The sequence below is a fragment of the Tasmannia lanceolata genome, unplaced genomic scaffold (genome assembly GCF_043159265.1).
Source record: "Tasmannia lanceolata isolate RefF3 unplaced genomic scaffold, GAP_Taslan_0.1 ptg000008l, whole genome shotgun sequence".
NCBI lineage: Eukaryota > Viridiplantae > Streptophyta > Magnoliopsida > Canellales > Winteraceae > Tasmannia > Tasmannia lanceolata.
In genome coordinates this window covers 32,804,653-32,926,012 of record NW_027518685.1, presented here as the reverse complement: position 1 = coordinate 32,926,012, position 121,360 = coordinate 32,804,653, and the positions used below count along the sequence as shown (strand labels likewise).

General features: G+C 38.5%; 8 protein-coding genes across 17 annotated transcripts in view; 2 read left to right on the top strand and 6 right to left on the bottom strand.

The window, feature by feature from the left end:
* The first annotated feature begins 6,890 nt into the window (after positions 1-6,890).
* LOC143885236 (uncharacterized) lies at positions 6,891-21,607 on the top strand. The gene is made up of 2 exons (XM_077389311.1): positions 6,891-7,244; positions 21,293-21,607. The coding sequence occupies exons 1-2, from the start codon at positions 6,939-6,941 to the stop codon at positions 21,398-21,400; spliced, it is 414 nt and encodes a 137-aa protein (XP_077245426.1). The 5' UTR covers positions 6,891-6,938; the 3' UTR covers positions 21,401-21,607.
* Positions 21,608-23,161: 1,554 nt separating this feature from the next.
* PNSB5 (NAD(P)H dehydrogenase 18) lies at positions 23,162-26,176 on the bottom strand. Of its 3 annotated transcripts, none has more exons than XR_013253174.1 (6): positions 25,910-26,176; positions 25,756-25,813; positions 24,513-24,575; positions 24,356-24,414; positions 23,706-23,992; positions 23,162-23,604 (listed from the first exon to the last, which is right to left on the bottom strand). XR_013253174.1 is itself a non-coding variant. In XM_077389310.1 (5 exons), the coding sequence occupies exons 1-5, from the start codon at positions 26,135-26,137 to the stop codon at positions 23,765-23,767; spliced, it is 636 nt and encodes a 211-aa protein (XP_077245425.1). In that variant the 5' UTR covers positions 26,138-26,176; the 3' UTR covers positions 23,593-23,764. The 3 variants fall into 3 exon arrangements, 1 of the variants encoding a protein (XP_077245425.1); XR_013253175.1 differs by having other exon boundaries at positions 23,162-23,466; XM_077389310.1 differs by having other exon boundaries at positions 23,593-23,992.
* A 9,951-nt stretch (positions 26,177-36,127) lies between these two features.
* DMC1 (DNA repair (Rad51) family protein) lies at positions 36,128-41,241 on the top strand. Of its 2 annotated transcripts, XM_077386916.1 has the most exons (15): positions 36,128-36,213; positions 36,304-36,386; positions 37,480-37,571; positions 37,659-37,730; positions 37,836-37,874; positions 38,139-38,196; positions 38,282-38,327; positions 38,433-38,478; positions 38,969-39,030; positions 39,489-39,555; positions 39,838-39,930; positions 40,024-40,092; positions 40,584-40,662; positions 40,753-40,919; positions 41,030-41,241. In XM_077386916.1, exons 1-15 carry the CDS (start codon positions 36,200-36,202, stop codon positions 41,072-41,074), a joined length of 1,032 nt encoding a protein of 343 aa, XP_077243031.1. In that variant the 5' UTR covers positions 36,128-36,199; the 3' UTR covers positions 41,075-41,241. The 2 variants fall into 2 exon arrangements, with proteins under 2 accessions (XP_077243031.1, XP_077243030.1); XM_077386915.1 differs by lacking the exon at positions 36,128-36,213 and having other exon boundaries at positions 36,284-36,386.
* A 478-nt stretch (positions 41,242-41,719) lies between these two features.
* On the bottom strand, positions 41,720-45,404 carry LOC143885234 (stem-specific protein TSJT1-like). Its single transcript, XM_077389309.1, has 4 exons — positions 45,048-45,404; positions 43,678-43,918; positions 42,236-42,356; positions 41,720-42,126 (listed from the first exon to the last, which is right to left on the bottom strand). The coding sequence occupies exons 1-4, from the start codon at positions 45,245-45,247 to the stop codon at positions 41,939-41,941; spliced, it is 750 nt and encodes a 249-aa protein (XP_077245424.1). The 5' UTR covers positions 45,248-45,404; the 3' UTR covers positions 41,720-41,938.
* A 4,675-nt stretch (positions 45,405-50,079) lies between these two features.
* Positions 50,080-53,275, bottom strand: OTP86 (Tetratricopeptide repeat (TPR)-like superfamily protein). Its single transcript, XM_077386914.1, has one exon. It carries the CDS (start codon positions 53,268-53,270, stop codon positions 50,328-50,330), a length of 2,943 nt encoding a protein of 980 aa, XP_077243029.1. The 5' UTR covers positions 53,271-53,275; the 3' UTR covers positions 50,080-50,327.
* A 4,061-nt stretch (positions 53,276-57,336) lies between these two features.
* On the bottom strand, positions 57,337-96,010 carry LOC143885233 (protein SPIRRIG-like). Its single transcript, XM_077389308.1, has 19 exons — positions 95,557-96,010; positions 81,096-81,165; positions 80,911-80,996; positions 80,622-80,757; positions 80,461-80,517; positions 79,400-79,573; positions 77,069-77,260; positions 76,888-76,953; positions 75,215-75,329; positions 73,846-75,023; positions 71,441-72,149; positions 71,242-71,344; positions 70,061-71,151; positions 67,977-69,624; positions 64,259-67,330; positions 60,585-60,893; positions 60,140-60,446; positions 59,637-59,783; positions 57,337-59,183 (listed from the first exon to the last, which is right to left on the bottom strand). The coding sequence occupies exons 1-19, from the start codon at positions 95,685-95,687 to the stop codon at positions 58,002-58,004; spliced, it is 10,773 nt and encodes a 3,590-aa protein (XP_077245423.1). The 5' UTR covers positions 95,688-96,010; the 3' UTR covers positions 57,337-58,001.
* A 6,144-nt stretch (positions 96,011-102,154) lies between these two features.
* LOC143885232 (ADP,ATP carrier protein 2, chloroplastic-like) lies at positions 102,155-107,850 on the bottom strand. The gene is made up of 5 exons (XM_077389306.1): positions 106,809-107,850; positions 105,275-105,544; positions 105,043-105,186; positions 104,217-104,564; positions 102,155-103,090 (listed from the first exon to the last, which is right to left on the bottom strand). Exons 1-5 carry the CDS (start codon positions 107,562-107,564, stop codon positions 102,548-102,550), a joined length of 2,061 nt encoding a protein of 686 aa, XP_077245421.1. The 5' UTR covers positions 107,565-107,850; the 3' UTR covers positions 102,155-102,547.
* Positions 107,851-110,926: 3,076 nt separating this feature from the next.
* LOC143885231 (putative U3 small nucleolar RNA-associated protein 11) overlaps positions 110,927-121,360 on the bottom strand; it is an 11,474-nt gene continuing 1,040 nt past the window's right edge. For 3 of the 7 annotated variants that reach the window (XM_077389301.1, XM_077389305.1, XM_077389302.1), the window contains exons 5-10: positions 121,282-121,360; positions 120,756-120,835; positions 116,869-116,952; positions 112,789-112,880; positions 112,553-112,649; positions 111,441-111,656 (exon numbers count right to left, since the gene is read on the bottom strand). The exon at positions 121,282-121,360 is cut by the window's right edge and continues 12 nt beyond it. In XM_077389301.1, coding sequence (XP_077245416.1) covers positions 112,557-112,649; positions 112,789-112,880; positions 116,869-116,952; positions 120,756-120,768 — 282 coding nt within the window. In that variant the 5' untranslated portion in view covers positions 120,769-120,835; positions 121,282-121,360 and the 3' untranslated portion in view covers positions 111,441-111,656; positions 112,553-112,556. The other 4 variants (XR_013253172.1, XM_077389303.1, XM_077389304.1 and 1 more) reach the window with 4 other exon arrangements.

Here is a 121,360-nt window from a genome sequence, read left to right as displayed (position 1 = left end):
CTAGTCCCTGTTTGTTTTGGATTTTGACAACCGATTGTGAGTCAAAAACTTATTATTGGTGCCTCACTATTGGTTTTCAAAATCCAAAACAACCAGGCTTGAGTTGAGGAGGTCAACTGTTGGCAGCATTATCAAATCGGGTCAACCCGACCCGAATTGGAAATCGGGTTGGGTCGGGCTGAACCCAGCCGGGTTGAAAATCGCGTTGGGTTGGAAAAATGGGTTCCTCAGGTTGGCCTCAACCCGACCCGAGTTGCACCCCTAGTTATGACTACTCTTTTTTAACTACAAGGAGTGACCATGAAGAAAAGGCAGCGGATGTATCGTTTCCCAAAAGATGAAACTCCTCTTTCTCTTTCCCTCCATGGCTCCACCTAACCCATCTCTTCTTCCAACAAGTTACCTCTTCCCCTTTTTATTATATTATATATTGCAAGAAATGGGGTGAAGGGCGCCCACATTGGTCAATATCCTTTTACTATAGCATAGAAAATTAGATCATAACTGTCATGAAAGGATATTGACAAATAGGGACACCATTTATCCCTTCTGTCTTTTTTTTTTGCAAGGGCCCCGGTGAGCATAACATTCCTCTTTACACGCTGCTCTACGTTCTTCCCCAAAAATCATATATCTACCCCTTTTGATTACTTGGGACACCCAGCAGCACTGTATCAATGAGTGCAAAGGGGCTGGTGTACTTCACGTCAGGAGTATTCAATGGGGCTGATTGTCACGTACACGCTGCTGGTGTCCCAAGTAACCAAAAGGGGCGGATATCACTTCCCTTTTTTATTATATTATTATATTCACACTACTCTACACTCTTCCCAAAATATCAAGCACATGTACGTTGTGATCTCTCTGTCTCTCTCTCTCTCTCCCCCTAACAAAACTCTGCATTTTTTAGGGGAATGATATTTTCCCCACCTCTGGTGGATAAAATCCCCCCCTCCCCCTCTTACGATATTCGTTAAGTTTTAAAGGCAAAAGGAAAACGTTTGGTGGGGGGATATCACTTCCCTGTTTTTTATTAGGACTGAAAGAAAGTAAAAAGAGGCCATGTCAAAAAAAAAGGTAAAAAGAGGGTTGGAGGCTGCCAACTAAAACCACCTCTACGATGTAGTTCAGTTAGGCAAGTCGATGCAAAAGGAGGGTGTGATGCCAACGAACAAGAACCGCCTCTACACAGTTTGGCCAGGCAAGTGGGTGGGGCATCGGCTTGACACCTCTCCAGGCTCAGTGGAAACGACGATGAAGTGGTGGCGATGGGTTGGAGTAGGGAACAATGACTAGAAGGTGTAGAGAGCTGCGCCAATGTTGATAGAACATGCGAAGATGGTCGCAAAAAGGAGGGACTTGAATACATGGGAGAGGAGAAAACGTGATCCTGATGAATCGATCTTCATCCTTTGGAGCGAAAACTACCAGCTCCAGAACACAGACCCTAAAAATTAGTACAGGTCTTTTGGACATCTTATTAGATGAGTAAAGAACGACATTCTGGAAAAATAATCTTCCGATGGAGCGAGAAAAGGAAAAAAAATATTTCCAAAAATAGTTAAAGAAGGCACCCTAATTTTCTATGGAAAAAAATCAAAGGTCCAGTAGGTTTGCAATTTTCCTGGAAGATAGGAAAAAATGTATTTTGATAAAAATGAGTTTAGAATTAATCACATGCCAATCCTTTGCATGGAGGGTGGCAAATCCCTGGATCACATGCTTTTCCATTGTAGGTATTCTTGATCGGTGTTGCTCTAAAATTCTACCAAAGTTAGGAATTTCTTGGATTTTTCTTGCTCATCTTCTAGATGTCCTAGATTCTTTTGGTTCTTTGTGCCCTGCCCAAGGAAGGGATTGATTTGGAAGCATGTCCTATTGGCCACCATTTGGGTCTTTTGAAAAGAAATGAATACTCCCACTTTTAAGAATGTGGCTAAAAACGCCTCTTTCTTTTTCTCGAGGATCTTAACCTTGGTCATTTCTTGGGCTAAGATTCTCCCCTGCTTTCATTTTTATTCGGCAATAGATCTCGGATGTAGTTAGAGGGAGATTTGCACAAGCAAGGAGCGTGAGGTGGTAATGGACCCCAGAAGAACTATGTACAAGCCTGAATGGTTGAAGTTAAATTTTGACGGTTCTAACTTCGGCAACTTAGGCCCAACGAGGATTGGAGGTCTTCTTAGAGACTAGACGACTAAATGGGCTTTCTCTTGCCCTATTGGAATTAAAGACTCTAATGGGGCAAAAGTGAGGGATGGTCTTCATGGTATCATATTGATGACTAGATCAGATTTGGATATGCTAGTCGTGGAAGGTGACTCCCTCAACATTTTCAGATGATTGGATTGGTAGGCTTCTCCACCTGCGGATATTCTCAAAGCTTATTGATGAGATTTTGGATTGTTCGGAGGGCCACACAGTTCGGTTCCATAATGCTCGGAGGGCAGCTAATGGAGAAGCAGACCATCTTGCTAGAGCTAGAGTGGAGCATCATTCCATGCACATATATTCAATTTCTTACCCCCTTGATGATTGTATTTCTTGTAGCTTCTTGATCCTCCTCGTATTATCTTTCATCCTCTCGACCTTCTGGGTTGTAGCTCCTTTTTCTTTTCTTAATAAAATTGCCACATTTAAAAAAAAATGAAAAGAAAAAACAATGCGAAGATAGACTAAAAATTAGTTTAGAAAATGCTAAAACAATGATTTTTTTGGGAAAAAAGTTTAACTTGTAAAAATTTTCATTCCAAGAAAAACTAACATACGAGAGAAGGAAAAACTCACATTTAAGTATGAAAATTGATTTCCGTACTCCCTTTTTTTTTTTTAACAGTCACATATTCCTTCTTTTGTTTATTGCTTATAGTATCAAGTATCAAGCACCATGTGACTCCACTATCTTTTGCACTTCACTTGTTCATTGCTTTATAGCATTCGGTGACAGTTGGCACAACCAAGCGCCAAGTGACCCTACTTAGCCCTGTTTATTTAAGATTACCACAACCGATTGTGAGTGACCTGCCAATAATTGGACTCAAAATTACATTAGAGGGAATGTGAAAAGTGATTGCCGTACTCCTTGCTTATCTTGATATGAAAAACCTAATGTCTAGCACATGTTATAAACCTAATGTCTAGTACATGTTATAAAACAACAATACGACGCATTGTGATTGTTACTTAGACCCTAATTGTTTTAGGTTGTACAACTAAGGACCTGTTTGTTTAAGATTATGCCAACTGATTGTAATTGCCAAACTGATTATTAGACTCAAAATTATGTTTAAATTGGAGTCCAATAATAGGTGCAGCACTCACAATCGGTTTTCATAATCTTTAACGAACATGGCCTAATTGCGACCCCAAACCAATTATGAGACTCAAAGTTACCAACAATTGGTTTGGGGCTCACAATAGGTTGTCACAGTCTAAAAGGAAGAGGGCGTTACAAGGAATGTGACTAGTGATTTTCATACTACTATTTGATAACGACACCTCTACTATCTTTTGGACTAATCATGTTGATTGATCATTCAGTGACAAGCCTCGCAATCGACAGCATTTGTACCTAGTGGGAACGTGAAAAATGATTTCCTCACTCCCTATTTTCATAAGGAGACTCCACTCTCTTTTTCCTTTCGTTGACATAATCAACCCCATGTCCCCATACTTGTTGTGGGGAAAAATTTTTAGTGAAAACTTTCAGAATAATGAATCAGAAATTGCATCAAACTTTGGCAATTTCCAGAGACAGGCATGGAAAATAGAGTTGTTTTGAAAGTGGCACTGTAAGAGGGAAAAAGTCCAAAATACTCCTAAGGGTAGTTTTACCTTCCTTCAAACTCCTCTCATTTTTTACCATTCACTGCTGCATTTTTTCCGCCCATCTGCCGCCTTGCCTCTACGCCGTGAAATCAAACAAAAATATTCGGCCAACAACCAGTGACTAGTGACTGGGAAGGGAGGAACTGGCAACCCTCGGCCGTGCAACCTTTGTGTATGATACGTACCTAGATGGGTCCCACTTACTGGAATAGATTAGTTAGATGTTTTAGTGAATAAGATCATATCTTGATATATTTAGTAGTTAGGTTAGATTAGGATAGTCTCTAATTAGCTATTTCTATTCTTATAATAAGATCTTTATAGATCTTTCTATGTTTATCATTAAGTGCTTTATATAAGCATATGTTATCATTAATGAAAATAAATGAAGAGAACTAGTTTGAGAAATTGTGTCTTGTGCACAAAGGAGGACGGATCCTTCCCTCGAAGTGGATCAAGAGGCCGATCTGCCCTCTAAGAAGACCAATCACGTTACAAACCAATTCGGGTTTGTAACAGTGTAGTACTCTATTTTTTCCGCCCAACTAGCAACTGTCGATCAGAAATAGTAAATGCAACCATTTTTTTCCCATCCAAACAGCAACCATTTGTCAATCCGAGTTAAAAATAATCTTATTTTTTTGTTTGTTTCAATGAAAGTTAGGGTAAAATCAGACGAGCTCAAGGTCGTTCTAGTCGAACTCGAGGTCGTTCCAGTCTGACTCGAGGTCATCTCGGTCTGACTCGACCGAGATGAGTTATGACCTTGATTCAGACGGAGAAGAGCGGTGACCACAAGTCAAACAGAAATGACACTAGATCGAGATAGACTCCAAGTCATAGCAAGACGGCCCTGAGTCAAATCGGGAGATGACTCCGAGTTATATGCCACCTACGTGTATGCATCATATAACACGTATTTATTTAAAAAACTCATTGGGAGCACTTTGTTTGAAGATCCAAAGCATTCATTGAACCTCAACATAAATAGGTCATGCCCCTAAAATCATCTCCCTTAGATGATCCTAACCATCTGATCTAATACAATGACACCATATATAAATCTCTACGGATCGAAAATTTAGTATCATCCTTGGGAGATGATTTTTGGGGCAAGGCCTATTTACGTTGGGTCGGAACAAATGAACAGTTTGGATCTTCAAACAAAGTGAGCTCAAGTGATTTTAGGCTGATGCATGAAAGAGAAGCCACATCAGATGAATTAAATGAATAAGACAAAATCTGTATAAAAGTGAGCCTGTGTAGCTGCTCTCTCGTGCAACATCCGGTACCGAAATGCCGTATGCGATGGTCCCTAGCAAACTCCTTTTAAAATATACACTTTTTATGGTGTCTAGCCTCTTTGAAGATCTAAACCATTCATTGTAGAGCCCGACTAAAGTTTCGTGATGAGAGAGAGATGTATCAGTAAAACAAGGTGAATTTACCCTTGAAGGGCAAGAATTTTAGTGCCCTTTTTATTTCATTAATTATATATTTTCTTTTTTATTTTATTAATTCTATATTTTCTGTGCCATTATAAATGCATCCGGTGAAATGGTCCCATATGGGATGCCCTTTGCTTGATTTTACAAAGGCACCTTTCTGTATTAAAAAAAAATTGCCTAATTCTTTTGGGGTTCAACCCACGAAGCTAGAGGCCCAACTCAGATCGGTTGGATCGGGTTGAGGCCAACCCTAGCCCCACCCACGATTGGACGTGAATATCCTTTTTTTTTAATTGTTCCACGATATGGTCCATTTAAAAAAGGATCCTACACTTTAGGCAAGCATTCTTATTCATTCTCATCATTGCACATTCCTATCGGGTGACGGTTTGATGATACAAGAGGGAAGTTCTGTAAAAGCAACAGGAAGAATTGCTCGGATACCAGTGAGCGAGGCTTATTTGGGTGGTGTTATAAATGCTCTGGCTAAACCTATTGATGGGAAAAATCATTGGTTTATCAAATTATCTATCGAGCCGTGAAAAAGGTTCAACAAAAGACAGAAACAAATCCACTATCTGTTTTATGAGATATAATTCCCTCAATCCTAGCTCAACCCAACCCGCGTCATCTCTCAACCCTAACCTAACCCGTCTAACCTGCTTTTTCCAAATGGGTCGGGTTGAGTCAGGTTGGGTTCAGGCTAACCTAGGACCAAACAGAAAAATACAAAATGAAAAAAGAAAAAAACATAAAACACTTCTAAAACAAGTTCCCTTCCCGAAAATAAAAAGGCCGTATCAAATGCAGTAAGACCCGACTATTTGAGCTATTGACTCCTAAAGCTTCCTATTCCTTTGTAAGGGGAAGAGCCACTCATAAGGTCAAGGAGTAAAAGATTAAGGAAGTACTCAGATAAAATATAAAAGGAAAATGATATGGAGACCGAGAGTACCACCTAACAAGGGGTCTGCAATGAAAATGTGCCATGTGTTAAAAAAGCTTTACTTTTTTATGATTTCCAAGAACTTAAGGGAAATCCTGCGTCACTTGTGATGTAGTGGCGTAGATCAATTTGTTCGGTCCCGTTTTAGGTCCTACTCTCGATTTCCCTAGCATTACTCAATATAAAAAGAGAAAACGGTTTCTACACACTAGCTTAAAATATAGTGGAGGCCACATTGTCTGGGTCATCCAAACCATTCATTTGATTTGTGAAGGTTTATACACGTCTATTTTACCTCCACAAATCGTAGGGTTAAGATGATCCTATTGAACTGATTTTTTGTGGACACCCTATCTATGAGAGGGGCAATCAAATGAATGGTTTGGATCACCCAAGCAATATGCCCTCCACTGTATTTTAAGCTAGTGTGTAGATAACTTATCTACACTTTGTGTGTAGAAAACGTTTTCTCATATAAAAATCACAGTAAAATAAGAGCATGGATGTCAGTTTGTTTAAGGCCTCAACCCTAACCCAATAGTAGAAAATGCAAACCCAACCCAAGCCAAAATCGAGTTGAGCCCAAACAAAGTTGCACCCTACACGTGGCACATGCTCATTGCACCTTTGTCTTCAGTACATCCACAATTTATAGGCCAATCATATCTCTCTCTGAATAAAAGGCAGCCCAAAAAACAGAGTAGGCAAGAGAAGAAATGGAGATTAGTTCAACAACTTCTCTATCACTACCTTCAGTTCCAAAAACATCACCCCATATTTCTCTTGCTTCCTCGAACTCCATTTTCTTTAACAATGGGAAAACAGATTTCTCAAAGAAGAAGAAAAATTGCATGGTTTTGAGCAGGAACAAAGCCCAGAGGGGTCTCAACTGCCGGTGCTTATTTGGGCTCGGTGTGCCGGAGCTCGCCGTCATCGCCGGAGTGGCAGCTCTGGTTTTTGGCCCCAAGAAATTGCCAGAAATCGGTAAAAGTATTGGAAAAACTGTCAAGAGCTTCCAACAGGTGGGTTCAATTTAATTAGGTAGTTCTTGTTTTGGGTAAGAAAAATTCACAAGATTCTTTGTTTTTTTTTTTTTCTCTATTTTTGAAGAATTTATGGTAGAAATTGTGTGATTTGGTTGTCTTATGTTGGGGTTTTGCTTTGTTTTTATTTTGGTGTTTGTGTCTTGTTTTGATAGTGTTTGGTGGATTTTTGTTGAATCCTTTGGAGGTTTAGTAAAAGCAACTTGACAAAATTCGCTAGCAAATCCAATAGGATCGTGTACAAATAAATGGAAAAGTAAAATAAACATAAGGCACAAGATGAAGACCGAGATTTTACATGGTTCGGCCAAGATGCCTACATCCATGGGCGAGAACACGATCTTGTATATTAGAAAATAAAATTTCAAGGATTGCAATGAATTAACACAAACCCGAAAACCTGAGAGAAACCCAAGAAGAATCTCTCTTCCTTGCTGCCACTTGTTACGTGCCTAATTGGCTGCAACACAAATAAAGAAAGGAAAATGATAGAAAAGAGTAGGGAATGGTTGATTCGAGGCAACTGGACCTCCTAGCAGTTTTATTTGAGAGGAGCCATGCCTTTACTGAAAACAAAGTCTCCTTTGCTGTAAAATTCTCTCTCTGCATTTTCATTCTAATATGGCTACTTAAATACAATAACAAGGTAGTTACACATCAACCATCCATTTGCCCAACACATCATTCTTTTACCGTATGATTCCCTTCCTCTAGCAAAGAGTTCAGGACAGATAGTAGCAATTATAGGTCCTGTAGTAGGTCTCCTGATGGTACTTCTGTTACGAGAGAGAGAGGCGCTATCGCTATACGGCAATTTATCTGCAGTAAAAGGCTACCCCAAAACACATAACCCATAACCACATTCTAACTAGCCCCATATACGCCACTAACATGCGAATATCATTCCTTCCTCCTTGAAACGACCTTGTCCTCAAGGTCAATTTATATGAGAAAATACTCTATTCCACCTGGGTCCCAAATCTTCTTAGAGATAATTTTATTGAACAATACAATTACCGTTAGGCTTTCAAGTACTTCAAAAACAACGGTCGCGATCATTCAAACCACGCCTTCAAAATCCATTGTGATCAATGTTGGAAAGAAATACGTTTATTCATAAAACTGAATCGAAATGATGGGATCAAATGACTAAACAAAATCAAGACGATCCTTGGCATGGTAGTCAACTAAAGTATCTTCATCGTCATCAATTCTCGTATTTTCCTCTGCCACAAGATCATTTTCAAGATTCAGCCTTTCTTCATCTTTACGCATTTCCTTGGTCGTTATGTTGATTTTATTCAAGCCTTCCGCAAATCGTCATTGTCATTCTATCAATTTTGAAACAAGCACTTTAATCTTCTAGAAATCATCACGCATGGAATCCAAAACCTCCCAAGACGCAGCCATGGCGTAGGATCAACCGCTCTGATACCACTTGTTACATGCTTGATTGCCCGCAACACAAATAAAGAAAGAAAAAGGATAGAAAAGAGAAGGAAATGGTTGATTCGAGTCAACCGGACATCCTAGCGGTTATATTCAAGAGGAACCACAACGCTCCTGAAAACAAACTCTCCTTTGCTGTAAAATTCTCTCTCTCTCTCTCTCTCTGCATTTCCAATTTTCCATTGTAATACAACTACTTAAATACAATAACTAGGTAGTTACACGCCAACTATCCATTTGCCCACTTACAAGACATATTAGCAACAACTAACACCTAGTACCCTAAACACATAACCCATAACAACATTCTAACTAACCCCATATATGCCACTATCATGCACATATTACCAAGGTTGCCAGAGAGGGAATCGAAACGGGAATCGAAAGCGGGAATCGAAGGCTCCCAGGAAAGAATCCTGCTCAAGGTTGCCAGAGTGGGAATCGAAACGGGAATCGAAGGCTCCCAGGGAAGAATCATGCTTCCTTGCATATTACCACTCTATTCACGCAAGGGTTTTGGGACTTTTATATCTAGGTTTCCAAAACGTAAAGAAAGAAACCTTTTCTTATTTGGTTTCCCACCAAGACAACCACACCACTTTGGGAAACAAGTCAACTTTCACAACAGTGGCAATTTTTAATTTTAGAAATATTTTAGTCACTCTTCTAGATGCCAACTTAACAGTATTTGGTCTTTGCTATCCATGCTGGTAGATGTGTCTTCGTTTGTTTTGGGGAAATTATAGATGCATCAGTGAAGATCTAAAATTACAAAAAAAATACAAATTACGTGATGTTTGAGGGTCTTGAAGTGATTGTTCTTTTTTGATCTCATGTTGTTGTGGTACTTGTGAAATTACAGAAGTTGGATGCAGTCCCATAACTGAATTGTTTTTTGTACGGTATAATTCAGTGTCACTCCACTTGTATGTGACATGGTCCAGGGTGAACGTCAATTATTGGGTTCAGGTCTGAGCATTCAAGTGATACTTGGTGAAGATTTTTTTTTTTTTGGAATGGCAGAAAATTTCATTAAGAAAGACCGCGATGGTTCAAAAGAGATACAAAAATAAGAGTAAAAAGAACAACTGAAAGAATATATAAAGATTCAAGGGGGCAAGAAATTTCATTAAAGTGATCCTTGGTGAAGATACAAATTGAGAAGCTTACTTCTCTTACAAAGGATCAAAGGCCATGGACTGACTTGAAGTCCCAATCACATAGGGTTCTTAGATGTCAGAACCAGGATGACCGTTTTTTTTTCAAATAATAGATAGCTTCATTGGAAAAAAACCTAAGCTACAATACAGAAAAATGCACGACCGAGATCAATTATCAGTAGTCTATGATCTTGAATAAGGGAAATGTGAAAGCTCTACCTGAGGCATTGATTTTTCGATAGCATTGTCATCTTTCTTCAGTCTTCTTCCTTTCCATTTCATATCACGTTTCTTCCACAATTTTCTATGTATATATAGGTTCTAGTTTGCGCTTTGTCTTTTGATCTTCCTAGTTCAGTCGTTTTAATTTTGTGCTACTGTGTTTTTCTCTATTTTAAAACTGGAAAGTGATAGCTGAAAATTGGAAATGGAAGATGGAATGTGCATATCCAACTTCCTTTTGTTTAACTTCTTATATTGTCTGAAAAATTGAAATTTGAATTGTGCATTGCGATATGATATAACGGAATGGTCAGTTTAGGTTTCATATATCTGCAAGACTGCAACCTATTGCTGCTGGACTATGTGTCTAAGAGACTGAGAGTATGAGACCCTTGATTCTTTTAAGTTGTCAAGTGTGGGTTTGTAACTGACACTTTTAGTTAACCTTGTCTTTTAACATATAGTATTTTCAGGAAACTTTAGCTTATTTGGAAAAAAATTGGAAATCTCTACCGACTTGACCAGTTACTAGAATGAGTCTTGAGCACTCATTGTCTATGACTTTTGTTTTTGAATGGTTCGTTGTGTATGGCTTATTCATTAAGTTATATAGGACTCTTGGAGAACAAGAGCAAGGGTGTTCCTTGATCCAGGCTATCAGGGTTGTGTGTCTTTTGATCTTGTGTTTTTGTTGTCCTTATGGATGTTGTAGAGAAAATTTGGGGACATTCAAGCGAGTTGATTTACTGCAGGTACCTTTTCCTATGTAGGAATAAAATATTCCCATGTCCATTTTTTTTTAATTGCTGCATGTCCCCCTTTTCTTATAGATTCTGTTTGTCTTTGTAATTCTTCTTCTTCTTAACTAAATTCTGTTATCTTCATAAAAAATACAAAGAGTATATCCCAATGTTCCCTTCTACAATTCTACTAGTGTCATGTGGCAAATTGATGACATTTCCTTGGCGTAAGTGCATGCGAATGGATTTTCTTATAGCTTCAATTACTTTCGTGCTCTATTAGTTAGAGCATTTTCAACTTTGGGTTTGAATTCTTTCGAGTGACTTGGACCCCATAGTTTTGGATCCTCCTCTCTGAGTTTTACTGCAGACACCTTTCCAAAGTTTGGAATAGAATATCCCTATTACCATATCTCTTTGATTACTACATTTCTTTTTCATTTTTCTTATTCTAGCTTCTGTAGGATAACTTTACTGTTATATAATTCATCTATTTCTTCTTTTGGCTTCTTTTTCCCTTTTTCCCAAGAAGAAGTGCTCCATCTATTTGTGAGAACTGGCAAATCAATGAGGCTTCCTTGGGGTCGCCATTCAAAACAAATGAGGCTTCTTTGGAGTTGTGTTTAGTCTATCCATGTGAGCGGCGTACCTCAAAGCCTCAAATCATCTCACGCTATTATTTAGAGCATTTTCAACATTTGGTATGAATCCTTTCTAGGGACTTGGACCCCCTAGCTTCTCCGAGTTGTATCTATGTTACTTGCATCTGGCATTGATAAGCTTACATGATACTTGCATCTAGCATTGATAAGTTTACTCACGTCTCCACATGTATGCTTTTTCTTTACAGTTGTACCCGATAGGAATCCCAAGTTTGTTACAAAATTTTATAACTTATTGGAAAACTACCATTCAAAACAAAAGAAGGGAAAAATACACTTAGACCCCCTGTGGTTTCTGACACATTCAACTTAACCCCTAATGTTTAAAAAGTTACAAGTAGACCCCCTGTGGTTTCAATTTGTGTAAGGTAGACCCCCTCAGTTGACGGTTCGTCCACAGATTGAAGGGTTAGGATGATCAGATGGAGCTGATTTGTTGGGCACACCCTATCTATGTTGGGGCCCATCAAATGAACGCTTTGGATCATCCAAACAATGTGGGCCCACAGGTAGGGTGTGCCCAAAAATCAGCTCCATCAGATCATCCTAACCCTTCAATCTGTGGACGAACCGTCAACCGAGGGGGTCTACCTTACACAAATTGAAACCACAGGGGGTCTACTTGTAACTTTTTAAACATTAGGGGTTAAGTTGAATGTGTCAGAAACCACAGGGGGTCTAAGTATATTCCCCCCCCCAAAAAAAAAAAAAAAACCTTAATGGAAATCTATCTGTAAATGTGATCCTGACACCATTATTACAAAATTTTACTTCTTAAAAATCACGGGAGAACTTCCACCGCTGCATTTCCAAACCCATGCTTCGACAAGTGAAAGTGTTCTTACTTTCTTTTTGCCTGCATGTCTCACAAAGAACCAAAATGTTTTTTGGAGAAGTAACACACCCAATATGACTTGATTTAATTGGACTGATTACTGACTTCTAAAACCCGTGTGGCATCATTTGTCCAAACTGGTGCATACATATGTAGAACTGATGCATAGTGTATCAAATATTTTCTAGTCTTGTAATGTTAACATGTTATCCAATTTCCAACAGACCTACCGACCAGTGTGAGGCATGGAGTGTGTGTATCGAAATGTTAATAAAGTCACTATTACAAATCTCGCTACATCAATTGTCAACACACACGAGTCGAATCCCTTTTTTGATGGCCGAGTTCTTATTCGAATTGGTGATTTTCCCTGCCATGTCAATCAAAACTCGTTTGACTCTCCCGAGTTATGACTGCACCAACCGAGTTCTCGACCGTGCCACGCCGAGTTGACTAGGATTTGCTTTGGCCATGTTTTCGCCCACATCCGCATTTTGAAACACCGAGTAAAATACTTTAAAAGCTGATACAAGCTTTGGCGAAAAGAGAAAAATCAAGAAACAAACGGGGTTGATGTATCCTAGAAAATATAGAACGGAAAAAGAAACCTACAGCCCACTATCTAAGAGTGGGGACATCTTCAATACATAAAATCTCCCTACCAACCCCCTTTCTTGCTAAAGAATATGTCATCTCATTGACACTGAGGGATGTGAGCATACGTAGCGGATAAGACTATTCAAATCATGAATCTCCAAATTTACATTCGCTGACCTCCAAGGACCCACTTTTGGTTTCAAGTTTGAAGAGCTATCCTAAATCCAACGATTTTCAGAAGAAAAAAAAAAATACTGTGTTAAAATTATAGAGAGCCAGAAGGAGTGGACATAATCAATGGCCCCAGACTATGCTAACGATTTCTTCCCTATCGTTTCCTTAAACTCCTCCAATGCCGAAAACTTCCTGTAGAATTTCTATCAAAATCTAACTTAAAGACAATTTATAGGAAGAGGAGCCAGTCTTTCAAGACTCTTATCCACAATAGGAGAACTTTACATGACTTGTACATTTGAAGGAGATCTACACCAAACGCTCCCCAAAATTCCTTTCTTACAAGAGCCCAATGGATAATCAAAAGCTTAATCTCCTCCATTGCCAACTGCCAAGGAGGGATGACCTTATCCTTAAAATCCTTCAATTTCTTTTATTCGACAGGCCCCAAACCACGAGCAATGGAGTGATCTTCCATTGACTTTTTCCTTTGTCGCTACATGGCTCATTGCCCATGCCACAAAAAGCTCCTAGATTGATAGTAGAAATATCCATAAGATTCCAAAGCTTTTTGAGAAGATACGGCAAACCTTGTTCACCACCTTACAATGAATGAAAATGTGGTTTGCTAACTCCACTTCCCTTCAAAGAAACACAGATTTGAAAGTCTAAACTTCCTTTTCCTTTAATACATCATAAGTGTTTTTTGCAATCTCCATCCAACCAAAGGCCTCAAGTTTTAGTACTGAATCATCCTTCACGATGGATAGGTTTGAGGCCAAACCATTAATAAGATACATGGAGATTGATTGGAGAAAACCAAGGAATTTGAAACCAAACACTTATCATTTTCAAATATATCCTGCATGGATTATAGCACTCTATCCAAAAGATGAATATAAACTCTTCACCATTGAGATTTCTCATAAAGACCAAGTCACACACCACCTTTTCTCCCACTCTCTTGAAACTCTTTGATATTCATCTCCCTATGGATCACCAAACTAAGTAGCTAATTCTCTCCTAACCTCCTACCATAAACCTAATTGTGCCTTTTCATTTTTCAATAACCAAAAATATCGATCTCCATCTGCCCAATTTGTACACACATACTGACCTTCCTACAGTCTCTCTCTCCCTCCCTCCCTCTCTCTTAATTCCCCTTCTATATTTTTCAAGGATTACTTTATGCCATAATGGTTCTCTTTCCTTTCCAACTGCCAAATCCGTTTCACTAAAAATGCTTTATTACTTAATATTACCAAACCCAAGCCCACCATGATTATCTTGCTTCAGCACCTCTTTCTAAGAAGCACATAAAATTCGCTCATTGTGTCCACTTGGCTTTTTATGTGACCGAGCAGTATTTGCTTGAAATATCAAAACGAGTTTTGAAAACCAATAAAGTGGTTGTCTATCTCGGGGAGAAGCAAATGAATACTAAAGGGGTTGGATTAGACTTGCAGACTTGTAGATCTAGTTTGGTATCTCAATCTAGAGTATCAGAGGTTTGTTACATTTGCATTTGAGAATAATTATGATAATTTTAAATTACATTTTTTGATTTTTTTCAAGTGAGATTTTATTTTTCAAACAAAACAATGAAGTTTGATCGATTCTAGTCTGTTCTTTTGCTTTGATCTGCAAATCAGGTTAAAGTTTGGATTGGAATTTGAAAAAGGTGTGTTATAGGTTATACATTAAGCATCACTTAAATTGCATGGAGAAAGAAGAAGGGAAGAAGTGAGGAAGAAGAGAACATAGATAAGAATTTTCATGTGTGTTGAGAACACCACCCCATGACTTAATGCTTTTATAAATAGTCTGTTGTAAATGTTTACATCCAATGCCATTAAGGTCATCCTAGATGGGCCCTATCTTAGTACATGAACTAAGGAGAAGAGTAGAGGAAGAAGAGAGCAAAAGAGGGGAAGATAGATGAGAATTTTTGTGGAGATTGAGAACACAACCCATAACTTGATGCTTTTGTAAATAGCATGTTGTACATGCAACTAATGCCAGTAGAGCCATCCTAGATGGCCCCTACCTTAATAACATGAAATAAGCCTACTATAACATAAAATAAGAAAACCCAACTTCAATATAACTCAAATATAAACCATCTAACTCTTAACAGGGTGAAAGATCTATTCAGAATTCCTTTGATATTTTTTTCTTCTTTCCTGATTTATGGATGAATACTGAGAAATCTGAGGGAAATGTTCCTTGGAAAAATTGTCACTTGACATGTTACAGTTATTTGATTATTGGAATCTACAAAACACAGTGTTTTTGGGACCTATTATCCATTGATGGGATGGAATCTTAGTATCCTTTAGACTATAATTATCTCAATGCGTCGATGCTTCTTTTGGGTAAATAATTAACAGGATGTCTTGGTGCACCCACCATATTTCCTATAACTAGAAATGTTGAGCTTGATACAATATCTTTTGGGTCACTTGCTAAAAACATGACTGCTATTGCCATTCTTTGTAGCTGATTAAGAGTTAGTTGTTTGTCACTTTTTTTGCTACAACTGAGGGGGTTTGCGATTATATATGTAATTCCATCATTAGGATGATGTAGCAGGACTTTATCATTTGCAAAATAAGGTGCAAAAATTGGTTTAGGTGTGAAAGATTACAAAAGAATCTGTGGGAAGTAATTGTCTTCTGTTATTCTTGCAAATACATTCTGATTAAATAAAGATTACGAAGAATGTGAGAAAATGACTAATCTAACCTTAGCTACAACAGATAAGAACAACTTATATACTTTGTAATTATATGGTGTATGTGCGCGTACCTGCATGTAATGGGGGTATGACAAAAATGCCACCTCTGATATTTGATCCAACGACAGCCTCTTATAAAGCGTACTGCGCAGCTCAGGATATTTTACAATTGGAGTGTTTGAGGAATTCTGTGTTTATAGGTTGCTTTCGCCTATCAAATTGTATTCAGATGGGGCTTGAACTGGGTATGGTGAGTGGAGGTAGCTTGATGAGACTGTTTGTAGTTTTTAAGCATGTAATGGGTGAGATGTAGGAGGGACTGGAGGGGCTTCTCAAGGTCAAGCATTTACTTTTCTAGTTAGAGACCAACATCTTGGGGCTAATTGAGGATCCACTCAAGGACCTACTGGTTTAGGTAAATATCTAATGCGTTCCCCGACCAGAGAGGTCATTTTTTTTTTAAATCTTTTTAATAAGATAAGAAAAAAAATGTTTTGTTATCCCTCGATCCTCGAAGGAAGATCTTTATTTAATGAAAAGTTTTCTATTGAGAAGGAGGTGGTCGTCGGCGGGGAGGCTTGCCGGAGAACACCACTGGCCCAATCTTTCTCTGTGATACTGCACCCGAAAATGATGGCGTGGCATATGATATGGCTATCGTGCAGGGTTAGGGGCCACAATATCTTTATGTCCTCAAGCGGGATTTTTGAAAATCGAATTTGCAAGCTAGAATGTGGTGGAGAAGTCTGTGTGGCATGGAGGACACACATCTTGACTTGGTGGGGCCCCACAAATATGGCACATTTGTTGGATTTGATACAAGTTAGACTACTGGGAAATGTAATAGGGAATGGAATGTGTAGCATACAACAGATATTTCTACTATATGTAGAGGGTGGTATTGTAGTAGCCTCTTAGGGGACAACTTGTCCCTTATTTGGCACTCTTTGGAATAATAAATGTCAATTTTCAAAAAAGTATGTAATGGGTGAGGGTTGGAGGACATTCAGAGTCTTTTTGTTGTATGAGTTTTACATAGGTGGGATGCCTCATTCCCTCTGATGTAATATGCTTACAGCAATTAATAAAAAAAGTTACCTTTAAAAACAATGATTGTGAAAGACCCCATTGGATGTAATATTTATTGTGCTAGTATTTTGATCATATAGAATAGAAGAAGAAAGACGCATGTCTAATCCTGTAAACGGTTCTCTAGTCGAAAATTCAAATAGTCTCACTACATATATCGAACTGTAATTTGGTTGTGAATGAATTTTAGACATCTGTATATTAATTGAACTTCACCTATGTGATAATGCAAGCATTATTGTTATGCTCTAAAAAATATGCTCATATGCATGCTTTTCTTTATCACTAGTTTAAGGTTTTGAATCTTGTTCATCAATGATGATCCAAAGAGATCGTAGCATTAGTTAAATCCCTTAAGTATAAGGACCAAAGGAAGTGACTCGTGCCAAGTTGATGGAGTAAAAAGAGGTAGGGGCGGACCGAAAACAACTTGGGTAGAAACAGCGAGGAAAGACTTGAGGACTAGGAACTTAACAGAGAACATGACCTTGGATAGGGGAGAATGTAAGAAAATGATCCATGTAGACGAACCCAACTAGTGTCAGGCTTAGACTTAGTCATTTGGAGCCAGGTAGATCCTTCCATCTTCTTCATGAAAATTTTCTGAAGGATTCATTAACCGACCGGCCCATCCCCAACTAGTTTGGGACAAAGGCTTAGTTGAGTTGACTTGTATAAGGGCAAAAGGAGTATTTCATCCCATTCGTTTTGACAGAAACAAAAGGATTGCGATCAAAAAACCGAAGCCATTCATGATAGTGTTGCAACACATTTAAAAACGAACCCTGATATGAAGTGTGCAATTGGAAGGCACGTAAAAGAAAGAGTCCCTGATACCCAAGTTGATTCTGGGTTGAGAGATGCTTCTTGGACACTAGGCTATTATTAATCATTGGGATAATAATGGGTTTGTAAGCATCACAGCTCCCCAATGGTTTGAGTTTTGGAAATCCGGGTCCGGCTGGGGTTGGCGGGATGTTCCGTAATTACCGTGGTGAAGTTGTGTGGGCCTATTCTGGACCTTTGGGGAGATGTGATGCTTCGGAGGCAGAAGTGAAGGTTGTATATCATGGTATCAAGAGATTAGATAGAGAGTGCTTGGATAACACCATTGTGGAGGGCGATTCACTCAATGTGATTCGTTGGTTGAAAAGGGTGGTGTTGCCTCCTTGAAGATTTTTATCATTTTTTGACGAAATTGAGGATCTAATCTCGGGTTCGGCTATTATCTTCGATCACGTGTGGAGGAGTGCTAATAGGAGGCGGATGTGTTGGCTAGAAGTGGGGTTGGTCGTACGGAGTTGGAGTGGTCTGATTTTCTCCCTCCATAGTTTATTCTATATTTTTTGTATTTTGTATTTTGTACTTTTCTCTCCTTTTTCTTCCCTGTACATTTGGGTGTGGTCCATCTTGGTCCCCCGCTTCTTTTAATGATATCTCTTTGCCATTTAAAAAAAATAAAAAATAAAATCTCAAACAAATGAATGAAAAATTTCCAAAAATGTGTTTGAATAGTATCTGGGGAAGCCTCAAATGGAAACAAGTTTTAGATTTCACAGATGAAGGTTTTCCACGATTTTGTATATTGTATCCTTCAATAAACTACCTAAGGTCAAAATGTTATGGAAAATGAGCAGTATGCTTCTAAAATAACCCGAATTCAATATCTGTTTGTCCAACTCGCGAGTCCAATGTGGTTCATACAACTGCAAAGCTTGATGGGACCCTTTGGTGGAAAGGATGCAAAGGAAGCTGGCTGCATGGAAGAGAAGGTATCTCTCTTGGGGTTAGAATACCTTGATTTAAGCCGCTCTTTCCAACATCCCAGTTTATTTTATGTCCCTTTTGAACTATCCCGTGAATGGGTAAGTGGTTGTGGATTTACTGAAAAGGGAAAGTGGTAAGAAACTTTGAAATTCAATGCGACCCTACAGGTGGAACACAAGGAAACACAATTTTACTACCTGGACCCCAAGAAAATTAACTTTTAAGACCCTACTGTTCAGTGATTCCTCACCATAAAAGAACTATATATTGCCATACAAACTTTACTCTTCTCCCATGAACATCCTTCAATGAGAGTGTGTTTGGTTCTCTGGATTTCCCTTTGTGCTTGTCTTGCTCCCCTAGTTTCTTTCTCTAAAGGGCTTTCAATTTTTCAATATTTTTCTTCTCATTCCTATGGTTAATTCTTCAATTAAAATTGCAAGTTCCTTTGCCAGAACACCGAGGAGGAAATCTACATTATAATTTGACTGGAAAAGTCGCTTCCATGCGCATAATCTTACTCTAATGGTGATTAGAAAAAAAAATGACTGGTCTCTCTTTCGACGGAATCCCTAGGGAGGGAGGCGGCTCTCTCTCTCTCTCTGATCTCCTTTTCTGATCTCTCTTTCTAATCTCACCCTCTCTCTGGTCTCTCTTTCTCTCTCTGATCTATCTCTCTCTTCCTACTCTTTTCTCTCTCTCTCTCTCTCTCTCTCTCTCTCTCTCTGATCTCTCTCTCTCTCTCTTGATGGGCATGGGAGAAGATGGTGGCCGGATGTTGCCCGGAGATGGGCAAATCTCGTAGGAATTGCAGAGATAGTGGCTGGAGGTGTGGAACAACCGGATTTCTGCTCGAGAAGGCTGGATTTAATGGTGAAAAGGCCGAATCTGGTTAGGGCTGATGGAGAAAGTGAGTTGGGGAGTCGTTGGAGGCTGTGGAAGTGGCCGAAGTAAGGAAAAGGGTGGCCAGATTCAGGGGAAAAGGAGGAGGTTGGATGTGGAGGTGAGGGAGGTTGCAGATGGTGCCAATGAGACGCATTAGTAGCCATGTAGGGTTAGGGTTTGAAGGAGGAGAAGGAGGGGAGTATTATGGTTGTTAGGGTTAGGGTTGAAGGGGGAAGGAGGAGGGGAGTCTTATAGTCGTTAGGGTTACTATTTTGAGATTAGGGTTTGAAGGGGAAATGATGGGGGTGGGGGGGGGGGGGGGGGGGTGGTATCATAGTCGTTAAGGTTAGGGTGTGGAGATTAGGGTTTAAAGGGGGAAGGATGAGGGAAGTATTATAGTCGTTAGAGTTGGGATTTGGAGATTAGAGTTTGAAGGGGGGAGGATGAGGGGAGTATTATAGCTGGTTAGGGTTAGGGCTTATAGTATACTTTCGGATGGGAATTGAATGTTTTGATTCTAGTGGGGAGGAGGATTCTGATTTTTTGGTTAGTGGAAGTAGGAAATGAAGAGGATGGTGGAACATATATATTTTTAATGGGGACCCGCCGGTGTTTGGTGGTGGTACGAGGTAGAGGCCGCCGGAGATCGGATGATGTTGTTGGGTGGTTGGCTATTGTGCACGGTTAGGGGCACACAATAGCTCTGGGCCTTCGAGTGAGATTTTTGAAAATCGAATTCACCAGCTGGAACGTGGTGGAGAAGTCTGTGTGACGTGGCAAGTCACGATCTTGACTTGGTGGGCCCCACAAATATGGCACTCTTTGTTAGATTCGATACAATTGAGGCTATTCGGTAATGTAAGGGGTAATGGGTTTTTCTTTTGGGCCAAGAAGAATGCTCTGGGCAATTCATACTATGTAAATCTGGGGGGACTACTGGTCCCATTGTAAATTTTGCTGGTATATATATATATATATATATGAGGAAAAGGATTGTATGCTCGACCGTACCTAAAGTTAGGTACGGTAGAGTGCCAAATCACATGGGTCCCCCATTTTTGGTGGGCATCTAAACCATTCATTTGCAAGGCCCCATCATAGATAGGGTGCATTCCAAAAATCAGCACCATTGAATCATCCTAACCCCTCCAAAACTGGAGGCCAAAATGGGCAGATTTGTGGACAAACACTGTCTGTCCATTTTTGCCTCCACAAATGGATGGGTTAGGATGATCCTATGGAGCTGATTTTTGGTATGCACCCTATCTATGATGGGGCCTTGCAAATGAATGGTTTAGATGCCCACCAAAAATGGGGGACCCATGTGATTTGGCACTCTACCGTACCTAACTTTAGGTACGGTCGAGCGTACAATCTTATTCCTCTATATATATATATATATATATATATATATATATGTCAATTTAAATAATAAAAAAAAAAAGACCTGAAAATCCTGAATTTCTCCATGGCATCTTATCCTATCACTGGTTTGATATTTGACCAAAGGTTTCATGATGTTTGTGGATAGTTAGCAGTCAGGCACAACTGCATTTTTTTTCCTAATCACCATCAGATTAAAATTTATGCGCATGGAGACGACTTTTCCAGGTCAAATTATAAGGCAGAAATCCTCCCCCCCTGTTCTCGCGAAAGGGGTAACTGCATTTCTTGTCAGCATTGCTGATCTCTGTATTTTGAATTTTACAGGCAGCCAAGGAGTTTGAGACAGAGTTGAAAAAGGATCCTGAAGTTTCAATTGAGTCCCCTGCAGAAAAACCCACAGCTGTTAGCGAAGGGACGAAACAAGAACTGTAAGCCTCTAGCATGAAAAAGAGCTTATGAGATGCCCAAGGTCTGATTAATGAATTTTCATATGATTTCCACATGGAGAGATGTATTACATGACTACATGAGAATTAAGATTGTTTGTGAATCGTAAATGTAACTTTTTTAGCTTGATACTGTGTTTGAGCAGTTGTGGTTGGTTGGCAAAATGAAAGATAACTTTCCATTAGTAGCTAACTGATCTGACGTTTTGGATCGTTTGATGAGATTTTTGCACTGCGTAATTGGTTTCAATGTATTGTGTTTGGTGGAGATTAAGGATAGAAACACAATTTGCTAGTGTTGTTGTACTTTTGAGTTTTGAGAACGACTACGCAGAAAGTCACTTTTACTATCAACATCAAAAGGCGAGGCTCTTTGAAAGGTAAGAGGAAAATTCTCCTCCCATTCTTTAGAAATCAGCACTCGGTCGAGACTGCAAATGATGGGATTAGCTTGATTATTGGAACATGTGAATTTCGCCCCTTTCATAAGCAATTCTACCACCTCACAGTCCTGTATAATATTTGACAGCATGGGAAAATGTCAAGTGTTGAAGACTACCCAACTATAAATATAACAGTGTTGAAGTCTACCAAACGATGCGCGCGGATGCTTCCAATTCTCATTGATCTCGTGCAGTTCTTCACAAAAATAGTTATGCCACCTCGCCTAGGTCAGGCCATATACTGTTGATAGTTTCCATTTGACATTCATCCTCTAATTAAGATCTCCCCCGATTAAGATTTGGATATAGATAGAGAGAGTTCATTTTCCTCGATCTCTTCTATTGAGAATTTAGCCTCATTCCACATGATTATGATACCTCATGCAGTTCCCTTGGCATCAAGGGCTACCCAACCTGTATTTTTCCTGCCTCACAGGTTGTTACTAAGGAATTATGACACACCGGCCACATTCGACTTCAAAATAACCGTTATATTCACACTTCTCCAAATAATGTCTTTGTCCGCTACCCATTTGTCTTCGGAACCCAAACCCCTTATATTCCAGGTCTTCATCTTCACCGCTTGGAACCATGGTTTAAAATTTCGGTTTCGGCTAAAATTCCAGACTTATCCGAAACTGAAATTTCAGCCGAAATCCTGAAATTTCAGGTGAAATTTGGTATTAACGCAAGATACCCCGGATTTCTGGGACGAAATTTCGATCGAAATACTTTAATGGAATAAATTTTAATATTTTATTATGAATTTCGACGAAATTCACAAAATTTCTAAAAAATTTCAAACGAAATTTCTGAAATTTCAAATGACATTTGGTAAATTTTGGGAATTTCGGTACGTTTCAGTTTCGGTCCTCACCGAAATCCAAAATTTCGGATTTCGGTCGAAATTTAAAACCATGCTTGGAACAGTCCCAAAAGCCTTGCCTCAAGCCAATCTTCTTAACCACCTTAGCTCCCTCGTCCTGTTATTTTCGAACCGGTTTCAATGTCTTGCAACATTTTCTAAGTTCGATTTTCATCATCCTCAAACAAGATTCCTAACTCTTTCCCAATTTTATTTTATTTTTTTTGGAAAATTGATATATTTTATTAATATTAAGGTAGCAAAGGGGACCAATAGTCCCATTTTGCATTACAAAATATTAGGGTGAACTAGGCCGACATGCCGGCACTAGTCCAGACAAGTTGAACTAGACAATAACCAGAGTTCAATACAATATTCCATCCCCAACCAAAAAGTTCCGAAGGATTCCTTCCTACTACTTTGCCATCTGCACGAAGTCTCAAACCAAACATAATCGAATTTTTCCCATTTCATACATGGAATCATATTCTGACAGTTGAATACTCCCTCTAAGGGAGATTCCATATCTTCCAAATTTAAAACAACATTTAGTATAGCCCTTAAATCAGCTTCCAGAAGATCTTCCTCCAGCATGTTCTTGCCAACTATCATCTCATTTTATAAGTTGAGAGAGCCACTAATCAGACCCATCCTTATATCTGCGACTTTTCTGCTATCTGTCCATGTGCCACCAAAAGCCCAGGAGACGTTTCTCCATAAAGGTCAGTTTGAATGCTAGGAGGACTGGAAATGGAAAGGAATGGAAGTTCAGTTGGAAAAATTTCCAATTCCAGGGGCTGTTTAGTTTTCTCAATTAGAGAAGGAAAAAAAGGAAATCTCTCTTATGCTTCTCTGTCTTTGAAGCCCACAAACGAAACCTCTCTGCAAGGAGCAGGGATTGAAAGGTGTTCAATGTTTACAACCTTGAGGTCTTAGGTTCAATCACAGACTACATATCATAAAAACAGAAAAAAAAAGAATACCTTTCATTGCTTATACAGGTTAAGTACAGATATGCTGATTGTCTTTGCTAATAAATGATTTATTTCACAATGTCCTCGTTATTCACAGTGAAATCCCAGAGTTCTCCATACTTCTCATTGAAGTCCCAAATGTCCATGGAGTTGTAATCAGCAATCAACTTGTCGCGAGCTCCCCTCTCCATATTGTAAATCTGCGGCTCGAAGTTATGGGGTTTATCTGGTTTTCCCATCTCAATTCCACAAAATATCACAACGAAAACAGCAGCCGCAATGTACAAGTACTCCCCCTGATAAAAAAAAAGACAATGACACCCAAATGGTAGTAAATAGAGATTGCTTCTGTTGACTGTGATTTGAAAGTTTCAATGTCGATATAAAAACCCTAAACCCAAATTCCGAATTTTTTTAAAGGTAAAGAAGGCCAAATTCTGAAATTTTCCACCAAGAACAAAATATTCTACCAGCTGAAATCACGTAAGTCTGCGACCAGTCAATAAATTCTAGGGGTGCAAACTTAGGTCGGGTTGGGTTGAGCTTTTGCTAAAAAATGAATTGGAATCAATCCAAACCCAACTCGATTTTGTGGTAAAAGCTCAACCCGAATTCCCAAAATTCGACCCGAGTTGCACCCCTAATAAATTCAACATTACCGGGACATGGTAAGCCAATCCAGCAACCACCGCAGGAAGAAATAGCCACGACATATACCCTGCCAATTACCCAAGTTCAATGTCAGACCTGTTCTAATTTTGAATCTCAATGTAGTTTAGAAACGTATGCCAGAAAGGGGCTAATAATCTCTAATACCCTGGAAGCCAGAAGGCGGTTCTGCGGCCGCATATTCTGATGCAACTGCTTCCCAGAATCCTCCTAAAATGCAAATTCATGTTAGAAGGTTTAATTCTGCAAAGAATGAATCATAGTTACTCAAAAGCAGCAAGAAGCAAGAACAGAATAAGCAAAAAGAAGTAAAAAAAAAAAGCTATTTTATGAGCAGAATCATGTCTCCCCATGTTACATGGATTCTTCTAATCGGGTGAAGTACGACACGTCTTGGATTCCAATACTTCAAGATTCTCTGAGATACTTCTCGATCTCTGTTATCTCTGTTATCGGGTTTTTCTAAACACTACTACCACAACTAAACAATTATGCTTATTCTAGCATTTCCTGAAACTTCATCTTAAAATTCTATCATTTGCTTATGTTCTCATACGTTTCCGTACTTTTAAAGGTTTTCCTCCCAACTTTCCAACCAAAATCGAAATGTTTCCATTTCCGACCAAAACCGAAATTTAAAACCTTGCTTTGAAGTACAAAACATGTTTGAAAGAAATGAACTTGACAGGCTCATGAAGTCAAGAAGTTCTTTGTTTTCTTTTTCTTCCAAAAGCAAAGATGAAATCTAAACCCCTTACCTCAATGGATGAATCGCCAAATCAACATCAAAGGTCTGATCAGGCCAAAATATTCTCTCTTTTACAATTCTTGTCTTGCATTACTACTAAATAAAAACCCAATCGTGAATTCCTCAGAAAATTACCCCCAAAGTAATCGATTTAAATAGTTTACCGAGAAAATCAACACTTCCTTGAACAATCTTTATTTCATCAGATTAAGACCCTGTTTGTTTTGGATTTTGAGAACCGATTGTGAGTCCAAAACCGATTATCGAGCCCAACAAAACCAATTATTGGACTCAAATTTATATAGTCCAATAATCTGTTTTGGACTCACAATTGGTTCTAAAAATCCAAAACTAACAGGGCCTAAATGAACTCTATGGATTCACAAAAAAAAAAAAAAAAAAGGAAAATGAAATCAGCGCAACCATTTTTCAATAATTGCACTAACTCATCTTGTCTTTTATTAATTAAATTCCCAAAAAAGCTCTCACAAGCCAATTAAAAAAAGAAAGGACAAGTTGGGTTTGTGCAATTATTAAAATCATGCTAGTGCAAATATCAGTAGCCACAAAAATATTAAAAAAAAAAAAAAACAATAAAATCTCTAGAAACAAAACCCTAATAAACAAGAAGATTGATCACACCTTCATTTCCTTCGTGATAAGTGTTGTGCCCATCATATTCTCCATACACAAAATCGTCCTGAAATTCATAAAAAAAAACACCCAAAATAAAATAAAATCAAAACCCAATTAATAAGTACAAAAAAAAATGAACCCAAACCCTAGATTTGCTTACAGGGCTGATGCCGTTCGTTTCCCAACGATCGTGTTTCTCTTCTATGAGATCGGGTTCTATTTGAGACAGACCAGCAGCATTCAATCTCGTGGAGAATTTGAGACGGAGGGGAATTAGGGTTAGGGTTTTTTGAGAAGAGTTAACCCAAACCCTAGTTTCGTAGGGTTTGGTGATAAGAGGAGGAATCGAATTTGCAGTGATAAGAGAAGAAGACGATGAGACCGCCATTTGGTGTTTCTTGTGGTGGTGATTGGGGTTTTTTTCTCCTTTTGTATTTTCCCGCACTTTTTTTTAAGGGCAATGATTTTTTCGCCCTGCTGTAGGATAATGCGCCCCACTGGTAACGTGATTTTGAAGGAAAAAAGCGTTAAAGTCTGCCCACAATTCACGGTTACAAGGGGGCGTATTATCCTCCAGGAGGCGAAAAAATCATCTTACTTTTTTAATTAATATCTATTATTGATTGATTGGTAAAAGAAGAGGAGGAGAGACCATTTCCGTTTTCTTATCCACTTTGATAGTTTGGACTTTAGTATAGGTGAGTTTTTTAAATGGAAAATGCTAAAAAAGAATCACTTTTATGCTAAAAGGCACTTATTGGGTCCCACTTTTGACGCATTTAAGTGATCAGATCCGTTGATCCATATATCCTTTCAAATATCATTCAGAACACCTTAATCGGATGATCCTAAGACTTTTGATCCGAAAACTTAACATTTGATCTTGGCTATTGATGTTGGCACTACCATGTTTTGATAATCACACAAATTCAGCTTGCCTTTTCTTTTTAAATTGGCTTTTGACAGCTTCTGAGAACTGTAATAAGCTTTGACAGCTGTTTTAAAAAAGAAAAGACAACCTACATTTATGCAATTATTAAATCATGGTAGTGCCAACATCAGTGGCCTTGATATTTTGAAATTTATATGGGAGCTACACCTTTTAATTTACTGATCTGGACCCTCCATTTGAAAGGTCCTGCTTTGGATCTCTGGTGGAACAAAAATTATGCCAATCATGCTATCCTAACGTCAAATTATATGAATATTCTAGGCTATTGATATTGGCACTACCAAGTTTTGTTGGATGCACTAAATTATCTTGTCTTTTATTATTTAAACAACTGTCGAAGGTTATTATTGTTTCCCAAAAGCTTTCAAAAGCCGATTAAAAAGGAAAAGACAAGCTGAGTTGGTGAAATTATTAAAACATGGTAGTGCCAATATCAGTAGCATATTTTAGGGAAATGATAAATCCGTCTCTTTTCTTTACATGGGACAGCCAACTCCGGTGTACGATGCAATCAGGCCCCTTGAATCCTTCTCACGTGAAGTCAAACAGATCCTATGCAGTCATAGATACACCAGAGGTGGGCGTCCTAAGTAAAAAAGAGGCGGATATATCACTTCCCATGTTTTTATCGTTGAATTTTAACATCACTGTTGCATATAGGCAATTTTCAACCTTCTAACCACAAATAATACACATTATTTAAGGTTGGTATTGAATGATTGGCGTGTTTTTGGGGCTATATAGGAGAACCAATGCAAGGCGTATCAAGTGGGCGGTTCAGATCATTTAAAGATAGAACCCAATTAAACATAGTGTGTGGGACCCCTTTAGTCATCCTGCTAGAGGTGGGTCTCTACTTCATCACATTCTAGGTACAGTCACACATGTTTCATTAGGCATAACTCTGAGTCCTAAGAGAGATTCATGGAATATAAAAATGAGAAAGAGTACTACTAGAGAGATGGAAATATTAAGATTCTAACTGTTTTTTTTTTTATGAATGGTTATTAAGATTCTACCATTAAAAAAAGAAATATTAAGATTCTCCATTCTGATAAGGGACAATAATAACTCTTGAATGAATTTAATTAAGGGCTACTTGAGATCCAGTGGGATCACACGTCTCAATGCACCTCTTTTGCAATGCCACAACATAATAGTGTTGTTGAGAGGAGGGATTGAACTTTGTTGGACATGGTTCGATGGATGATAAGTTTCACAAACTTATTGTTGTTTATAAACCTTATTAACTAAGTTCCAACAAAGTCTACACCTCAAATAACAAATGAAATGTGGACCCACAAGAAGCTTGCACTTAACTCGTCATAGGATATCCATCTGAATAAAGAGGATATTACTTTTGCGTTCTGAGCAAACAAAAGAGTTTTGTGAGTAGAAATGCCACCTTGGAAGATGACTATGCCCTCTGTAATGGCAAGAGGAAAAGGAATCTCTTAAGGCTCAACCTAAAATCCCGATCGGACAAGATGCACCTATGAGCCATGCGAGGCATGATCCTAATTATGTTTACCTTATTGTATGTCGCACCTCATTGTAGCATGAGGATTACATAGACTTGCCTAATTGGGTGAAAGCCAATATATGGTCTCAGAGGCATCATAAAGTGATCAATTACAACTTACAAAGGAGCTCTGCATCTAATCAGAGCTCTTTTCGAGCTAGTAACCGGCAAACAATCCTCAACGCCTCATTCAATTGCCGCCGGATATATTGAAAATATTTTTGAGCTTATCATGTCCCATCATCTCTTCCAAGATTTTAAGTCTGAAGGACTCAAGTTGATTGATTTCAGATAATTAGTCCTTCATAGCTTTTCTAAAGTACTTGTCTCCTTCTATCATGCCAGATGTAATAAGATGGTAGATGCACAAAATTTTCCTCTGTCCAATCCTATATCCACAATGAAGGATGAACAGAGACTAAGAAAATTGAGGATTCATAGCTGGCATGTGCATTTCCTGAATCCTACCAAGGATGATCTTTTGATGAAGGAGAAAATTTAAGACAAGTACTTAATCCCTCAATCCGGAAAGAAAAAATTTGCATGAGAAGCTCTAATCTATCTAAATTATTTTGAAAAAGAGTTCCGGACAGGATAATGCGCAGTTTAGTTTTACTTCTTTCGAGAGATTTCCAAATACCACTTTTATCATTTCGAGGGATGTGGTATAAAATGAGTATCAACCTTCCATATTTTTGAACTCATTCTCTCAAGTAAGGAACTGCTTATCATGCATTATGCCTGATTTACAAGAGCTTAAATGTCATATCCTTATTAGCTTTATGGGTCATAGGAGTGCTTTACAATATCTTGACATTCCTTTCATCTATTCTCATCCTTAAACATAAAAGGGTCTTTCACTGTCCTTCCATATGTCTATGTTTGATTGTGCTTATCATGTATGCTTCACTTTGGACATCTCATACTCATGATAAGTAGATTGGGAAATCTCTTTCAGTTTTTGTTCATGTATATAGCACTTTATTTTTGTCTTATATATATATATATACATGTCCCATTATTTGCCATAGATATGCCATTTACTTTTCTGTTCTTGCATCCATGAGCATTTGTGTATTAGACTATATTCATTACATTTGATATATCTTTTGTTTGATACTCCTCCATTTCCATTCTCAAAATGTAAAATTCTTTTGAATGGATCTACTATGAATGGTTAAAGGTGTACAAAGGCAAATCATTTGTCCTATGTGCTTGAAAATATTACATTTAGATTATATGCACATAGTCAGGTAGAGCTTTCACTTTCATATATGTCAATCCCTAAGGGCAAGCAACTTGTGGACTCAAAAGTTTTATTATAGTTCAGAGCATGACCTTGCTTTGGAAGAGACTTGTCTGCACTTTGCAAAGAAAACCCCTATACAAATATAGCCCAAGTGTTTAAATCAATCACTTTTTTCCATCATAGTGCCTTATCATGCCCTATCACATAGGTTTCACCTAGGGCCAATAACAAACTCATAGGGGGAGAGCTAAATAGTCATATATTCATGTTTATATAGATCATTATGATATGCTTACATGATCTATTACCCCCATAGTTGTGCTTAACTGTCAAATCTTTAAAACTAAAAATAAAATAAAATAAACTTATCATGCATTTCACTTTTGTTTTATTCTTTGATAAGCATTTTATGAGCTTCAATGGTATATCATATACTACATACATAACTTAGATAAGCTATCATTCACCTTGACACTTAATTTGCATTTTCATTTGTAAAGTCCTTCCTTTTTGTTGTTGCCAAAAGGGGGAGAGTTTTCAAAATTGATTAGGCAGTCCATATTTTGTATGCACCATATGCTTTACATTCATTTATTACACTTGTGCATATAGTGAGGGAGAGCATGGCTTCATTGTTTATAGTATTTAATGTTTATTCATCTATTTGTTTAATATCTCATTCCTCCTTAATCAATTTGTTTGCCATCATAAAAAAGCGGGAGAATGTAAGCCCAAGGGTTTCTATGAGTTCAAACATTCACCCTACCTTATTGTTTTGATGCTAACAAACCAAATTGATTAGCATTTTTGGACTAATGTGTTGCTTTAAGGTGTTGTGTTATATATAGGAATTTCATATCATAATCGTCATTACACAACTCATCTCAACACATGGCTTGTGGATCAATGAGCAAAGGAACCAAGAGCTTGCTCCTACAGTGAAGGCATCCTCATTTGAAGATGTTCAAATCAAGAAGCTCATCATGAAGATTCCATAAGTTCCTAGCAAGTGTCAAGAAGGAGCTTGGAGTTGAACATGCCATGGTGACACCTCATATACTTCAACATGCATTGAAGATTGGAGGAGAAGTCACATGAGCCATATCAAGTTGAAGATGTTCACTCAAGCTGAAGAAGTCCTAGAAAGTGCAAAAGAGCCGACACATTCCAAGAAGACTCATGGTATTCATTTTTAGAATGTATTTGGAGTCCTCTTGATTTTATTTTTAAATGCACTTTCAAAAGGTTTTCAAATGGTCTTCATACTTAACTTTTTACATATTTGAAAACCACACACACACCCAAAAATGTGTTTGAAAACCTAGGACTTAAACCCAAGACTGTGGCCCAAAAGTCCCTGATTTTTAAAATTCAAAATGGAATTTCACATAGGGCCGGTCGACCGGGCTGAAATTTTGCGAGCATGTTCCTGAGAATAGTAACGACACCTTGGTAATATTTACCGCACAAATGTACAAGACGAGTTAGCAAAATATAAAAATATAGTTGCGCTCAAGCATCGAAGCTTAGGGGTGCAAATAAGTAGTGCCAATACCAAGAACTTTGGGGAATTTCTTATTTTTTCAATCTTTTTGCGAAAATAGATGAAAATATAAAAGTACTAAACAGAGAGACCTAATAGTGTTTGGGGGATCATTCCAGAACCAAAAGATTTTGAAAATGACCTGCAAATGGGCATTTTTTTAGTTTACTTTGCACTCGGGCTCGGCTCTTCAAAGATTTTGTGATTTTGTTTGATTCTGGTACTCAGATTTTGGAAATTTTATTCAAATTTAGGGATTTTTATTCAAGCAAGGCCTATTTAGGGTCCGGTCAAAATGATGTGTCGACAGATGCCCCTCTTTGGCAGAGTGTGCTTGTTACACGAATACCAAAGCTGACGAGACAACACATTTTGGCCGGCCCGTCTTTGAAAAGATTAATTTTTTGGATTTTGGTTTGGAAACACAACATTGACAAGGATGAATTTGTGAAACGTCTTTTCATCGGACTCTAACTCAACTACCATATTAGTGAGATAGCCTATCTTCGACTCTTAACTCAGCAATCAGGACACGTTGGTGAGATAGCCTCTCTCCGTAATCTTAACTCAGTTATCATAACACATTGGTGAGATAGCCTCTCTCTAAACCCTTAACTCAGCAATCAGAACATATTGATGAGATAGACTCTCTCTGAACTCTTAACTCGGCAATCAGGACATATTGGTGAGATAGCCTCTCTTTAGACTCTTAACTCGTCATCCATATCGATAAACGAAGACTTTTATTGAAACAAGCACACACTAAATATTCTCTTGTATTGACAAACAAGGACTTTATCAAAGTAAGCATATACTAGATCTTCACTTATTTGTATTGATGAACAATGACTTTATCGAAATTAGACAGGTCACAGCTTGGCATTTCACTGCTAATCATCAGGACATGTCAAATACTCAAACATTTGGGAAAACTACTTTTCGCCCAAACATTCAATACTCCAAAGGAACTACCTTTTCACCAAAAGACAATTAGACAGACCATTGCTTGGCATTTCACTGCTAACCATCAGGATACTACTTTTCATTCACCACTTCAGGGAAACTATTTTTCCGCCAGACGACAATTAAACAGACCACTGCTTGGTATTTCACTGCTAATTATCAAGATACTCAAACACTTCAAATGACCTACTTTTTTTTACAAGACGACAATTAGACAGACCACTGCTCGGCATTTACTGCTAATTATTATGATACTCAAACACTTCAAAGGAACTTCTTTTTCACTAAACGACAATTAGACAGACCACTCGGTATTTCACTACTAATTATCTAGATACTCAAACACTTCAAAGAAACTTCTTTTTTCACTAGACGACAATTAGATAGACCACTGCTTGGTATTTCACTGCTAATTATCGGGATAACTATCCGGACTATCACTTTGAATCTATCCCTACTAGATATACAGGTAAACCTGACTCCTATTTTTCAAGGTAGCGGATCACCTAAGATTTATATGGTCCTGTGGAAAGGCTCCATATAAACCGACGCAGATATACCTGACTCCTAGCGGTACATTGCAAGGTTGACAACTAAACAGACCATAGCTTGGCATTTTACTATTAATTGCTAGGACAACTAGACAGGCCACTGCTTGGTCACAAACTTTACAGTGGTTTCTAAAGTGTTATGCATTGAACATTGCTATAAACCTTATTAACTAGATCCAACAAAGTCTACACCCCAAACATCATATGAAATGTGGACTGATAGGAAACATGCACTTAGGGGCTGGGAGTGTCCCGCTTATGTTAGGAAGCTACACAAAGACAAATTAAAATTTAGAAGTATTACTTCACAGGATATCCCACCGAATCAAGGGGGCATTACTTTTACCTTTCAAAAGAAACAAGTGTTTTGTAAGCCGAAATGCCACAAAATGCACCTATGACACTATGAGCAATGGGAGGCATGATTCTGATTCTGTTAACCTTATTTTATAACCGCACCTCATTTGTAGCGTGAGGATTGGTAGGACTATGATAGACTTGCTGAATTGGTTCAAAGCCCATGTATGATCTCATAGGCATCAGAGAGTGGTGATCATAAAAGCTACAACAAAGTGATTAGGGGCGGAGCCAGGAATTCGCTTCAAGGGGGGCGAAAAAAAAATTTAAAAGAATAATTTCCCTAAAATTATCTAGCAACACCCACATTTTTTTTTTTTTTGAAAAGTGACAGTATTTCCTTAAAATTAAGGTAGCAATCAGGACCAGGAATCCCATCATGCTTTACAAAATATAAAAGGATAAAGTCCCAGGCATTCCCGAGACCAATTCGAAGATGCAAGAAAAAGAAAAAATACAAAGTCGTAAACTATCATTTCTTCCTTCCAGTAACCCGTTTTCTTTCCAAATCCCGTATCATTGTTTGTGTCCCAATTACTGAGTCCCTATAGAACTACATATAAACTAGTCATTCTAGTAGAGAATAAGCTTCACGCTGAAGATCTGAAGCTCTAAATCAAAAGTGAATTTTTGAGAATTTATAGAAAGGCTAAAGCACCCAGAAGGAAAAGTCTAGGCGAAAAACAAAGTCTCTCAAGCCATGACTAATGAATATTGGGTATTTCTGGGTATAGGTAAGGGATTCGTCCAATTCGGGCCATCTTCAAAGCACAACGAGCAGACTTACTCAAAACATAGCAACTTCTCAAGAGGAAATCATTAAATGCCCGAATGACGAACATCTCTCATCCTTGGCAATACACTTTCATACTTAAGATGGTCTGATAGCCTCTGCTTCTAATCTCCCTACAGTTCCTTAAACTTGCAACTATTCAACATAGATCTAAGTTTATTGTGCATCAAGAACTGTGGAACCAACTGTACTCTACATTCCATAATTATAATTTTGTATACCTCTAAATTTGCTATATCTCATTCATTGTGGCATAGCAATTTTTTCTTTTACTTTAAAGTTCATAGAGACAAGGAAACAAAAAAAATGATTTTCATGTTGCTTTCTAAGTTCATCTTTGTATTATTAAAAATTTCTTGTTTGTGGTTACATATAGGCCTAATTACTCTCTTTATGTATCTTACTCTTTCTCATGCCAAACAATCTGTCCTTATTAAGGTCTAGACTTGCTGGCTGGTGCTAATCTACTATGGTTTTTCAACTCTTCAAGTATTTTACATAATATTTAGTTACAAAATGAACATATGAAAGGAATTTGTCTTCAGCCGCGTGAGAGGAATTTTAGAAAAACAACAGTAAAAATCAGCTTTGGTGTGATTTTGGAAAGGCCTTTCTTTTGGCTTGGAAATGATTGAAATCTCCGTCTCCCCATGTAACAGCAAAGAATGTTTAGAAAACTATCTCTAAAAATCAGGCTTTTTGCGATTTTGGAAAAGCATGACTTCATACTTGGCGTCAAAGGGTAAAAATCTGAAATAATTCCATTTGTCCCTGCCTCACAAAAGTAGGAAATTTAACTGGGGCAAAGGGTACTTTTGTCATTTTCAACAGGTTGAATCGTTTTTTTTTTTCCTAGTTTTTAAGGGGGCAATTGCCCCGTTGCCCCTTGCTGGCTCCGCCCTTGAAAGTGATATCGAATGTCAATGTGGTGAAATGGGTAGAAGCAATAAATTCTGAAATGGACTCTATGTACTCAAACGAGGTTTGGATTCTAGTGGACCCATATGAGAGCACCGAGACAACTTGTTGTAAATGGATGTACGAGATGATGAAGAGCTTTCAAAACCTTTAATTATGAGGAGACCTTTAATTAAGGTGAGACTAGTGGCAAAATGTCTACTCATAGAGCTAACATTGATTATGATGAGACCTTCTCGCCCTTAGCCATATTGAAGTTTATTGGGATTTTATGGGTGGAAACTGTGTGTATTTTGATGATGAGATATGGCAGGAGAAACATGAGTGATTGGCTGAAAGCTCTCTTTTTCACACAGTTGAGCAACTTGGGATTTGTGGAGACTTTCAAGATCTTGACGAGTCCCACATTAGTCGCACACCTCTTTTGCTCTGTTTGGTTGCCGGGTTTTTTTTGTGCCTGGGAGTTTTGTGGGAGAGTAAGTTAAATTTTGGTCCCATCCCATGTTTGGTTGCCTTTTAGCACTAGGTTTATTTTAATCCCACTCTTGTAATGATTACTTGTGGGGTGAATTTTTTAATCCCACTTTTGTAATGATTGCCTTTTCATCCCATCCCAAGATAACCCCAGGAACAAAAATAAACTCAGGAACCAAAAATAAGCTTGAGAAGAATTTTTTTCTACCCAACAGTTCAAGCAACCAAACAAAGGTTTTTTTTTCTCCCACCATATCTCCCAGGGTATTTTTTTCTCCCACATAACCAAACATGGGATTTTTATTTTACCAGGATACTTCCAGGACTCTTTTTTTCCCACCTATCTCCCAGGGCATTTTTTTCTCCCACATAACTCCCGGGAACAAAAAAAACCAGGCAACCAAACAGAGCATTTTGCAACAAAAAAATACCCCATCAGTTGTAACTTCACAAAAATGAGAGACTTTGCCTCCACATGGACTTTAAGTCCCCAATAGACTCCCATCTAGAAAAAAATACACCAAGCAAATGGATGGGATCGCTGCATTAGTAGGCCTGGTCCATCTAGAAATTGAGCCCACCAAATGAATGGCCATCTAAAAATCTAGAGATACTTTCAACAAGTAGGCACTTTGTGTGGGCCATGCTCCAAAAATTGTTCAGGCATGGTCTATTATGGTCGGGATTTGAACGAATGTTCTGGTATTGTACTAACTGTTCGGGTCGACACTCGAGCATTGTACATTACTCGTAGCATCAAACCATCACCTATCAAAAAATGAGATTTGCTAGGGACCATCACAGAAGGCACTTCCCTGCCCCGGCTGTTGCATGAGAGAGCAGCCACATAGGCTGAATTAACGAATAAGGTAAAAGCTGTTGAAAAGTGAGACTATATGGCTGCTCTCTAATGCAACAGTCAGTTCGCGAAATGCATTCTGCGATGGTCCCTAGTAAAACATCATCCCATCTAGCGGGAAACAAACTTTCGGATCTCAACAATTTATAAACCCCAGTTATGAGTATTTTCAATTCCGGCCCCTATAAATACCAGACTCGAGTAACAGCATACATACAAAATCTCTCTCTCTCTCTCTCTCTGCAGCGAAATTCAAAAGAGAAGAAAAAATGATAGATTTCAAGTAAGTAATACTCTGTTTTCTCCCTTTCTTCATCTGAAAATGGCGTATTAGAGAGCTAACATGAGAATTCATGCAATTGCTGGAGCTCAGACCCGATGAACAGAGTCAGCTACAGCTTGTTGAAAGAGATGACGTTGAAGACGAAGAAGATTGCTTTGAAGCGATTGATAAACGTAAATCTCAGCTAAGTTTTGCTTCAAATAGTTCGTTAAATGTAGATTTCCTCAATTTCAGCTGCTTTTCAGTTCATTTTTTCTATTATACTTCGTAATTCGACTGGATCTTAGATCTTTAGCTCTAATCTCCCTTCATTTCAACGAGAGATGAAACTCTCAGCTTAATTGCTCTTCAAATAGTTCGTTAAATGTAGATTTCCTCAATTTAAATTGCTTTTCAGTTCATTTTTATGTTACACGTAGTAATTCTACTGGATCTTAGATCTTTAGTTCTCATATCTCTTCATTTCAACGAGAGATGAAAATCTCAGCAGATTATTCTTCAAATAGTTCGTTAATTGTAGATTTCCTCAATTTAAACTGCTTTTCAGTTCATTTTTCAGTTATACTCGGTAATTCTACAGGATCTTAGATCTTTAGTTCTCTTCTCGCTTCATTTCGATGCGAGGTAAAAACCTCAGCTAATTTGCGCTTCAAATAGCTCGTTAAATGCAGATTTCCTCAATTTCAACTGCTTTTCGGTTCATTTTTATGTTATACTCAGTAATTCGACTGGATCGTAGATCTTTAGTTCTCATATCGCTTCATTTCAACGAGAGATGAAAATTGCAGCAAAATTGCTCTTCAAATAGCTCGTTAAATGTAGATTTCCTCAATTTAAACTGCTTTTCAGTTCAGTTTTATGTTATACTTAGTAATTCGACTGGATCTTAGATCTTTAACTCTCATCTCGCTTCATTTCAACGAGAGATGAAAATCTCTGCTAAGTAGGGCTTCAAATAGTTCTTTAAATGCAGATTTCCTCAATTTCAACTGCTTTTCAGTTTATTTATTTTTTGTTATACCTAGTAATTCGACTGGATCGTAGATCTTTAGTTCTCTTCTCGCTTCAGTTCAACGCGAATGAAAATTTCTATTGCAGTGATTTCAATCGGTTTTCATTTACTTTCATTATTTCATTTGATTTATTCATACTCTGTCTGTAAATTTCAATTGAGAGCACTTACTTTTCATCCACAAACATAGAATTCAGGTTCCTCTGTTTTCACGGATTACGTTGTTTTCTTCACCAATCTTCACTTTATTGCAGTGATTGCTCAGGGAATCAACGCTGGCGACGTCAAGAAGCTTCAAGATGCAGGGATCTACACCTGCAACGGATTGATGATGCATACAAAGAAGGTAATCACTAAACAGTTTTATGGCTTAAGGTCCGAAGATCGGTGAAACTTTTTACGACATTTTCATCTATTCTCGTCTTTTTTTCAGAACTTGACGGGGATTAAGGGATTATCTGAAGCAAAGGTCGATAAGATCTGCGAAGCTGCCGAAAAGCTCGTGGTTAGAACTCCGATATTTCAGAAAAAAAGCGAATCCTAGATTACGACTTTGTTTGATTCTTCTGTTGTTTGAAATCATCGTTTCGTTTGATTTTCCTCCTATCAGAATTTCGGTTACATAACCGGGAGCGATGTTCTACTCAAAGTAAGGCCGACATTGTCTGAATTTGTCAGCGAAACACCCTAGCTGATGGCTAGATGATCTGAACCGTTAGATCAGATCTCGGCATTTAAATCATCGATTAGATCGGTCTGCCCTGAATCTAACGGCTCCGATCATATAAATATATATATATATATATATTTACCTTCGGTTTAGCGCTGGAGTGAGATAGTTTTTGTTGTTTGTTGTGATTCGTTGTTGTTTTGTGAGAATCGTAACGCTTAAATGCTTGTTTTCTTGTTACAGCGGAAGTCCGTGGTTCGAATTACCACAGGAAGCCAAGCCCTAGACGAACTTTTAGGCGGTAACTTATGCCATTTGATTGTTTTTTTGTTTTCTTTTTGAACTTTTCATTATGAAGTTTTTCAAATGTGTTTGAATTTGTGAAGGCGGGATTGAAACGATGTCGATAACTGAAGCTTTTGGAGAATTTCGGTAGGGAATCGATGCTGGTGATACGTTTTTTTCGATTTTATATTCTACAAAAAGATTAGATAAAGAAAGACTAATTTATCTCGACCGTCGATTATAAATTGTCAGATCGGGAAAGACTCAGCTCGCCCATACTCTTTGCGTTTCTACACAGGTTCTTTCCTTATGACTGACATTTGCCATCACGATCTTTATAATCTAGCTTTTTTCCCACCCCCGCCACCCCCTGCAGTACGCATTCGCCCCCTTATAACTTGATTGGACGTCAAAAAGCGTTAAAGTTGCCCACTGTTCCGTTATAGGGGGCGAATGCGTACTACAGGGGTGGAAATATCATATCCCTTTTTTTGGGTCCATTTTACTTTAGCTTTCAAATTGGCGTGGTCAAAAGACCTTAAATAACGTAATCAATTCAACTGTTGCATGGAAATTTACAAAGAAGAGAGGGATACTCTTGTCTTTTCACACCGTGAAATACTTTTTAGTGTCGTGAAATGACGAGAATACACCTCCTTTGCATCTGCTTGAAAGAATCATGATCCCACTTTCATTATAATCATAGGGCAATAATAATAATCTTTTTATCTACACGTGTCTCAGCTCCATTATCAAACACCCTTCTGATTTTCCAAAACATTTTGCAGCTTCCTATCAGTATGCATGGAGGGAATGGGAAAGTTGCCTACATCGACACGGAAGGAACTTTGTATCCGATCAGTAGCATTATTAGTATTATTGTTTCTGTTTCGGTACTGGCTTTGAAATTTCAAAATTTCGGTCGAAATCTGGTACAAAACCCGAAACCAATATTTTATTCAATATTAAATTTCGGCCGAAACTATAAAATTTCTGTGAAATATTAAATTAATATTAAAAAAAAGCAGATTTTTGGGTCAAATTTTGAAAAAACCGAAATTTTGGCCGAAATAAATGACCGTTTCTGTTTTTGGTGGTTTCGGTGTCGGTCTCCACCGAAATCCGAAATTTAAAACCATGGTCTTAGGGCGATGATAAATTCACACCCCTTTAAAGAACGGTATATGGCAGACTTGAATGCTTTTTAATGTGAATTCACGTTAAAAACGGTGCGAATTTATCATTGCCCAATTCTTGTTAGTATCATTAATCCACATGGCGTTTTCTCCTCAACGTTTCCACTTGCAGCCGACCAGATCGGATTGTACCAATTGCTGAAAGGTTTGGCATGGACGCAGGAGCAGTCCTCGACAATGTAAGGCACCATCTCACTTGTTTTCTTCACTTTTCTCTATTGGAAGTTAAATTTAGGAGACCCTTTAGTTGAAGTATTGGACCCAGTTGGATTCAAGGATTTTATAAGCTAAAGCCTGGATTGTACATTTTTCAGGATTGTAAAATCCAGGTTTTAGCTCATTAAATCCGAGTTTTAGCTTGTAAACTCCAGGGTTATAAAATCCATGTATCCGAGAGGGAAATGGGGGAAAAAGGTTGTTTACTGACTTATTTAAGATTATGTTTGATTGTGGGTGGAAAGATCATATATGCGCGTGCCTACACTTATGAGCACCAGTTCAATTTGCTTCTTGGCCTGGCTGCCAAAATGTCTGAAGAACCTTTCAGACTTCTGGTGAGTTCATTTTATCATCCATTTTAGGCGCCACCCACAGTAAAAAAAAAAAAAAAAAAAGGGTAAAAATCCTAATGGTTGTGGGGAGTGCAGATCGTGGATTCGGTGATCGCTCTTTTCCGAGTAGATTTCACTGGGAGAGGCGAGCTTGCGGATCGCCAGGTAAAGCTCAACAAGTCAATTTCATTATGTTCTTGTATCATGTTTCCTACACGCTTTTTTACCCTGAACTAGATAGAGAGAAATTTTCTGCTTTTTAACATGCCCATTGCGGAGAATGTTAATGTTAGAAGTATAAATGATTAAATAACACTAACTCTAACAGCTTAGGCCCTGTTCGTTTCAGATTGTGACAACTGATGGTGAGTCCCAAAATTATGTTGGTGTTGTTTAATTTTGGGCCAATAATCTGTTGGAGCCCTCACCATCGGTTGTTACAATCTGAAACAAACAGGGCCTAAGCTTTTGGAGTAATTGGTTATTTCACATAGTTTCATACTCACGACAGGTCTTGGGTTCAAGAATGTTGAAGTATAAACGATTAAATAACACCAACTCTAACAGCTTAAGCTTTTGGAGTAATTGGTTGTTTCGCATTTAATCTTTGTATTCTCTCTCCGTGGGACGTGCTGACTTGAGGTGGAAATATGCAGCAAAAACTGGCGCAGATGCTTTCCCGTATGACGAAGATTGCCGAGGAGTTCAACGTTGCAGTTTACATGACCAACCAAGGTAAAGCTAATAATAGTCAATACCATTCCTTATTCTCTACGTCTGCTAAATAGAAAGCCTAACCTACTTCTAATTTTGGATTAAATGCAGTTATCGCGGATCCAGGTGGAGGAGTTTTCATATCGGATCCAAAGAAACCCGCAGGAGGGCACGTGCTTGCCCATGCTTCCACCATTAGGCTCATGTTTAGAAAAGGCAAAGGCGAACAGCGAGTGTGCAAAGTCTTCGATGCCCCTAATCTCCCAGAGGCCGAAGCTATATCCTTCTTACTCTTTATTTTCTCCTATTTTGGATTTTACTGCTGAAGCTATTGTTTTGTTCTGATGATCTAATCTTACAGTCTATTTTTTACCTTGACAACAATCACGTTTTCCAGATAACTCCAGGAGGTATTGCAGATGCCAAGGACTGAACTTGGAAGACTACTTGCACTTTATATTTTTCTTTCCCTTTCTGTTCAATTACTATCAGACCTCTAGATGAAAGCATCAGCCCCTTTACTGAACAAAAATTAGATGGTTGGGTTTTTGTGGCCCTACCCTACACCTAAAAATAATCCAATGAATAGTACTTGCCATATCAGCTGATGAATCTATTCTTCTATCATTAGCTGGAAAGATGTATATGTAAGGACCTGTTTGTTTGAGATTGTGTCAACTGATTGTAAGCCCCCAGCCGATTACATTAAGTTTGAGTCGCTCACCATCGGTTATCATAATCTCAAACGAACAGGGCCTAGCAATCAAACTTAATTGCCTGCTTGGATATTGATTTTCACAAGCTAAAAGGCTGGATTTTATGTGCTAAAACCAGTTTTTTTTATAAGCTAAAGTTTTTGGTCCGACCAGTTTCGTGTAGTTATGGCAAAGAAAAACTTCTCCAGAATTTCATGATTACACATTAAAAAGAGCCAAAGAGCTCCAATTTATAATGATATTCCTCTACATTAGTCATAACCATATCATTTCCCTCTAAATTGTGGACGGAAAAAACTTTAGAAATAGCAAAAAAAAAAGCTTTTTCTGTAATCCAAACAGGGTCTAGGGGATGCCCAGAGTCGTGGAAAACCAGTATATAATAGCATATAAATTCTTAATAAGAAGTCTTAATTTAATACAAGTCTTAATTTAAACACATAATATCATAGAATCTTCAGTAACAAAAAAGCAGGAATCACCTAGACAGGAACAAGAGATGATTCATAAGGAAAAAAGGGACAGAAATAACAAAGCAAGGCCAAGGAATAATGAAACCTTTCTGGGCCGCGGTAACAGGTTTAGTAATGAGAAGACCAATTTGCAGCACTCCCAACTCTAGGTATGCCTGAATCCTTCTTAGATTCAGTATCAACCTTATAATTTGCACCACAAACCTGCCCTTCACTATCGACCCTCGGCATTGGCTTCAATTCTTTCAGAGGATGCTCAAAACTTTGTAACCCACCAGAGGTTGTGAAGAAGCAGCCTTAGAAACACAAGAACAAAAAAATGAGATAAAGCTTTTAGAGAAGTTTCATTTCGAAACTTGTTTATTGGAATCAGCATGCTAGAGTTCGAATCATTTAGTAGAATACCTTTTGGAAATGGTGCAAATGATTTCCCACATCCCTTCTTAATGATCTCTGAATCGTCTGAGAGAACAAGATCGCCTTCAAAATTGGTTCCCCAAAAGAAGGGAACACTCCCATCAGCATCCTAAGTTGAAGATAAAAGATATGAAAAGTTTTAGAGATTGATTGATTGGGAATAGCACAAAGCCACAAGCCATAAGCCACTAGTAAGTAAGAACATATGAATTGAACATTCAAGCGGTTGAAACATAATGAATATCAGTTTAGCAATCCACAGAAGTCAGATTTAGAAAAATTCAGGGAACAAAGATCATTAGCAAGAAGGCATCCTAATTATACATGCTTCCCAAGATCTCCTAGCTCAAAATAAAACCTTAAAGGGAATGTTAGTATTACATTCTTCTTTCGTTTTTTCCTAATTGATGATCGTGATAGTAATAAAGAAAGAAGAGTATTTTCATCTAAAAAGGGAATAAACAAAGATTCCAATGCCAAATAAATGAGATCAGTAACAAAATTCATCAACAACCCTCTCCCATTTTCTCCATCTATTGGATGTTTGTAGTTTAAATGTAGGTGAATAATAAGGAAAGACATATGACTTGGACATTCCTGGTATTGAAACACGATGAAGAACTTCAGATATCAGTTTAACAATTCACACAAGTCAGGGTAGAAATATCAGTAAGAAGAAAGCATCTTAGTTATATAAGCTTCCAAAGATCTCCTAGGTCAGTGCCAAATACATAATCATCTTAGTTTCATCTCTCTCTCTCTCTCTCTCTCTCTCTCTCTCTCTCTCTCTCTCTCTCTCTCTCTCTCTCTCTCTCATTTTTTTCAACAATTGGAAGGTTGCAAGTTAAATGTAACTGAGTAATAAGTAATAACATATGGAAACATTCAAGGGACTAAAGCATGACAAAATATTTCAGATATAAGATCAACAATTCGCCCAATGCAAATTTTAAAAAATTCAAGGGCACAAAGATTACAAAGATCATTAGGAAGAAAGCATCCTAATTATAAATGTCTCCCAAGATCTCCTAGCTCAAAAATAAACCTCATAAGGCATGATAATAATATTTTCTTACCTCTGTTTTTTCATAATTGATGGTCATGACAGTGTTTCAAAACGCGAATGCGGGTCAAAACACGGCCAAAGCAAATCCTAGTTCGCTTGGCACGACAAGTTCAGGTACTCAGTTGACACGGTCATAAATCGGGAGAGTCAAAGTATGGACTCGGACAAGAACGTGAACAGGGCAAAAGAGAGTCGACTCGGGGGAGTCAACGATGATGCGGGAGTTTTGAAACTATGGTTACGATAACAAAAAAAAAAAAAAAAATTTTGCTCCCAACTAAATAAAGATTCCAATGCTAAATACATAAGATAAAAAACATAACTCATCATAAGATAAAAAGCACTAATTTAAGGATTTACTCACAGCAGCAATGAAGGTGGCTTTCGATGAGCTATCAAACAGAATAAATGCGAATTTTCCATTGAGATCTCTCACGACCTGGTCTGCAGGGTAAGGCCCTCTATCTCGCAAAGTTCTGTAAGCTTCTATTATGATGATGACTTCATCTGCAGCCTTGCTCAATCCATACTGTTGTTTCAGGAGAGTAATGTTCTCAATATGCCCTTGAAATACGCAAAATATATCGTGCACTACGGCAAATACTCTGCAAAAAATGATAGAACATGGTAATTGTTAAAATCACAATCAACCACACTGTAAAAGATAACAAAATTGCATAAATTATTTTTGAGTAGTAATTAAAAGACCAAGATTTTAATTTAGTATTCATTTTTTTAAGATATTTAATAGTTGGGTTTTTACATTGAATAAACATGATAGTAGATCATTCTCCATAATTGAAAAGGAAGGGGAGAGAAATTATAAATTATTGGGATAGAAACTGAAGAAAACAAAGAAAAAGTCAAATTTGGGGTCCTGTTTAAGAAGAATGGTTACACAGTTGCATAAAAGGGGAAAATGAAGAGGAAGAAAAGAAAGAGAACAAGCATAGGAACATAGGAAACACATCCCTCAGGTGTTTTTGCCTTGGAAAATCATTCATCATTCCCTAACAACTGTGAATGACAAAGAAATAAATTTTCTTGGGCTAATCAGAGAAGACAAAAAAAAGAAGAATATGAAATGTTGGATTAATATTTGTTAGCCAAGGAAATTAGAAGAGAAGAAGAGAAGGGTATATTCCAGATCTGAATGTTTTCCTTGATTGAAAACAAAAAATCAACTAATACTGATAACAAAATTAAAAAGTAACAAGAAAAATAACAATTTGAGACCTCATGATTTGGATAATTTGCCCTGAATCTGAAAACTGAAAACCAATCATTAGGAAAGAGATTGAAAAAGTAAAAGGGCAAACTGAAATTGGGGATTTTGGATTAGATGAACCTGGATCATTCTGAATCAATAATTAAAACCAAGTCAACAAATAATATGGGAAGAAATTAAAGAAAAATGTGAGAAAGATTGATCATCCTCTTGTATTTCAGTTATTTCCTCTGAAAGAATTGAAGAAAAGAGGCAGAAGAAAATGGAATCTAGGACTTGGGTCTTTCCCATGGAAGCACTTTGATCTTTCCCAATAAATATAGATAGATTAGCTCAAAAAGAACACTGACCTAGGAGATCTATAGCCTTGATCATCCAAGCGAAAAATTATTTATTTTACAATTGAAGCAAAATAATATCGAAATCACATGTTGATAACACTTACATGTACAAAGAACACAATCTGAAGAGAAATTTTTAACATATTTTGATCCAGATGATTTTACCTAGGAAGAAGAGGGTTTTGTTTTTCAGTGGTATATGCCATTGAACCAGCACTACCAAGGTTCATGGTGACAGATCCTTCATTTACAGAGCAAAAATGATCAATCAAAGATCTATTTCCTTCACCAGAATCCAATCTAGAGTGAGGGCTTTGAAGCCCTTCTGGGCATTTGGCCACTGATTTGTCAAAAACTGCTAACATTTTTCTCTCTCTCTCTAAAAAAAAAAACTTATCAGTGGTGGTGAATATGTAAAAGTATCAAACAGAAGAAAAAAGAGAAGGTGGGTATGGTGGCAATTTATGAAAGGGATGAAACCCAGATCTTAAAGTTGAAGTTTTCCTCTTCTGGTGAGTAATATTTCAATGTAAATCTTAAAATATATAATAATAATTAATTTTCATGAAAGAAATAAAAGATAAGTGGGTGGGTGCTTATCCAAATGCTGACTGTGAAGCGAATTAATAATTTGGGGAAAAGCAAAGCATGGTCAAATGACTCAAAATCTTAGTTTGGGGTCCATATTCATGTGATTTGGGTCTCATCTTGGATTTGAAGTCAATATGTGATTTTTATAGGGCGCTGATATTCCCCCCCCCCCCCCCCCCGTTTGGCTATTCCCCCCCCCCTGACGGCTTCCTAACGTTGAACGTTAGGATCTGACGTATATGTCACTTTCCCACCATTTGACCGGTCTCTCTCTCCACACACACACGTAGACCTGGCAAACGGGTGGGTCGGGTCGGGTCGGGTTGACCCGCGGGTCATGCTGGTGCGGGTCACGCGGGTTGCGGGTCAAAATGACCCGCATTCCTACGGGTCAGCAACCAGTGCGGGTGGGTCGGGTCGACCCGCGGGTTACCTGCATGTTTTTCCAAAACAGAGTTTTTATTGGACGGTAATAAATTCACCCCTTTCTATGTATGAATTCACCCCCTTCTATGTATGAATTCACCCCCTAATTTTCAAAATGGTCCGTACAACCTACACCATAGGATGATCCAAACCGTCCATTTGATGGGCCACAACGTAAATAGATCGTGCCCCAAAAATCATTGCCATAGGACGATCTCAACCCTTCGATCTATAGAATTTTCCATATTGTCAGTCACTCTTTAGATTGGAGGGTTAGAATCATCCTATGCTAATGATTTTTGGGGCACAACCTATTTACATTATGGCCCATTCAATGCACAGTTTGGATCATCCTATGGTGTGGGTTGTACGTTCCAATCATCCATTTTGAACATTAGGGAGTGTATTCATGCATAGTAAATTAGTAATGTTCATGAGTTGCTGGAAGTTGGGAGTCCTCAAAAAGTGAGATGCTATTAGAAGGGCTGATTTCCAAACACAAGTGTACTATTTCAGCTCAAAAAGTGAGATGCTCTTAGCCCTTGATCTCACTTTCTATTTTAAAATAAAAAATATAAAAAAAAATCCCAAAAATCACTGGTGCCCGAGGGTTGACCCGACCCAACCCGTGTTTTGCGGGTTGGGTCACCCGCGGATCAGTTTTGGCAGGTCACTAAAACCCCGACCCGTGCCCGCAAATTTGCGGGTGGGTTGGGTCAACCCGCGGGCACGGGTCGCGTTTGCCAGGTCTACACACACAGAACAGAACAGTTGGTGGGCCCAACAGAAACCGTTGGTGGTTTGGTGGGCCCATCTTTGAACAACGAGGCCCCGCCCATACCACACCATAGGATAATCCAAACCGTCCATTTGATGGGCCATAAACGTAAATAGGTTGCATCCCAAATTATCATTTCCATAGGTTGATCCTAGCTCTCCGAACTAAATAGAAACTACATCTTATGCAACCTCTATAGATTGTAGGGTTGTGATCATCCTATGGAAATGATTTTTGGGGCACAACCTATTTACATTGTGGCCCATCAAATGAATGGTTTGGATCATTCTATGGAGTTGGTCGTAAAGTAACATTAAGGCCCGTCCATGGTTTGGATAATCCTATGGAGTTGGTCGTACAGTAACATTAAGGCCCAATCGTAGGCCCCACCGATATTTTTTCAAATTGAAGCGTACCGTCCACAACATAGGATGATCCAAGCCGTCCATGGTTTGGATCATCCTATGGTGTGGTTCGTACCAATTTAGGCTCCACCCATATTTTTGAAAATGAAGTGTACCGTCCAGACCATAGGATGATCCGAGCCGTCCATTTGATGGGCCATAACGTAAATGGGTTGTGCCCCCAAAAGGGTTGGCCCATCAAATGAATGGTTTGGATCATCCTGTGATCGTACAGTAACATTAAGGCTCGTCCACAACATAGGATGATCCGAGCCGTCCATGGTTTAGATAATCCTATGGAGTTGGTCGTACACTAACATTAAGGCCCAATCGTAGGCCCCACCGATATTTTTCAAATTGAAGCATATTGTCCACAACATAGGATGATCCAGGCCGTCCATGGTTTGGATCATCCTATGGTGTGGTTCGTACCAATTTAGGCGCCACCCATGTTTTTGAAAATGAAGTGTACTGTCCAGACCATAAGATGATCCAAGCCGTCCATTTGATGGGCCACAATATAAATAGGTTGTGCCCCAAAAATCATTTCCGTAGGATGATCACAACCCTACAATCTATAGAGGTTGCATAAGATGTAGTTTCTATTTAGATAGGAGGGCTAGGATCAGCCTATGGAAATAATATTTTGGGACGCAACCTATTTACGTATATGGCCCATCAAATGGACGGTTTGGATTATCCTATGGTGTGGTATAGGCAGGGCCTACGTTGTTCAAAGATGGGCCCACCAATCCACCAACCGTTTCTGTTGGGCCCACCAACTGTTCGTGTTGTGTGTGTGTGTGGAGAGAGAGAGAGAGAGAGACCGGTCAAATGGTGGGAAAACGTTAGCCAGCCGTCATGGCGAGGGGGTGGGGGGATATCAGCGCCCTTTTTATATTTTTGGCTAAAGATTATGTCAGAATTTTGTTTTTTGGTGTGTGTGCCCGTGAAGTCCAGTATTCTTCAAAAAGTAATGGGCCCACTTCATAGGATGATCCAAATCGTTCATCTCCGTAGGATGATCCTAACCCTCCGGTCTGTAGAGGGACTGCACGTTATAGAAACATCCATAGAACGGACGGTTAGGATAATCCTATGGAGATGATTTTGGGTTAAAACCTATTTAAATTGCGGAAGAACAAATTAACGGTTTGGATCATCGACTATGAAGTCGGCCCCACAAAACATTATGAAAATACTGGACTTCACGTGCATACACTGTATAAAATCTCAGATTATGGATTGCTGTGAATAATTGTTTTGTGTTGTTTTATATATTTAGGGGTGCCAATTGACCCAGAGAGTCTGATTGATCCAAAGGATCCGAATGTTAATGGACAGGATTTGGGTGCAAACAGTTGGATCCTAATGGAGCCTTGGATTGTATCCCAAGGTCTTAGATGATTTTCCTCCCTCCCTCCCTCCCTCCCTATATTCTTGTTTCCTCTTAGTCCACCCCTTTATATCAACATCAATTCCCTGTTAAAACTAAAGAATTACTTTTACCCATTGAATGTAGTCCATTTTTAAGACAAGTGCATACTAGTGGGATCCCGTTTTCTTTGTCGGTTAAGCCTCACAACTATGATTTTTATTCTTTTGTGAAATCCTATTTATTAATACCTTGGAGAGTAGCCAAGTCATTCGGGCACCCACACTGTACTGTACTACCATGCCCATCACTGTCACCACCTGTGCTGTTGCTGAGGATCCTCATGAAATTTCAAAGACTACTGCAGTTTAGTATTTGTGATCAATCCTGATGATCAATGTTTGAGTCTTGCAAGAGGACATGTATTTGTGATCGGGACTGTTGTGTAAAACCAGGAGCAATCATTCAAATCTCACACAAAACATAGAGATCTAGAATGACATGGTCACATGTAATAGATATAAGGGACACTATATTATAGATCTATAGAAAACAATATAATCTAACCATGCTATAAATCTATAATACAAAGAAAATTAGAAACTTCTTTTGATGGGTCAATTTGGGCTGCATCTTCTACTGCCTCTCTCGATGACCTATCTCTGATGACTAAGATCTCCTTATTATATCTTCTCTGATGAGTTAGATGGCAGCAGAGACCTACCCCTCATATTTAATTTCATACTTAATCTCAGTCGTCAATCTAGACAGCTGATCTAAGATTATTGATTGCCCACATAAGGTCTTACATGTTGATCTTCTTATGATCAATCATTACATGTGTAATGAGACTGTTGATCTTGTAGACCATAATGAGGCAAACCATATCATGGTTCTAGTCCTGTGCAGAAAAGACATCCCATCCATAAGATTGAGACTCACAAAATTCAACAGTTTGGATTTCCTTGCTAGAACTCTAAACAAAGATTTTGATGGATCACAAGGCAATCAAAATGGGCTAAACGTCATTGGGGCCAGATCAATGGATCTGGTTACAATCATGTGGACATGGCATATGTGGGTCCAGAAAGTTGTAGTTCAGAGAGGTATAATCCAGTGCGTTCCTTGCAGATCCCGCTAAATAAAACGAATGACGAGCTTTGCAAATCATGGCACTAGTGTGATCTCATGATGGAACCATAGCTTTAAAGCTCCCCTGGATCATCGTGGAGTCAATAAAAACTCCTTTGACTCTGAATGCTCAATCGCGTCAAGTCGACTGGGAATTTCTTTGACCGTGTTTTGATCTGCATCTTCTTTTTGAAACACTGATGGAACCCAATACTTCTAAGAGCATTCAGATTGTTTTATCAGCTGATTACTCCATGAATTTCTTAATAAGCTTTTTGTTGGTTTTGACCATAGCTTACCCAATACAACCCACATGTCAGTTTATTCAAACTGATTGACATATCATCCTAAATTAGGCACAATCTTTATTTGAATTACCATTGCAGCATTTTCCTGCCTTTTATATATGTTGTATTCACACCTAAATTCCATTCAAAATGCCAAATTCCTTCTCCAATTCCTTTCAATAGTACATAACCCTCCCCCCCCCCCCCCCCCCACACACACACAACTTCTTCAAGACCTCAGAGTATGGTACATTGGGGACATGATCTAAATCCATGTTGAAATGCAGTAGCGCTGATGGGTAGATAATCTTGTATCTTCTTTTTCAACTCTGATTCAAAAAATACTTCACCACATGCTATATCTGTGCAGTACCCATGTCCTATTATATTATAATTTTATACTTCAAATGCATTCTCTCCTTGGTCAAAAACTTCAAACAAGTTCTTCATAATTCACCAGAAATCTCCACATGAACAGAACCCACCCTCAAAATGATGGAATCTATTGGTATCCCTCACAACAATTACTCGTGCAAAAATCTTCGAAACAAGCTTGGTAAATCGATGACAATCACCACACACCCGAAGGTTCTTGGTGATCCGAATGGGTGTTCCCTTGGAGCTTCCAATCAGCCCAAACGCAATGGCAAGCCTCTCACTATGCCCATATAGCATCTTTAACTTTTCCTCTTCTCTCACATCATGCAAAACAAACTTTGTATCAGCAACATAAGCTCCCTCTCTCTCTAATCTCTCCGTAATCTGAGCCAATTTGGAATAAATCTCTATTGTCTGTGGATGAGACAAGTCCCTTGCTATGAATGAGTGCACCTTATTCCCCACCTCAATCCAACTACACGCGGGATTTTTCCTCAGCCCCCTTTCCTTCATCCTCATTCTCACCTCCTCCACATCTTTCCATCTTTTTGCACTAGCAAAAACATTTGATACAAGCACATAATTTCCAGGATTTTCAGGATCCAATTCAATAAGCTTTTGTGCTGCAACTTCTCCAAGCGTGTTATCGGAGTGCACCCGACAAGCCCCAAGGAGTGCACACCACACTGCAGCCGTTGGTTCAATTGGCATTCTTTTTATGAACTCATATGCTTCGTTCAAATGACCCGAACGGCCAAAGAGATCAACCACACACGCATAGTGCTCCGGCCATGGCTCCAAATGGTAATCTTTCCTCATAATTTCCAAATACCTTTTCCCTTCATCGATCAACCCTGAATGACTGCAAGCATAGAGCAATGCAAGGAAGGCAACATGGTCCGGTATCAAATCACTTTTTTGCATTCTACTAAACAAATCAATGGCTTCCTTGCCACGACCATGCATTCCACTAGCATTGATCATACTAGTCCATAAAACCAAATCACTACATTTAATTGTATCAAATACTTTACTTGAGTTATCTACATTTCCACACCTTGCATACATATCTACAAGTGAACTACCAAGAGAGCCATCCATGGCAAAACCCTTCCTAATTAGGAATCCATGAACTTGTTTTCCTTTCCTCATGGCAGATAAAGAGGCAATAGCCGAAAAGACGCTCACTAGGGTTACTGTATCAGATTCAATACCAGCCTCTATCATATCACAGAACAAATCAAGGGCTTCATTTGCAAGCCCATTATGAACATAAGAGGATATCATGCTTGTCCAAGACACAACATCTTTATTACCTATTCTTTCAAATAATCGAAAGCCATACTCAGTATTCCCACATTCTCCATAGATATCTACAACAGAATTTTCTAACACAAGATCAAACAACCCATGTCTAATAATATAACTGTGAATTTGCTTTACATAGGAAATGTATTTCATTCCACTGCAAGCAAGTAGGAGACTTCCAATCATCATGGAATCCACTTTCATCCCCTCCATCTGTACTTCCCTAAACAAATCCAAGGCCTCTGAATAACAATGATTTTGCGCGTAACCAGCTATGATTGTTGTCCACGATATGAAATCTTTATTGGGCATTCTATGGAAGACACAATCTGCATAATTTACACTACAACACTTTACATACATGTCTATAAGAGTATTTCCAACCTGCAAGTCAGAATCAAATCCATTTTTTATTGCGTAAGCGTGAATCTCCATTCCATTCAACAGGTTTCCTAACCGACCTGACGCAGAAATAATGCTTAAAACTGAAACCTGGTCAGGGTTGAGACCTACATCTTGCATTTCATAGAACAAACCAAGTGCTTCGCCGTAAAAACCATTTTGTACATAACCAGAAAGCATTGAATTCCACGAGACATAATCTCTATTATCAATCTCCTCAAACACTTTAACTGCATTCCTCATTCGCCCCGATCTCGAGTACATAACAACCAAAGCATTAGCCTCAAAAACATCAAGGTCATCACAAGATTTCAAAAGAGCAGCATGGATCTCCATGCCTAATTTTACAAATGAAAGCTCTGTGCAAGCTTGAAGAACACCCACAACAGTGTAAGAATTCATGGCAATTCCATCTTTCTGCATTTCTCCAAAAAGTTTCAAGGCCTCTAAAGAATACCCATTATGCAAATGCGCCGATATGATTGAATTCCATGAAACAACATCCTTTCCCTCAGGCATCCTGTCAAATAACTGCATTGCCTGTTTGAAATCTTTGCACTTTGAATACATAGCCAGGAGTGAATTGACAACGAATACAATGGAATCAAACCCACATTTAATCGCTAGACTATGAATCTCAATCCCATAATCAAGTTGTTTCAGCCTGCCACACACCTTTAGTACCAAAGGGAAAGTGCAAGCATCGACGGGAATTCCAGAAACCCGCATTTCTCTATACAATTCAAGGGCTTGGGAAGGATTCCCATTCAAAGCATAAGCCCCAATAAGCGCATTCCAAGCAAAAACAGTTCTATGAGGCATTTCATCAAACACTTGGTGTGCATCACAAACAGACCCACACTTCCCATACATGAACACAAGTTTGGTACTCAAAAACACATGATCAATAGCTACATTGGATGTGAGAATACGGGCATGAATTTGGTGACCTTGGGGTAGTGCTTTTTGAGTAGCACAAAGGTCTAGGAGAGATGAATAGGCTTCTTCCAAGTGAAAATGAGGGGTGTTTTGGTTTGTGAAAAGGTTGGTAAATAAGGAGAAAGCTTGTTTGAGACTTTTTTGGTTGCATATCTGTTTGAGAGAGGAGATGTTGGTGGTGGGTTTTTGTGGGAGTTTGGAGATTTGGAGAGTTGGGTTTTTTTGAGATGTTTGGAAGGTGGAGTGGTTCAAGGTTGGCATGGAATGGAAGCAGCAGTGGTGAAGGGCTTTGGTCATCGTTGCATGGAGTTGTTGTGGGGTTCGGATACCATGAGCGGGTGGACATAAAAAAATATGTGCACCAATCATTTGTGTCGGCATTATCTATCTAGGCTAATCTAAATGCCCCACCGCTCGGTCGAGAAGTCTTCCATAGATTAGCATATTAATCAATATTTCATGGGACAAATAAGATTTGTCTTAGTCAGTACGTTCTTTTTTGTTCAAGTCACTTTAATTTTTCTTTACGAGTATCACGAGTATCCCATTCATAGGTCCGAGATCCACATCTATGAATTGAAAGGTCGGTTGGTTTAATGACTTTTCTTTTTTGAAAAAAGTCATTTGTAATTCAAAATTATAAATGAATGACCCTTTTGTCTTTCACTCTTTGTGAACCATTTTTCAGAATTATATATGGTTGACCCTTTTGTCTTCTTATGATTTTGTCTCTCTGTGAACCATTTTTTGTACGTTTGTTCTTTAGGGGTCTATATAGCCAAATTTTGAAGTTCCTTCCAAATCTCTAAAGTAAAGTGAAAAAACCTTTAGTTCCACATGGTAAGTTTGAGTGGAGGTGACAAAGAACTGTAAGGACTACGTCATAGGTTGATCCAAACCGTCCATGTAATGGAACACAACATAAATAGGTTGTGCCCCAAAAATCATTTCCATAGGCTGATCCTAGCCCTCCAATCTATAGAGGTTTTCATACTTTCTCTTAAATCGGATGGTTAAGATCACCCTATAGATTTTTTATTAAAAAACCATAAAGAATGGGGGGTAAGATTGAAATTATGTGGCTTTAATGGCTGCCTTTGTTAAAAAGCATAAAGGAGAGGGTAGGATTGAAAATATGTGAGTTGAATTGGTGCATTTGTTAAAAAAAGTCAAAAAAAGTGATGTGTAATTCTCATAGAATTTTCAAAAAATTCTCTTCTTTTCTCTTCTGCTATATATATATACTAGTAAAAAACCCGTGCAATGCACGGGCCGACAAAGAACTGTACGGACCACGTCATAGGTTGATCCAAACCGTCAATGTGATGGAACACAACATAAATAGGTTGTGACCCAGAATCATTTCCATAGGCTGATCCTAGCCCTCCAATCTATAGATGTTTCTGTAATTCCTCTTAAATCGGATGGTTAAGATCACCCTATAATTTTTTTATTAAAAAACCATAAATGAGGGGGGTAAGATTGAAATTATATGGCTTTAATGGGTGCCTTTGTTAAAAGCATAAAGGAGGGGGTAGGATTGAAAATATGTGAGTTGAATGGGTGCATTTGTTAAAAAAGTCAAAAAAAGTGATGTGTAATTCTCATATAATTTTCAAAAAAATCAAAAAATTCTCTTCTTTTCCATCCAGCTTATTATAGTATATATATATATATATATATATATATATATATATATATATATATATATAGAGAGAGAGAGAGAGAGAGATCCACTTCTTCTTGTCTTGTGAATGAGAAGAGGAGAAAAGGGGTCCTACGCGCACGGCCCACCCATTAGGCTCGGTGGGCTTTTGGACATACCACACACGCGCACCCAGCCCGGCACAACTCGGCTGCGCGCATGTGGGCCCAAGTTCTCTTTTCTTTTACTTTTCATTTTTTTTCTATTTTCCTTTTAGCAGATCTTTTATTTATTTTGTTACTGTTTACATACAGCATAAATGTGGTTAATTGGCCGTTAAGGAAACTTCATTTACGCATTTAAGGGTGCGACGTTTCGCCTAATAGATTTTTCTTTTCTTTTGTATAAATTGGATTCCCAGAGAGAAAAGAAAGTATCCTTTGGGAAAAGGGCTCTCTGTCTTCTTCTTTTTTTGTTCTTCTATTTATTGCTACTCTCTTTTTCCCTAGTCCTTTTTCTGATCAAGGCTCTTTGGCACATATAAGCAAGTTCGCAAGACATCCGGGCTGCATGAGCTAGAGTTGATGTATCCCGAAGGTATATGCCCTGAAATCCATCTGTACCGTTGATTCATCATAGTGGGGGCAAGATTTGCCTTAAGGGCAACAATTTATTTCGTGCCTCAACTCGATAAGTCATCTCTTTCCTTGTTTTGTTTACCGATATATTCTTGTTGGTCTATTGCATCTGTTGATATTGGTTCATCCTCTGTGTGACTCTAATTAGTGGTATATTTCGGATCCCAAAATTACAGATTATCATACCTTTTTTCTAACACGGTTTGCAGCCACCTAGGGCTATAGTATGTTCCATGTATTGGACTGTTCGGCCGTTAAAACGGTATAGTTCTGAATGAGTATTTTCAATTAAAGATCTCTTATATCCAATCGATATTGATATACCAAGTATCTATCGATACGAATTATTCTGGTGATCCCACAATCCGAGTCCGGAATGTTGGGATTGGAATAGGTTTGCCAGTGGATCACAAAATCTTGACAATTTTCTCTATCTAATGAATGAGGAGTCCATTTTGAAATTGTTATGAACCCGATTCGGTTCGCAACGGATTTGATCTTCTTAGAGGGAAGATGAGCCTCTTGATCCACTTTGAGGGAAGGATCAATCCTCCTTTGTGCACAAAACACACTTTTTGGAATAATTTTCTTCATTCAGTCAAGAAAGGCTACGTACAAGTTAAATAGAAAAACTCAGCCACTTACCATCTCTTCTAAAACTCCTACTCAAGCCAATCTAGAAACCTTGACCCATATCTCAAAGAATCCTAGCAATCTCAGACAAATAAGAAAGCAAACTACAAAAGCAACAAAATCTAAACTAATTTATTTCATCCAAGTGGGCACGTAACAGAATTCATCTGCCTTGCACCTACCCTAGTCTCACAGAATGGTAGATTGATACAATAGAAACCAGAAGATGAAACTCAAAAGGTCAAATAAAAAAAAATAAAAAAAGATATGATATCAACACAACCATGCTTTAATAATTGCACAAATGCAGCTTGTCCTTTACTTTTTTTAATTGGTTTGTAAGAGCTTTTTGAGAACTATCAGTGCAATTATCAAAATATGGTTGTGCGATAATAAAAACTGTTGAAAATTGGATGAAACTAAAAACTTCAAATAAGAAAAAAAAATTTTGATTTTTTTTTTTTTTTTTGAGGTTTATAAATATAGTACAGAGGTATGTTGTTTTGAGGGATTTGCTAGGAACCATCATAGAAGGCATTTCGTGGAACGGCTGTTGCATTAGAGTGCAGCCACCACATGAATTTAATGAATAAGACAAAAACTGAGAATATGTGGCTGCACTCTCATGCAACAGCCATTCCGCGAAATGCCTTCTGTGATGGTCCCTAGCAAGTAGCAAATCCCTTGTTTTGACATTAAACCTCCCTAAAACAAACTTTTACGTCCAATATGGGCCTTTCATTGTTTGTTTTTATAGAATTATGCTGTAAAACAAATTAGTCAAAGGTAAAAGGTTTTCGATCAATGGATTCTTTTATACTTGAGGGACTTGTGGGTCTTGAGCGGGTAAAACGTTTCCATGTAAAACTTTAAAGAAGAAAAAAGTATAAGTGGAAGGCACAAAGATTGTGGAACTCTGATTTTATCATTCCTTTCAAGGCTTTCCATGTTCTTCCTACTATCAACCCTTTTCTTCAAACCCCTTTTCGACTGATTCATCACTACTGTTCTCTACTTTGGCACAGATAATCTATTAAGGCCCCAATTTGTTTTGGACTTTGAGAATCGATTGGGGTCTATTTGGTGGCACAATATTCTGAATTTTGCCATTGTTAGGCTCAAAGCCTAGCACAAGGTGTTATTTTATAGTTAAGTAAATCAACTAATCTGATATAGGATCATAAAAACCATGGTATAATGGAGATGCATGATCCAATGATCAATGGAATCCAATCACATGGATTCTTTGTAATGATAAAAACCCAACAATGGCATCAGAACCAAGGTGGTTTTGACCTCGTATCAAATTTAGATAGAGGTTAAATATGGTGGAAATCCACAATTAAAATCATGGAGGATTTTTCTCCATGAAGACCATGCATTCCAATTGCTTGCAGGCTAAGTTTACTAAATTTTGCTTATAGGTCAAGATGCCCAATACACATACTTGAGTTTAATTTTCCACGGAGTCTTGAATCTCATTTGTACCATATATTTTTTTGTGACTTTCAACAATCTATGCCATGCAAAGCTCAATATACCTTTTCTTTCAGTTCAACAGCCTGAAATCTGTGTTTATCCACAATGAAACCTAAATCCCTCATAGAGGACAATGTAATCTCTCAAAATCCTAAAATTATACATATACTAGAGATGAATGAAGGTTGCCCAACCCCATTCCTCTGCAGAAAAAGAGGGCAAAGGGTGCTCAATTGCACCCGTGCAAAAATAATTAACAAGAAAAAAGAAGAAGAAATCCACACCCAACAGCCGATCACCACCATCCATTGCCGCCACAGCTGAATCCTTCTGCCTCGACACTGCACTCCCAGCAAATCACTCTATACAATAATTTTACATGTGTAAGTCACAAAGTATTTACACCAAAACTGGTACGTGTTGAGTCGAGCCGAAAGCCCCCAATTCTCTCTCTCCCACTAGTTCCATGGTCATCTGGTTCTATCTGTATCAGCTTAATGGAGGTAACTTTCCTTTTCACTTTCAAAAGAATCCATCTTTCAGGTATGTCTAGGCCAACCCTAATGTGTTGATTCCCACTTTTTCTATACATTCAGAAGTCATTTAACTTTCCTTTGACAGGGAGAACCAAAGCCAAGAATTCTTTACTGCCCAACTGAGCAGGATGCAGAAATTTAGCACCACCCAATGTAAAATTCACCATCATCATCCATGACTAAATGAAGCTCTCAAGCTCTCATCTGTTAAAGTCCAAGAAACCAAGTGTCCGCCCGAATCCCCACTCAACAACTGCTTAAGATCACTACTAAGATGAAGAGCTGTGACTGGATGCTTATGCGACTTAAGTACTTTGCAAAGAACCAATCTATACTCTGGTGCTTTCTCACTTGACCAAAACCCTCCCCCACCACTATTGTTACCCATCTTGTTCACCCCACTTGCCTCGTCTGAACAATGCACCATGTGCCAGACCTTGACGGCCCCACTCTGGTGGCCTGTCACATACCAATTAGTCTCCCACCAATCCGATAAAGAAGTGCTCGTCACTGAAAGAATAAAGTCCGATGGAAGTTGCGAGGTATTGATCACAGAAAGACAATCACCATTGATGCTCCAAATTGCAAGAAGAACACCTGCCGCCGTGACAATTTCTCCAGTTAAGTCATTCACATAAATAGCTGATATTGGCGAAGGAAACTCGGGAAGTTGCTTCACAAAGACTAAGCTGGTTAGATCCCATAAGATGACGGTGCAATCATCTGATCCACTAACAATCAGTGTGTACGGTTGGCTTACGTAGAGACATGTGATCTTGGCCGTATGGGTGCAGAGGGCCCGCTCTAAAGTTACGTTTTCCTGACCACGGGCCCCATTCTTACCAATTCGAAATACTGAAACCACACCATCATTGCCTCCGGTGACGAGAATCTGACCATTGTGGCTAACTCCAGCACAATTAATTTGGTTGCCACCGTGAAGACTCTCGTGGGTAGAGAGCAATTTATCTTGATCGTAACTCAAAAATCGCAAGCTACGGTCTAGAAAACCCCATGCAATGTAGGTAGTATAGGTTACGGGTTTGAGCAAAGTGTTTGTACTGGCCACAAGGATCTTTTCATGGAACATGATAATTTGAGATATTGAAGACGAATTTCTGCGAATTTCGTTTGGGACCAGATGGTCACAGTGCCGGAGTGGATGAGGTGGGAGTTTCCTGTCGGATCGTCGCTTCACATGTGGCTTGAGGAATAGCTGTTTGGGTGTCTGTCCAAAGTGATTAATTTGTGCTAAAATTGATGCTTTCATAGCAGGATCTGAAACAGCATCTATGTCCACATTCCCCTCGTATGTGTAATGGTAGAAAACATTCACAGCTTCTTCAGCTGCCTGTGAAATATTAAAGAATAATCCAACGTTAAGCAGAATGGGTTCAAGAAAATAATGATTCCCATAAACAAAGTTAATGCCACCAGCTAGCACATGAGATAGAGAGAGTAAGAGGGTGACCAATAACTTTCTAAATGAAAAAACAAATTGATTGGTGAATAGAGCTATAAGGATACTACCATTCGAAAAGAAAAAAAGTGCTACAAGGATACTAAGAATTTTTGTCATCAATAAAATATAAGAGTTGCGAGAATCCCAAGGAAACTTCACTGGCTTAATGTGATTAAGGGTGTCTAGCCTTATTTTGAAAAGAAGGGTAAAGTCAATTTCAAGAGAAGGCATTGCAAATTCCCTGTGTACATGCCCACAAACTGTGGTGTAGACAAGGGATGGCCAAATTTCGAAAGTGAAGGTTTTCACAAACAGCATATAGATTACAATGCCAGTACTCACTTTCCCCTTCTGTTTATATCCGAAGATGAGGTCGAACCAATGATGTAGATTTTCTGAAACATAGTCTGATTCCAATGCTTCTCGATGCTTCTGAATGAATTCTCTGGCACTGCCTTTGGCCCAAGGGGGCAACAAAACATCATCAACCTGAAGGAAAAAAAGTTCATTATAAAAAAATGATAATTACCGTGACAACTTTTGGACAGCATATTCAATAGTGGAGTACAGTGGCATAATAGAAATGAACAGAAATTTATATCGATGATAAGAGGAATGATAGACTGAAGGGCGCCCTTGCAAGAAACCAGTTACAAGGGCACTCCTATAATCCTATTGGTTTTTATAAGAAAAGTGCATTTATGATTATAGTTGTCAACATCATTTCCTCTTTTTTTTTGTGCCATTATAAATGCACTTTCTTGCTTTGGACCAATGAGGGCGCCATTGCAACTGATTTTTGCAAGGGGGCGCCCTTCAGTTTATCACTCCTCAGATGATAATACCTTCTCTCCTGATTGTTTTTCTCCCAAGTCAAGGTGGAATCGGTTTTCCAGGAACTCTGGCATGTAGAAAAATTCTGGAATTAGTTCCTTCACATCTGATGTGTTACCCTTTCCGGCCGCACTTAACCACGTGTCCCTTACACTATTGAAGAGACGGTCAGCATGGTCAAACTGACCACCTTGTAGTTTCAGGTTCTCTGTACTGAATGGTGGCAGGCGTAGAAGATAGAAAAATACAATCCCAGCACTAGAATAGTGTGAACCATAGTGAAATTTGGGAACATCTGGGTCATCCCAACTTTCATATCTGAGATTGAAAACGCATGAAAGTTCAACAAAGCCCGATAGGAAAAACAACTGTGATGAGATAATTCAAGAGATTAAAATGCAAAGTAGAATAAATTGAAACACAAGAAGATATGGTTGGTGAAAAAGCTTAACGAACCTTTTCATGAATTCTTCTTCTCCCTCTTCTGTTTGGCATCCCATTGGTTTATCAAGCTTACGGAATGTATTTGGATCTGCCAAATCTAGGGTTTCACTCTCATAGTCTGCAAGAACCCATGGAAATACAGGATATTGAGTGAGATCACTATATCCACGTCCGGCGAGAGTGTTGAGGTGCATGAGGTACTGGAAGTTGCTAATTTCTCCATTCTGCCACCTCTTGGAAAAGGACTTGGCGGCGATCTTGAAAAGACGGCTTCCTTCATTGCTCTCCAGTTTTGATGATCCTGAAATTGTTGTGTCTAACCTGTTGCATAGATGCATATTCTGAGTTTTGTGCACTAAAATTTCAAGGGAGCCAGCAACAGAAAGAATTGAAAAGGCAAAGATATTGCAATAGGGAAACAATCTGAAGACACACTTGTGTTAAGGTTGTCACAAACAGCCTTCCTAATATTGCCAACTGTACCAAAGCAAGGATATATTACCAAAACAAGAGTACTTTTGTCCTTAAAAAAATGCCTCCTTGAAAAGGGAGGAGGACACCCCTGAAATGTACTTCTCTTCATAGCAGCACTCTTAAAAAAGTATTTCGAAATTTAATCAACATGGGAAGTTTTAGAAGTAAAATAATAATAATAATTAGTAATGATATAGGTAGGCAGCGATATAAACAATTTTGGTCTTTCCCACGTGTGCCCAATATAAACAATTTATCTTCTGTTAGCTCCTTGTGCTGTTAGCCGAAAGGTAATAACAAAAACTTGGATGCTTATGGATATAGCAAAGGCAAAAACCTTGGCTAGATAATCATGGGGTTGGTGCTTGAAATCATTTTGTAACACCTATGGCATAAATCGAAGGGGAGATGGAGATACCAAACCGAATCAACAAAGAGGGCAGAATATCGAATGATCAAGAGAAGGTTAACAATGAGGAAACCAGGTTACAGAAGGAACCAGGGAATGGTGTTAGGGTTACCTTCTTTTTTTTTTTCTTTGAATGGTATGGTGTTATCTGATCCAAGTTAGAAAGGATACAGGTATAGAAATCATCAGAAAAGAATGGCTGGATGTGGATCCAAAGGCTCCTCCTCATCCAAGTGTTGTGTTAATGGTGCTGATCTAAGAAACATCTGGAGGACATCACACAACTATTTGTTGAAGACTATAGCCCAAATCAGTCTTCCAAACAGGGAACTAGAATTAATGAGGAAAATATGATGCAAATTGGTGCTGTATTGGGAGTTGACTGAAGGCAACAAGAGCAGGCTTAAAATTTTCTAACATCAGAAATAACATGGATTCGCCTAAGTATTTTAATTAATTCTTAATATTAACTTCTATATAATAATATGATTATAAAAAGAAAAATATTGAAAATTTAATTAGGTTAAGAAAATACAACATTTTATTTCCGTATGAAATTTACTATTGTTAGTAGTGTACATGTGACTAAGGGTATTTTTGTCATTGTATTCTTCTTCCTATATATATATATATATATATATATATATATATATATATATATAGAGAGAGAGAGAGAGAGAGAGAGAGAGAGAAGAGTTCATGCGCTAGAGCGCAGATAGCTTATCTGTGCTCGAGTGCAGAAAACAAGGGTGGGCCCACATTTTTTGGATGATCCTAAGCATTCATTTGAAAGGCCCCATCATGGATGGGGTGTGTACCAAAAATCAGCTCCATTGGATCATCTTAGGGTGTCCATTTGTGGGGGGGGGGGGGATGGACAGATACTGTTTGTCCACAAATCTGCGCATTTTTTCACCCCACAAAAGGAAGGGTTAGGATGATCCATTCCCCCCCCCCCTTTTTTTACATGGGGCAGCCCCCTCTATTTTTTTTTATTTCTTTACAGAATTAATTTCGGCCGAAATTTCGGGAGAAAATCGGCTAAGTGATCCATACAGAATGGTTTGTAGATCATTTGAGGTTTGAGCTTATGCATAGAGTTTTTGGTCTTTGAACTGGTTAATGAATAGAGATGAATTTTGTTTGAGCATTCGAGCTTTCCTTTTCATCAGTCTAGATTGTTCAAATTTATAGCTGTTTTAACTCTTTTTAGAATTATATATACACTTCAAATGAATTAAATTGTTAGATTGTTTAATTCTCTAGTTTTGTTAGACTCCTAGTAGAGTAATTGCATCACCCTAGGGTCCCCGTATGTAGGGGTGGCAACGGGGCGGGTCGGGGCCGGATGTTGGGGTCCCCTTCCCCTTCCCCTCTGCGGGGAATTTTCCCCCTCCCCTTCCCCTTCCCCTCTGCGGGGATGGTGGGGAATCCCCCTCCCCTCCCCGCGGGGAATATCTAATCCCCTTCCCCTTCCCCTTCCCCTCCCCGCATCTTTCGGGGACAAAATCCCCGCCCCGCCCCCTCTTTGGAACCCAATCAAACCAGCAAACAGAGCTTCTTTCTTCTACGTCCATTACAGACAATATTGTGATGAATGCTATGATTCTATTCATGTGATCAACAAACAGATGGACAAAATCAGAAATGCATGGATGAGACAACAAACATAAATAACAACAGGACCTCATCTTTCAGCAATTTTCTGCATAAATTATGGAATGATAAATAGGAAATGAGCACCAGGATTACCTTCATTAACAGACAGCCAATGTGCAAAAAGTAACTATTTCAGTAGTCACAATGAACTTTAAAAGTCCATAAGTGGGCGCTCACACACGCAAAATAATGTTCATTAGTTCATTCTGTATAGCATGTTAACCCCCAGATGAGCATGAGAAATGAGAATGGAGAAGAGAACAAAATCAACAAATGACTTATTTCTTTAACTGCAATTCAGTCTAGTGCTGACATGAAACAAATTTCTAGTAGCTAAATTTTTCTTGTTGAAAATTAAAACCTGCAATCCAACCCTAAAATTTTGTTGGCACTACGATTTTTTGATAATTGCATACACTCAGCGTCTCAGGCTCTCAGCTTGTCTTTATTATTTCAACATCTGTGAAAAGGTTATTATAGTTCCCAAAATGCTCTCAGAAGCTAATTAAAAGGAAAAGACAAGCTAAGTTTATGTTTGGGGGAATCTTGTAGCCGATCCACAGAGTTTCTAGTAGTTTTCCTTAAAAAAAACACTTAAAATTTACAAAAAAATGGCATTGATTAGCGGGGCGGGGCGGGGCGGGGCGGGGCGGGGACAACTCCATCCCCTTCCCCTTCCCCTCCCCGCACCGGGGAATTTTTATAATCCCCTTCCCCTTTCAAATCGGGGAATCCCCTCCCCAAACGGGGCGGGGCGGGGCGGATCCCCGCTTTTTCGGGTGAAATTGCCAGCCCTACCCGTATGGCATTACAAGCTCTCATCAATCTCCATGAATCAAGAATTCCTTATATTTTTTCATTGAACAATATAGCTGTAAATAAGAAAGTCGCCAGGAAGGGAAAGGATAGAACAAACATGTGATTTAATTATTTACCCAAAAAAAAAAAAAAAAAAAGGAAAGCATGTACATAATTATATGCATGTCATAGACCAGATTTGCCACTTTAGAGCAGCTAATATCTAAATCACAGAAAGAAATTTCCCAAAAACTCAATAATTAGAAAAACATAAGCAATAGCACATTGAACTAGATCATTGGAAAAAGAAAAAAATGGAACTATTAAGATGAGGTGAGAAGAATACATGTTGTTCCGTGGGAGATTCATGGCAACCAAATTTTTAAACACTTCCTCCCTCTCTTTTTTGTGAAAAACCAGAAGATCATTACATCCATCCATACTAAATATCTCAATGGCAACAGGACGCAACTGGTAATCACGTTTTAGAATCTCATGGATGCTGTCGATTTTCCACATACGCCAAAGATGAGACAGATTACCACTGGTGCACACCTTCTCCTTTCCCCATGCACCACCATTGTATGCCCATGCTCTTCCCCCAACGCATGCTTTAACTCCAACAGCCCCTGATGAAGGTGATTTTAACTGGAATTCCGCGCTGCCAGTAACATCTTTCTTTACACCCAAAGCTTGATCGATAACAGAGAGTTCATCTTCACAAAACTTTTCACATATGCGCAGAGACTCATCTATGTAAAAGTTCTCAATCACATATAAACAGAACTCCCCTATAAGGAATATACCATCATGCTTGTCAAGGCCTACAAGACGCTCACAATTATATCTGAACCTTATCTTTTCAAGAGGTTCGAGATATGGTCTAATTAAATAATCACCATTATCATGTAGCTCCCTATCTGACTTATCCTCGGATACTTTCATGTCATCAACTTTCATAGAAGAAGACTGCCATGGAGAACCCAGATCAGATTTTTCATTGCTTTCAGTTATTTGGGCAGAAACAACACTGGACTTAACCCCAAATTCTAAAGCAGAGTGAAGACTTGCTTCATTTATACTGCTACACTGATCGTCATTCCACCCAACCCTAGCAGAGTTTGAATCTTTGTCTATATAATCATCTGCTTCCTTGAAAGAAGACCTCTCATAATCGATGGCATCAAAATGCATCTGCTCAACGGCATCAGATAAATGATGAAAAAATGAATCGGAATCCGCTCCGGAAGCATCAAGACGATTCTCAATCTTCTCCTTAGCCAGATCATCTTCCCCCAACTCAAATCTTTCTCTAAGAACATTTTGAATTGTATCAATTTTCAATTTGCAACGCTCGAGCTTTTTACGCATTCTATATGGCCCTTCAATTGGACATAGCTGCCATTCAGGGTCTACACAAGAAGAGTACCGCGATAGCAATATTCCTCGCTCATGGACAAGTTGTTGAAGATGGGTTTGCCATTCACTCTCAGCATGGAGAACCCATCCATATTTATCTTGGCGTACAACTCGCAGCTCAGTTGCCATTTCATCTCGGACCAATTCAAGGGCATATCTCCGCTCATTCATCTGTTCCCAGTGTCTTAAGTCCAATTTCGAAACATCCCGCAATCTTTTCCCCATTTCTTTTTTACGACGACTTTCCATGCCTTTTATTCTCACCCCAGGGAACTTTGCTGAGCCAGTAATATACTGCAACCACATTATAGCGGCACACTGCTCCAACACTTTATTGATAATTAGTTCAGAACTCTGAAGCCATTCAAAGAAAACCGAAGAACTTCCCGTCAACAATTTGTCAAAGCCTCCATGCAAAACATCCAAAAACTGCCCTTGGTTTGGTTTAGAAACAAGAAACTCCTCTAGTGCAGCGCGACGGTGTAACAGAAGATACTTGATAATGTCCACTGCCATGGTTTGTGCATTTCGTCTCTGGTCACACAGAAGAGAAATTAAATTTATACAGAGACAGCATATGAGATCAGTATCAAGATTGCTAGGGCAAAGTACAAGTCGCTTATGAGCAATTAATAACTGTAAGACGGTGCAGATATCAATCCCGTGGTCATCTTGTAACACATTCATGGACAAGCTCTTCCTAGATTCTACTTGCAAGCCCAAAGATGAAAGCAAATCGTGTTCTCCAATAGTGTCTAAGAATGATGGCAGGTAACAGTACATTATCATGCGGTTCGTGTTCTTCAAAAGTGCGTGTATATATGTCTCAAGTTGCCTGCCTCCCCTTGCGATGGAGAGAAGACCTTTTCCTATGGGTGCTGCCTCTTCGATCTTACCATCTTTGTTAGCAAATTGTAACATGGATAATAAGAACTCTAAAGTTCTCAACACTCCACTTGGTTGAGGGAAAGCCCCCATATACACACGATCAACAATCATCCAGCATAATGAATCCAAGTTTGTAGACCAGCGACTCTTATCGAGCTTTTTCTCATCTTCCTCATCATCCCGCAGGAGGCGCCTTTCCAGGAAATTCATCAATCGACTAAGACACAGACCCTGGAAAATTAATGCAGAGTCAGCATCCACATACAAAGGTACAGTTTCCAAAATGGTCTCAATGATTTGTGTTGCTTTCATCTGCTCTGTCACGATATCTGCAAGAACTTCTGCAACAAAGTCTAAAACAGCAGTAGCTGCCGCAGAACATGGACCTCCTCCATAACCGGAGTCCTCCATTTCAAGTAAAAGCTTTGAGCTGATCGCAAAGAAGGTGTTCACGGCAGCTGATCCTTGAGAGGTGGACTTTAAGTCCTGAGATGCATCAAAATCACTCGCGGACACTGAAGACCGCATTGATGGAGTAGCACATAGTTGAGCTTTTGGGTCGTTATTGCTCGCGCTGCCGAGCCATGATGTCAATGCCAGCACCGGGGATGAAGAGGGAGTGACCGCTAGTTTAGAATTAGATATCTCGGATAAAACGGGAGAGTCAGGCACAGTAATAGATATAGAGCTAAATGAATCTGTGAGGTTAATGGTATTCTGAGTTCCATTAATGTTATGAAAGTTAAATTCATGGGTGCTGGAAGGGGCTGTGGACATCTTCGCAAGACTTTCACCATCAGAATTGAGAATTTCCTGGATGGGTTCTCCCATGGATGGCTTGCTTGATTCCAATTGCGATAACATGGCTCTTTTCTCCACTTTATCTTGCAGGAAATAGTTTGGAAGCCCAAGCATGTCTTCAGAACTGGTACTTTTCTGTGCTTGAGGAAAGCTCCCAACGCTTATTGAAGTTTTAGTAGACTGTTCATTCTCATGAGGCAAGCTCGAGAATGTATGCTGAGAGCTGTGGGTGTCGTCAGAGTCATTAATGTTTTTCTCATCTGGCATTCTTACTGAGAGGTCTTTTGCCATCTTCACCGCGTACGCAGCCCTGAAAAGCAACCCCAGTCAGTCCTGACAAAATATTATTTCAAATGTACTTAGTTTGCACTTAAGATGATGAGATTTTGGTAGTTCTGCTTGTACTTAGTTTGCACTTAAGATGATGAGATTTTGGCATTAAAGGGGCCGTTTGGATACTCGGAATTTAGAATCTTGGATTTCCTCAATATCCTGGATGAGAGATCAGAGAAGAAAGAGACCCACCATCGTTTTCTGATTTCTAGCCCTTCTTTCCATCGAGCGAGAGAGTAGGAGATCGTCCCGTGTTTCCAGGTTTTTGAAATCTCAAGATGGGGGAGAGATTTCTAAACCCTGGATTTCATACTTAAAATCTAGGATAATGGATTGTAAAATCCAGAATTTTACACCGCTTTCAAACTAAAACCTGGATTCTAAAATCCACGTATCCAAACACTCTCAAAATGTATTTCTTCTTCTTTTTTGTTAGTTATGCTTGTACTTCTTGGGGATCATCTCGGTCTCCCCTTTCTTGAATGGGATAGCAATCATTCAAAAAAAAAAAAGATGAAGATATTTTGGTTGTGGCAAAAGTCAAGCCAAAGTTCACTAGTCCAGCCAAATGCAGAAGGAAAACACAGTAAATCAGAAAAGTCAAAAGACATCTTGGGACCCACCTTATGCAAGAGAAATATAGGTCCACACAACTTTCAAGAAACTCAGCACGCCTGCATACAGCGGAGAAAGTGGGACACATCTTTGCCAGATCAACCATGAACCGAAGAACTGAGGTAGCCGCAGCCGGTGCTGCTGCCTCCCCACTCATTAAACGTGCAGCATACGTCTTATGCATTAGAGCTTCACCTTGAAGATCTCCCGCCATGTCCATTGTTCCTTCTACAAGCTCCGCCAATAGGCTACTGAGCTGTGAAAGATTACCCGTTTGGTGAGCTTGCATAGACTGCAAACTCAATCGATCAAATGTAGATTTCGCCATAGCAACCACAGATTCTAATAACTCTACAAATTTCAGCTCTCCAGAACTTCCATCACTTTGCATAAGGGCATGGAAATCTAGCATACGGACTTCGGGTAGTCTTGGATAAACGGGCTTGCCAAATATTAAACAGAATAGAATGTAGTATATTTCGGGAGAGTCGTAGAAACTCGGGAGGACACGGATTAGGCCTTGATAACCCCCACTGTTGCGAAATTTTAGAGCCAACGTGGGAGAAGATGCAAGAGACACCCCGAGAAGAGTCATCGCCCATCTCATACTGGTTGGATGGAGAGCTTCATCAAGAAAATATGTGATCAACTTGGAAGAAACAGTCTTATGCCATTGTTCGAGCAACTCTTCCAAATTTATAGTCATTTGCAAATCAATAAGCATTTCCAATAACATATTTCTCACAATAACATGTTTTCCCATCGACTCTCGAATGATTTGATGCTGTGGTGTCAGTTCAGGAGGTTCAAATGTCATAATGACAAACCTGACCACATGTTCCAATTCAGAAGCTAAAAATCCATCCTCCAAAATGACCCCAAGCAATACTACCAGTTTCTCTAATACAGGAACTTCCACATCACCCCTCTGTAAAGTTACTAGTAAATGTTGAATGAGGTTAATTCGTCGTAAGACTGTAAGGTTATGATTTCTGTACCAATGCATGGATACCAATCGCTCGAGAAATCCAAGAAGTGCTATTTGAATTGAGACAGGGGATGTAACCCACAGGGTCCAGTCCAACAGGACATGCTCGACCATATCAGCATTTGACAAAACAATACAGTTGGAAGTTTCTGCCTGCAAATCAGCATTTTCAAGCTCGGAAAAATGACTAAGTGAATCATTCTGCACCGCAAAATCATCCAAATCCCCATGTGATCCAACGGACGAAAGCTCATCATCAAACTTGGACAAAGTAAGAACATCAACATTGGCTTCATGAATGGTTTTGATAGGGGAAGCAATAGGGCGAGTTCCTTGAAACTTTAGGCTTTCTGAAAAAGAAGCTTCACATGCGGCAATCTGGAAAAAGATATCAAGGGACTGCATATCAAACAAAGACATTCTACGATGGAGGAATAGGGCAAGTAAATGGTATCCTCTATAAGCTTGCATGGCGTGCACATTATGAGGACTCTGATGGAGTGCAAAAGCAAGTAAGGTGAGTGCCATGTGTAGCATATCCTTGGTTTCAGAAGCTTCAACAAGAGCTAAGACAATGGCCATCCCACCAACTGTACGGATGCTTTCTCCAATGACACATTGGTTGCAGATATAAATATCTCCATACAGACGACCAAAGCGTGGTATACCTGTAAATCAAAAGAAGAGAAGCTAAAAATTCCCTCATTTTTTCACTGAAGAAAGTCAAGGGTAAGAAACAAAGTCAAATAAAGTATGTCACAAATATCTCCGATATTTTCAAAATATAGCGATTTTATCGTGACATTTTGATAAAATGACAAAATCCCAAAATAACCCGAGATTTTAAAAATATAGCGATATTTTTATCTACCGTGATATCATCATGATATGCTTACAGTATTTTAACGAGATTATTTATTTTATATTTTTTCTAATTTATATATCTTTATATATTTTTTAAATAATTTTATTTTTATCATTTTTTCCCTATATAAACCCGAAAAAAAAAAACAAATTTAATATATCCTGAGATTTTCCCTTTCCAAGAAATTCCCGAGAATGATATTCGTGACTTAGAAATAAACATATTGGAGATTTACAGACCACCGATAGGGGAAGCAGCCGCTGATAGTGGATCGACTAGATTGAGCAGGGAAGAAGACCCAGATGCTCGGACGGCCTCTGAGGATGTTCCATCAAATGCAAATATTAACTTTTTCCCGGAAAGCTGTAGCGAAAGGTTTCCGAGTCTTTCCATATCCCAAACAATCCCACTCCCATCCGTCTTAAGATTCCCCTGCTTGCTAGCACTGTTAACCCTTTGTGGAGTCAAAGGTAACTCAGCATCCAATGAATCTAAAATGGCCATGCTACCCCCACCACAAGCCTGGTTAGGAACAAATTGCAGAAGGTCTGTATCTTGGAAGAGCCCCCTATACCCTCTACCAAGAATGTACATGAAGCAAATACTTCCTGGTGTGAGAACCTCCTCGAAAAGATAGCAGCAGCGAAGTCTCCAGGAGAGTTCGGTAACTTTTGCATGGGTAACTGGAGTGCCAATAGTTACCTGTAATGGTTTTCCAACTGGAGAGGGTGAATACCCTAGCTTTCCTGTGTGTCTCAGCTTTCCATTGAGATAAACATACGCTACACTGGCCTGGAAAAGTCCAGCCAAAGCATTAGGCTTATTGTGAACAACTGCAAGATGATGCCACCTTCCTTGTTCTAGTTCAAGATCGGGAAATGACAAGGAAGAGGAGTTGCTGGTTGCAAGAGTGAGAACGCCGTCATCCTCAAGGTAAAGTTCGGTGAAAAATGTATTGTTATCGTCAAGTGCACCAACAGAAAAGATCCGGAGAACGTGCCCGCCAGAGGTGTTCCTCTTTCTAAAAGATATAGATGGTTGTTCTGGTACTTTTGTTTGGTTTTTAACGAAATTGCAAAACTGAAACCAGCAAACAAATGAATATCCGGCAGCAGGAGGCCATGTCCTTTCCCCTAAAGATACTTGAACACATGCATGCCCAACTTTGCTCATGTCCATCTCCACAAAAGGCGCTAAAGAAACATTCTCAGAAACCGTGTCTTGCATTTGAATTAATCTCTCCATCATATCAACAAGAATATGACCTGAATTTATCAGTTTCGTCTGCAGAATATATCTAACAAGCACACGGAGCTCCGATGAGGATAACCTGCTACCAAAAATATGACCCTAAACATTTCAAAACCAATCATCTTAAAATACATAAACTAATGGCACATATATGAGACAGAGTCCTTGCCTGTATGCCCCAAGAACTTCCACAATCCGTAACGCTTGTCTAAGTAGTGGTGATGAACCCACAAGAAATGGGTGGACTGTCTCCAGTAAAAGTCCCACACAACCTAATTTATGTAAAAAAAAAAAACAAAAGAATAAGGGAACTATATGTCCAATTCAAAGTAAAAAAGACAAAAATGACAGGATGCTCTGTTCCGCACCTACAGAAGTCAGCTTTTCCTGATTAAAAGGACCAGCGTGAGCAAGCTTTTCAATGAAATTTAGCACTTCTAGTTGCACCTTTGGAGTAAAAAGTAGCAAAGATCGGATCAACACTCCCACAGCACCGGCATTATATACACACTGTCTACCAGGACTAAAAGTACCTAATGAAGTACTCAAGAGAAAATTCGCCGACCCAGCTTCAACAATATCAGATATTGGGGCACTCTCAGCTTGTAGGACACAGGATGGTGGAAGAACAATTTCAAGTGCAAGCTCAAGCAACAACTGGGTAACTTGTTTTTCGCAATCCACACAAAGCAGACCAGACTCACATAAAAGATCATAAAAGGTCTGGGATGATATAATTGTATGAAGTTTTAATCGGTTAATAGCATTATTGCATACCCCAACAATCACAACACGCAGTAAAAAACTAAAAAGCTTCATGTGATCTATTAAAGAAGATTCGTTGTCAGCACGTTCTCCATCGCTCTGGAAACTATGGAGTGTCGTAAGTAGGAGTGAAAATCCGGTGACTTCTCCAAAGACCCGCTGTGCTGAGTTATTAACTCCCAGGATGCGCCATAAGGCTCCAAAAGTGTCACACCTTGCGTCATTTTGAAGCTTGTATTGAGATCCCAAAACACTTGTAACTATTCCACTTTTAAGAACTTCAATAAGTGCCCCCAATTCTTCTGGGTGAGCCTGAAACAAGTTAAAAGCCGGTTATCATTCACAAAGGGCAGTTAAAACTTAAAAGCCGGTTATCATTCACAAAGGGCAGAGACAACAAACACACATTTATGGGGAATGATACTAAGAGAGGAGATCAGGTCATTGTATGAGAAGAAAATGGGAAGCATCATCAAGTGTTTCAAAGGACACACATGAGAATCAATTTCAATGAAAAAATCTAGACTTGTAGAAAAACCAGTTTTTCAAAACTCGTAATCTGACAAGAACTCGGCCAAAGTAAAACTGAGTTGACTTGGGTGAGTCAATCATTGACATAGGGAATTTCTAAAATAGGGGTGCAACTCGGGTAGGGTCAGGTTGGGCTTTTGCAAAAAAAATGACTTGGAATCAACCTGTGTTGCATGGATTCGGGTTAGCGGATCCCGACACAGATTTGAGGTGTCAGATTCAGCAAACCCGAAAAAGTAGGATTCATGGATTCAGTAATTTTTAAATAAAATAAAATTTTAAAAATTAAAAAATTTAAATATTATATATATATATATATATATATATATGTGTGTGTGTGTGTGTGTGTGTGTGTGAGGAAAGAGTTTCTACTCTATAGAGTAGATAACATATCTACTCTGTCGGCCAAAAATACAGGGGGCACATGTTTTGGATGATCCAAACCATTCATTTGATAGGCCCTAACATTGATAGGGTGTGCCAAAAAAAACAGCTCCATAAGATCATCCTAATCCTTCGATTTGTGGAGGTTAAAAATGGACAGATTTGTGGGGGTTTATACCCGTCCTTTTTAACCTCCACAAATTGAAGTGTTGGGATGATCCTATGGAGCTGATTTTTTGGTCGCACCACCCTATCTATGTCAGGGCCCATCAAATGAATGGTTTGCATCACCTAAAAAATGTGGGCCCCCACTGTATTTGGGGCCGACGGAGTAGATAACTTACCCTCTCTCTCTGTGTGTGTGTGTGTGTGTGTGTGTGTGTGTGTGTGTGTGTGTGTGTGTGTGTGTGTAATTGAGGTTGAAGGATCGGGGTATTTGAGTTTTTTACTAAGAGAGTTGAAGGAGGAGGAAGAGGGGTCGATGTTCCAAGGTCGAGGGTCGAGGTGCTAGGGTTTTTATTAAAAGAGGATATGGTGTGCTTTCATATAAAAAAGTTAAGAAGAAAACGCTTTTAAAGAGAAAATATACAGGATTCGCATTTTAAAAGAGAATCTGATGAGTCGGATTCGTCCGAAAGAACAGGATTCGTGCGGGACACGGCTATGACAAGAATCCATGCGTGTCCCATGCGAATCCTTGTTCGATTAGCGTGTGGAGGCGTGTCAACACAGATTCGGCATGGGGGCAATGAATCCATGCAACACAAGAATCAACCAAACCCGACCCAATTTTAAGGTAAAAGCTTAACCCGAATTTCAAAAAATTGACCTGAGTTGCATCCCAATCCTAAACAGTGATTTTTTTTTAAAATTTAAATCTTTGTATTCTAAACAGTGATATACGCATTGAAATATGTACTTCCACTTTTAAAATTAGGCATTTTTCAAACTACTATCGGGGTAATAATTAATTGTTGGCCATTCAGGTGAGATTGTGAGAAGAAAAAAATATTTAAAATAACGCTATCTCTGTAAGAGTTTAACCAGTAAGATGATATAGCAGAAAAGAATAATATTGGTAACAGAAACAAACCTGTGTAACATCTTCAATTATCAAACATGATAACATTCGGAGAACCCCAGAACGGTGAATATCGGATACCAAAAATGGGAGAACAGTGGTGACGCCATTTGACATTCTTATATATGACTGGTTAGCATCAACTCTCTTCAGTAAAGAGACCAGACAATCCCATGCAACACCAATTGTACCCTCATCTTCAAAAACCGGAAACTTCCCAGAACCAGATCCCATTAGCTTGGGTGAAGAAAGAATGGCATCCTTATTGTCCATATGTTTTTTGAAACTACTTGAACTTGGCTTCCTCTCCAAAAGACCAAAAGTTTTGTTATGGGGTTCTGCACCAAAGAGAAACTTATGCTCCTTCAGGTCATCTAACAGGACCTCCAGAACACCAACTTCTCGCAAGACTTTTTTATACTGTTGATCAAAGGATAAGAGTTTTACAAAAAAAGAAAGAATGGTGTGCTTTAGTCCACTGGTTACTGGTTGTTGCAAGAGGCAGCAAAGAGAAAGCAATTCCTGTTCAGGAACACAATTCACGACAGTTACAGCATATTCGAGAATTTTTAAGATTATTTCCTGCAATGATGGAGGAAACTCTGCCATGTTTAGGATGAAGAGAGGCACAGTCCGCAGCTGTTGACACAGCTTATAATTCTCGAGATGACTTGAGAATATTTTAAACATTCTATTCAAAACCTCAGCCTGTAGTTCTATGTTGTCTGCCTTAAGAAAAATATCCTGCAGCATCTGAATGGCTTCAAGATCTCTTACTTTAGTGTTGTCCTTTTCTGAAATTTCATCACCAATTCTATCAGATGATGATGTATGATTTCTTCGATGACCACTAGTTTTACTATTAGTAGGTTTGGAGCCCTTCCTCCCTGTAGGTCCAATTGGTTCCATGGGACCTATTTGTGATAGATTTACAAGAACATCAAGCAACCTGGACAGTGATGGAGAAAGTTTCTGTGGTGAGATATCCCCTCTGCCTAGAAAATCTTGATATGCTACACTGTTAGATACATTGTAACCATCTGAGGCAGAATTTTTGTCAGAAGACTGTTGGGAATGGACAGGGAGAAGCTGATTTTTATGCAATCTGGAGAGTATTAGTGCAAACTGAACAATAAACTGATCGCCGTGGGCATTATGTATATCCTCTCTGAGCTTGATACCACCAGCCTCTACAAATATAAAATGACATTATGCCCAACACAAGGGAAAATCCAGAGTCAAACAACTTTGCAAAAGACAAAAAAACCTATAATTAGAACAACCTGAACTATCAAAAATAAAAAATAATGACATGGAATTATTGTGATAGGTCAGATTGAAATAAAAGTAAATAAAGATGTATGCAACTAAAGGCACTTACCAGATCTATATGACAATTCTACACATTCATGTAGTAAGTCTACTATGCCCATAGTGTACGCAGAATCACCACTCTCAGGATTGAAATCCTTCACAGCCATTAAAAGAACTTTTATCTGAAACAAGGTCAAAGAAGGTTATGATATGTTTTGTGTAAATAGTAAAGGAGATGGCATATTAAGGTTCAAAATTAATATAATGCATGACCAGATTTTTGAATTTTTTTTTTTTTAAAAAGAAACATGATCAGATTTTTGAATTGGATGCACATAATTGGAAAGCATTCCATAACATCATGGGATGTTTACATTTCTTGAGAAATGATAAATTCGCCCCTTTCTTTACATGGGACAGCCAGCTGCAGTGTACGTGGCAATCAGGTCCGCTGAATCCTTCCCATGTTAAGTACATCAGCCCCTCTGCAGTCATAGATACACTGCAGCTGGCTGTGCCAAGTAAAAAAGGGGGGCGGATATATCACTTGCCTCTTAGGATCCAACAACTATAAACTTCAAGCATGATATAATTCTTATATGTTACAAGCTTAAAGAAGTAAAAGATGAAGAAAAGAATAAGAAGAGAACAAAAGAGAGGGTTGAAAGAATCCGTTGGGAAGTTTTGTAACCCGACTTATATCCCTTATTTATATATAACATGAACCAGTCAATTACAAGTATCCCATTACATTAGTATACTCAATAACGATGGGCCCCATCCTAAATAGACACAAATATAAGTTAATCAGTTCAATAATGGGCCCTATCATAACTCCAAAACTCACCATCAATCAAGAGCATAAATGTCATAACCCTAGAATCTTATTGATGTCCATATTTGTTACTTTCTTTCCATCATTCAATCCATAACTTTTTTGAGTTCTCAGCCAAGAACTTGGGGGCCTATGTTCAGAAGAGTGGAAAAAAAATGTTCCTGCAAGTAAACCCTAACTCATTGTAGGTGGAGAATGGATCGCCTAATGGTGTATAGAAGCAGTACAATATGACTCAAAAATCAAAGAAAACTGATTTAGACCTCTACATCTGTATGGAGGGTGTGATACTAGATTTTTTACAATAAGAGAAATATTTTAAGATCAACCTGGCACAATCTAAATTCTAGAACTTATTTGCATCCAAATTTGATCGCCCAATTCATACATGGAGTAGATGTTGCATGTTTCCCAGATGCATGTGCTGGTTTTGACAGAAGATAACAACAAGAACAAGGCAAAAAAAAGGAAAGGAAAAAAATTAAAAGAAGCTGTTGCATGCAAACCGCTAAGAGATTAAGAATCTTCGCTTCAAAATGACTAGATCCTTCACATATCAAGAAGCCTAATGCCGAGAGCTCAAGACAAATGTCCATGCATTGGCATAAACCAATAGGGTGGGAAGCTTTAACCTAATCTACAGCTAAAGTACATAAAATTATTATGTACTTTTTTTTTAATTGCCTGCACCAAGCCTCGAAACCTCAACCTATAAGGTTAAAGACACGTTCCAAACCATCACGGCAAAGGAGAGAATTGGTTTAAAAAAAATTAAATAGAATTGGTAAAATTATTATCTATATGAATATTAAAAGTTGAACCAAAAGGACCGACCTAGAGAAGAATCATGAAACGAAAAAAACATGGGGATGTGTGAAGAGCATGACAAGGGCAAGTTCGTATACCAGATGATGTTTGTGTATATATTTTGCTGTGCTTCCATTGTCATTAACCAGAAGAAGACCAAGTATCTGTGACCAGACAAAAAAATTAGGGATGCAAGATTAAATATCAGAAACAAAATCAACTTAAAGTTCTACATTATACTCTCTGACTATAGCTGAATGCATGTAATCACATATTTACCTGCATGGCATGTCGGTGAAGTTGAATGGTATGCAAAGGAATAAGTCCCTCCTTAAATTGAGAGAAAACAGTCAAAGACCCATTTGCAACCATCTGAAACAAAAGCTGAAGTGAATCATCCTCGATCAGACTCTGTGCAGCCAAAGGATGGCTTGACAATGCTTTCATGATGTGCACTATGTTCCCCTCTACCTGCATGATCCCAACTTTCAGCATGTAAGCTAAATCAATACATTTCTTGTTATCTATTCACTGATAATGAGAACAAAACAAACTTTCTAAAATAGAACTCGGAAAATTTGAATCAAAGGGGCAGCCCTTTGGGCCCAGATTTTAACCAAAGGGGGACATATAAGTATGCATGGGAAAGCATCATAGTTTTAAATTTTGGCCAAAACATTTCATTTCCACCAAAATATTTTGATTTTGCCTGCCATCGAAACAAAATCTAAGTGGATTCGGAAAAATACTAGATTTCACCCGAAATTTCAGGATTACGTTAATTTTTCAGTCAAAATATGCAAACATGCAACTTTTCAGATTTTTTTTTTTATAAAAAAAGGCAAAGTTTCTGATGACAAACATTAACTCCACTCAAAGAAAAGATAACAACAAGATTCCTTTGAGATATTTTATAAAAATGACATGATAAAAAGAAAAACTAATTGTGAAGAATCTTACATGGATTTCAGCTGTGATTTCGAACTAAAATGTTTTTGTGATTTTACAAGATTCTGGCCAAAATTTTGTGTCGAAACCAAAATATTCCTGATTCACTGATGACCGAAACAGAAATCGTAATTTAAAACCTTGGATAGAATTGGAGATTGAAATAAATATAACATCACTTTATTTCAAATTCCTCTAATTGGTTAGTGATATCTTTCACAGTAATTGTAGCAGCCAATGGAACAATGTGCAAATTAGAGAACGGCAGATATCCAAAAACGGGAATGCAGATATCATATCCCTTTCAATTCATGCAACATACCATTAAGAATGTGCAGATGTCTGCCTCCGCTAGTAGCCCTTATACGTGGGCCCTCAAGCCCAAAGTGTGATTATAAGCACAATAGGAGTATACAGTAAAAAAACGTGGATGCGGCGCGTAACGTGGCTGAAGTTCATTTTGTGTTTAAATTTTTTGTCTAACGTTTTGTGTTTAACCTAAACCTTACTGTTCCAGCCATTCACAAAGTGCATGTCACTAGACCTTTGATCTTGTTAAACTATTATGGACGGTTCTCTTGCTTATGTAATGATTATTAAGTGTGTATTTGCGCTTATTCTAGCATTTCTTGAAGTTTCATCTTAAATTTCCTTCATTTGTATGCACTACCATGATTTTTACACAACTTCCATGGACTTCCACAACTTCTACTACTTCCGTGGGGGCTGAAGTCCATATCAAAATCAACATTTGAGACCATGGGGATGGATGATCCAAGCCATGATCATGGTTCAACAACGAAAAGTCTAACCACGGGATCATTTGCATGTTTGCTGTCCTTGCATTGTGCCCATGCAACGCGCCTGCATTTTTCTAGTTGAACGAAGACGAAGATGAATTTTTTCAACCAAGAGTGCTACATTGTGCTTTTAAATAAAATTTAATATTAAATTATTCAAAATAAAAGGAACTGCATCCAATAAATAATTCTATTTGATGGAAGAAGTCTAACTATAAAGTGGCTACATGGTATACATAAGCAAGTTCCAAATGAAATGGCAAATGTTCTATGACGTAAACATTTCAACATAAGTATCAACGGAAAAGATATAATGGTGCAAAGCATGCCATCTTGATTTAATTATAAAAGCATGCAGTCCAGTGAAACCATCCCGCTCCAACAAGTTAAGTGCTTACAGTGTTATCCAAGTGGAGACTATATAAAGTAGCAGAAGGGCATAAGCGAACTGAACAGCATAGGTGAGTCCATGAATTTCATAACCTTCCAACTCAATGGTGAGCAAAAGTTAACAAAAGGATTACTCTTGCCAAGTAAATATAATCAAGGTTTTAAATTTCGTACGAAATACCGAAATTTAGGAAAAATTAATTTTGTTCACAATTTTACTAATTTTCCAAGAAATTTCAAATAAAAAATGTGATTCATTTTTTCCCGAATTTCGGCCGAAATTTCGGGATTTCGGCGAAATTTAAAACCTTGAATATAATATAACCAACTTCAACCGTTGTACAATCCAAAATGAACAGGGCTCAAGTACGCCACAATATTAAAAAGCATAAACTAGCACTTTCATTGCATGTACATAAGCAAAAATTAAGTATCAATTTTCTGTACATGTAATACACAAAGAGCACGGTACCTCAAGTTGGCGCACTTGTACAGCATTATGATCATGAGCTTTTCCAAACAAAATTGGTTCATCTTCATCGACTGATTCTCTCTGATAGGCCTCACTAGGGGCAAGGAGGGTGTGAAGAATATGAATGAGACAGCATAAAATCCCAGAATCCAGAAGAGGTTGTTTATCAATTGGCTGTAAATAAAAACAAGTACATTTAAATTTGGATAATAGAAGAGGTCAATACATATCATGCATGTAGCCAATGAAAGTCCCCACAGCAAAGCAAAACTCATACACTCAAAATGCATAATATGGAACAGTGTTTCGAAACTCAATTGCGGGTCAAAATGCGGCCAAAGCAAATCCGAGTCAACTCGGCACAACGCAGTTGAGTAATCAGTTCACGCAATCATAATTCGGAAGAGTCAAAAGAGTTTTGATCGACTTTGTACGACGAACTGCGGACTATGAAAAGAATGTGGCCAAGGTAAATGGGAGTCAACTTGGGGGAGTCCATGATGACACCTGGGAATTTTGAAACTACGATAGGGAAAGTTATGCAGTTGTGTATGTATCGCATAAATAACATATTACTTATCAACATTTTTACTTGAAAAACTAATGGATTAGTAAGTATGTGCACTAGAATATGATAAAAAAGATGCATACAAAAAACCGAGTCTTAAGTATTTGCTTAACTAATAGTTAGGGACAAAAACATCATGAATGCCTCAGGTTAAAAGATTTAAATACAAGGCATATCATATGCCATATGCCATAGTGAGCATATCATATGCCATATGCCGTAGTGAAACAGAGTGAGTACGATACAAGCATGTTATTGAAACAGTTTTCCAATCAATATCAAAAGGTTGAATGTGTTTAACGCACCCATTTTAAAGTAGATGTGTACTATTGTTCAAGAATGTCGGGCACCACCACAGCACTGTTGTAACTATTACATGAAATTATTTGTTTCCTTTCATAAAAATCCATACTTCCTACGGTCAAAGCAGAGATAAACACAGATGTCTACAACCATATGTATTTCCAAGGTTATAAAGTTTAAACAAGCGTACCCCTGACACAAGTACTTCCACTGCGTATAACAAATTTGAACCCGGACTGACCCCATCCTGCATGACATAAGTTCCCTTAACATTTATTCATAGTAAAACTGTATGATTACAAGAAACTCCCCTGTGTCACAATAACCGGGAAAAAGCAGATATCAACAAACCTTAGAGACTTCAGAGAAAAAACTTATGACTTTGACAAGGTGCAAAGATCTTGTTTTGAATGAGATCTTCAACTTCTCAACATCTGTAACAAATGCTCTACCCACAACAAAAGAGAATATGTGGGATTCAACTAACCTGTGAAGTATTAAGAGTTAACAAAGTTAGATTATCCCAAACAGTCCCTAAGACACCCTTCCTACAGCAATGAACCATATCAACAATGGAAGTGCATGCAACAAGGTTAAGTTTAAGCAATGTAATTAGGCAAGGGAAGACTAATGCACATACGTGGTAACTAAATGAGCTACATTAGCTTGCTGCTTCACTAGCCTACAGAAAATATCTACAGCCATGTTTAGGGCCGATTCTTTTTCCTGTAAATAAGAGTTCACAAACCATTAGCATCTGTAATGCTTGTAACAAATAAAAGAATAATGCTAACAATGATAACCTAAAGATTATAATAGGAACACCTTTTCAGAACTAGAGGATCGGAAGTCCTCCCAGAACCTCTTAAACTCCAACTCCAGTTCCTGCTTGTCCCTGTTTTCACCAAAACATCTCATAAGTACCAAATAACAGAGAGCAGTATAAGAATAGACCTTAATATTATGTATTCCCTGAGAAAAATAAATCTCCGGTATGCTAGCTACTAGGAACTTCAAAATGAAAACATTGATGTTGAAGCTTTACCAAGATAAGAAGAGAAATGAAATTCACGAATCACACAAAAGAAAAACACAAGTGCAGCTTCAACTTCACAAATGAGAGAAGTAGACCTTATAACCAAGACAGAAATAGCATATATGTTGGGTGAGTGATCGATTCGACACTGCAAAGAAGGTTTAGCATTTACCTAGAGAGCTACCATCCAGCCCTGAAACAAACTATGCACTGCTAATAGAAACAACTGAATGAATACATTAGCACTTCCTCTTACCCCTACTCTAAGTAGGGAAAAAGAAGAAAAAAAAAAGGAAAAGAAAAACGATTTTAGTATGGAAAAAACATTTTTAGCGTGGAAAAAGGTTTCTTTGCATCGAGAATCATGTTCACCACCAAAACTCACTTTTTTAGGTCTATATTCTTCCCTGAATAATCCCAATTATTGTTTCTCCCCATGAAGACTTCAGCTACTATGCTTAAGAAAAGATCCTAAGAAAAACAAAAAAGAAGAAAAATAGGAAAAAATGGTAGAACATGTAAAACAAAGGAGAGAGAAGATAAAGAAGAACAGAAAGAAACGGGAAAATCTCAAAAAGAAGAAGAAAAACAAAGAAATAGTGAAAATGCAAAACAAAAAAGGAAGGAGCATACGAAGAAAAACATGAAAAAGCACTTAAAAAGATTAAGATCAACCCTAAAAAAGATTCAAAAGAAAATTGAAAAAGAGTTATTGGTTTCAACATTGGGACAAGCAGCAGAGAAATAGACATAGAGATGAGAGAGTGGAGCAGGAGAGATAAAAGTCAAAAGAAAATAGAGGGAAAAGACGAAAAAGTAAAAAAGAATTCAAAAGGGTAGTTTGGTCTTTTTTCACTACGGCAAACCACTATCGTCATTTGACAAAAAATGAATCAAACTGGTAGTTTCAGAATATTTTTAAATTTAAATGGTAAATTTTATAAAAACTAATAACAAAACAATAATATGTGCAAGAATATTAGTAACATGAATTAAATTTCAAAAAAAAAGAATATTAGTAACATGAATAGTCATACTCTACAGCCAAGCGTACCCTTGATTTAAAGTCGCCGGTAGGTTACTAAGGGACGTCGCCGGTAGGTGAGAAGGTTTCGTCGTCTGATGACGACGCTAAGTAGAACATGGGGCTCGGAGGGCTACTGTTGTCGGTCGGATTAAACATCCGGGGAGGAGATGGGCCTTGAAAGGTAGTAAGCCCAGTTTCGGTAGTGTGATTGTCTGGAGTCGAGCTCCCTCTCCGGCGTGTCCCAATCGTCTGAGTGTGGGATCTTCTGGGTTGGGTTGCTATATCCCTTCCCGTTTCAGTTGCCTCTCCTTCGTTGGTTGTTCCGTGTGTATCGGATTCTCTGAGTATTTCTTCCTTGTCGTCTTCTTCCTCTTCTTCGTCAGTATCGGAGGCAGTACTATCTGATTCAGAGGCTGACTCTCCCACAGTATATACTTCTGGTTCATCATACTCAAAATCAGTCTCTGAATCGTATTCCATTTCGAATTCTTCTTCTTCTTCCGTTTCCTCCTCTGACGTAGGAGGAGAGAGGGGTCTGCACAACGTGTTTCAGGGAAGATTGCTTCTGCTAAGTTGTTTAAATGGAGGAGTACACGAAGAATATGCGGTCAAATGGATTGGAGAAGAATCGATTTATACTCCACCCTGATCTCGGCAATCGGTACTATGATGGCCGGGGGTCAAATTCCTACTTCACAGGAGGGGAAAGATCAGACGTCCGGTGGAAGATTAAAAAAAGTCGTCGAGAGGAGCGACTGCAAAGGGTTATAGACAGAAGAAAAGCAAGTAACATGGGGGACTGGAGGTGCTCTAAGTGCAACTTCTTAAACTTCAGAAGAGGACCCGAATGTTACAGATGCAGGAAGGTGTGGTCGAGTTTCGACCAAAATATCCCAGCTGGTTACCAAAGAAATCTCCCGTCTAGCTCAACAAGAACTATAAAGAAGAATATCTCCAGAAATTCTCTGAACAATAGACTGGAGGGGATGGTATCAAGGAGCATAGTAGAGACAGCTGGGAGTCAACAGGTGGTGAAAGTTGACGCCAAAATTCTGGAGATGAAAGATAGCTTTCCTATATGCCCTGAGGAAATATGGGCTGAATCCATTGAGCTGGGCTCCAGATTTGACCTCCAACGAACTTTTTGGGGTAAAACTAGAACTGGCACAGTGAAAGACTCTAAGGAGTTAAAGAGGTGGCTAGAGAACGCTTCGGAGATTTCAGCTGAGTTTGCGCTTTGGCAGATAGCCCCAGGGGAGTTTGCTATTACGTCTTCTCCGGATGCCTCGTATGTTGACTGCAGGCTTCGGTGGTCAAATGCCAAGGATAGTCCTTTTCTAGAACTACGTGAATGGAAGGATAAATTCTCTAGAAATCTAACGTCTTCCTGGTGGTCGATTGAAGGGCTCCCTCCACATGCATGGGTGGTGGAAAACTTCAGGAAAATAGGCTGTCGTATTGGAAGAGTGTTAGCAACAGATGGATCCTGTGATGAAGGTGAGGGTTATGAGAAAGCGCTAATTCTACTTATGACATCTTCAACCGCCCCAGATTCTGTGAAATTACCGGTATGCATAGATGAAATCGTGTATTGGGTGATTGTGGCAAGAAATGTTAAACGTCCGGCCGTACACAATGTTCGACAATCAGCGGAAACATCAGCTTTATTCAAGCAACCTTGGTCGGGAAATATCTGTAAATCCGGTAATGGACAGTCGGAGAAGACGATGGCTCACAGTAGTAATCATGCGGTGGTGGGTCTAACAAGCGCGTCTTCCTTTATTCACCTACCCTCCTACGTGTCGTCCGGAGATAGAGATAGCGTGAGCAAAAGGAAAAAGGGGACGTGTGGCATGCACGTCGTTTCTGGTCTACAGTGGCAGGGAGTCGTGGCGAATGGAGAAAGCTTCTCCATTCGGCGGAAAACAGCCTTTCAAAGCTCAATTCCCGAGATCCTCGCATCTCCGTTGATTCGAATAGAGTCTCCCCCTCCGTCGGATTGGCGTATCTCGAATTTGTGGGCCCCTCCAAGTCCGCCTAATGCTCTGGGCCTGAATGAAAAGTGTTTTAATGGGCTTTCTCCATTTAACTCCTTGAATAGGGTTGAAGCCCATCTCGACGGTTTTAAAGCAAGGGAGAATAGCCCATCTTCACCTCTTATACAATTATCGGCCTTGGTTGAGCATTCGAAATTTACGGAATCTAGTACACTTCTTTTTGGTGATATGGCATCGGCTGGAAAATCTCGTCTAGTGGTCAACCTGTCTGAGGAATTTGCCGGAGTTTCATATGATGAACCTAATCTGGAAGGAGCTCAAGAGGGTTATGTTTCATCACAGGGAGGATGTTTGGATCATAATGATTTGGTATCCTCAGATCTAGATAATCTTTCTTGTGTGACCAGTGCCTTGATTCAAATCTCCGGGGAGGCACAAGGACTACTTTCTTGAAAGGATGGGTTTCGGTGTGAAGTGGCGAGGGTGGATCAGAAGTTGTTTATCTTCAGCATATTTCTCCATTCTTATTAATGGCGCTGCAAAAGGTTTCTTCAAATCATCTCGAGGCTTGCACCAAGGGGATCCTCTCTCTCCCTTTCTATTTGTAATTGTTGCGGAAGCATTGAGCGTGCTGTTGACGAAAGGAAGATCGGAGGGTCTGATTTCAGGGGTTAAATGTAGCCAGTTTGGGATTGAGGTATCGCACCTACAATTTGCGGATGACACCCTACTTTTTAGCTCTTCCCAGGCCTCAAAGATTCTCAATCTTAAGGCGATTCTTAGGTGCTATGAATTAGTAACAGGGCTCCGAACAAATTTCTCAAAATCCAGACTTTATGCTGTGAATATCGACGAGGCAGAAGCATCTAGTCTAGCCAATATCATGGGCTGTTCACTGGCAAGTCTTCCTGCATCTTATTTGGGATTGCCCTTGGGGATAGGACGACCTCATAAATGTGCATGGGATCCCATTGTGGAAAGAATCGAAAGACGACTAGATACATGGAAGAGGAATTTGGTCTCTAAAGGCGGCAGATTAACCTTGATTAAGGCAGTATTGGCCAATGTACCCACTTACCAGTTATCGTTATTCAAATGTCCTATGAATATTGTTAAGCGTATTGAACAGATTCAGAGAAGATTTTTGTGGGGGGGATCGGAGAAGAAGAGGTCCTTGGCCTTAGTCAGCTGGGAAAATGTCTGCAAGCCAATTCAAGGAGGAGGTCTCGGAATCCGAAGGATCAAGCAAGTAAATCAAGCATTATTGGGAAAATGGTTGTGGAGGTTTGGTGAAGAAAAAGCAAGATTATGGGCTAAAGTAATATCAGGGAAATATGGTGTTGCTACAGGTAATTGGGTCTCTCTGAATAGTTGGAGCAATCCTGGGGTGACCATTTGGAGGGATATCCTGTGTCTAAACTCACATTTTGACCGAGGGGTTAGATATAGAGTGTATTCCGGCGATAGAATCTCCTTTTGGTCCATGAGGTGGTGCTCTAGTTCCCCTCTAAAAGTATTATTCCCTGACATTTTCTTAGTTGCCGCTGATAAGTCAGCTCTAGTGAAAGATTGCTATGAGAGAATCGCTGGTAAAGTTATCTGGAAACCTCTCTTTCGTCGGAATTTTTTTGATAGAGAATTGCCCTCGGTATTCAATTTATTTCAGCTCCTTGATCAGAATTACATCAGTTTTTCAGGGGAGGATAGAAGGCTGTGGGAATTAAAATCTTCTGGATGTTTTTTAGTCAAGTCTTTCTATAATAGTTTGATGCCCTTTGAGGAAAATGCATTGGCAGCAAAGGTGTGGAAAATAAAGGCTCCTCCTAGAGTATGCTTCTTTGTCTGGTCAGCCTTAGGCAATAGAATCCAAACGGTGGACTTCCTGAGACAGAGGAATATGCTGATTATTGATCACTGTGCTTTGTGTATCGAATCAGGGGAGTCGGTAGATCATATCTTCATCCACTGTAGAGTAGCTCGGGAGGTATGGGGGAGGATTCTAGAAAGGTTTGGTATAAACTGGGTGTTTCCCTCCTCTCTAAAAGAATTGTTTGCAGGCTGGACATGTACACCATGGGGCAAAAAAGGTAAGCGATTATGGGGGCTTTCATTAATGGCCTTCTTATGGGTTATATGGATCGAAAGAAAGTCTCGAGTTTTTGAAGGGAAAGCTAAATCTCCTTATTTCTTATTCATGAAGGCCATTGCTCTTACTATTTCTTGGGCTCGAGCTCTACCGTTATTCCGATTCGTTTCGGCCTTTGAATTGTGGGAGGGGTGGGGCTTTGTTTGCAATAGCAAGGAGAATATTAATGTATCTAATCAGCGTTGGTGCCCTCCTCCTGATGGGCTAGTAAAATTAAATTTTGATGGCTCAAGTCTGGGTAATCCTGGCCCTGCTGGGATCGGTGGTGTCTTGAGAGACTGTGCCGGCGAGGTCATTATGGCTTTTTCTGGCCCAATCGGAATAGCCGATTCGAATGAAGCGGAGGTAAGAGCAGTGCACCAAGGTATCCTGAGCTTCGCAAGGGACCGTTCAGGAAGTTGTATTGTGGAGGGAGATTCGCTTAATGTTATAAGATGGCTCAGGGGCCCTAGGTGTTCTCCGTGGAGATTCCTTCATTTCTTTGATGAGATAAAAGATCTCTTGGAAGGTCTTCAGGTTTCTTTCCAGCACGTGAGAAGATCTGCTAATGATGTGGCAGATAAATTGGCAAAAGATGGAGTTTCGAAGCAGGCTTTAGAACTTTTTGATTTTCTTCCTCCCTAAGTGTATTTTCCGGGGATGTTTAAGATCCTTTGGGCTTGTTTGTATGTCTTTTTAGTGTATGGGGGACCTCCTCAGTCTTCTATTAATAATATTCTGTTACGATTCAAAAAAAAAAAAAAATGAATAGTCATACTCTAACTAAAACAAACTAATAACTCATCTCAATTACATTGAAATTAAAATTTGAAATGTACCCCTACAAAAATAAAAGAAAAAAAAATCCCAAATGCACTTCAATGGAACCCACCATCATATGTAGTCCCTTATTTTATTTTCATGAATGATTGACCTCGTCAATTCCTTTATTTAGTTTTCAAATTTTTTGGGATGCAAGGTAGCTGAAGGGTTGGCTCCAACACATGCACCTCGCTTGCCTCTTTATTATTTTGTTTCACCTTCTCCATTTTCTTCTTATTTCTCTTCTCCCTTTTCTTCTCCTTTTTCTCGCCTTCTATTTCTATTTCTCCCTCACATTTCTCGAACAATTGGCATTGTTGCCATCTAAAAAGACAGTACTTAAAAATCATAAAAACTGCAAAATGGGGATGTTCTCATCAATCACAGAGGACATGGTTATTGCAGAGATGTATAGGGGTAATATTTTCACCAATTCTTTTAGCCACCCCACCGCCACAGTTCTAGGATGTTCAACTTTAAAAGATTTTTTTTTAAAATGACCTAAGTAACCATGTTGATGCCATGGGAAGGTCGTGTAGTTCGGTCGACAACGTACAGCGATAAGGCTCAACAAGAGATGAGTTGCATTGTCACATGGCGAGTGATAATATCTCTCCTATTCTCTTCTTTTTTCTTTTTGTTTTTCTTTTTTTTTTTTGAATAGTAGCAATTTCATTAAAAAAGGGAGACCGAGATAGTCCACCCAAGGATACAAAGAGGGAAAAAGAACAAGAAGAAGGGGGAGGAGGAGAGGAAATGAAGAGAGAGCCAATCAAGGGAAGGAAATCAAACAATTCCAAGCCCACTTTCCCAACGCCCGCTTTAGCAAGCCTATCAGTTATTCCATTAGCAGATCTTCTAACATGCTTGAACACCACAGATATTCCATTAGCAAATCTTCTAACATGCTTGAACACCACAGTTGACCCACTAATACGATCCGATATCTCGTCGAAAAAAGTTGCAAACCTCCATGGGGGAATAGCCGAGCCACAGAGCCATCTAATTACATTTTTTGAATCACCCTCCATAATTACCTTATCTTTTTTCTTCTTCTTTTTTAAAATTGACATTTATTATTCCAAGAAGTGCCACATAAGAGACAAGTTGTCCACTAACAGGCTACAACAGTACAGCCCCCTACATACAGTAGGATTAGCTTACATATGTGTTATATGTTATCCATCCCCATTCCCCATTACATTACCCAATAGCCTAAATTGTATCGAATCCAACAAAAAGTGTAATATTTAAGAGGCCCATAGAGTCATGATATGCGTCGCCATGCCCTGCAAACTTCTCCACCTCATTTCAATCAGCAATTTCGATTTTCAAAACTCTCGCCGAAGACCTAGAGCTATTGTGCGCCCCTAACCGTGCACGATAGCCGTTATTCTATCGTACGCCACTAAATCTGGCGACCTTCCAATAGCGCTGGCCACCAAGCCCTGACCTGAAGCCACCTTCCACGATCTTGAATCAGAAACTCAAGGCCTCCTATAACCAGATCCGACGACCCCATTGCTATATCCGGTAACCCACGGCCTCCCACAATCTTCACGGCCTCCAGATCCGGCAACCCACGGGCCTCCCCCGACCTCAATGGCCTCCCATGGCCTCAACGGCCTTCCAGATCCAACTGGCGACAACACCATTGCTCTATCTGGTCACGACCTCCCACAATCTCCACGGCCTCTAGATCGGGCAACCCGCGGGCCTCCCACGGCCTCAACAGCCTTCCAGATCCAACCGGCAGCCTCCCAAATCTAGCATCCCAACGGCCTCCACGGCCTCAAAAATCCGGCGATCATGGCACTCCAAGAAACCAAAATCCTCTCCAGCGTAACATCAAACAACTGGCGAGCCAGACCCAAAGCCCCCAATTTTGAATACAGAGAAAGGAGAGTCATCCAAACCAAAATCCTTATCTAAAAACTCTCATATTCTCTTCTTCTCCTCTCTTCTTCTTCCTCCTCTTCTCTTCGTCTTCTACCTTTGAATGCTTATATCTTCCTCTTCTACCTTTGAATGCTTATACATGGATGAGAATCTTTCAAACCAACATGGTCTAAAAGCCAAGTGATCATAGATTTCAAGAAGATGACTAAGATCTGATTTTTTGTTTCTTCTTTGCCATGGTCGTTATTGGAAATTGCATCCAAGAAGAAGATATGGGATTTTGTTTCTTTCTTTTCTTTTCTTTTTCTTTTTTTTTTAATGGCTTCTTTCTTTTCTTTTTTACACTTCCATTATTGGGGATTGCACTATCCTTTCTTTATGCCTCCTCCATTTTTTGGGATAGCACTACACTTTCCCTTTTGCCTCCTCTATTATTGGGGATTGCAATCATTCTATTCAGAACGATAGATCTGGAGCTATCCAAGATCTAACCCCAAAACCATGGGAACCTTATATCTAACCCCACAACCCATCGAAACCAAGATCTACCCCATAAATCCTTTGAAACCGTAGCTCTACCCTGACAATCCTTCTAAATCTAGATCTACCCCCATCAATGTTTTGAAACCATAGAACTAAGCCCACAAAACCTAGATTTACCCCCTAAATCCTTCAAAACCCTAAATCTAGCCTCAATCATTTGAAACCTTGATCGCCCCCACCCCCGGAAAAAAAAAAGAACCTTTAAATTCATATATCTATCCCTCAAGTTTGTAATCAAAGGCTAATTTCATGCATCAAACAAAAGCATCCCACTTAGAAACCATAAAATATACCCTCAGATTCACAAAAAGGACCACTAATTATAGACTATGCTATAAGAGAGAAACCAAGGTTTTAAATTTTGGTTTCGGTTTTAGTTTGGTCACCACGAAAATGAAAACATTTAGGTTTTGGTTGAAAATATCAGTGGAAATCATGTACAATCATGGAACCAAATGGAACATATGCAAATGATAAAATTTTAAGATGAAACTTCAGGAAATGTAGAACAAGCACAAATACACACTTAGAAATTATCACATAAGCAAGGCATCCATCCATATTGGTTTAATAATATCAAAAACCTAGTCCCATACGTTGTCATGCGTGTCTAATAATTCAATACATACCACATTTCACATGTAAATTATATGAGGAATGATAGATACAAGGGAGCCCTTGCATAAAGAGCCGCAAAAGGGCTCTTGATTGGATCCACGTCATCAAATATAACTGATTTTACTTTTTCAATTGATTTTAAAATGTAACTAAAAATGACATGGATCCAATGAAAGGCCCTTTTGCAGCTCTTTATGCAAGGGCTCCCTTGTATCTATCATTGCTCAAATTATATAAGTATTTATACATAATACATACACCATAAATCACATGCAATTCATATAAATAAAATTACAGCAGCACATACTGATATAGGATTCCACTAATACACTAATGATTTTGATTACAGTATGAGTTTCAGTGGGGATGAAACACTAAGATTTGTGTCGGTTTCAGTGGAAAAGTAAAACCATGAGAAACTAGTAATCCTTTATCTTGATGAATAAATGCGGTTTGGCTAAATATCTCAATGATAGGTTTGTACTTTCTACTTCAAGATTAAGTACATGCTTCAGAGAATCTATAACACAATCCAACCAAAAGCAGAAACTTTTTCAAGACTCGGGTTGAAATAATTATAGACAAAATTTCAAGAGTAGTAAGCGATAGCAATGTTAGCATCTGAGTAAAGATGCAATAAATTTTGAAAAATAATTTGGTTAAGTATATCACTTGCAATATATTATGACAAAATTACTACACTGCACATGTTATTCGATGGAATTTCATATGGGAAGAAGAAACGTCGTAGTTGACTCATTTGTTTTAAATGGTTAGTTGACTATCATTTTGAATGGTTAGTTTGAACAAAATGATAGTCACCAAAATGATTAGTCAACATTTTGTTCAAACTATTCAAAAAAAAAAAAAAAAATTCATTTTGTTTAAGGAAAATTGTTGGTAGAATCATAAAATATGTATGAAGGAAATACCAGATTGCAAATGTTATGACCAAAGGAATGAGCACGGACTGACATAAGACATAAGCTCTTTTTCTTTCTGAATGGTTCAGAAGTAAGTTCTTAATGTAACAAAATCACATCTCAAGCATTGTAAATAAATTCATTTGTGCTTAGTGAGGGTAATAATATCTTTCCATTATAGGTTGGTATTTCAGAATATTTCATTAAAAAGTCGCTTAGATGTTTTGTGTGTATAATCCATGATAGGGCATTTTTTGTATGGTCATATTTATTCAATAGTGCTGGAACACCATTAATGGCAAACAAAATTCATGGTGCTGGAACACCATTTTTTGAGGAGATTCAGCTTGGCAAACAAAATTAATGGTACTGGAACACCATTTAATGCAAAGGATAACCCTCCCTGTTTTGACAAGGTAAAAGACAAGCCTCCTGCTGTCCTTCTCCCCTTAAAACCTGCTGAATCTCCTCAAAATTCTGCTAGTCTACCTGATGGGACCTGTACTCCAATAGCTGTTCCTTCCCCTTCTTTTACAGCTGCCAAAGAAGTGATAACAAATTACTTGGATTCCGTGGCAATCAATCAAGAGGCTTCAGTACCAGAAAAGGGAGGCCCTGTGTCTGCTCCTAAACTCCACCAGCAGCCTCATCTCTTCCCTCAAACCAGGCCCTTAAGGCTTCTATTAACCCTTGGAAAAACCTTTTTGCTCCCCAGCCTTCGGTCCCAATTCCCACAAACCTTGACCATATTGATCAAGAGGATCTCAGTGAGGATGAAGAAAAAGTGGTTCTCAAGGATGACGATTTTGAGGAAGTTGAAGATACGTGGAGTAATTGCCTGGTTGGATACTTCCCTGGGAGAAAACCATACTTCATTGCTCTTAAAGAATTTCTTCACAGGAAATGGAATCTAAGAGGGGATTTCAACCTTTTTGCTCTCAACAATGGGTTCTTCCTTTTTAAATTCCTCAATGGGGAGGATTACACCAAGGTTCTTGAGGCTCCTCCCACCACGTATGATGGTAATGTTCTGGTCCTTCAAAAATGGACCCCGGAATCGAAGATGGCGAGAATCAAGCTGACAGAGATCCCAATTTGGATAAGGTTTCCGGGTCTGCACCTAAAATTCTAGACTCGCAGAGGGCTAAGCATAATAGCTAGCCGATTTGAGAGACCATTGTATATGGACTCCCACACAGCTGAAGCATCTCGGCTTATGTACGCTCGTGTTTGTGTTGAGGTAAGTGTAGATAAGAAGCTCCCGGACTCTACCAAAATAGAAACTCCCACTAGGACTCATATCCAATCAGTGGAATATGATTGGAAGCCTTCCGCTTGTATAAATTGCAGAGATTTTAGCCACGGGACAGATAGTTGCAACCTCTATACTGAAAATCAGAGAAGCTACAACAAGTCTTCAAGACAAGTCTGGAAATGCAAACAAAAGGAAAAGGATGATTCGAATGTCCTGGTCGCTGCCAAAGGAAAAATTACAGGTTCCAACTCTTCTTCCATTCAGCGTGAACCGGAAAGAATGCACTCAATTGGGATGCCCATTGGCCCCAAGGTTACCCCTCCCCATCTCCCTGTTCATGGCAATCGATTTGCTGCTCTCGATGTCCCTGACTCTGATCCGCCTCCCTCTATTGATGGCTTTCAGCATCAAGTTGTTCAAGATTAAAGCTCTCCAAATTCAGATCAGGGACCATGGCAAAATGTTCGTAGGAAGAAAGGCAAGTCGCCCTTCCTTGCCTTCCTCTCCCCGCCAACCTGTGGCATTCCTTACCTCTCCAAACTATCCCTTGGGAGGAGCTTGTGATTAGGCTGATCAATCTCTCTCTATGATTAGAGCGCTGATTTCTTTTCATGAGTTCAGTTGTATGGTGTTGTAGTTTCTGTTTACCCTCATCTTTGGGTCTGTTTTCTTGTGGGACCTTATGTTTGTTTTGGCTTGTATTTTCCTTTGTTTTCCCCTCTATGTTCAGGGGTTTGTTCTCGAGCTTCATGTAATCTCTTTTGTTGTCTTTATTAATATATCTGGTCAGGGTCCTGCCTAACCCCAGCTTCCCATCAAATATATATATATTTATTCAATAGTGTATATGGTTTTTGTACTCAAATTCTACGAGGCATTACTTACAGAATGTGACTTTACGCCACAAAGATGAGATCATTCTCACCAGCCTCTGTAATGCTCTTCATTTGGGTAATGCCCCCAATAACTATTACTTGGTTCAAGGTATACAAATAAATTGTTGTCTTTCACTTTAAATATCGTAAGATAAAGCCTTGGGTAATAATAACCCTAGGGTTTTCTCCTTCCATCCCTCTTCTTCTACCATCTTTTCTGCTTCTCAAGAATCTCTCTTATCTTTCTCTCCTTCGCTCCTAACTTTCTCCTTCTCTTCCGCTCTTTTCTCATTCTCTTTTATTCTTTCTCCTCTCCTCCACCACTCAGTTTCCCCATAAACAGCCCCACTACTCTCCAGGTGCTTCTCTACCCCTTCCCTCCCTTTTACTTCCTTCATTTTCCCCTTGCCTTTCTTTTCCTTCTATTCATCTTCCCCACTCATCCCTTCACTTTTCTCTCATTATTTCCGTACCTACTACAGCCCACGGTTTTCCCTTGTCGGGGCACTTATACGACTGGACTGCAGTCCATGTTGTGAAGCCCTCTTCTTATCCTCTTTTCTTGGTACTTTCCCATCATCTCTCCCTTCTATTATTATTTTTTAATATTGCTGAAGCTTAGGGATTGTTGGACTGCAGTTTCAGGTTTGTTTCATACATACAATCTCTCCTTCGGTCCTCTTTCGATGCCTCCTTGATTCTCGTCTATATCTTGTTGTCCAAGATTGCACGAGCATTTCTCTGTCATATTTTCCTTTGCGGCCTGCACGAGTGGTTTCAACTTTCAACTGCGAACCCTACGTTTGCACCAATTTGGTATCAGAGCCTAGGGTTTGCACTAGGTCCATTCACACCAGCCTATGTAATGCTCTTCATTTGGGTAATTCCCCCGATAACTATTACATGGTTCAAGATATACAAAGTCCATGATGTCTTTCACTTTAAATATTGTAAGATATTCAATCTTCTTGAACGCTAGAAAGTATTTTAATTGGTCAAACTTGCAAACAAGCCAAAGCTATTCTCTTCTTTTAGCTTAGAACGTGTAAAAGAGTAAAAATTAGAATAAGGTGACACATATAGGTAATCCCACCTAACCTAGAAGAAATGAGCTCGAGAGTATATGATACCATGCAATTTCAGCAATTCCATTGGGAATTATATTGATGATAAAGTGTCATGGAACATTATTCTCGTAAAGTTAAATATGCAACAAAGCTCTTTAACACAGAAGGAGAAAACAAGGTGCTGAGGGCAATAATGCTCCAACTTCTATTCAATTCTCTTCACAAATAACATAATCCACATCTCAAGCAAAGTTTCAATTGTTCACAAATCAGATTAAGAGTTATTCCACACTCCTCATACGAACAAAATGCAGATTTTTTCTCAAATGGCATATAAATTCGATATAAAATTAAGATCAACCACAAGTTTTCTTCCTCGATCATTTCATTTTCATTAACTTATCAGAAAGATCCGAACAAAAAATTGCATTTTTTAAGGGTTTTGCTAACGTTAAGGTGCATTGGAAATGTAATTTTACCCACATTTTGAGAAAAAGGGTGAATTATTTCGCACTCCTCATACGAACTAAATGCAGCATTTTTCTCGAATGGCATATAAATTCGATATAAAATTAAGATCAACCACAAGTTTTCTTCCTCGATCGTTTCATTTTCATTAACTTAGCAGAAAAAATCTAAAACAAATTGCATTTTTTATGGGTTTTGCTAACATTAAGGTGCATTGGAAATGTAATTTTACACACATTGTGACAAAAAGGTCTTACAACATCCGTAAAAGTCTCAAAACATGTGATAAATTACGTTTCAAATGCACTTCAACGAGTGCCCTAATGAAACACCAAGGTTATAACTTATAACAAATCATGAAATCAAACATTCATAAAGATCGAAATGACAGGATAAAAAGGAACAAATTGCATTTTTTAAGGGTTTTGCTAATGTTAAGATGCATTGGAAATGTAATTTCACACACATTTTGAGAAAAAAGGTCTGAAAACATTAGTAAAAGTCTCAAAACATATGTTAAATTACGTTTCAAATGCACCTTCAACAAGTGCCCTAATAAAACACCAAGGTTATAACTTGTAACAAATCAAACATTCATAAAGATAGAAGTAAAAAGGATAAAAAAAAGAACCTGGAAGAAGAAGAAGAAGAATCGAAGGCATTTTTCGCGGATGGGACGGATTCTGCGGTGGGAGATGAAGAGGCAGATTGAGAAAGGCCAACCTTCTCTTTGATATCTTTAAGCAATGAACCCCATTTCATTGTTCTATAATCTCATTAAAACATCTGATCGTCATTCGAATATCCTTTTGCAATCCATTTCAAGGAAAAAATAACTAGATCTGAGATTTCTATTAGGATTTGAATCGATCTATTAGAAAACAAAGAAAGAGAGGCGTCAAGATCTGATTTTATTTTATTTTTTTCTGCTCTTTCTCAATACCTTCAGCTGGTTTTTCTTTTTATTTGTTTCTTCTTCTTTTTTTTATGCCCTAGAAAAGAGCGCTCATAAGGCGCGGGAGAGAGAGACAGAGACTTTGCTGATTTTCAATCGGGAGATCATTTTTTCGCCCCCACTATAGGATAATGCGCCCAAGCAGTGGGATTTACTCCACGGAGGCTGCCACGTGGGAAGACAGATGTGGGACCTCTGTTGGATTTTTTCTTTATCATACTTTTTGTGGGAAGTGATAGATTTGTTCTCTTTCCTTCACTGGGCAGTCCTCTATGGTTTATTTATGAGTTATGACAACCTTTTAAATTACAAGAAGGTGGTCCAAGGAAGAAAGGGGGAGAAAATATCAATTCCCTACTTTGCTTTTTGCTTTTTCTTCTTGTTGGTGAGTGCCCACACAATCATTATACTAGACTCGAAGGAGGAATGCTAAAGTGAAGGGTGCCCGTGATAAGGACACCTCCATTGTATCATCTCACCAATGAATAGAAGGGCCTCCATTGGATCTCTCACCAAACCTTCAAAAACTTTCAGGAACGAGACTAAAATATCCTTTCTTTAAAAACTTTCTTAAAACCTCATATTCTATTCAAATTGACAAGACCCTGTTTTGATTCCAAGAAAAACATTCCTCAAGGAAAACATTTTCTTGGGAAACCACGAATTAAAGGGAGATGGTATTATCATGGTTAATTTTGTCACGCCTTGCCCCATTTTGTAAATATTGTCCGATTCTTGGTCCTTCCACCCTCCCCGATTTTGTTTTCAAGGAACATTAACCATGCCCGACCCACTCTCTGGGATCCACCCTTTGGAGATGCTGAAAACTCATCTACACACGGAAAGGGGCAATCCACATACATAGCCCGGGAGCTTTTCCTCTATTTCCGACTTGGGATCTCACAAATTTAGAGGGATGTCATCATAAATTAAAGACCCTTCTAAATAAAAATTGAATATGATTGGGTCTATTTATCTTTTTTTCATGTCTAAAAAAAAAAATTCTCTCCTTCTAGGACATTTTTCATATTTTTTACTTTATTTGACCCTCACTGCCTTAGAAGGACCCACCCACTACGCTACAATGACATATCCTGATATCCACTACTCTGGAAGGACACACCCACTACTCTAGAGGGAAAAACAGTCATTTCTAAAAGGACACATGTCCTACACTAATATAAAAGACAGCTTCATGCAGATGATAATGCCTAGTTTTTGGAGAGGTACTATTATCTCTTATGCGGCCATTTTGGTTTGAATTCCTTTATGTTTAGTTTGTCTCCTTCAAGCAGGGGCGATGCCACATGAGAGGAAAGGGGGGCAATTGCCCCCCTTAATTTTTTGGAAAAAAAAATATATACCTTCATGTTTTAATATTTTTTTATCTTTACCCCTTTTTTTAAAAAATATGCCCCCCTTTCCAATCATCCCTAAGATAGAAAATAAGTTTAAAATTTTAATTTTACCATTTTTATCTCCCTTTTTTGTGCAAAATTTACTATAATTTTTGCCCCCCGTGCAAAATTTCAGATAGAAATTTTTTCTATCTTAATTTTAAGATAGATAAAAAAATTACTATAATTTTTGCCCCCTGTGCAAAATTTCTGGCATCGCCCCTGCCTTCAAGGGTATTGTGTGCCTTTTATTAGAGTAAATGCTTGCAACCTTATAAGGTGATGATGCGTGTCGACATTAAGGGAAATAGTAACCTTCTCTAACTTTAATAATCCATTGTAGCACTACACTAGGTATTTTTGGTGGAGTGGTTGAAATTGATGATGTTTATGCTTGTCTGCTAGTCTGTTATAATTAGTAGAATAAGATGATGGAGTTCATTGTCGATTTTACTTCTCTTTTCTACAAATTTATTTAGGGCTATGATATTTTCACCTCCTGTAGTACACATTCGCCCCCTTAACGTGATTTTTGACATCAAAAAACGTTAAAGTTGCCCACTGTTCATGTTATCAGGGGGCAAATGCGTACTGCATGGGGGTGAAAATATATATATATATATATATATATATATATATATATATATATAGAGAGAGAGAGAGAGAGAGAGAGAGAATTTATATGCTGGGTGGCCGTGAAAACACGTGAAGTCTAAAAAAAGTAGGTACGGCCCACTTTTTTTTATGATCATTCATCTGTTTGGGCACAACGTAAATAGGTTGTGCCCCAAAAATCAGTTCCATAGGATGATCGTCACCCTCCGATCTGTAGAAGATTCCATAAATGATTTTTGGAAATCTCCATATTCATATCAGTTCAGATCGGAGGGTGAGGATCATCCTATGGAACTGATTTTTTGGGCACAACCTATTTACGTTGTGCCCAAACAGATGAACTGTTTGGATCATACAAAAAAGTGGGCCGTACCTACTTTTTTTAGACTTCACGTGTTTTCACGGCCACCCATCATATAAATTCTCTCTCTCTCTCTCTCTCTCTCTCTCTCTCTCTCTCTCTATATATATATATATATATATATATATATATATATATATATATATATATATATAGAGAGAGAGAGAGAGAGAGAGAGAAAACGGTTCCTACACATATGTGTAGAGAGTTCTCTACACACTAGCTTAGAATACAGTGGGGGCCCACATTGTTTGGGTGATCCAAGCCATCCATTTTGAAGGCCCTCACATAGATAGGGTGTCTACAAAAAATCAGATCCATAGGATCTTCCCAACCCTACGATTTGTGGAGGTAAAATGGATGTCTTTAAACCTTCACAAATTAGTCCATTTTTTGCCTCCACAGTTCGAATGGTTAGGATGATCCTTTAGATCTGATTTTTTGTGGACACCCTATCTATGTGAAGGCCTTAAAAATGAATGGTTTGGATCACCCAAATAATGTGGCCCCCACTGTATTTTAAGCTAGTGTGTAGATAACTTATTTACACATATGTGTAGAAACCGTTTTCTCATATATATATATATATATATATAGGAAAATGATTGTGAGCTTGAAGCTCATATAGCTTATATGAGCTTGAAGCTCATATAGCTTATATGAGCTTGAGGGCCCAAACACATGGGTCCCATACTTTTTGTGGTGATCCAAACCATTTATTTGCAAGGCCCCAACATAGATAGGGTGTGTACCAAGAATCAACTACATTGGATCATCCTAACCCCTCCAAAAGTAGAGGGCAAAAATGGGCAGATTTGTGGCAAACAATGTCTGTCCATTTTGCCCTCCATTTTTTAATGGGTTAGGATGATCCTATGGAGCTGATTTTTTGTACACACCCTATCTATGTAAGGGCCTTTCAAATGAATGCTTTGGATCATCCTAACAATGTGGGCCCACATGTGTTTTGGCCCTCAAGCTCATATAAGTTATATGAGCTTCAAGCTTACAATCATTTTCCTCATTATATATATAGAGGAAACTGTTGGTGAGCTTAAGCTTGCCCAACTTATGGTGAGCTAGCTTGCCCAATCACATGGGTCCCACATTTTGGGGAGTGATCCAAACCATTCATTTGCAAGGCCTTATCATAGATAGGGTGCGTGCCAAAAAATCAGCTCCATAGGATCATCCTAACCCCACCATTTGTGGAGGACAAAAATGGACAGGTACACCTTCCATCTATGTAAGGGACTTTCAAATGAATGGTTTGGATCATCCTAACAAAGTGGCCCCCCATGTGATTGGGCAAGTTTCCTTATGGTGAGCTAGCTCACCAACAGTTTCCTCATATATATATATATATATATATATATATATATATATATATATATATATATATATATATATATATATATATATATATATATATATATAGACGAACTTACTTTTCATTTCTAGTAGGTGTAATTATTTGAGCACAACACTACATTGGTGCCCAAATATCATTTAAAAGTATGATGTTTGTTTAAGTGGACAGGCACCAAGCCTATGCAAAATGGAATATTTAGGTAATGCCTAAAATCACTCAACCTATCAGAAGTAAATTTCGGTACATTCGTTTGGTGTATACTATTTGTTGCAAACATCAAATTATTTATACAATGGTCATTGTGTACAAGTGTTTTTAGTGAAGTGAATATCAAACCTCAAAAAATTGAGATGGCTTTGTTACATCCATCATCATCCATATACGACTAAATCAATATTCAAAAGATATATGTTTATTTAGTAATAAAGAAGTTGACAGTAAGTTAGTAACTGTTAATTTTTTTATTTTTTTTTTGAGATATTTAAAATATTTTTCCTTCTCACATGTGATTATAACAACATAGAGTATGAACTGAGCAATTCTCAATTAGAGCAAGAATTAAAATTTGAATGGATGCAATAAGAACTTACTGTCAATGAATTAAGCTTTCTAGAAAAGACTCTTAGAGATAGCTAGAAGAGTATGTGATCATCCTTCAAAGGCAAAGGAGAACATAAATAATAAAGAGAGAAGTTGATTGTATAGAATCGAATCAAGATTGTATCATTCAGCGTGAAAACAACATATGGAGTAGGGGTGTTCATTATTCGGTTTCAACCGAATAACCGAACCGAACTGAATTGATTCGGTCGGTTCAGTTCAGTTTTTTGCTAATTCGGTTCTGTTTCTGTTTTTTATTTTTGGTTAATTCGGTTATTCGGTTTCGGTTATCTCGGGAAAAAAAATTCAGTTAGCCAAATAACCGAAATTAACCAAAAATAAACATTATTTTTTTCAAAAAATGGTGTATGGGCACTCCGTAGGATGATCCAAACCGTCCATTTGATTGATCACAACTTCAATAGGTTGTGCCTAAAAAACTGTTTCGATAGATTGATCATAGCCTTCCGATCAAACCGTCCAAATAGATATTTTTTGTCTTTTTCTATCACTATTCGGTTATTTGGTTATAACCGAATTTTTAATCGGTTTGGTTTCCGGTTCGGTTTTCATAAAATTTGGTTCGGTTTCGGTTTCTAAAATTTGATAATCGAAATTATTTCGGTCAAATTTCGGTTATTTCGGTTCGGTCAGAATGGATTGAACACCCCTATGGAGTTATAAAGTTGCTTTACAATTGTTACCTGTTCTTAATGATTCTGTCATATGTATTGATGGGAGTGGTTGTTTGACTTTGATGTCTTGTTTTCCGCTCGAGTGGAGTGGACCCATCCTAGTTTGACTACGACTGGATCTCTCCAATTATATGGGTCTCCTCCTCCTTTATAGTGTCCTAGTTGGACTAGGATAAAGTGAGAGAGGAGGGCTATAATAGGTCTCCTATTTAAGCTTGGGATACATATTAATTAGCTCTTTAAGATGGAGATATCAATGACAAATAGGGGGTGGTGGTGAGAGAACGGAAAGAGAGTTTTCTTCTAGGCTTTCTCTTGTAAAGGGAAATGTCGGTGAGAAACTGAGACTCCCTTTCCTGCATATTGCTTTATTAGAGTGAAAGATCGCAATTTCACTTGTGGATATAGGCATCATGACCAACCCCTATAACACTTAGCATGTGCATCTTGGGCTTGTTTCATTCTACTACTTCGCACCTGATTGGATTGATTTTGCATGTTTGATTATATGCAAAGTGATATCAGAGCTGCGGTTGCGATGATGATGGTGGGTGCCGTGGTTGGACTATGGTTAGAGTGATCATTGGAGAAGAAAATCCTGGGTAGAGATAATGTTTTGAGATATTCTCATTACAGGTGGAACTCAACTATGAGGTGTTTACCAGCCTAACAATTTTTTTTATAATTTTGAAAGGCTATTGTACTGATCCATGATTGATTAGATTCGTCGGTGTGTGGAAAGAGAGTTTTCTACTTGTCTTTTTTTAGTTTTCTACCTTGCACCACTGGGTAAGCGCCAAACATGCCCTCTCAAGTCTATCCTTCTCCCATCCACGCTACGCCTCTCACACCACTTTAAGAAACAAATTCATGGTTGACAGACATGGCATAAGGGGCCATTCGGATATATGGATTTTATAATCCAGGATTGTAAAACCTTATGTTTTACAGTCCCGGATTTAGCTTATAAAATCCAGGTTTTAGCTTGAAAAATCTAAGATTTTACAATTCTGAAGTATAAAAATCAATTCTCAAAATCCAAAAACGAACAGGGCGTTAGTATTTTGAAGGGTTGAGTGAGTCTATGGGTATCTAAAGGCTCCAACTCACATTTTGAGGGATGATTGTTTCTTTTTTATTGCTTTTCAAATTGTAATTTCTGCATAATAGGCCACTTGTTTTCCTAGTTATAATAACAATTAATCCATGGCGAGGCAACATTAACAAAAAAAAATGGAATAGCCAAAACTAACACCAATACATGAACTACATAAGCTCATTTGACAAAGAAACAAAAACAAAGTAGAATACTAAAACAACAAATAAACTCACATTCCAGCACATAAATGCATACATAAGAAGCCGAAGTATTAACTGCATGAGAGTTTCTCTTCGACCTTGGATTTGGAGGCAAAAAAAAAAAAAAAAACCCTCTTTGTGACTTTATTTTCTATTCAGGATTCAACTGCCACTGTTTCTATCATCAGCATCATCCTATTCCTCTTTGATTATAAATTATTGAAAAATCCTTTCTATCTCTTCATCTCTCCCTCTTATAACAGGGTCTCAAGGTTACAAGTTTGATGATTGTTGAATGGGAAGGGCCATTCAGCCTCACATCCATTGCTTATAATGTTTTATTCAGCATTTCATTTCCATCTGCTGATACATGACCATTTCCTTCATGGTCATTCTCCTCAACAGCATCAACATGTGCTTCTTCTTCAAAAACATCAATCCCTTCTTCAAATTCAATTTTTTTGTCAATCTTTTTAACCGTGAGAAGCTCCTCACTTCCACTGGAGGACACATTCTCCACCAATGGTACATATTTTCCCTCAATAAATCCCATTGAATTCAAAGTACTCATGAAACGGTATGCGACTCCCCGCTTTGGTTTCAGCTTTCCAGTAAAATTTGTTTTGATGGAAGAAATCTTACCCTCAATGAGCTTATCCTTAAGGTCCTTTTTGACCAATGGAGTGAACTGACTATCCAATGACCTGGCCGCAGCCAACCATGCTAAAACGATAACCAGTAATATGCCTCCGAGGTAGGGTGTTGAATTTGAAAGGGAACCAAAGGTTAGAATGAGAAATTGTTGAATCAAGGCACCGCCAGATTTCCCTAAAGGATTGCAAACAACATCAATTGCAGCTTTTCCTTTCACCTGGAAGGGGGAGAGAGTTAACCCACTAGTATAACCAACTACAACAGCAAATTTCAATCCTCTGAGCTTGCTAACCTTATAGTTATTAAGGCTCCATAATAGTGCTACCCAAATTTTGAAGAGCATACCTTAGTTATATATTCCGTTTCATTCGCAGTTTCGTTTTGGCCAGTGAATGAAACTTTGATGTTTTCGCGTTTTGTTTCGAAAAAGACGCTACAAAAACCAGGTTTCTTAGAGAATGGTTCACTGCTTCGGTTATTCGGTTTTGGTTTCGGTTTTCTCAAAAAAAAATTTGGTTAACCGAATAACCGAAATAACCGAAATTATGGATGAAACCATTTTTTTCCAAAAAAAAGTGCTATATGTGCACTCCGTAGGATGATAAAAACCGTCCATTTGATTGATCAGAACTTAATTAGGTTGTGCTCAAAAGATCATTTCGATCGGATGATCCTAGCCCTCCGATCCAAACCGAGATTTTGATTTTTTCCCTCTTTTCTCCCACAATTCGGTTATAACCGAATAACTGAATTTTTATTCGGTTCGGTTTCGGTTACCGAAATTTGGTAACCGAAATTAAACCGAATAACCGAAATTATTTCGGTTACCCAATTTCGGTCTATTCGGTTCGGTTTAAACCGAATAACCACCCCTAGTTAAAAATATGAAAAACATATAAAAAAACCAGAAATTGCTAAAAAAAATATAAGAGAGGTTGAAGGAGAAGTAGAAAACAAGGCTTAGATGATTTTATACAGAGGTGTAGGTGCTTGTAAATGGAAAAAGAGGCAAAACATGCCTCTAACTTATAAAATGGTAAAAAATGAGGGTGAATGGACAAAAATCAAAAGTAGATGTTTTAGTGGCATTGTTGTCAATTTTTTGGAAAAAATTGCGTGTTTCTTGCTGGACGGGGCAGAATTCCAGCCGAAACGATTGGGGGAAGGGGTGCAATCCGGAATCCTGAATGGAACATAACATTCTGGTGATTCCGGCCCAGACGGAAGGGAATTCATAACTGAGGAGCACACTTAGTTAAAGAAAGCTAGATTTTGGTATGCTTAGATTTCCTAGTTTAGAACAGTAAAAACAACAGATATGTATAAGGGAAAATTAACCAGACCTTTGTGTCTTCATCCAACGGGATGTAGGCCATCTCCTTGCAGGGATCAAATAAGCTGTATTTTGCACTCTTGCTGAAAATGTTCTGCATAGCTCCAACATAAACTGCTGCAAGAAGTGGAGTTAACCCAAATTTTGCCAGCAATGGAGACAGTGGATTACTGAAAAGAAGCAGAGAGAAAAACCCGACTCCTGTGAGAAGTAAAACAGTGGGGGTGATGGTAGCCGCAACACCCCATCCAAATCTGCGGAAAATGACTCGACTGAGCAGCATCATGGAGAATGTAGCAACTCCGGTACAGGTTGAGAAATCACCCATGAATGAAGAGTATTCATTTGGGCTGGGAAACTGCCAATCACATTTGAATAATTATCTTGCCATCAAACATAGACTTTGTGAAACAGCCAATTACTCCAAAAGCTTACCTATTAGAGATGGTGTTATTTAATCATTTATACTTCAACATTCCCTCTCACTATGTGGCCCGTCTTCTTTTTAGGGGTTGACCATACACATGACATATGCGGCCCCTCTTTTGGGTTGGCCATACACGTGGATTTTTAATATCAAGGAGTTGTTGGGTTTTGAACCCAGGACTTGCCGTGAGGCAACGGCTCTGGTACCATGTGAAACAACCAATTACTCCAAAAGTTTAAGCTATTAGATATGGTGTTATTTATTCATTTATACTTCAGCAGACTTCAATTGAGATAAGATTGCTAAAGTCAAAGTGGCAGCTCACAGGAATCTTACAAAGGAAAAAAATCCAATAGAACATAATTGATCAAGTCCTTGATTTCCAAGAAATTATGTGGGAGTCAATTACCTGAGCCTTGAGCTTGGATTTCCAAGTGACTTCAACAAGTTGGATACTGATCCCATAAGCAACTACCAATGTAGCAAGATCCCTCACATACCTTGAGGATAATAAAAACTTCATACTATCCATCAACCCCATCTTTGCCTTCTCCTGCAAAAGTGCAATACAAAGAAATAACGATGGAGCAGAGAAAGGAGATGCACATTTAAACAAATTAAAAAGCCTGTCATCAAAATACCTTTTTCTTCCGCACTTCTGGCTTGGGAAGTGACGGATCATCCAGAACAAACCTGTTCACTCCCCAATAGATTCCAGATATCACAAGCCCTAGCAGCACTACAATGCTCATCATTCCTTTCAAGGAGAGAGCCCATCCATCCACCCCAGGACCCAAATTCTTACGTAGGTTAGAGAAATATTTCACAGTTCGTCCTGAGAAAACAAGAGCAACATTTGCTCCAAGCCCAAAAAGCGGATAGAATTGAGATGCTTCATCTAGAGTAGTAATCTACAAACATGTCACCCCAAAATCATTTACAGCAAAACAACTTTGTATGGAAAGACTTATATGATCCATGATCTACCTAAACCACAATCATGACTAGCATACCTTTTAACAAACCTTCAAAATAGAATAACAGATAAACCAATATCAAACACATAGAAGCAATTGTACATGGACTGGAGTATAACTTATAAAATTGGATTATCAGTCAATAATTAGGATGCTAAGACTTAAAAAATAACGTGGTAAATCAACAATGATCCCATGAGAACATGGGGTTCATGGACTGTAGTACCAAACAATACTACATACCGTGACTAAATGAACCTCTGTTTGCATATGAAATTATGAATAGTAGAACACATACATACAAATTTCGTTAATGTTAATTTTTGCCTCAATTACTATCTCATCTACAATGTTTTTTCATTTTCATTTTTTGAAGAAAACTACCTCATCAATATTTCTCATCCACTTCTCTCTCACGTTAAAGTCATGACCTGTAATAAAACTATACATGAATTTAACCATGAAGCAGATATAAAAGACCCAATGATGTTAAACTAATGCAGCAAATTGCTTTGGAAAAAAAAGAAAGTAAAAGAAACAAGACTTTCTGATTAGAGAAACACAGAGGTCATACTCTAACAATATCTCCAGTGTGCCTTCAGAGCATTCATCTTAATTTAAATCATTTTACATTTTTGCTTTTTTCGAGCAGCAAATTAAATAAAATTTGAACAAACGAACAGATATAAGTTCACCCTTAAACTCAAACTTGAAGTCGAAAGTATGTTAATAATAAGACATGATTTTTAAAGAAAAGCTTGACAAACGGAAATTATGATTTCAGTTCTGATTTTCATATAACTGTGAAAGGGGACTAAGCCCAAAATCTAATTTGCACAATGCAAAATAATCAATGCTAAGATCAATGCAATTCCATGTAAAATTCAGCAAAATTAGCGAAGTATGCATATAATCAGCAATCTGATTTCAGTTATGATTTTAATCAAACTGTGAAAGGGGACTAAGCCCAAAATCCCTATTACACAATGCAAAATACAACGCCAAGATCAATGCAATTCCAAATAAAATTCAGCAAAATTAGTAAACTACGCATATAGAACTTGGGACTAAGCCCAATATCCCAATTACACAATGTGGAATATACAATGTCAAGATCAATGCAATTCAGTTGAAAATTCACCAAAATTAATAAATTACGCAGATAAAGAACTATCCTAAGAATGTAACAACCACTCACCTGATTAGCAAAGCCCCAGAAGAGCAACGAAACGACAACACTTCCCCACAATTCAGACATCACATAAAAGAGGCAAAAACTCCATATCCTCAGAATCGCAATTGGGCCAAGAAAACTCGGCCCAAGAACTTCCAAAAGCCGGTCCGCCAATGCAGTTGGATGAATGATACTAGTATTCGGATATAGAAAAAAAGCAAAAACCCCAAAGAAAGTAAGGAAGGGGAATATACATGCATAAAAAAGTGCCTCTTTAGAGAGTACATTAGAAAGCTTTGTATAAACCAACATAAACCCAATTGCCATTGGCAAATTAACCCAAGTTTTCAAAAAAGGTATAATCTCAGCACTACTTCCTTTAGCAGTAATTACTAAAACATCCTTTGTATCGCGAAGAATTGTGTAATTGAAAAGAATACAAAAGAACATAAGCCCTAAAGGAATAACCTTTTTCAAAGTACTAATTTCAACCCCTAAGAATTTGGCGGGAGATTCTGGGAGATTCAAATCAGAAATTGGGACTGAAGAAGCATCTGATGCTGCGGCCAAATTGCGGATTGTAAAAATTCTACGTTTTGTATCGAGATTGCGAAACCCTAATTTGGAAAATTGGTGGAATTGGGTGGGAGAAACCCTAATTCTAGTGGGGTTTGGATGCAAGCTTAGAGTAGGGGAAACCCTAGAATTATAGAAAATGGGTCGAATTGGGGTGAAATTGAGCTTGGGAAGAGATGGAGAGGCTTTGAGAAGAGATTCCATGGCTAATTAGGAAACCCTAACCCTAGAATTATACAAAAAATCGCATTTTTAAAACCCTAGAAAGGGAGAGTGGAGAATCGAAAAAACCCTAATGAAACCCTCCATTTTCTGGAAGAAAGCAAAGCAAAATATACAGTTAAAGGGAGAAAAATATTTGAATTAAAAAAGACAGAGCAAGAAAAATATTCGAATTAAAAATAGAAATAGAGCGTTTTTTTTTTTTTTTTTAATCTCACCAACAAGATGGACAAAGAGACAAAAAAAAGGGGGTAGGTGGGTGGGTGGAGAAGAAGAATCTGTGTCATTATCAACATATGGCAGTGCAAATATCAGCCTTCTGCTTAGGGGGTAATGTACCTAAGATGATGTGGACGGTGGCTGAATTTATAGGACACAGTTTGGATCCATATACTAAGATTTAAAATTGTGTGGGAACCACACGTACTCATTTAACATGAACAGTTGGTGGGCCCAACAATTAATTTGTTGAAATCTTTGAACAAGGTAGGCCCTCACTCCATAGGATGATCCAAACCGTCCATTTGATGGGCCACAACGTAAATAGGTTGCACCCCAAACTCTTATTTTCATAGGATGATCCTAGCCCTCCGATCTAAAGAGAAACTGTATATTATGGAAACCTCTATAGATTGGAGGGTTGCGATCATCCTATGGAAATAATTTTTGGGTCACAACCTATTTTCATTGTGGCCCAATAAATGGACAGTTTCGATCATTCGATGGAGTGGGCCGTACAATAGTTTTTGATACGGCCACAGACCACGTAAAATCTCATATTAGTCATAGGGAAGGCACATGTTTCGCTACCATGAAAAAAAATATTTCATGGAATATTTGTTTTATATAGGTGGTACAATGGAAGTACCACCCTTCGTATTTGATCCAACAACAGCCTCTTAAAAAGTGGACTGCTGTTGGATCAAATATCAAGGTGCACAGTGCTTGACCGTAGCGCACCATATAAAAACTCGTGTATTGCATATGTGGGGGGCAATAGGATTGTTAGTGACTTTTCTTTTTAATAAACTTTAGAAGTTGTTTCTTTATTTTTATAAAATTACAGGCAAGGGGCACGCACAATTTGAAATCGCCACATTACCTAAAAAGTAGGCAATTATAGTGAAAAATGCATGTACTATGCGCAAACATGATTCATGCAAAAAATATTAATTCTCTTATAAATATATTTAACTACATGTATTAAATAAACTATAAATATAAATTTCATTCTATCTATCAAATACCTCCTATAATTAACCCGTACAGGTGTGGCTCTTTGGCTTAAAGTCTTGGGTATGCTCCCCCAGAGACGAGAGTTCGAATCCACCTGGGCTTACCCGATGCACGTGGTTTACGGGTGATTGCGTGCATCCGGAGGGAATTAGTCCCACTCTACAAAGTGGGGTGGGGACACCCTACGTCATAAAAAAAAAAAAAAACTCCTATAATAAATGGGAGATGATGAATTCGCACCCCGAGTAGGATTATTCACACCCTTTTAACATGAATTGCCGTAAAAAAGCATAAAAAAAGGAGGGTAACGTGAATAGACTTTGACGCTTTTTGACGCCAATTCATGTTAAAGCGGTGTGAAGTATCCTACAGGGGGTGCAAATTTATTATCTCCCTAATAAATAACTGCACCAAGGAAGTTTATAATAATATTATGATGTGATTTAAATATATGTAGATATTCTACACACGACAACAAAATCTCATAAAAGGAAAAACTTAGGTAAATAGAAAGAAAAAAGGAGGAAATTTAGCTATCCCATGGTTTGTATCGTATTGTTTTTTACACAAAGGGAAGGAAAAAAATAAACAAATAAAAGTGGCACCCGACCCAATGCATGCCTTGGGTATAAAATTGAGTCATTGAACTGGTGAGCAACCACGAGGGAAAAGAAGCGGTCGTGTTTGGCAACCATTCCTGATTTATCCACTAGGTCAGTCTGGTTGGTTCTTTGCGCCCTTAGGCACGGCCATACATAACATAGAAATCACACTTGGAAAGGGTGGACAATTAGCTAGAGCAGCAGGTGCTGTAGCGAAACTGATTGCAAAAGAGGGTAAATCGGCCACATTAAGATTACCATCAAAAAATATGTCATGGGATAGTTATGTGCCCAATCGTGAGAGAGAGATTGAGAAGGAGAGGGAGAGAATTGAGTAGGTAGTAGTAGAGATAACATATAAAAAAATACCTAAAAGCTAGTGAAAAGAAAATACCTACTTAAAATTGGTTTTTTATTTTCCTGGTTTTTAGGAGCTTTTCGTGTTCCCCTCATTCAACCCTCAAGATGGTGTTGAACAGATATGGTGTATGTGGGATCAAATACATCAGTAAGATTATATCTTCAAAATGCTGGGGAATGAACTGATTAAGTTAGGTTGCTTTTTTCAATGGTTCGCAATCATGCGGAGTGACTCCATTTCGTTATGAGAAAGCCGTCAGGCCTGTTTGGATACCTTATGCATTTGTATTTTGATTTGGATTTGAGTTTTGGATACAAAACACATCAATCATCTTCATGATCATGTTTTAAGAGGGAGAGGGAGGGCGGGAGAGAGGGATATCTCGCTGCTGCTGGAGCAACGTCGAAGAGTAGCGATGGTGAAGGAAGTTGCCACAAATATTAATTTCGAAATAATGTCTCACACGAATATGTTTGGACATATCATGTGTTGTTTTCTTGTTACTAGTAAAAGGGCATGTGAGATGCACAGCCTTAACATATGCATAAAAACACTTGCCAATTTTAAGTTTCTTAATCCAATCTTACCTAATTGAATTAAGATATGAGTTCAATTTTCAATGAAATATCTATGTAAAAGAAAAGAAAAACTTGAACATAAAAAATTAAGAAAAGGAAAAGTGTAGAACAATGATCCCCCTAGGTACGAGAACATGTGATTCAAGCGCATGCATTAGTTAACTCACTTCATCTGTTAACTTAATTACTTAACTCACTCGTTGGTCCACTCATTTCGTTTGTTCACTCACTCAACTCGCTCCTTCGTTTATAACGTTGACATACTTCGCTTCACTAACTAAGCTAGCTCGTTCTTTCACTCACTTAGTCACTTAGCTCCCTCATTCGTTCATTATGTTTATTTCATTTCGTTTTGCTACTGCATGTAATACTATCACTGGGGTGCACAAGTTCATACAAAGTTCGTACACAAGTTCGTGCACAAGTTCCGTTCGTACACAAATTCATACACAAGTTAGTACGAAGTTCACACAATCGGATGAGAGAGAAGGGAAATAAGGGGTCCGAGGGATTCTTGTTCTTGCCCGAACCTCGAAGCCTACATCCATAGGATCCCAAGTGCCCGGATCAATCGAAAGTTCGAAGCCTACATCCATAGGATCCCAAGTGCCCGGATCAATCGAAAGTTCGATTCTATATGAAATACTCATCTTCAAATGATATCCACATTATTCACAAATATGGGGCATTAAATTAATAAAAAACTTTGCTTTGATTGTATACAGAAAGGGTCCAACCTCACTCATCGAACTTTTAGTTTTATCGTAATGAATCTTGTGTGGGTTTGTATAAAGTGGTGGAGAAAGCCATGTGAGTTAGGACGACTCGGTTGCCACGGTTATAATCCTTCAAGTCGACAAGGTGTTATCATACATGACTGGCAAACCATAGCAATCACATTTCCAAAAATTTTAAAAGAGCTTTAGGGCACATTTGGCTACCAAAGTTTGATGTTTTTTTTTATTTGTTTAAGTAATCATCTGCTTGAAGAACCAACTTACCTAGAGATTGATTTGAGGTCAAAATTTTCAATTGGGGGAGATTGACGCAGAATAACTCGTGTAAGATCAAGAGAACGCAATTTATGAGAAGAGAAATGTGAATTTATTATATTGATCAGGCAATAAAATACACTATCTAAATTTTCTTAAGCTGACAACTTACTATGTTTTGCAGGTGCATTTGCAAACTCCCATTCGCAGGCACAGCATCAGAAATTTATTTTGTATGTCTTCCTCTGTAAGCTTCACCTTCAAGGAGCCAATGATATCATCAAGGTTCTTAACCTTGGTTGTCCCTGCGAAAATTTATACAAAAAATAGATAAGAGAACAAAGCCAGGATATCAAATTACAGAAGTTTCTGACCAAGCATCCCACATTATAATCCAAGTGATTTTAGCGAACAGGTTCTTTCTACATCAAGCAAACACTAAAAAAGACTGAATAAGCTGCCTTTGAGAGATGCATCCCCTACCGAATCAATATTTTGAAGTAATTGCATCAATCTATGTGAGATGATCTCGACCGTCCATTTAGATTGTGGACACCATGACAAGCATAGAGCCGTGCATCATTCACAAACATGAGAATCAGACTGACTCACATCATAAGAATGGATCATGCTATCTAAGATTCACAAACATGCGATTATGAAAAACCAGATTAAGACTCGCATCATTAGATTCAATTTTTTTTTTTGGAAGGGGCAAATAGATAATATATTAAGAAATGAGACAGAGGAAGTCCCGAGAAAATAGAAGATAAAAATAAAAATAAACTGTAAGAGATCAAATAGCCGGATTCTCAAGGGGGAAGAGAGTCAAACTGTTCCAATCTCGAGCTTCATTAGATTCGTAAACATGAAAATCAGATTAAACTATTTACCATCATACATTAACTCTCTAAACCTTTTTATAATTTAGTGACTCAAAAATTTTGCTTCAACTTCATGGTAAAACTCCTTTCAATTTCTCGAGAATTTTAACAGGAATCCTAAGCGTTTCATGATTCCAACTACGTCCTCTGGATATGGCACCAAAATGAATTGTTGAGCATGTCCAAAATCTCGATCTGGTTTAAGCATTATCCCCCAACTTCCCTAAAAATTTAAAATAAAATTAAATAATATTGCTTAATAAAACATAGAGCCAAATTAATGTCTTGAAACTTGCATGAGAAAAGGATAAGCATACACTGTCACCGTTTCTGTTCCATTCGCCATTTGTATACAGGTCCTGCGGTCGGGCACACAATTCTGTCTTCACGGAGTTTGCGCTTACGCCCCTTTTTCTGTTTCCACGAAAAAACAATGTTACGCCTACTTATTAAATCAAACCCTTTGAAAAAAAGTATCCCTGATGCCAGAAACAAGTTTATGATGTCTTGAGTTAGAGAGGTTAGATGAAAGAGAAGTTAAGGAGGTATTTACCTGCAATTCTTTTTGCAAGGACATGTCCATGTACAATTTTTCCAGATCATTTACCCTCTTCTTCCTTGCCTCCAGCTCTTTGTAGGACGCAACTGTTTTCATGTACAAGAAAGTGAAGACCATTAAAATATGGCTGAACACTATGTCTGGGCCTCATTCATCGGGCGGTTTCATGAATTCGAGGTTTTGATCAATACCAAGTCTATGTACCCATTCATTCATCATGGGTTTTAGTCTGGTTTAACATGCCAAGTCAAACAAAATAGATCAAGACTACAGATTTTATTGTGCAGCAAATCTTTACATTTTGGGTGGGGAGAGGGAAGGGAACAATGTTTTGGGTAGATCTTTGGTTAGGTCAGTCAACGTCTGTGGCATGCATTCTTGGACCTATAATACCGTCTAGTGACCAATAAAGAGGCTAGAGTCGGTGCAATCTTGTGAGGGGAAGGGAGGTGGTGCGATAGACTTAGACGTGAGCTAAAAGATAGTGAGATTACTAGCTTGTCTCCATTGCTTGAGCTCTTGAACTCCACCTATTGTTCCCCTAACTCGTCGGATTGTAGGATTTGGATATCGGACCCTCAAGAAGTTTTCTCAATGTTCGTTCTTTTGCAGGTTAAACTCGTTGAATAGGGAAAGATCAAGGCGAGCAAAAATTTGGAAATGGGTAGTGGTATAGTTAAGGTAGTATGAGTAGAAAGGCTGGGGAAAATATTATTTTGTTTTGGTTTCAAGAGGGTTCGGAAGAGGGGTAAAAAGCCATGGTTTGAATGGGGCCTAGGCTGCGGTGAAGAGGAAGATAAGGGAAGTTGAAGGGACTGTTAATGTGGTGTGGGGTGTGGTTGGTGAAAAGTGCAGTAACTGTTAAGAAAGAAAATATGCAATTTGCAGATAAGGAAAAACAATACTTTGCAGCTGAATTTTTCGAAGATTTGCAAAGCCATTGTGTCTAAAATTCATGGGGTTCAAGAGTGCCTAAAACCTAGGGAATTTACAAGTTTTCATTAAGACTGAAGGTGGCGTTTGGGCTAAATTTTAGGAGTGTTTTGGCAAGGTTTTTGTCAACTACAAACTGCTATATTTGGCTGTTAATAAGGAGGTTTCGTTAACGGTGCTTGGGAGGTTTTGGAAAGGAAGAATTCGACCATTTTTAAGGAGGTTTTGTGTGCCTATAAGATAGAAAAGAGGGGAGTGTTTTGGTGAGGTAGCCGGCTAGAAAATAGGAAACCAGAAATTGCCTAGAGGGGACTGTTTTGGATTCAAACCAACCAAGACAAGTCATTCTCAGTTGGGTTCTATCCTGGGGCAAAATCTCTAAATTCCTACATCCACACTTCCTCACAAATAAAGCTTTTATGTGAAAACCACTGAAAACTTTCCAAACCTATCACGTGTAAGACTAAAACTTCCTAAAACTTATCAACACAAAATCTCCCAAGACTCTAAACTTAAACAAACCAACTTCCTTCTATGAAGGAATTTTGGCACGAATAACTATCTACGGGTATGTTTCGTTGCCTTGGGGCCGCTCAGAGAGCAGTGGAATAAGAAGTCAAAAGGGAGGAGACAAGCATTTTGATTTGTCTGGAATTACTTCGGAGAAAAGTGTAAGTAGTGTTTGGTTGTGTGGCATATACTCGGAGAGTAGGAGAATAAGTAGGGGGTGTCATAACCAATATAGGGAGAGAGAGAGAGAGAGAGAGAGAGAGAGAGAGAGAGAGAGAGCATCATTCCCTAGGGTGTGTTTTGTTCCACAAGCGCTTGGTAACCGTCGAAATTTGTCTTGGATTTGGCATGTTGTTCCACGTTTGGTTGTCAAAATAGCATTGCACTCCCCTTTGTCTCCCTTGGAAGTCTCCCATGTAATAATTGTTTGTCTGTTGATGACATGGATTCATTGTCCCCTCCTTAGGACTTTTAAACCAAATTCTTCCAAAAGCAAGGAATTTTGGTTGAATTTATAGGGAATGATGCTCTCTCTCTCTCTCTCTCTCTCACTATTTTGGTAATGACACCCCCTACTTATTCTCCTACTCTCCGAGTATATGCCGCACAACCAAAACTACTTACACTATTCTTCGAGGTAATTCCAGAAGAATAAATATGCTTGTCTCCTCCCTTTTGACTTCTTATTCCACTGCTCTCAGAGCGACCCCTGGGCAACCAAACATACCGAAAAGTCAATCAAAATTCCTTGCTTTTGGAAGAATTTTTCAAAAAAAAAAGACATAAGGAGGGGACAAGGAATCCATGTCAACAGAAAAACATTTATTACATGGGAGATATCTAAGGAGTCAAAGGGGAGTCCAATGCTATTGTGGCAACCAAACGTAGAATGGCATGCCAAATCCAAGCCAAATTCCAAGAGTTGGCGAGCTTTTGTGCAACCAAACACACCCAAGGAAACCGCCCAAAGAGGTTTCTAATTTGACAAAAAAATAAAACTAATGTTCTTCATGTTGATGGATTTATCACAGACCGTCGATTTTGTCCGTGATACAATCTTTGGATGATCTTGGACTATCGGCCTTCGGATGGCATTCATCTGCCATAGTTTGGGATTAGACGACATCGTTTGATTGTTTATTTGAGGGTCCTGGGCAGTCCGATCGAGGATCTGACACTCATGTCCATTGATATGTGTGATCTGGCAAGATGCAGCTGTATCAGATCATCCCAAGTGTAATAATCTAGCATGTTTGGAAGGAAAGAAACAACTAGATATTCAAAGAGAAATGAATGAGTTGGGGAAAATTCCTAATACATATCAATATTGATCTTCTCATGTGGGGAAGCAGTGGGTGGGATACTCAGATGGTCCAACTAGTACAAAAGGAAACTAGAAGGGGTTACAACAAAGCCATGAGTAGCAATACATATTTATCAAGGGAGATCTTCTAACATGATTGAATGTAATTGAGGATCCACCTATCTGATCCTGAATCTTATCAAAGTAAATAGCGAAGTGTGGCGGTACAAGCATCCTCTAAACCATCGAATCACATTCTCAGAGTCCCTCTATGATTGTTCTCTTAAATAAGGCTTTGTCTAAGTACTTTATACCCTGATGTGCTTCTCTTACCTTCGCCTCATTTGCATCCAAAATCCCTATTGGCCCAGAGAATGCCCAAATCGTGTTCCCGCTTGAATCTCTAAATACAGTAACAAGCTTGCAGAGCCGGGATTGCCCATATTGGAACCATCAAAGTTCATTTAAAGCATTCCTTCCGATCGGGGCTCCCATACTTGGACCATCAACGGTCTCCTCTCCACACTAAAATAGACCTCCTTCCAACCTTCCCAAAGATCGTATGGCGATAGAAATTGGAATAGAGGAAAAGTTCTAGCCCATGCAATTACCGAAGCAATTACTTTGATATATAGGAAGTGGGGACTGGGGAGGCTTTGCAAACCCGTCAAAAATCCTTGCGTTCCTTTCTTTCCAAATAACCCACAAAATGGCAAGTAGGCATAGGTCCAAAGGACCTTTCCTTTCTTCTTCCAAGGTACTCCGGCCCAATTTTCTAGAAGATAGGGTAGAGTGGGTGGAAAGACTCGTGCAATACCTAACTTGCAAAGGATATTGCCCCACACTGCTCTGGCTACTTTGCAATGAATAAAAATATGATCAATGGTTTCCCTGCCTCAATGCATAGCGGGCAGTGGTCGTCAATTTGCTTGGATTATTCTAAGGTCTTGTGTTCAATTCTCACGGGGATTGGTACCAAACACCCTCTTCTTACATTATATTTGTTATTACTAAACAAAATAGAATAATCCAAGCAAAGTCCAAATTAAGGATAAATTGAGTCTTTTCCAAGAGTTAACTCTGATTATCACCTTGCCCAGCCAAGTTAGGTAATGTGGACTTGATTCAACCATGTTTCTCAACTACAGTGGATATGTATGCATGAAAATTTCAATAAGCCCTGGTACATCTCAACCATGTTTCTCAACTATATGTAATTAGTCTATCTAGATTGTACCCTCCAAATTTCAAATTTAAAATGAATCTAATGCTATAATACTCCCTGAGAAAGTTTATTGGATGCCAAACTTAAAAGGGATATTTCTCACCTTCTAATCTGATTCGGGACATCTTCAAAAGAAAGTAATTTTCCCCTTTGAGATGATCGTGATTATATCTCTTTAGCCTCTTCCCTGGTGAAAAAGAAGATAAAGGAAGTCTTTGAATACGTAAATTAGCAGTAAAGGTTGGAAAATCCAACAAAAGTTTAGAAATGACATAATCCTAGCAATAAAATTATTACATGACAGAGAACCCTCTGTGCCCCACAAAACAGACTGTTAACTTACCAACTTTTCCAAAAGCTTAAGCTGTTAGAGAAAGGCATTATTTAATCTTTTATACTTTAACACTCCCCCTCACGTGTGGCCCACTTGGCAAACACGTGACACATGTGACCCCACTTCTTGGGTTGACCATTGCATGTGGATTGTTGATAACAAGGAGGTTTGAACTTGATACCTTTGGCTCTGATACCACGTGGAAACTTACCAATGTCTCCAAAAGCTTAAGCTGTTGGAGTTGGCGTTATTTAATCTTTTATACTTTAACACAGACAATGTTATACCATCTAATGATGCCACAAACCCACGGCGGGATCACAACCAAGGAATAAAATATCATACACACTGACAAGCAATGAAAAAATATGGACAGACAAATACACACACATATTCATATATACACACAGGCATACACACACACACATACATATAAATTGTCTCCCTGGTCACTGGCTCCTCCATGCACCCCAATGTAACATCTTGACATCTTCTAAATTCCCATCTATCTATTAGACTATCTTCTGAATTGTTGTTGCCTTTCACTCAACCATATTTTTGTATGAGGATGAAGCCGCCCATGTCTCGACTTGATCGTGGTCATCCTCCCTTGAGACCGAAGCCTATGCATAGTCTCTCACCTCCAATACAACAGATTCTTCCTCTCTAGATCGAAGTCATCGAACCATTTCGCCATCTTCTTGCTTGTTACCTTTCAGCCTAAAAGTACCATCGATCGTGGTCAACCTCCCTTGAGACTGAAGCCTATGCATAGTCCCTCGCCTCCAAAACAACAGATCTCCCTCTCTAGATCGAACCATTTCGCCATCTTCCTGCTTGTTACCTTTCAGCCTAAACGTACCATCTAATATTTTTGTCCGCTATAAAACTGAAAAACATAAACTGATTTGGGAACTTGCCTGTGTTACAATCTTCCACCACCCATTCCAACTGCGAGGTATCCACCTCCTCGATCAAGGTTTGTTGCCTCGCTTTCCAGTAATCAATCTCCGCTCTTCCAAATTCCCAACGATCATAGCTGATAGCTGATTCAACTTGGGTATTCCCTTTCTAGTCATCATGTTGACCAATCCCCTCTATCTCCTCTAAAGCTCGACGTGTTCTACATCATGCTTGAGTTCCTTCTTCGAATCGTCAAGTCGAGCCAGGCAAGTTTCGGCCGTCCTACCGCTCGGATCAATTTTAGCTCCTTGATCTGCAGAAACTTGCGTATTTCCATCTAAAAGACTCGTCCCCCACCACCAAGTTAATCCAGTCTGGCATCTCCCACAGCTCCCTCCATTCCACACATATGCAATCCCCTCCCACTGGTTCTCTCTTGTAACTGGCCTATAGATCTCAAAGATCTTGCACAAGAATTCCCACATCCTTCTTTTTTTCTTGACGCTCAATGCATGCAAAGGGATATTGGGGATCTAATACTCCTTTCTTCTTTTAACCCGTGATTATGACCACCTTCTAGATCAACCAGATATGGAGTTCTTTCATTTGCCTTCCAACACATAGCTGGAAGGCACAATACAGAACCTAACACTAGTTATTTCTAATATGGAAAATTCATGGCTTTCTAGAATCAGCCATGAATAACAGACTAATCATGCATTTACTTTATGGGTGCATGAGTGCATATAACAAAAGCTATAAGGATGGTATATCAATAATCCAAAGAACACGTGCCATTTACCACAGAGTTACGGTAAGTGGTCCAGCAAATATAGAACAAAAATAATAAGTTTCAAACTTATATTCAAACCCACAACAAAACCAAACACAGAACCTGAATAAAAGACAAGAAAAAGAGAAATAGTGGTGTTTCAAGGAAAAAGCAATAGAGAAAAGGCAACACTATTTGTATACATTTTAGTTTCCATAACTGTTACAAAACTAACCCAAAGACCCTTTATAAAGACCATATAATTGCCCTCTTTCGACCCAAACATTCCCAAAGCATGTTTTTGTAGAAAGAAGTCCTAAACAAGTTCAAAACACTTTTTAAAAAGTCCTAAACAAGTTAGAATTCCTTCAAAATAAAACAGAAACTTTTGAAGAAAACTAATACAAATCACCTCTCAAAGTAGAGATTTGTATCCTAAATTGTTTCTAATTATAAAGCAACACTAATTCAACCTTCCTGCATCAACTTTAACATCCTCAATTTGAAATAGAAACTCTAAAAGCTTTAAAACAGCCAACCCTTTTCAATGACATGGATGTTCTAAACCCAATAAAAATATACCTATAATGCAGGTAAAATTCACCAAAATTCATAAAAGTTTCATTCTTATATGGTCACCGTTCTATTTCTGGTTTGAGGGACCTACGAGCATGCGATGCATCAGTAAGCATGCATTTACAACAAAAAGGATTGCTGAGCGACCCTGTCGGGTGTAACCTAAAGTTGGCCAATTGAAAATTTTCTTAATTAAGGGTTCACAATAGTTTGAAGGACATACGGGCAATCAATGCATAAGCATGCATTTCAATAGAAAGTATTACTTGGTCTTAGTGACCGTGTCAGGTGTAACCCAAAGTAGGTCAATTAGGCAATTTTGGCAGTTGAGTAAACGTTCATAATACTTTTCACATGAAGGTGCAAGTGCTCACAACAAGTGTAAGTGCTCACAACAATTTTTTCATAATAAATTTCAGCATGTAAGCGGATACAATCTACCTCAAAGTTCAAACTACAGCCCAAATGTGAAAAAGAGAACACAAACTTATCTACGGTGCTTTGCGGATGCGATCTAGAAGCGTTTGATTTCCTTCCTCATTGACCAAGGGGATGGGGAGGCATTGATCCGTTTGGTTTCCCTGTTTATCTTTTTTTTCTCCTTGTTTGTTTTGACTTTGGACCATCTTGGTCTTCTCATTTTAGTTAATAAATTAACCATTCAAAAAAAAAAGAAGCATTTCAGCTTCTTCTCTCATCAATGGTGGAGCCATACGGCCAGACCTATGGTCGCAATAATGAATCCAACTGCAGTGCTCTTCATCTACCTAGGAAAACCCAACTGTGCTAGGATTTGCATATGGAAAAAGAAAAATATAAAAAAATGTAGAAGAAGAGATGCAAAGAACAAAATATCCATTGGAGGATAATAACTTGTACGGGATATTTTTTATCCATTTCAATATAAGTCTAAGTTTTTTACTCTGATTTTTGCACCAAGGCAACCTTAATGAATCTCAAAGGTCTAATCTAACAACTCACTTAAGATGTTTTTTTTAATGTGAAATTATATTAAAACCAGACAAAATAGCAAAGCGCTTGACCGAGATGCTTCCATGAAGAGAAAGAAAATATATTAGAAAAAAGAAAAAGGAATAAAAGGAAAATGCAAGGTAGTATCAAGGAGGAAGATTGCAAAACATCAACAGGACAGATATTTATCGAAGTCTTCCCTCATACTTTGAATGGAATTTGTCAAAAACATTGGTAGAACCAACCAAACAGGCACATGGTCAGGAATGAACCCAATTACAGTTCAAGTGAAGCCTATCGAACAGCCAAGACATCATACCTAAATGAAGTGGCAATTTTTTTCGATATTGTAATTGGCAAATTTGTGGTCTCAATGAATTATGATTGTGCCTAATTTTACATCCAAACAGCCTAGAGGTTAGGAAGGTCAAACCTGTCTCCGGCATAATAAATGTGCTTGTTCTCTGGATGGTTATCAAGCGAGTGCAACATGGAATTTAGCCTTTCAATTTTCTGCAGGAAATGAAGAAATTCTATCAACCAGATCAACAAAGAGCCAGATAAAACTCGCAACAAAAATTCTACTCCCTAACCCATCATCAGCAAGAGCTCCGCTGGACTGTATTCGTTTGGTTCACTCCTAAACTTAAAAAATATATGCTAGTGTGATGACTGAAACATAAATGATGAAGTCATAGAATTAATATACAAAGTTAATCAATCCATGTTACTTGGGTCTGTGTATTACGTCAATAGTTTGGGAATTGATCATCTTGAAGTAAAACTCATCTGGGTTCCTGAACGATGCTTTCTCCTTAACTTTTTGAACACTCAATCCAGAGTCAACAAAAACAATATACATTTCAGATTATGAGAGCTAAAGCCTTCTTCACTTTTGACGATGGACAAGATAGGAATACCATAGAATGAAATTTCGCAGAAAGTATTAAATGACTTACCCTTATCGTCTCCTCTTTTTTGTGGAAAGCTTGAGCCCGTAACACATAGTCCTTGTGCTTCTCGAGAAAGCCAAATTTT

Coding starts and splice junctions, on each gene's coding strand:
- DMC1 (XM_077386915.1), top strand. CDS start 36,284: ATGCAATTGCTGGAGCTCAGACCCGATGAACAGAGTCAGCTACAGCTT. Junction 37,731..37,835: donor AAGCTGCCGAAAAGCTCGTG/GTTAGAACTCCG, acceptor TCCTCCTATCAG/AATTTCGGTTACATAACCGG. Junction 38,328..38,432: donor GAAGCTTTTGGAGAATTTCG/GTAGGGAATCGA, acceptor ATAAATTGTCAG/ATCGGGAAAGACTCAGCTCG.
- LOC143885234 (XM_077389309.1), bottom strand. CDS start 45,247: ATGTTAGCAGTTTTTGACAAATCAGTGGCCAAATGCCCAGAAGGGCTT. Junction 43,919..45,047: donor CAAAACCCTCTTCTTCCTAG/GTAAAATCATCT, acceptor CATTTTTTGCAG/AGTATTTGCCGTAGTGCACG. Junction 42,357..43,677: donor AAGCCACCTTCATTGCTGCT/GTGAGTAAATCC, acceptor TCTTCAACTTAG/GATGCTGATGGGAGTGTTCC.
- LOC143885233 (XM_077389308.1), bottom strand. CDS start 95,687: ATGAAATGGGGTTCATTGCTTAAAGATATCAAAGAGAAGGTTGGCCTT. Junction 80,518..80,621: donor TTTTCTCTGAAGTCTCTAAG/GTTTGTTGATAT, acceptor TATGTCATGCAG/GATGGGGTCAGTCCGGGTTC. Junction 67,331..67,976: donor CTATATTTCTCTTGCATAAG/GTGGGTCCCAAG, acceptor GTTGCTTTTCAG/GGCTGCGTACGCGGTGAAGA.
- LOC143885236 (XM_077389311.1), top strand. CDS start 6,939: ATGGAGATTAGTTCAACAACTTCTCTATCACTACCTTCAGTTCCAAAA. Junction 7,245..21,292: donor CTGTCAAGAGCTTCCAACAG/GTGGGTTCAATT, acceptor TGAATTTTACAG/GCAGCCAAGGAGTTTGAGAC.
- OTP86 (XM_077386914.1), bottom strand. CDS start 53,270: ATGATTGGTGCACATATTTTTTTATGTCCACCCGCTCATGGTATCCGA.
- PNSB5 (XM_077389310.1), bottom strand. CDS start 26,137: ATGGCGGTCTCATCGTCTTCTTCTCTTATCACTGCAAATTCGATTCCT. Junction 25,814..25,909: donor AAACGAACGGCATCAGCCCT/GTAAGCAAATCT, acceptor TATGAATTTCAG/GACGATTTTGTGTATGGAGA. Junction 24,576..25,755: donor TTATCACGAAGGAAATGAAG/GTGTGATCAATC, acceptor TTTGCATTTTAG/GAGGATTCTGGGAAGCAGTT.
- LOC143885232 (XM_077389306.1), bottom strand. CDS start 107,564: ATGGAATCTCTTCTCAAAGCCTCTCCATCTCTTCCCAAGCTCAATTTC. Junction 105,545..106,808: donor TCTGGGGCTTTGCTAATCAG/GTGAGTGGTTGT, acceptor ACATGTTTGTAG/ATTACTACTCTAGATGAAGC. Junction 105,187..105,274: donor CAGAAGTGCGGAAGAAAAAG/GTATTTTGATGA, acceptor GCACTTTTGCAG/GAGAAGGCAAAGATGGGGTT.